The following is a 115,259-nucleotide window of genomic DNA, read 5'->3' as shown; positions in this document are numbered from 1 at the left end:
TCTGGCATAAATTCATCCCACAAAGAAGTGGCATATGTTAGGAGATCAAATTTCTCTAGCCTGATAAAAGTTGTGTTTTCTAAATTGAAAGAGCATAAGGTCCCACTTTCACGCGACAATACAAACTCCTCACCTCAATAATTGTATCAGCTTATAAGAAGCTTACTGTAATTCCAATATTGTCTTCTTAGGGCAGCAGCCTAAAACATGAAATACAAATCACTCATTTCTAAATTAAATGAAAAATGTATTCAAAGAGAAGCTATACTAGAGGAGGACAGAGGGATTAATATGTAAGTCCAGCACATTTAATATTTACAGCGCAATCACACAATTAATCTGACAATGTGTTCTGTGTCTAATACCTGAACTGACTGACTGGCGGGCCGGTGGGGGGTTGGGTGGGTTTTTTTTCAGTTCTTTAACCGATAATGTTCACCATGAAAAGTGAATGTAGTTCTTATTTAGTTCAAACTGGGGTTTGTAGACCATCTCCATACCATAAACTAGAAAAAAAAGAAAACCTGCCCTAAAGGTTGGTAAATGTATTTACTCAACTAGATACAACAAAGAAAACTGTAAAAAAAAAACTGTTTTCATTCTGCAAAGTCTCTTGTGGGACAAATAATTGATAAGAGTCACGTCAAGGTTAGTCTGAGCACACCCTGTCCAACATGTGTTTCCCAAATACTAAATACTAGAGTACCTCCAAATATACAGTACTTGAGCGAAAGCACTTAAATACTTTCCACCACTGTGTGAAGGAAAAGTGTTTTTGCCAGATTTTTGCTTGTTATAGTTATATCAGCCTACTGCAACATTTTTCAACAGTATTCCTCTAATAATTTCAGTGGTAAAGGAAGTATTTGAATCTTTTACTGAAGTAAAAGTGGAAATAAATAAGTAAATAAGTAGAAATATTACATTCAGCATTTGACTTAACTGAAAAAAGGAAATTTTAGCAGCAAAATTTATGTTAAGTATCAAAACTAATGTATCATTACAATAAATTAATATTATTATTATTACATTTATAAATACTGTAAGGCTGCAGAAATAATGCAATGTAAACAACCTCTTAAAGAGTTCTCACAGAATAGCCCCTTCCAGACCATTTTATTGTCATATATTACTTTACTGTATTACTATTATTTGTGCATTCATGTGAAAGTAGTATTTTAATGTTGCAGCTGGTTGAGGTGGAGATAATTCTAACTATTTTACATAATGTTGTCTCGTTAATATATGAACATACATCATGGTTTTAAGCTCATCATATCTGCTGTGTGAAAAATATTAGTTATCATGAAGTGAAACTTGTAGCTAAAGGTGTTCAACACTTGTAAATGAGTATAAAGTACAATACTCCCAGTGAAATGTAGTTAAATAGAAGAAGATGGAAATACTAGAATACCTCAATACTATACTTGACTTTCCTACAATACAAATATGTCTTTTTGAGAAGTATATGGATATGAGATGTTCACGAACACTTAAAAAAATTAGTATGACGAGCTCAGGCTTTAGATGTGGCTTAGTGCATTTTCACAGCTACTGAATGAAAAATATCGCTGGAAAAAAAAAGAAAACACACAAAAATAAACGCAAAACAGAAACGTTTGTGCTGAAAGAAACTCACATCGTGCAGCAGAGGCTGCGTGAGCTGCGTGAGCTGCGTGAGCTGCGTGTCTGTAAAGGGTTAACAGGAGGAGGCGCAGCAGTGGTCATCTCGTCTGGGTGGAGTGAAGTTCAGACATGCACTATAACAAATTAGCCAAGAGGAGCGCGTAATGGCTGAGTGAGAAATACTAAGAGATCTGAAAATACATCTCATCACAAACCCATCCAGGTCGTTACAGAGACGTTTACAGACACTGAGCTGAGATGGGTGAAGTGAGCGAAGAGTCGCTGCTGGATTATTTCTACTCCACCGGAGGCAACTCAGGCAGAGTCAAAAATGCAGACATGCTGAAGACATTTAAGCCTTTTATTGGCCATAGTGACTTGCAGTTACGTGGTAAGTAGCGAGCCGTTCTATCGTGGATTCAGCTTGATGAGAAATATTAACCCGAAAACGGGGGGAAAGTGTGAGAGTGGTCATGCGGCATCGGCTCCGGTACTGGTCGGTACTGTCCGTGGGATGGCACAAATATCAACTGACCTCGTGTTTGCCAGCCTGTACAAATAGCCTATGATTCATTTATTAAACGCAACAGTCCCCAGCCCCGCTTTAACAAACGACTTGTATGTCCTTGCATTGTTCTCTGTTGTAAAGCAGACATCTGGTTTGCATTAAAAGCCCCTCCATAGATCTACAGTTTCAGCAGGAATTGTGTCATTTCCTCCCTCAGGCCAGTTGTAACTGAGCAGAGAGGGACCTGAACCAACCCATCACCTAAATATATGTCACACGAAGGCCCTGTGGCTCCTCAGGCAGAACCTGTGATCCCTCAGCAAAATGAGGAATGATTCAAATTTCTCTTTTCCCAAACATCTTAGGCCAGGACCACTGTATTAGCTGTAAAGGGTGTTCCACTGTGTGGCTGACCTTTCTCTGCTGTTCTTCTCCACCCACAAACTGTACTTGTGCTTGTGCAATCCTGTCCTGAATCATAGCCAACACCAAAGTACTTCCCATATTTCTACTGACAAATGGTTTTGGGAGTAACTATGTATACATGTGCTTTTTTTATTTTTTGCAGTGGACTGTTTGTGCACCTTTGCTAGGTAGGCTACACCTTACTAAAATTGAAGCCATCAAATTACACAATTCTGTAATAAATCACGATTTAAAGCCAGAATATGCAAGTTATTAAAAGGAGTAACACAATCTTACTGTTAAAAATTAAAGGTTGTAGTTATGAGCAATTAAACATAATATTGCTTAGCTAATACATCAAGTGTTTTGCTGCTAATCTGACCATATAATGTAGCTATTGGTGGCCATGGATGGATTATGACACAACGGGCCCATGAAGACACACAGGTAAAAGGCCCCCCAACCCCCGATATAGGACCAAGATCCCCAGATGGAAACAAAGACAAAATGACTACAAAGTCATGTTGTAGGTCTTCGTCGTTTTGCAACACCGTGTGGTTGTTTTATGTCTCTTTGTGGTCTTTTTGCATCATTCGTAGTCATTTTGCATCCCTTTGTGGTCAGTTTGTGTTTCTTTGTATTATTTAATAAACAATAATCGTTAGCTGCAGCTCCGATGTTAGCAATCTTTGGATAGCTATTGCCATAATTGACATTACTGAGCCAGTTTGCTGACTCGTCTCTACTACTAAGTTTTAGCATTTTACATTTAAGTGACTTATTACAAAAGTTAATAAAAGAGTAAACACAATCAGCAGAAGACATGTTTGTTGTTTTCTGCTTGGCTGTTTTAACAGACTCAATATTGTTAGCTAAAGTTAGTTAATGTAAGCAAATTTAAAATAGATATTGTCATGTAGCTGAGTATATTAGCAGAACAATATTGAATTTGCTTATGAATTGCTTGTTGGTGTTTGTAACAGGCTGATTGTGTTATAACGTATTTCAAAGGTTATGTAGCTGTAAAGTGGAATGCACAGAAATGAATTGCAGGGCTGTTATTAGCCTGCATTTGCTTTAGTGAGGTGTGTCTACTGACTAATCACAGAATATTTGCTGTTTAACTGTTTAACTTTTCTTTTTTTTGGCCCAGAAAACAAATAATGAGCTTGTAATGATTCATCATTGATCCTCTCAGCTGCACCTTTACCTTTGGCACTGCCTGAAATACAAACATATTTTAACCTCCCAGACTGATTATACAAAGTGACCTTGGATTGCAGTTGCCAGCATGTACAGTCCAGATGCTATGTCAGCACTGCAGTTGTTGACAGAGGTTTATAGAGCAACCTTGATACTCATCAGCCATCTGACATGGCCGTCCAATTAGAAAAGTGCTTCCCACATATTTAAAGTCTGTCGTAGCATGTGGTTGCAGCTTTTCATGTCGTAATTGTGATGATAGCGTTTTAATCATAATTAAGTCCACATGCATGACTGGATGTGGACCTCTAATGGGCTCGCTTTTTTCATCAGATTGGAAAACTGGGGCATGGTTGGGAAGTGTAGCCGTGTTTGGGGGGGGTGAGGGGGTTGCGCTTCGTGCACGTGTGTGTTTGTGCGAGTTGCTTGTTTTGGCAGTCCTCTGGCTAATAATTAACTAGCACATCTACAGTGCTACTCACTGTGCTAAGCAAAGAATTCTTTTGTTGAGACAGATGTAAGTGGCAGCTTCCTTTGGATTTCCTGTTGTTGTGATTGTGAGCCGAGCGGCTACCTCACTACAAATGTTCTTTCCGTGCACATCAGGAAAAGGAAACACTTCCAATTGTCCTGAGCGGCATGCCCATGTACACCTAGGCATGAATGGAATACCTACGCCTGGGAAATTGTTGTGCTTGCGTAGCTGAACTGGCTGTTTGTTAATCAGGGAGTCTACACTGAGAAACAGCTCTTAATCACACAATCTGCACGCGTCTGAATATCTGCTCACTGGTGTAAACAAAGACAGAAGGCTTTATCTGATGAGCTCTATCGGCTCGTCAGCTGTAGCTTGTTTGGTTCCCATAGGAAAGATTTAACGTGACTCAGGTTTTTGTCTTTGGGGATGCACTAAGATCGGCTCGTGTCTCTGCTCACACTGGAGGGGATCCTGTTTTTTCTCTCCTTAGCTCATCTTGCAGTGGCTTTTTTGTTGAAGCAACTGTTTTCCTGCAATGTGAGCTACATCTAGCTTGGTCAGCCAAGTGTATGCTGGAGCACACTTTGTTCCTGTTCCTGCCTCATCTAACCTCACATGAAGAAATAAAAACCAGCAGCTCATCCAGCAGACTGTCACTCACAAACCACACATCTACAGTATTGTAAACAGGCACTAATACGGTGCATTCAAAAGTAGTCAGAGCCCTGCATCTTTTCACACTTTGTCATGTTGCAGCCTCATGCTAAAATTAAAAAATATATGATTTCTTTTCCTCATTAATCTACAAACAATATCCCACAATGACAGAAGGACAACATGTATGGTTTCCTTCAGACATGACATTTAGAATTAAGGTCAAACAGTTCAATCTTGGTTTCATCAGAGCAGAGAATCTTGTTTCTCACGATCTCTGTGTCCTTTAGCTGTTTTTCTTTTTGCAAACCTTCACTGAGGAGAGGCTTCGTCTGGGCACACAGGATCTCTGGAGCTCAGCCACAGTGACCATCACCTTCTTGGTCACCTCCCTTAACAAGGCCCTTCTCCCTTAATTGCTCAGTATGGCCAGGCGATCAGCTGTAGGAAGAGTCCTGGTTGTTCCAGACTTCTTCCTTCTAAGAACTATGGAGGCCACTGAATTTACCACAGGTGGACTCCAATCAAGGTGTAGAAACATCTCAAAGATGATCAAGAGAATCTGGAGGCACCTGAGCTAAATTTCAAGTGTCTGAATACTTATGTCAATGTGATATTTCAATTATGTTTTCACTTTGTCATTATGGTGTTTATATAGTTTAGATTGATGAGGGGATTCTTTTAGTTTTATTTTTTTGCATAATGTGCAACATAATAAAAACTGAAGGGGTCTGAAGACTTTTCGAATACATTGTACATTCTAGCCGTGTCTCTATCTGGAAATACTTCATGTGTTTCTCTCACTTCTTGTACTTTGTGCTCTTTTATCCCTGTTTATGTCTGTCACCCACTTAAACCAGCTGAGCTGAGTGTGTTCCATTTCTTTGTGCCCTAGATTGACAATGTGGGTACTGGACCCTCTCATGTCAAAGTCTTACAGTATGTGAGCTATTAAAAGCTATGTTTCGTTTTCAGTTTTTCATGTCAAATATTTTTCCCTGCAGCTAAATACAGAGAGGAGTTCAAGCTCATCATTGACCGGATCGCTGTGGTGAAGTCAGAGAATGTGAGTAAGCTATTAAAATATTTTTACCTTTTGTGGGAAAAGCTCTGCTCCCCTGTTTTCTCTATTTATATTTTCTGCACTGAGGCATAACAACACAACTGTTTCACTATGATCAGTGGTTGTTTCAGTTTAACTATCATGACATAATAAGAAGTCATCCGATGTCTTTTTCTGCAGAACTGGTTTCCCCCGAGGGAGTGCAGCTGCTGTTTTCATTTTCCTTGAAACTATCTTTATGAAAGATTTTCACATTCTGACACTACCACAGAATGTTACTGCCAAACTAATCTCTCCAGATTCAGTTGAGTTATTATGTGTGGACTGGTTTTTAGTTTTGAAATTGTTTCAATCTTTTCTTAAAGGAATAGTTTGACATTTTGAGAAATTATGCTTTTATTTGCTTTCTTGCATTAGATCAGAAGATCTCTGCCACTCTCATATCTGTCTATAAACTTCTAGTTTAGCTTAGCACAAAGACTTGCTAAATAAAATCTTCCTACCAGTACCTCTAAAACACAACACATCTGATTTGTTTAAATCATAAAACACCAATTTGTTCTTTTACATTTGTGTTTGTGTACAAATGTAAAACTCTGTGCTGTAACAAGGACAGCCCTGCAGGATCCTCACGTTATTACAATGACCTTCAGGATGATGATGGATTGCACTAAGAATTACAGCAATATACCAACGAAAGAAGACTGCTACCTAGCACACATTCATTTAAAAAATGCAGGATATAAATACTTGAAATATCAGCTTTGCAAATGGTTTATGAGAGAGGAAATGCATTCTTTACATTTGTCAGACTTCCAAGGATAAAAAAAAAAAAACTGAACGGGACATATAGATATGAGAGTCATCTTCTCATGTACATACCGACAAGACATGTCCACCTTGCTTCTAGTCTTTGTGATAAGCTAAGCTAAGCTAATTAGCTCCAGGCTGTAGCTTCACACTTTAAAGATAGATATTAGAGTCGCATCAATCTGCTTGTCAAACTATGAGTTATGTTGAGTTTTCTTTTTGATTTCTGCATAAAAACATTGATAATTGACTAAATCACATATACAAGATGTTAATAATAAAATATCTACAAATTTTACATTACATGAACCATTTAAAAGGTAATTAATACTTGAAAATGTAAATGGGGCTAGGTTTATTAGTTTGTAATCCACTGATGCTAGAAACTAGTTTATGTGCAACTAACCTGATGTGACATCTGAATAACTGGATTCAAAGGGCATTAGACATGTGAGGTACTGCTGTCGCTTTAAAATAAAGAGATATAATTCACATTCCAGGATAAATGCATAAAAAAAACAAAAAAACGACACAGTTACTCTGATGACTTCTAGTGTGCAGCACGCAAATAACGCAACAACATTCAGACTTTTTTCTGCTTCTCTAAGGCATACTGTGCTTTCTGACTGTCGCAGGGTGAGAAGTACCTCGTCCTAAAGAAGAAATACAGGCAGTTGCTGCAGGAGCGCGACACCAAACATCAACATTTGAGCCCAGCCAGGACAACGGCCACTGCACAGTGGGACGCAACGGACGCCTCGACGACGACGACGACGACGACGAAGACCTCTCCTCCCCACCACAAGGAACAACAGGATGAGCTGATGTCATGTGGGGAGCCCGAGGGTGCTGCAGAGGTGAATATGAAATCAACTTGTTTTTCTATTTTCTTTGTAAGAAAAAAGAAAATAAACTGTGGGGAGAGCTGGGATGATTCAGCAACAACACTGGATGCTGAAATGCAACACCATGTTTACTCTTCATGTGAGTGACGTGTTTATCTCTATACAAGACCGTCTTTGTTGGTGTACACTGGTGCCTTTTCTCTCCGAGCATGTGTCAGCATTTAATGATGGCCCTGTGGCGTAGACATTTACACAGAGCAACACTGTGGAACAAGAAAAAAAGAAAAAGCTCTTTTGCTTGGGCAAATCTAAGTTAGCCGCTCAGAGAAGAAAGGGAAGGTCAAAGGGCTTACGTCTTTACATAAAAGGCAGATATGTGTAAAACTAATGCATTAAAGCACTTGACTGTTGTGAAAATAAACACTATGCGCCGGTTTAATGCACAGTAATCCTCTAGAAGTACTTTTACATATTGTTCCTGCAATAAAACACGAGCATTTAACCATAAGATTTGAAAGATTAACATGTTTCATGCCACCGGTTTAACGTCCTCACACATGATTTGTTCAAACAGGCTCTAAAGTAAACATTATCTATCCACACCCAGATGGTGGAGGGAAAGAAAAGAGGCTGTTGACCTCAGCCAGCACTTGACACAGCTGAATGTTTGGCCTGTGAACATTCAGAGCAGAGAAAGTTTGAGTTTATAGCCCATGATGTCTGTGCTCCTGTAGGACCAGCAGACAGGAGCAGTCACTCCTCTGCAGCCTCCCATCATCCGTATCCAGGTACCCTCAGTGCAAAGCAGCGCGGAGGATGAGCTGGACAAAGATTCAGGGTCAAAGGTGACAATTTGCCTGACTGAGAGGCAAAGGTTAAATATGGGCTTGTACCTGCTGGTGTGGAGCAGCAACACTGTCGCTTTTTTGCTCACCTGCGTGAGGTTAATTCTGTTTACAGCCAATTACCAGCAAATGTACATATGAGAGATCGCATATAAGTCTTGAACTTGATTTTCTGAGTAAACAAGGCTGAAATATGACGCTGCTGCTTGTTGCTGCTCGTTGCTGTAATTAATTGACAGTTGACCACAGAAAAATAATCTGGTATCATTTTGGTAATCAATGAATCCATTTACTAAGATAAAATATCAACAATTAACTGGTTCCATCTTCTCGAATGTGAATACTCCTTTTATCCCTCTATGATAGTAAATTGAATGTCTTTAAGTTTTAACTTATTCAAGGCATCACTTTGTGCTAATTGAGAAAATAATCGTCAGATTTGTTCATAAGGAAAATAATTGGTAGTTTCAGGCAGAGTTAGGTTTAGATGGATAGGTGTAGAATATGAGATTAGACTCTGTCTGTAATTGTTGTGTCAGTAATATGAATTCAAACATGACCAAACCAACTGAAAAAGAAAAGTGAAAGAGAACAAGACTAAACAGTTCTAGGACTCCTGTGTCTTGTCTAAAAAAAAAAAATTATTCCAACAACTTGCAGTGTCGAGTAACATCCACTTCAAAATCCATTTTAAAGAACACATTTGGAGTGTGATGTAGATGAGGAGGTACTGGAGGACTGTGGGGGCACATGAGACAAACAGCCTACTGAAATATGCACTTATTAAACCACCAGGCTTTTATTCCAGGCAGGATCTAGAGTCTGTGGAACAGTAGTTAAGACCATCTAATGAACAAACTGATGCTTGTAAATTAACATCAAAATTCTGAATTCTGAAGTGGGCCATTCAGCAAAATGAGTCATTTTACTTTTGGTACTTTAAGTACATTACGATGGACTGTTTCTTGTATCGGAGCGTTTCTACACTGTGGTATTGCTTCTTTTACTTAAGTGAAAGATCTGAGAACTTCTAGCACCACTGATGGAGAAAACACTGACTTTGTGCTCAGTACCTGCCCTCCAGTGGTTCCTCTGTCACCCACCAGGTGGTGCTAAGTAAATTACCTGGATCTGTAACCAACAGTATGTTGAATTTGAGTGTGTGGGGGGGGGGGGGTACCGCCCCCATGGGGGACATGGGGTGGGGGGGTCAGAATCTGCATTTAAATTAAGTGCCCTGTTATTATGTTAAGCAGCAACATGTTGGAACTCATTAGAAAGATAATAATCATTTGTGCCCATTAAAGAGATTGAGATTCATCCCAGAGAAAGGTATGCAGCTTTCCTTGATGGCCGGCGCAACAGACAGATGAAATATGCTGGCGTGTGTTAATGTAGCACTGCAATGAGATTAACAGTGTTTGCTTAAGGTATTAGTCACACCAGTGAACTCTGTATTCAGGACACCTAGTGATGACAGTTGTTTCGTATCACAGGAGCTACCTGGATGCTTTGTAGTGTTACATTATTAATCAGAACACCTGAGGCTGTAAACTAGTTTGCCAAAGCTGGATAGGAAATGTCGTTAATAATATCGTTAATGCTCCCAAACGAAGGATCATTATCTGGGGCAGATACATCCTGGTTCCTTCAATTTAAATACACGTATATCAGGGGGAGGGAGTTGTCTTTCCTTGGTATCTGACTTTTGTGGTTTTGGGTGAAACAACTACACAGGAATTTTCCATGAAAGTCTTTACAGGCATTCATGTTCTCTTCAGGATGAACTATAATAACTCTGATGATTCTTTAAACTTTCATCTAACACCATCCTTTAGATCAAAAATTTCAGTTTGTCCAATATTTGAGCTTCTGACCAAATACCTGCCAAACTGACTTTCCCATGAGCCTCAGCAAATGCTAACAAAACTAAGACGGTGAACATGAACATTTCGCAATTAAATATCAGCATATTAGCATTATCAGTGTGACTAAAGCATTTAGCTCACAGCGCTGCTGTGCTTTAGTGTAGCCACAGAGCTCTTAGCATGGCTGTAGACTCTTAATCTTGTTTAGTTATCTAATTATTATTTAACCTCTGTGGTCATCTGACTTCCCCTTTCACTCTGAGAATGCTCTTGAAATTAGTGAACCCTGTTACTGTGTTAATAATCTGTTAGTCGATTTACCTAAGATTTAAAATAATCAATCAATGTAATTATTTTGATAATTAATTAATCCTTCAGGTCATTTATGAGGCAAAGAAAGCCAAAAAAGAATCACTAGTTCCAGCTTCGTCATCTTTTTTCCGTCGTGGGTTTGGGATTGTTGGTCAGACATGACCAAGATGTCACTTTGAGCTCTGGAAAATTGTGACAAGCTATTTTTCAGTATTTTCTGAAATGTCAAGGACTAGATAAATATTTGAGAAAATAATCAGATAAATAAATTGGGAAAATAATGGTTGCAGCCATAAAAAGCTAATTAAAATGACTATGAAACAACACAAAGTGCTGAGAGGGTATTTTGTGGAATTCCTGACCCCCTTGTTCAGTCTTTCCCTTCATGTCCGACATGCCCCATTTTTTTCTGCCAGTTATTATTGGTCTCCACCAAAAGTGTCAGAGTGGAAGCTGGATAAATACAATCCCTCCACTTTTCATGTTCAGCACGCTGACATGTGACAGTTTGTGCAAGAGACATGAAAGGGCTGAGTGTTTTAACATCATGTCTCTGGATGATCTGAGAACAATTTGCAATCAGGTTCTCCTCAAAAGAGGCAAGAAAGAAGAAACAAACTCTCCCCTCTAACATAAATCAGCCAAAGTGACACTTTTATACACTCCTACAAGGCTGTGCTCATTATGTGGAGTTTTCCTCTCGACCCCTTCAGACTAAAATGATGAGGAAAGCACATGGCCTGACTGTAGGCATGTTGTTTTTTGGTTAATTGTTAATTGGATTGTTATTCATTACCCCTTATGTGTGAAAGTGTCGCCTCTGCCTCGCTGTCTCATTACCTCTCTCTATCTGTCTGACACCCTTTGGTCACGTCTCGTCAGCTGGAAAACATCACAGCAGTGTGTGTACCCTGTGATGTTTGATCATGCTGAGTGAGCATTATGACCGATACGGTGCGGTTAACTTGTGTCACAGTCACAGTTCGGCTTCTTGTCACCACTGAGCAACAAGTCCGTCTCCTGTTTTGTGTCTTTCAGTCCGAGTCGGAGCAGGACGAGGAGTGTACGGGCAGCATGGGCTCCGCTGCTGTGGCCGTAAGTCCTTTTCCTGTCTTTTCCTGTGGTTCTCCTGTGGCTTTAGAGACAGCTTTAAGAAAAGCCAAAATCAGAAGTTCAAGTATTAACTGTTGGAAGTCTGTGCAGCGTCATCATGGGTGTCTCCCACAATGTGTCAGTTGGTTGTGACTCAGTGGTTTGTAGGAAATGGATTAGAGGTTTGTAGCTTCAGCACTATCAAAAGAGCACACAACAGGATGTGGATGGTAGGGTGTGTGTGTGTGTGTGTGTGTGTGTGTGTGCCTGTCTGACCCCCTCCCCCCCTCATTCTCTCTGTACTAGCTGGATCCTATAGAAAAGGAGTGGATCTACTCTGCTGCTGGCGCTCGAGTCCCTGACCTCTCTCAGCTGCTCAGACAGGACCCCTCGCTGGCGAACAAGAAGGTAGCTCTGCGTCTTAAAGGAGAATTCAGCTTTATTACAAATACTGTTTTCATATTTATGGCCATGTGCAGGTAATAATAACATCTGGGAACGTGGCGATATTGCTACCACAAAGTATGATGGGGCAAGAAGCTTTAACACCCAGGTTAGCCAAACTTATTTATGAAGCAATGCTTTATCACTGTTCAACATGCTCAAAATAAAAGTTATGATGAAGTTATGAAAATGTTGAAAATCCCTTCAAGGATACAGTATCTTCAATACCAGACTCTTTTAACTTCTGTATTACACTGTTTAATTGTCGCTCAAAAATATGTTTTTTATAAATCATTCATTACGTCCAGTCACACAACTTTAAAATACAAAGAACAATACAACACTGTGTTGATGTTCTTCAGTGTGTGAAAACTGTGTCGCCTATGTCTTCAATCTAATTTCCCTAATCGTCACTGGTCTTCAGATGTGATGGAAAAGTAAACAGACGTTTAAAGTACGTACTTAAGTTCCTTTGGCTCCACAGTCCCTGGAACTATTTGGTCAACGAGGGTTAAAACCTGATCTGATCGTGTCACTGCTCGGTCTCTTGTCTCGTCAGACTTTGTTGTAGAAATGTTGCGTGTGTTCCCAATGTGATCAAAACTCACGGCGCCAATAATCAAAACAACACAAATCAGACATGAGGTGTCTCAAAAACCGTCCCTGGAAGGACATTACCAACACCCGCTACCTCTCCACAGCCACAGAGATGTTGTAAAGGACTGTTCACACCCTGTTTGACCTGTCGCCCTCCAGCAGGCGCTACAGGTCGTTCAAAACTCCGTCCACTAGACTTAATGAACCGTTTCTTTCCTGAAACCATTTGCACTCTTAATCAACACAATCATGCAAAATGAAATACACTACTGGTGGAACATTCATCATCCCTGTGCAAGTTCCCCACGGACATCTACACGTGCCATAATCACTGAGACACTTTATATTTATCTATTTATATTAATGTGGGTGAAGCTTTTCACTTTTAATTGTTTTTAACTAATGTACCAACCATCTATTCTCTTCTGTTATCCTTAAACGCATCACAAATACTAAGTAAAAAAAAAATCTTTTTTAATAAAAACTATTTCATGTGATTGAAATCATTATTAATTTGTATTTTTTTTTTTTTTTTTATATCTTCTCTTGGGGGCTCAAACCAGGACTTCACCTCAGTGAGTATTTGATGTGGCACAGACTGTATGTAACTGTAATTATATGAATTATTATTAAGTCATTGTGTTGGACATCGTCTATGATTTTTGTCTGATTTAAAGCCTCTTATTTTCTCATTCTGATGCTGCTGACTGTGACCATGACCGTCCTGTTAGGGGGTAAGTTTCATCATTCATACCTCTATCTGCACCTTGTGTGTAATAAAACTTAGATTATCAGAATGGAAGTTTATTTACCACTTTGGTAACAACAAACCGTATTTCGGATCTGTGATTCTTTATTTATCAACTGATTTCCTCGCTCTCAGACCTGCGCTTTGCTTGTGTAACTTTCACAAGCTCATTCTGTCGAGATTTTCCCTGTAATAGTATTCTGAGAACCCTGTGTTAAAACATCCAGATCATGCATTTCAAAGGTCCACTATCAAAAGGATTATGAAAGATAGCTTTTTAGCTCCTGTGCCCCCCTGACAACCCAAATCCTTTTATTTGTCTCCCTGTGCGCTTAAGAGATTTGAGCTCATGTTTGTTGTCCCTCCCCTGTGTCACAGTTCTCACACTGTCCTGTGGCCATGGCAGACCACCTTCTAAGAGTGGCCCTAAGCCTCTGCCATCCCCACCCGGACAAGATAGCATGGCCGCCATTGAAGTGTAGGGAGATTGGGAAGGGGAGGGGGGGATTAAGGAGACTCTTAATGCCCCACAAAGACTTCACCCACTTAAAGATAATCTGAAAGTAATAGAGCAGGCTGGGATTAATTGTAGAACAATGCTGGTTGTGTCCCTGGGAAGGTGCTAAGTCTCCCTCAGGCCTCTTTGATGTTCCCCTTTAGCCTTCAGCCTTTCCCTGTTCAGCATGTTCAGCAGAGGTGGATGCCTTTCCACAGATAACACACAGAGATACCTTCAATCAGAAAAAAAAAGAAAAAGTTACAAGACTAACGAGAACCAAAGGCGTTTAAACCAGGAGTCGTTATATTTGATCTACATTTGTCATGTTCTGACTTTGAGCTAAGTGTACCAAACACCAGGCTCTAAGTCACATGTTTGGCCGGGACTGAAGGGATTACTCTTCATCCTGGGAGGACTTAAGTGTTTCCTGTTCTCACCAAATGTTTGTCGGGATCAGGTGGTTTTATAGATATGATCTTCAAACAGTGGTTTAAAAGGTTGAAGTCAGAACACCTATATTTCACCTAAGGCAAATGGTCCTCGCTCCAAAGTCTCACTCTGTTTTTCTCTTCCTGCTCTCCTCCTGGTGACGTGGGCCTCCATCCCTGCTGTGACGGACTTCCTCTGCCACACAGTTTGTAAGTACATCATTAGCCCATCACTCCTCTCTCTGTCTTTCCTCCACATCCATGGCAGTGGTCAGTGTCTCCTGGTGATCTGAGCCCTCTCTAGCCGCCACTTGCCTCACATGGAGGGGACACAGCCGTCCCCCCTGAGTGATCGGACAGGTGGGGGGTCACCCCGGTGGGTAGAAACAGAAACGAGAGGAGGCGCAGGAAGGGAAGACGCCGCATCCTGTTCAGCCTCGTCCATCACTCTTGTCCGCGGGGAGACCCGCCGAGCCGCCCGTCAAACAGCCCTCTGGCCAATCTGTCTTCAGATGTGACAGGGGACAGACAAAAGAGATGGAGATACTCCAGCCAGACAGCATCTATCACAATCTGTCCCCCAGACGCCTGACGTAGAGAGATGTAGCTTCCTCAGTCCCGTCAGTGGACTCAAGCAGATATTTTTTTTCTTGCCAGCTGTGGGACAGGCCTGTTGTACTACGATTAGCGTCATAGCACCTAAGCACAAACAGACTTATGTCCTGTTCAAGCAGTGCGAGAGTCCCAGTTTGTTTCTCCCTTTTATTATCATTATACTCAAGTCACAGAACTAAGCATTCATTTCTCTGTAAAATAAATGCCTGGTCATGTTATTACAGCTGTTCTGAGGGGATTTCCAAATCCTCAAACCTGTTGTTTTAAGCTGTGACTGTACTTCCTATCCATTAAATATCTCTTTGCTTATTTAGTATGAAAATATAAAATAATAGAGAGTAACACTGATATAGGCAAACATAACATATATGTGTTATATAAATTCAGCAAAGACATATGTCTTGTCATGCATCCATCTTTGTTCTGATTAGGAAATACCCTTACATATATGGAAATGCATAAAAAAAACCTAACACAATCAATCGTGCAGCAAACAGAACTTTTTTTCATGTTAGAAGAGTCTGTGAGGATTTAGGAGACACCTTGAGAAAAGTGTTATGTATTATGTTCCTTCTGGGCTTTTCAACTACCACCAGGTATTTATTTTTCTGACAAAGAAGCTTTGAAGCTCTGTGACTCAACAGCATCAGAAACTGTCTAAACTGTTTATATAAAATCTTCCAGATGGTAAATGTGTCAGCAAACACTCAGCAGGTATCGTCTCAACTCGCCGTGTCATCAAACAGCTTTGCTGGTGGAGCTGATCGTTTTTAGCGCTAACAACACATATAACAACACATATATATATACATATATATATATATATATACACACACATATATATATATATATATATATATGGAGAATGGCGAATGATATTCACAAATGAACTCAGCAGGCGACATTTCTGGTTTATGGACAGTGAACAAACTTCATTTATATTTACATTATCTGAGCAAAGAATTATTTTTGATCCATCCACAGCAAGTTAATGTTTTAACTTGTTGAGGTAGAGCTAGTTCTAATATTAATTAAAAACTTAATGAGGAATGTTTTTAATGTAAAAGCTTAATCTACAAAGTAACAACTTTCAAATAAATAAATAATTTAGTGTAAAAAGTCCAATATTTCCATCTGAACTGTGGTAGAATAGTAGCGTAGAAGAGTAGAGTAGAAAGAGAAAAGAAAATGGAAATAAGCAGAAGTAGCTCAAAATTGTGTATAGGTACAGCCAATGTACTTGGCTGGTTACATTTCATCACTGAATCTTACTTAAAATGAACTTCTTCCTTAATGGAACCTGCATTTTACAAAGAAATCATTGTATAAATGCATTTAAGTTCCATATTACTGCTGCTGGGTGAAAACCTCCGTCTCCACAACTAAGAAAAGTAGGTTTAATCTTGCTCTTTAAAGACCCCCCCCCCCCCAGCTGTGTAGTTAAGTGAAGTTATAAGCTTTTCATCTATCCAATGTTAATATGTAGTTGTGGGGTCAACCTCAGACGCATGCGGTAACTTAGCCAACATCTGCACCGACGCTCAGCTTTCACCTGTTGATAACACATAATTATGCAGCTTAAAGTGTGTAGGAAAAACAGGAGATCACAGTTCTGGTCAAACAGGTGGATGTGGTTTGCATTTGCATGTGACTCGAGTTTTCTGCTTCATGCACGTGTCTATTATTTTAACATCTACGCACACTTGGAGGATCTTAGCATGCGAACATGTGGGTGTATCTCTGGGAGGGAGGGGGGAGGGGGGTTGTTTCCCTCCTTGACGTGTGCTGACAGTAGTGCGGTGATGTCTGGGTGGGTCTCCCCTCTGCGGGTCACACTAACATCATCAATCTTCCCCCTGGTGACAGGCGGCCAGGCCCCCTGACTGTGGGCACAGTGCTGTGTTGTTTTGTAATTAGGCTCCGTTAGATGGCAGGAAACCTTCTCTCCATCCCTTTTTCTCACCATCCCTCCATCCGTCCACTCCCCTCCGTGCGCAGCTGGCCCTCCGCCCTCGCACAGCCAATAAGACGCTGCACTGCTCAGCTTAGACAACTTGTAATGATGCTACATCAATTACCACGGCTGATAACTGTAGTGGATACTTTATGAATAACTCTCTCTTTGTTCCACACAGACAGCTCTGCACTGGGCCGCCAAACATGGCAACCAGGACATGGCCTCTCTGGTGATGAATGCTGGTGCTGACGTCAACACCAAATCAGTGAGTTTTTTTTTTTCTTTCTTTGCTACACAAGGATTTTGAAGGGGCACTCCAGTGATGCACTTATTCAGTTTCTTGCCAAGAGTTAGGTGAGAAGATTGATGCCTCTCATGTCTCCCTCTCATTTTATTTTCACTCCAGCTGTTTAGTATTGCACATCAATAAATCAGGGGGAATTGTGCAAAACAAAATCGAAGCAGCGGAGGCCAAAAATATTGTGACTTTTATTGCCCGATTATCCTACTTTCAGCATCTTTCATGGAGAACCAGAGACTTGACATGAAGTCCAGACTGGTGTCTGTTCCACTACCTCCTGTAACTCACTGCTAATGGTCATTCAGTATGTCTTAACTGTCTTTCTGGGAAAAAAATGTGGGGTCCATTTCATACATACACAGCTAATTTAATTTTTCAAGTTCGAAGCCAGTGAGAGAGAGAAAAGGAGAAAAATGAGGGAGGAAGGGGGAGGCACTGTTCAGTGTCCTCCTGCTCTCTGTGGTCGTCTGTACTGTGTTTTAATGCACAACACAGTTGTTCTCATTTACATATGTTTCCTTTCTCTTATCAAACAACAACAACAACAACACACAAGAACTCAGTAGTCATTACTACATTATTACCTGAGTACTCAGTCCACACCCATCGTCAAACTCAGTCACGTAACTTAGCAGGTGTGCAATCCAACTGACAAAGATCTGTCAAAAAGTTTTCATATTCAAATACAGCCAAAGAGCATCTGTTACTGCCACTAAATGAGCTGCTGTATTTATTTGGTTAAAACAACACTGGACTATATTATAAATATTATAAAATGTGGCCGCTGATGAACAGATGCTCCACTTCTGAAATGTTTCCTGTTTACATTGAAACCATGACGGAGCCTGATCGCAGCCAGAGCACGGAGCCCGTCACATGCTCTGTACATTTGGTGTTGAGACAAATCAGCATCCACTACAGCACCTGCTATTAGAAATGTCTCATGTATAAATTCCTCTGTGAGAACAAAATTAGTTAATTAATACAGTTACTAATAGACTTTAGAAAGCTGCCTCTGGAGCCACGAGTCTTAACTTAGTGTGTGAAATCAGTGGAGCGCCCCTTTAAGCCTATGTTGCATTTAGCTTTTCTTGTGACACGAACATACACCGATTTATTCTTGGTATGCTTCTTCCTTGCAGCATGTGAGTATCCAGGCTTTTGCCAGTGTCGGTGACGGGTTTGTACAGTATCTGTCTTAATCTCAATGGTCTAACAACAGGACAACAACATGGCTGCCGGTTCCTTTCTGGTGTGGCCCTCAGTGATGTAATGTTCCCTAAATGATCTCTATGAAGATCCAGCTGTGCAAATGTATTACAGCAGCACGTGTTGTTGGGCCGCAGGAGTGCTCCGCTAATAAATCATGTCATGTCATGTTAATTGTTTCCCAAAACAGTGCGTCTATGTGCCAGCATGCACAACTCCAAAACTATGCAATTTTCAGTGAATTACCAAGCAATTATGTTTTTATCATTATCTGGTGTTTCCATAACCTTTGCTAATTTGTATACTTTTTTTTCTCCATGCTGTTTTCATTGGCTGCCTTTGGGTCTGGGAAACTCTAGGGGGTAGGTACTAAAGCCTTTCAGCACTTTGCCACAGTCACTCACCTCAACACAACACAAAGTTTTGTGTTGAGGGGAGTTTTAAACTGCTAAGTCTTTTATGTGTCAATGAAGTGTTGAAAGTGTGTTTGCATCACAAGTGTCCCTGAAAAGTACTTCAGAATACACGTTTTTCAATTTTCTGTATGCATGTTTCCCTCTGTCTTCCTCTTGTTTTTGTTCTGCAGGGGTACACACCTTTACACATTGCAGCGTTACACGGTCATCAACATATTCTCGACCTGCTCATAGGGACATATGGTAAAAACTGCTTTCATTTAAACTGTTGGTTACAGAGATAATTTACTCCATTCACTGTAGGAGTGAGTGAGAGACATGATTTTTACTTTACAGCAGGTTTCAATCTCATGCAGTTATTTTTGTTTACCTTTGGATGATGAGTTTTTTTCCTCACAGCTTTCGGTGTTAGGTGCCAGAGAGAAAGCTCAGAGATTTAATTTTACTCTTATCAGGTGCCAAAGAAAACTTGAGGGACTACAGCGGCCATCTTGCCTGCCAATACCTAAACATCAAAGAGACAGAGGGTGTAGAGGAAGAGTGCGAGCTGCGTGAGTGCCTCATTCTTCTGCTGATGAATTATAAATGATTTAATGAATGACCATCAGTTTTATTAATCCTACAGTATATAAGGAGAGCACTGTGGCTTTTGCATGACCAGTTAGATAAAGTCTTTGAATTGTGTTGTCTTTGTAATAACTGAAGAAAAGGCTAATTAAAACATAAAATAAGCGTTTTTTTCTTTGAAGTAATAGTTTAGCATTTTGGAAAATGTTATTCATTTTCTTGGTGAAAGATGAGAATAGATAAATGAGAAGATAAATACCACTCATGTCTGTATGTCAAATACAATGACAAGTACAAATTTACCGTCAACTTAGTTTATCTTAGTTTAGCTTAGCATCAAGACTAGATACAGCGAGAAAAAGCTGGCCTGTCCAAAGGTTCAGAATCCACCTACCAAGAAAAAAATAAATAAAAAAAGCATATTCCTGGAGATTCCAGGAAGTTACTGCTCTCAGCCAAGAAGTAGTCCAGCCCCCTGTAAAACTACAACTTGTCGTTTTCTGCAGACAAACAAATGCATAATTATTGAGCTTTATAGGTGCTAGTAGCTTTGGATAGAGCCAGGCTAGCAGTTTCCCCCTGCTTCCAGTCTTTATGCAAAGCTAAGCTAACCAGCTGCTGGCTGTAGCTTCATTTTTACTGCAGACATTCTCATCTCACCTCACCTCATCTCACCTGTGTCTCTTCTCATCAGAGCCTCCCAACATTTCAGTTTTGCTATCTATAATATAAAAACTGCTTTCTCAAAACTGCTCCGATCGCAGACAGAATCTTGCAGCTTCAAGGTAACTAGAGGTTAATGTGTGAATTATGTTTTTCCCTAAAATCAATCAACATGTTTTTCTTGTGCTCCCAGAGTTTCAAGTCACTCAGGCCCGGGAGCGGAACAGGAACAGGAAGCTGGTATCGTTGTTCCACTCCAAGAAGAAGTGGGGCTCAGCAGAGGAGCTGGCTCCAATAGAGGAGGAGAGGACGGCGTCACATCAGCTCGTCCTTCCTCCGTTCAGACCCAGAAAATTCTCCCGCTGAGGAAGAACAGACGCCAGGGACGATTTCTGACTTATACTATATTGACACTTAATGTAAACACCCCCGTATATACCATGGAAGTATTAATACTGTATGTGTATATTTATTATGTACGTACACACACACACACACACACACACACACACACACACCGACACTCATTCCATTCATACACACCTAATCGCACATGCTTGCTGACGCACCTGAAAGCTCCACGTACTGAATACAGATGCTTTAACTTGAATTGGAAGTGTTGCAGGTGATGCTACGCTTATACATGTATTATCAATAGTTATAATCACCATAGAAGTGTTTCTCAAAGCCTTTTTAATAACTGTTGCTAAATGTGACATATGCCTTACAACTTCAAATGAGCTCACAGCGATTCTTTAATCTCGCCTTTGCGTTAAAGTGAGCAGTGACCAAATCATCTACGTTCACGTTTACTCTGGAGGAGCTGGAGGATAAAGCTGGTGATATTCTATATTTGTGTTACTGTTAGTTTGTCTCAAAATGAGTCACAAATATGTTGGACACTGTAGTTTTTAGTAAACAGGAGTAAATTGTGGATTTGCTGGGGCCTGTTTTGAGCCACACTCGGTGTTGTGATGTCGTAGTGAGTATTTACAGCAACAGGACGGTGTATGTGGCATTAATTCAAATTAAACTAGAGTCCATGTTCATCGTAACGGAGAGACAAGTCTCCCAGTGCAACAGTGTGGCTCACTAATGTCGTTTAGATAAACGAGCACTAATAAAATATATCAGACATTGGATATAGAGTTGATACTTGGTAAAAGGGTCGATTCATTGTTGGTTTAGTTTTTTTTTTTCTCGTAGATATATAATATCACCAGACCTCTCCTTTAAAGGATCATACTGGGGGGTTTGTATGTTGTGGCCCGATACAAAAGAAAAAAGAAAAATTCCAAAATGCATCTTTAGTACTTAAATTAATTTCCTAGATTCTACACAGCCACTGATTTAGATTAATACGCCAATATAGTATTTAAATCCATCTACAGAGACATTCCAGTGATCCTATTTGCTGAAAATTTGGTATTAATTCTGTAATCGATTAATTATTTTGATCGAATCAAAATTATACTGTCATCTAATGGCAACTTTTAAAAAAGTCTTCCTTGTTGATGCATTCAAATGCTACCAGGAAACTGCAACATCTGAGACTGAGACTTGAGATACAGCTGCTTTACTTCACAGATTCCTTTCCTTTTTTTAACCAAATGTGTGTTTGTTTATTGTTTGTTGTGGGTTTCTGAGCGGGGATTTAACTTTATAAATAAGTAAGCCCATGAAGGCACCAGCAAGGAACCCAACTTACAACTGAATCATTATGACAAGCAACAGAGTAGTAATTGATGAAGTAATCGATAAATAAATGTGAAATCTTTGCTGTGATTTATTAGCTATTTCAAGCAAGGTTTCATGTACAATGAAGGTGCTCAGTCTTTATACGAGTTTATTTTCATTCTGTTTTTGGAAAGTTGAAAATCTTGATTCTAAAAAGTGACATTATACTTTGAAAATGGTTAGCACTGGTGTAAAGTGTTTGTGATTAGTTAATGGGCTTAAACATATAAAACCATTGGTGTGTCTTTAAATCCAGGCCACTGAGACATTCCACAAAAAAAGGATGCATTAAAAAAATTTTTTTAAAAAGGGTAGTTTTTGTTTTTAATCAGCATTTCAAACATTACTACAAGGCTGGATCATGTTATGCTTTATGCCAATTAGCAGTTAGCATGTCTGTCATATCACTTTTGGTTATTGACAGGTTGTGATGGTTTTTTTGTTCGTCTGATTCAAGACTCATCTGCTGATTTTCAATTCATTGCAGCTCTGTTACCGAGTTCCAGTTCCCTTGAAAACTGATTGTATTTTATTTTGTATACTAAACCCAGTGAATCCGAGTGTTATTTTAAACCTTTGCAAATCGACTTTTGCACTGTTCCAGTGTGAATCTATGTCTTCTGGTTTATTCTGCCAGTTTGTTTAAAAGGGCTTTTGTATTGTTCATTATTTTCATATGTTGTGGACGATGCCAATTATGTAATCTAAAGAACCAGCCTCCATTACATCTTTTGCACAATATTTATATAATGAAGATATTTTGGTATTAAACTGTATTTTATATCAAACTCTTCACCTGTAGTTTTTGCAGCTCGAGCTGTTGTGCGTCTGCTTCACTGAATTATCTACATCAAACTCCCATCTCTGGACCGAGTGTCTCGGCTGCTCACACCGCAGCTTCTCCTTACACCAAACAGAGAAGAAGAACAACTTGCGTTGATGCTTTTTTTCTCTCTTGCTATAGAATAACCAGAGTGTTTTTAAGCTGCCTTTGATCTTTCTTTAACTACCTGACTTTGTGGGCTACAGATGGAGTAAATATGGGCCCTGCTAACTCTCCATACGGCTTTAGACCTTAATTCCTGATTAGCTGAAAAGGGCAGCACTTGCTTTTGGGTCTTGGATATCACACAACACAGAGGGGAACACAGGCAAGTGTTTTTGTGCTTCATTTTTGAAGCGGGATGTTGGGGGGATAAGAGGGAGTTTCTGTAATAGATACTTATCTTACTGCCCTCAAGCCCCTCAAACAAAGTCCCCCTCTGAAGAGATTATAACCCAGGGAGGGCACATTAACTCTAATCCGATGCTTTGAGGCCTTGCACCCCCATACCACCCTCTGCCCCACTTATTTCAACCCTTCTGTTGTTGGGGGGCTACCTTGTATCTAGTGCATGTATGAGTAGGGCCTGTGGCTACACACGAGGGTTGTGTGTGTGCGTGTGTGTGTGTGCGTGTGTGTGTGTGTGTGTGTGTGTGTACTCATGTATGTGTGTGTGTGTGTGAGTCAGGGTGGGTGGAGCGACTGTTTCAATAGCACGCTGACTCTAATGAAAAGCATTGAGGGGTGCATACTGCTGTGTAACTGATTCCTCTCTCTGAAGAGATTAGGCGCTACATTGTTGGTTCGGTTGCTCATTTCCATGAGAGCACAGCCTCCCACCAGCGGCTGCTTGGCTTTGTTATTTTGAGTTGGAAAACACAGAGCCCAATGTCCCTGGCTTCCTTGTTACCATTGTTTCACAAATAGGCCAAAATGTAGATGTCACGTCACAGATGCCCAATAACCTCATTAGCTACTCTCTGTGAGGCTATAGAGAGAAAATAATAGACGCATGAACTTCAGTTTGTTCCGTTTCTGCAGCGCATTCAGATAACACTACTCTTAAACTTGAATTTTTTTAATTGAAATATATTAAGATAGTCAAAATGGCATCCATGCTTATATATATATATATAAATAAAATGCAGGATGAACTGTGCTATCAGTGGTAATGACATAAAAAGGCAAAACTTTGTTTTAAGTCCCCATATTTAGCACTCAAAAACAGTATAACAACTTTTCATAAATGCTTTATGACAGACTAGAACGTGGTTATGAGCAGAAATCCGTGCGTATTAATGTATTTGTATACCATAATATAGGAAAACAGTTACAATAAAGTCAAATATATCTTCATAGGAGAAGATACTGTATATTAATTAAAAAAAAGTGTCTGTGTAGCTGCATTCAATTGCACTATAGTGTGTTATAAACCATTTATGAAATGATTGTGTATCCTAAATAAAAGGGACTTAAAGTGAAGTGTTACTGGTAAGAAATTGAATTGCATTAAAAGATAAATGTAATGTAAATGTAAAGCAGCTTCTCTTTGCCACTGTTACACTCCAGAAATGGCAACATCCTGCTCAGGGAAAAACAACATCCCTGAAACTTGCTACTGAGATGGAGAAGAGATAAGTGAGCAGTGAGATAATGACGATGATAAAGTTTTAATAAATTAAATTGTGTTAGGAAGATGCATGTAATAATATTTTATTAAAGTTCTTTGTCTTTGCTACTCACTCAGAAATAACCCTACATCAGCATCTTGGGCAGGAAAAATGTGCACGAGAAACTTTCAACTGAGGTGGAAAAACAGGCTTGATCAAGATAATAACATTATTAAAAACCTGAACTTCATTAGAAAGATACTTGTCAAATTAATGTTATTCATGTGGCCCAATATCACAAATCATACAGCCTCAGGGGGCTTCACAATCTGTACAGTACATAACATCCTCTGTCCTTAGACCATCAGAGAGGGAAAACCTCTCCAAACAAAAGCACAGAAAAAAATGAGTCAAAACTTAGTTCTCGATAATAAAAGAAAATAAAGCCCCGCCCCTTTGCCACTGTCACTCTCAGAGATAATCCTGATGGCAGCTTCCTGAGGAGGAATAAACGGGTTTTGTCGCTCTGCACATGTTCAGCAGAAACCTGCAGCTGAGGTGAAGAACCAGAGTGCAGCAACCTAACAAGCTCATCTGCAACAACGATCACACCGGGGAGCAGCTCTGACCGGGCTCCAGCAAACTGGGCCAGGCCTTTAGCTGAGGGATCCTGGGGTCCCTAGCACCCACCCACTGGGACCCGACACAGGGCAACACCAGCAGCACCAGCAGGAGCAGCAGCAGCAGCTGTCACACCGGCCATCACGGCCCTCACCACCGCCGCCTGTCACTCACCCAGCGGAGGGCCGTCAATCAGGCTGCACCCAGGAGGGAGCTGGGAGGCGGGCCACTGCCCGGCCCTAAACAAAGACATACTTACATTTGCAAGCGGTTTCAGCGCCACTACTATTTTGAAAGAATGATAGAGTGGTCCAGATAAGAGTAATGACAAAGGACAAAGAGGGGAAGGGGGTCTGGGAAGAGGGGGTCTGATAGTAAAGAGGTGGGATCGCTTGATAACATTCACACTTTGCTTACATCTCTCCATTTGTGTTGGTGCCCCAGGAAAATCCCATTAGGGAGGAAAATTGGAGATCTGCTTGGAGACCATTATACATTGGTTGTCCATTGACACTATGTAGATTTTTTTTGTTGCCTCTATGTAAAATACTATAAATTAAAAAAAAAAAAATCAAAATGCACAACTTTCATCTTTTCATTCAGCCGTCTATAATTATCTCCCCTCCTCCAGCCTCTGTCGGCTTTCTCCTCTTTCAGTATCGAGTGCTGTAAAAATAAACTAACAAGCAATAGGTGTCGGAGATTCTGTGGATTCTCTTTAGGCTTTTGTCGTCTTGTTCACACCTACCTTTGAACTATTCTAATTGCATGTTTAGTCCCTTCGTCGGCTCGCAGGTAGGGGACGGCCTGCAATTGAGGTCACACCTAAACCTATTGTCCTGACCCGGTCATTAGCCGCCATTACACCGTCATTCTGCATTTTTATCCCAAACTGGAGTTATGATGTGTTGCATTCAGAGGATTTATAGGTAGAGGAATCTATAAAATGCAGTTTCAACACAGAGGAATGGCTCAGGTGTCATCAGGGATAAAGAGAATTTCATCCTCTTTGCTTTCTTGTGTTTTAGCCTCTGGGTGCTGAAGACAATCATCTTCCATTTGGTCACTTTTTTCTCTCCTGTAAACGACTGACATCCTAATAGCAAACAGCGCAAAAAACAACAAAAAACCCAGACCTGTCAGAGCAAGACCAACACCTGCATTGTGCTGTAGCTGCCGAAAGAGGAAGAGAATGAAAAGGAGTTCTACAAGAGGGACAAAAGCAGCTGCCCTGAGCTGTTTGTGTTGTGAGATGTAGACTACTGATGCCATAAGCCGCCTTCTCTTTGCACTCCAGTCGATCCATTGTTGCTCTTGTCCAAATTTGCTTTAGGCTCTGTGGACCCCACCCAAATAAATTCCTCCTTTCCCTCCACCTTCACCACTTTTTATCTGTGGATACCCCCAGCAAGTCTCTCTCTTTACATTTGGGCCAATGATTACACACTAGTCTACACGCAATTACACAACAAAATATCATAAACCACCTCAAACGATGGCACACGACTGTGAAGATACAGTAAGAGAAACAATACGGGTTAATCAATATATTATTTGGTTTATAAAATGACTAAAAAAATAATGTATAAAAATGTCAATCACAACTTCACACAGCCCAAAGTAAGTGACATATTCAAATGCCTTTTTTGTTTGACCAAAAGTCCAGAAGACCATTATTATTATTATACATGATGATCAGAAGCAGAATTGAGAAGCTGGAATTATTTGATTATCAAAAAAGTTGCTAATCACTTTCTGCCGATCGCCTAATCAACAAATCTTCTCATCTGTAGCCAGCAGCATTTCCTCCAGAAGCACTGCTAGAGACTCTGACACTGCATTTCAAATATACAACAGTCTTCACACCCATAAAAAAAACAAAACAAAAAAAATTAATAATTCAAAATAAAATTGAAAATAGACAAATACTTCAAGGAGATCAGTTTTCCATAATCCAACATATTGTTCAGGGGTTTTTTTGTGCCCTTTTACGTCAGTTAGTTCAGAAGGTGACGTGGCTTCATTGTTGGAAAGAACAGAAATCTATTAATTAACAGCGAGGGAGGAAGTATTCAGATAAGTAAAAGTATCAATACCACATGGTAGAAATGATCCGTTACAAGTAAAAGTCCTGTATTCATAGTACGTACTTAGTTACATTCCACCACAACTCATTCATTTTTTTCAACCTGGTAATTAATTATCTAAATTGTTATCCGCACAAGTCTCAAAGCTAAGATCAAGGATTTCTGCAGAAAGACCAAAATTAATTGGAGACGTTGCATTCCCAGATCTGTTTATTGATCTACTTTCTTGTCTGTGTCTCATCCACTGTTCTACAGCTTACCCTCAGATACATTAAAGTACTTGTGTGTGTCTTTCAAAATATAGTTCAACATCTCCACAAACTAATCCTCAAAATGACACAATGACTCAGAATAAAGTTCAATTCAACATCTCTGAAAAACAAAACCTGAGCATCATAACTGTCATGAAGGCAGGATTTATTACAGGACTATTGTATTAGACCGCATAGGTGTTCCTAATAGCATAAATCTGACTCAACAAGGGAATAAATACATTAAATTACAAAGATAAATTATTTTTTCCTATTCTATTTGAAAGCTCAATTCTTTCTCAACTGTTTAAAATATTTTGAAAAATGTAAACAAACTACTGAAACTGGTATAAAGTCAAATTTTCTTTTTTCCCTTAGAGTGTAGTTAAAACACATCTCAGACCAGAGTCAGCTGTTCCAATGGAAAGGGTTCATCAAGAGCTCATTAAGAAAAAAACGGCATTGAAGCTGATTGAAAGGACTTATTGAGTAAATAAAAAACATCTATCATGAGCTACAGAGGTTTACAGATCACAGCATTTTAAATAAAAAGTGGACATGTGGAATCAAAGAATCAAAATCAATCAATCCTGAAACTTTAGAAAGTATCATCAGTTTAAAATGAGAAGATTTTAAAAATTAAAAAAGAAAAAGGGGTTATGTATCAGTCCTGCATGTCTGGACACTTCTTTAATCCCCCCCCCCCCCCCCCCATCTCTCAACAAAAGCACCACTGCTATCACCACCAGCACTACACCTCTTAACACTGTTAATATAATAATCAAAATGATGCGAGATAAGAGAGGTGCGCTCCTCTGAGCTTAACTGTGGCTCTTTTGAAGGACATGGGGGGGGGGGGGGTAGTGGAATAAGAAGTGTAGTCTTCCCCTCTTATCTCTAGCAACCCCCCTCCACACACACACACGTATTAGCATCTGTTATCTCACAATTATCATATACATTAGTCAACACCTGTTTCGCTTAACCTCGTTTAATTAGGGCCATTGAAACGTTGCCCTTCACTCTAAACAATGACGTCCGACATGTTTAAGGGCAGTTTGTTATGGTTCGGTCAATGAATTAACAAATAAAAAGGTATGGCTCCGAGGCTGAATGACAACTCTTATATGGTTTATTCGTGTTATTAATTAGTTTGACTTAATGAAAGAGCTTAAGGAAAAAAATCTTTCTCGGCAACACTTTTAGGTGTGCGTAAAAAAGAAAAAAAAAAGTTTTTACTTTTGTTTATTGGCGTCATTTAATGCTCTTGAGGTGGTTAATTCAATTCACAAACGCGCAGATCTGGAGGTGATGAAGCATCAGAAGCGACACTAGAGACTGGCAGGATGTTGTTAACTGAATTCGGGTGGTTTTCTAATCTGTCCGCCGATGAGTGTCATGGTTAAAAAAATCAGATCAGACTGGTTTAAGCGTGGAAATAAAACAAAATAAACTTTTTTTTTTTCTTTTTTAAATCATAAAAATGGAAAAAATGAGAGACTAACTCTATAAACGATGCTTGGTCTTAAATTTTGCAAAGTTTCATCCTGCTGTTTATGAGCATTTTAAATAGAAAAAAAGTTTCGTTTCAAAATGAACGAGTAGAATAAATGATACGAACCTAAAGGCTATTTTTCATGAGACGTTTTGTTTGTTACATGGGACTGATGGTTTGGTCTGTGAGTCTTTATTCACTTCACCAAAAGAAAAGGCTGCATTTGAATTGCAACTTCAGTCCTCTGCAGAAATCACTGTGTTGCGATAAGTAGCACATATTTAGCCTCTTCACGAAAACGCTAAAAGGAACAGCGGAGGGCTTCTTTGATGGGATTTATTGCCAGTGAAAGCTGTAGGTCTTTTGAACATAGCTGTCAGTCAATACCAGTGGGACACCCCCCTTCCCTCCCTCTTCTCCCCTCCCTCCCTCCCCCCTCCTACCCCTGCACACACACACACACGCTGGCAGCTGGGTGCATATAAATAGATCCAGGAGGCTGGATTGCCACTCAAAGCCGAATAGCTGGGACAGCAGGAAAGATGCCCGCATCGCAAACTGGATTTGGCAACTTCTTCTTGGAGAGGAACATCAGCATGCCGACTGGATATCAGATCCCGGTGCTGGGATGCCCACCGGGTGTGCAACAGCAGCAGCAGGCTCAGCATCTGGCAGCGATGGCAGCTGGGGTTCCCATAACATACTCAGGACTACAGGGATACAACTTTATCCCATATCCGCACCACAGGCACATCGCACACATGGTGAGTTGATGATTCACAAAGTCCTTTACTCAATAAATGAAAATCATTGCAACTTACTTCTATCAAAAATGTAACGTCAACTCCGATCGCGAGCAGCTGAACAACTACAAGTTTTCAGAAAAACGAATAACCTCTTAAAGATTTGACTGAGTTGTACTGAAGCTGTGTTTTCTTGCAAAAGTTTCCAAACAAACTTTCTCTGAACTCGTGAAAATTTGTTCAGGAGTGGCTCCTCTTCCTTAGATTTCGGCATAAAAACACTAGAACACGTTGAACTGTGCGCTACGGGTCGAGCTCATCGACTCCCGCGCGTAATTGCGCACAAGCAAAATTCCTTGGCTTATTCTTACTTTTCTCTTCTTTATTTTCCAGAACAACGGTTTCGACCTGAAGGCCGCATCTCCCTACCATCACGCGCTCCTGGCTCGCGGGGGGGCTTTCTACCCGCCCTACCGTCCGGGAGCTGCCGAGGATCCCGGTAGGGTCACCAAGGTGGCCACTCGAGAGAGCACCGGGGCACTCAAGGCCTGGCTGAACGAGCACCTGAAGAACCCGTATCCGACCAAGGGCGAGAAGATCATGCTCGCCATCATCACTAAAATGAGCCTCACGCAGGTCTCCACTTGGTTCGCCAACGCAAGGCGACGCCTGAAGAAGGAGAACAGGGTCAGCTGGGCGTCGAAGGGGAAATCAGATGAGGAGGATGAGGAGCAGGAGGGAGACAGCGACGATGACGACAGCCCCCTGCAGAAATGTCATTTGGACGAGCGGGATGAGACGGAGCATGATACCGACCGCGCAGACACCCACGAGCGCGTCCAGAGCGCGTTGGAAAGCTCAGCACCTGAGGATGCGCGTCTGGAGATGCCGCAGCAGCCAAGCAGCCCGCAGAAAGACGGAGCGCTTGCACTTGTCAAGAAAGTTGAAAATAGTGACTCTGATCACACCCCATCCGCTTTGGAAAGTAAAGAAAACTGTCAAAAACCCAAAATCTGGTCTTTGGCAGAAACCGCCACCTCAGAGACCGTGAAGAAACCTCTGGACAGTATTTATCACCCGGCCGGAAAACTGTGGGCTGACTGGGCTTCAAGAAGCGGACTGTTTGTTCCCTCGTGTTACACCACTCGTGAAATTGTCTAAGCGGGTATTTAGACACAAACTACAGACATTTTCCACATCGTTTGCACTTTAATCTTTCAGACCTCAGGGATTTCCTGAAGTTTGCAATGAAAATGAAAATCTGTTTTTGAGACCAAAGACCAACATGTTGTGTTACTGTAAATAAATGTAGATGTATTTTTCCATCAACAACCTGTAAATTATGTTTCCTTTGTCTAATCATGAAGAAATATTTTTGCTTAAATAAAGTCCAGCTTCTTGCGAAATCCCGACTTGTTCAACTGGTTTGTATTTGACTTTAACGCCCTTATTAATTTAGGCAATATACTTTGCATACATGGGAAATTAAGCCATACTCAGCTTTATTTCCTTCTGACCATATAAATGTAACAATAGATTGTTTATAGGGGCCTTGCACAGAGGATACAACACATACTTCAATATTAAGTAAAATCCTTCTTTAAATTAAAGAGAGAAATCCATTTATCCATGTAAATTTGATGAGTACAGAGAGAGTATTGGCCTCACTTTGCATTTCAAACCCAAATCTAGTGAATCCTCCGAAACATGTTTTTGGCTGAGTAATCCTGGACATTACACTTTGAAAAATTTTAGATCTCAGATTCCAAATTCTCAAATTCCTGTGTGAGTGCCAGGTGATGTTTGGTGTTCATTTTAGACATTTTCACCACAGGTATGAAATTCCTGTCCTCTAAGATTATGCTGCAAGCAGCAGGCCGCAGACCTGTTAAGATGTTAGTAATGTTTAAAGGTTCCCAAAGGGATTCTTCTCTATCAAATCACCCAGGTTTCCATGTAAATTCAAAGGGCTGTACCTCCATTAATCCAGGGATAATGAAAAAGCTCCTGGGAGTAGAAGGCCTTGCAATGCAGTCATCTTCTGGCCTCACCTCTGCATGCAAATCCCTACAAACAGGAACACACACACACACACACACACACACACACACACACACACACACACACACACACACACACACAGATTAGTTTCTGCCTTTTCTCACAGTAAACACATGAATACAACAGAATATAATGTCTTGAAACTTTAAAAGGTTCAGAATGACTCATCTGAATCTCCCTTTGATGTGGACCCCCCCCCCCCCCCCCCCCCCCCCCCCCATGTTACTTAATGACAGTTTAGATTTTCACTTTCACACTGACTATTTCATCCAGCAGTGGGACACTATAGAGATATTAATCCATGAGGATAGTGAGCCTGCAGCACCCCCGTGAGGAAATCAAGAGTAACTACAGCATGATTTAGACGTGTGGGGGGGGGGGGGGGGGGGGGGGGGGGGGGGGGGGGGTTTACCCAACTGTGGGGATAATTAAAGGGGGAAGCACAGGTGCGTGCAGGTGTTGCAGGTACTTTCAGACTCCCAGAGTCCAATTGTGGCAATTTGCGTCAAAAATCGTTTCCCCTTGAAGTTAAAACTCAGTCAGATCTGAACACACTATCATGATACACGTATTTTTAGATTCAGTGCTTCTTAAACTTTCACACTTTCGGTGTCCAGCGCGAAATTAACGTCCATAAACCTGCCCAGAAATCAGGAAAGGGGGAAAAAAAAAAAACAGACGCGACTTGTATCTCCAGAACTCGCACGAGAATCTCCCCATTTTTAAGTTTCCCTCAGTATTTAAATAATTCAGTGACACTTGACAGTACAGTCGCGGGTACAATGCAAACAGGAATTGCTTGTAGATAATTCGGCTTATTTTCATTGGTGTAAAAGTGAGGGGGCCCAAGTATAGGCGCCGATTTATGTTTCTGGGTCGATGGTCTAACCAGTTGAATGTCCCACCATCATAATGGTGAATAAACATTCTGCAGAAACCATAACCTAGACCGCTTGTTACTTTACTGATTTGGAAAAGGTATTGGAGTGTTTGCGTTTCACCACCGGAAATCAACAGCAACGACTGTCAAACACACACACGGAGGGATTGGACACGACAGGTTCCACCAACGATAACAAAACATGAAATGCAAGATAAGTAATGTTAAGCGTCACACACAGAAAGGTACCGGCAATTAACCATCAACACATAGACCCACACAGCTGCTAAATATTAAAACTTTGATTAGTTTTTACTCACAGGAAAGTGTTACTCCTTTCATCCGTGCGTTTTATGAATTCATCTGTGATTACGTCCAGGTTCCTATTCCGTGATACATTCTTGTGTGTTCTTGATGGAAGCGGGACATTCATATCTTCAGCTGTGGTACAAGCCTCACAATATACCTTATGTTTTTGTGGTGTCAGACTTTCCAAGGGATTTTTATTTTCCAGCTAGCTTGAAAAGTCAATCCCTTCTTTTCCTGCGGTGGTCGTTGTCTTCGATACTGTTGTTAGTAGTTTCACTTGGTGTTTTTTTTTTTTTGGTTTTTTGATCACAAATTTGTCCACTTTGTTGAAGTGAAGTCTCTTTGTGAAAGCAAGTCTCCAGCCCGCACGCGCAGCGCGTGCCGGGTCAGGTGGAGTGTGTTAAACGCTTGATTGGATCATCGGGGCCTGGCAGCCAGAGCCCCTCAGCTGCTCCGCTCACAGCACAACAAATCACAGCAGCTTATAGTCTCTGCTCGGCCTTTTCCGTGGGTGCTCGTGCCCGCGGGGCACCGGTGGTATCTTTGGCTCAAGCTTTAGCCCTAGCTCACTGAGAAACATTTTACTTCCTGCTTACATCCACCAGAACTTTATGGGTACATCTACGACCTCATCTGAGATGTCAGACTGTGAATCCCTCTGCTTTAGACGGATACATTGACACACAGCATTTAAAAAATCTAATAAATTTTAATGCAAAAGATTTTAAATTACATGCTACAAAATTACAGCAGTTACACACTTTTGTATCATGCCCAAATATGAACAGAAGTCATGTGTACACAATGTACATTAAGTTGTTCACTACATTAAAATGCAATACGAACACGCTGAAAAAAGCCCACAACTTACAAAATGCTGTCAGCACCAAGCTAATACATTTAAGTCATATACTACGCCTCACTCTTCAATTACTGTTACACTACAACAACATTGTTTCAGCATGATTTACGCTTCTTGTTAACACTTATATACATCTTTGGGTTGGGTGAATTATGTACAAGTGAAATATGAGACACAACAGCTGACATTAATAATTACATACTATTCACAATGAGGAGTTTAGGCCATCCTGTGATGGACTGGCGACCTGCCCAGGGTGTAACCTTCCCTTGCCCAAAGTCAGCTGGGATTAGTCCCACTCACTACCTTATTAGGATAAGCGGTATGAATGGTGGAATTGATATTAGGCCATTTTCAGTCTGTAAATGTCTGTGTTTGTGATAGCTGTCGATGGAGTGGTTCTGTTTGTGATTCCTGTCGGGAGAGGGTTTCTGTTTTCCCCATCTCCTGCCCCACATAGTTTCCATTTTCGGTGCGGTTAGGAGCCATGGACCCCTCCGCGCTCAGTTCATCCAGGTTTTCCTCTGGTGTCCTCGTACTACTTTCCTCTTGTGAGAGCTGCCGCACAGGAAACATGGGCTCTTTATCAGTATCATCATCTGGGGTCACTGGTACTCTGGTTTCTCTCGGTATCTCCCATCTTTCTCCATGACATGATTCAACACAGCCCTGAAAGAGAAAAATAATAGTAAATATCAATAAATTAAAATCTACATTCAAGAAATACACTCAATACAACTCCAACATTTTGGGAGATATGCTTATTTGCTTTCTTGCAAAGAGTTTGATGGGAAGATCGAGATAAATCTCATGTCTATATGCAAAATATGAAGCTAGAGCCAGGCTTTGATTAGCTTTGCTTAGCATAAAGAGCAACAGTTAAGTATTTGTGCTGAATACATAAAGGAGATAAAACATGTTAATTAGTGAGCTTAAGAGGTGCTGCCATGCAGATTTTGTTACATTTGGACAGAGCCAGGTTAGCTGTGTCCCTCTGTTTCTAGTCTTTATGCTAAGCTAAGCTAACCACCCGAATGGTTGTAGCATCATATTTAGCATACAGATATAAAAGTGGTGTCAATCTTCTCATCTAACTTTGCAAGGAAGCGATTTATTATTCATGAGTCAACAAAGCAAGAAAGAAAATCACATTTACCTTCACCTTTCTTCTTGCATCTCCTGGTTTACCCAACACAAAAGGAGAGAAAAGACAGAGAACATGAGTGCCTGAAGTAGATCACTGAAACTGTAACTCATTAGACATCATTTAAAAGACAGCATTTACAGGGCAGCTTACCTGTGCATCCAAAAATTACACCGACTAAAATTAGTATCACACCAGCCACAATCGCACCCACAACTATATGCTGCCGTGAAGTTTCCACTGCTAGAAAATAACAAGAGAGAAAAAGATTAGCCACATATTCGATCCTTCCAGTAGTGTCGAGCAACATTCACAGTTCATAATCTCCAAAAATAAATGATAATAACATCATTTGAGAATATGGGTATTTATTTAGAATAATACAGAACTCTTAACAAATGCACAACAGCACATCATGCAAAACAGGAAATGTAGCATCTGTCATGTATTTGCATTTTAGCAGAGGAAGCACAAAATAAGAAGGTGTGGAGAAATTAGCGGATAGAAAGTAGAGGATTTTCAGTCCACACCTATGTTTTAATGCTAAAAAAAAAAAGACTCTTTCGCCATTAAATCATTATGCAGTTTTAACACAAGTGTAGTGTAAATTCCGTGTAGGTGAAAGCTGTGAATGCCACACTTAAAAACCACAGACCAACATAGATTTATGAGATGTAGTGTCTCATCATCTCGACAGTTTCGTTTTGAGGAAGACAAACACCTCTAACCACACAGCTGCAGATGAGCTAAAAGTGAGAAAAACATCCATAATTTATCTTCCCACACACAGCTTACCACAGATGTTGTCAGATATGTCTGTCCCCTTTTGTTGTCCATTCTTACATCTACAAAAACAAACACAAAAAAAAACAGTGTTAAAGGACAATTCCTGGTTTCTTATGCAAATAAATGACAGAAAAAAGCACTTAGGCTTTAAATTTAGTAAGAATGTGATACATAATTTTGGTTCGCACAGATTAGCAACACATTTAAGCCAAACCAACGTATGGTGGTGATCAAACCATTTAGTGACCCCTCATGGCCTGTACGGAGACTAACACCTGTTGTCTTTCTTAAAGTCAACCACAAAACAATTCGTCTCCCCTCAACCTTTGAACATCTGAGGCCACATCTTTTCTAAAGCTGCGTTTTACTAAATCAAAAATGTTACTGAAAATGAATAAGTTATAGGTTGTATGTGACATCTCCAGGGGAGCTGATGTTGTTTTATGCCTCTGCGCAGGCGACAGCAAAGAGCTGAAGGCATATTGTTTTCGGGTTGTCCATCCCATTCTCTTGGACTCAGTAACGCCTTGACGAAACTTCTTCAAATTTGGCGCAAATATTCACTTGGTCAAAGTGCATTTGTGTGATGACCAATCACAGCTACAGCTCAAACATCCTCTCTGAAGCATATAATAACAAAATGGCCTTTCAGCTGTTTCTGCAAGATTCTTTCCGAGATGGGAAGAGGACCTTCAACATGCTCATGATGAAGCTGTTTGAGAAGCATGTAATTGAGCCATTCTCTTTTTCTTTGTGATAAACTCAAAAATACAGCCTACTATTTAGGAAATTCCATAGAGAACACTGAAATATAGTTAACCCAGTATATCTCTTTGGTTATTTAGTGTAAATGCATCATACATGCATTGCTTTTGGAGTATTGGCCCATGTATCGCTGTATGTTAGAACAATTTTAAAGCCTAAAATGTGCACTATTTAACTGGATCCATGAAAATCCTCTGTAACACACTGGACTCAAGAGTTTCTTAGAGGTTTTTCCACTGAAAAGCTAAATTCAATAATAAAAAGAAATGATAACAGTTTTATGGATCTATGGGCCTCTTATGCCCAGTGAACTAAAGCCCCTTTTCCACTGGTCAAAAAACCTGCTAAGAACCGCTAATATCAAACTATTGTCGGCAATGGAAAAGGGCACAATGAGCATTCACACCCAGGTGAAATGACTATTGACCTGGTACAAACGGAATACAAACTTTCTTTCTTTCTTTCTTTCTGTTTAATTCAGGTCTGTTTTTCTTTGATTATGCAAAAATGTCTGTTTTGATGCAATAAACAAATATTTATATAGAAAATCAAACTGCTCCCCTGAAGGTTCCACAGTCCAACAGTGAACAGCCAGCTGTGGCAAAGATTATTCAAAATAAATAAGTAAATGAAATAGTGGAAGTGCACATAAGAAGTGGTTTGAAGTTGCAATGCTGGAACATAAAAGCACTTGTTATGCTTTGTGGCCACATGAGTGCAGCGGACAAGCAAGTCAGTGTGATGATGCCCGTCTCTTTCCTCTGGTGTCAAATCTTAAATCAAGGGGAAGCCAACAGAAGGCTGTACTTAGTGTTTTATCAGCCATTGTCATGACTGTAAAAAAAAAAAAAAAAATAGTCATGTTACAGCTGATGTGTAAATTTCTACCTGTGTTTGGTGTGTTGTTTTTATTTACCTGAAAATGAATAAATTATAGTTTATATGTGACATCTGGAGGTGAGCGAGTGTTATTTTGGCTTGTGCCAAGATACTGTGTGGTTATGTACAAATCAAAGTCTTCGCCAAGTGCATCTGGCCAATGATATCACAACAACAGTGAAGACACCCTCTCCAAAACATATAAAAGAACACAGTCCTTCAGGGTGTCAATCCCACTTAACGGTGCAGATCATCTCCAACCAACACACCGATACAACGTCCTGCTCTTTTAACAGAGAGACACCAACATGATCTTGCTCTTCCTATTATTTGGTCTGGCTCTGGGTGCGGAGAATCCTTCAGATGAACATGATGTGAAGCTACAGCAAGGAAATTGCACCATGTCCTGGTTCAGCTTTAACGGCCGCTGCTACAAGTACATGGCCACACCAATGACCTGGGCTGATGCAGAGCTCCACTGTGTGTCAGAGGAAGCCAACCTGGTGTCTATCCACAGTCTGGATGAAGATAATTTTGTCAAAGCCGTGATCAAGAACTTTAGTTCCACTAGGCAAGACTCCTGGATCGGACTCAGTGACACACAGAAGGAAGGAAGATGGATGTGGTCTGACGGGTCTGCTGTCAACTTTCTCTTATGGGCCCCCAGACAGCCAGATGATAAAAGTGGAATGGAAGACTGTGTACACAACAACTTTATGACTGATCTGAAATGGAATGATCGACCATGTTCTTTATTTTCATCTTTTGTTTGTGCATCTCGCATGTCTCCAGCAACCAAGATAGTTGTGTACAATTCAACCTGTTGACTTTGCACCTGTTTTTCTGTTGAAATGCATTGGACCACCAAAATAAAAGTTAAACTGAGGCCATAGTTTTGGTATGTTTTTTGGAGCTCTGTTATCTCATTTCATATGTAAATGTATTGGAGTTCTTATACTTACTCTGTCCATTTCTTACAGTCACTGCTCCATGAGTCCTCGTTGGAAAATGATCCTTCGGGACATTTCTGACACACTGTGTCATGCGTCTGATTTCCTGAAAGCCAAGATTGATAGCCAGAAAATATTATTCACATTGCAAAACCAAATCTGATCACTCCTGATATTAAGTGTAAAATAATCCCTGCATAAGAAAGATGTGCCGTACCTTTGGACAGAGCCCCGTGTCCTGGTTTACAGGTGGTGTGCGGCACACAGGTTATACAGGCATCACTGGAGCAGTGGAATCCCACCTTACACATGCAGGTGATTCGTTTCTTCTTGTTATCATTGGTAGCGGCCTGAAAGTTTTTATCTGAAAGGAGAAAGGACACGAGTTGTTTGAGTTGTGCTACATTAACCAAAAATCTCTCAATGTGTAATTTGTCACAAGGTCTTACTTGCGTCACAGTACGGCTGACGTTGACATGTTCTGTCAGTTGTGTATTTATCTTGATATTCATTCTCCCCACATTCTTTGCATTGAGGTTCCTGACAAGAGCTGCTGCTCAACATGTGGTTGCCTGAAAAACATAATGATAATACATTTTAAAATATACCTAACTCTGCATAATACTGTACATAGAATATGGGAGCATGTGATTGAAAGGAATAGTTTAACATTTTGGAGACAGCACATTCTTGCCGAGTTGTCTTTCTTGTCAAATGAAAGGACTGATTCCAGTCTCACATCTGTCTCATGAATTCAAAGCTACAGCCAGAGCAGAACAGCTGGCCTGGTTCTGCCCATAGGTAACAAACTCTGCCCTACAGCATCTCTTAAGTTCATTAATTAGCACATTATGTTTGGTTTGTTTAAGTTGCACACAAAAAACTATTTAATCTGCCAATTTTTCTTTTTTGGATGAATGGATTAATAGATTAGTTTGTGTCAAAAATAATGAAAACATGGCCATTACAAATTTCAAACAGATGTCCAACAAGCAGATATTCAGTTCTCGATGATATAAACAGTGAAAAGGAGCAAATCCTCTCATCTGAGAAGCTGTAGCCAGAGAATGTTTGAGATATTTTTCATGACATTATTTTTCTTTGCTTGAAAAATGATTGAAACGATTAACTAATTATCAATCTAGTTGAAAATTGTTTTATCTGATGCTTGATTAATCACTTAATCGACTCATTGTTTCTGCTCTTCTTGGCTGTAGCTTCATATTGAGTGGTATCAATCTTTTCATCTAACTATCGGCCACAGAGCAAATAAGTGTATTTCTTTCATACTGTTCCTTTAAAGTGCTGAGGACAAATGATGGACAAAAGTGAAAGAGTATCAAATGAAGGAAAAGCAGGAAGCAAACTGAAAGCAAAACTAAATGTTTGTTAGTACCAATGATGATGCTGTTTGAGAATCCCTTTTGTCTTCTATATACTGTATATTTTATGTTTAATTAGAAGTTATTGTTCACATTTTTGTCTTTAAGGGGCCCATTTTCTGCAGTTTTCATAGTAAGTAAATGAGATGCAACCCCTCAACAAATATGTGCCACAGTGCCCTGGAAGAGTGTCTGTGTCTATGCAATCCAACCTATCAGGGGTGATAATAGAAATAACATGATCATAAACATACTTTTTTTCATTATGCAACAAAGTCAGCAGAGGAATTGACCGGACGTACCTGGACTACAACTTTTGCAGCACTGGCCCTCCTGCACATATTGAGTTAGAGGGTCACAATGGGGCTGAGCAGCAGTCATCCCCTGCAAAACAAGAAAACATGACAGTACTGTAACTGTGTGGCTATGGTAACGCCTGGTGGCTTTTACAGTAATGATGGGGGTTTCTGTAATGGCAGTTGGCTCATTTCCTCAGACCAGGCTGTGTGCGAGGGGTGTGGCGGAAAGTCCCAAACATTTATCTAACTGGTGAATTCAGAGACAGCAGCCGCATCTCCTCCTTTCTCTGATAGTTTTACAGGTATTTGTTATATTGTAACCTTACGTATTCAGAAAAAGTCGAATATTTTTCTCCACAACCTTTGGCTCTGACACTGGCGCAAGGAACCGAAAGTGAAAGTAACTTGAAGAGACGTGTGCATCTGGTAAAACCCTGAAACTGCGCATTTTCGACCTTCTGATGCTGATAAAACTACACATCTGAGCAAAGGACGCACAGAATCAACTTTGACATGAACTAAATGATACAATAACACAAGAGCGGTATAACCTGAGCTACATACAGCGGTCACAGATCCAAATCTATCCTTTTCTACAGCGAAATGCATTGATCAGCTTGCTCACCATAGAAGCGCAAATCATCATCCCCAGCAACAGACGCATCTTAGTGATTTTTGTTGGAAGTCGCAGCAGGTTGTTGCTCGCTGGGTCTCAGACAGTCTGACTCGGTTTCTGTTGCAGTCCTCTGTCTTTAAGGGAGGAGCTGGGAGCGGGGTATTTCCCACGTGATTTTTTTTTTTTTTTTTGACCATTTCCTGTAAATTCGCAGCTCCACCTTGAACTTGTCATATGTATGTATATGTCAGATGTAACACTACATTATCCTACATAGGCTCTCAGTGCCAATAATATTCACTACAACAAAAATCACTGTGTGGAAATGCTCCATTATAAGTCAAAGTCTTGGATTGTTTCTACCTAAATGTTTGCAAAATATCACAAGTAAAAGTATTACTAATGGAGGAGAATGGCCCGTTTCAGTGATACAATTCAATATAATATATCATTGAATTATTATTACCGATGCTGCGATGTGTAAGCAGCTCTTTCCTGCTGTAGCCGGCTCAGGTGCAGCTCATTTTAATTACCTTTAATTTCAATGCCTTGTATTTAATAAATGTAATAAATGTGTATTTCCAATGTGCAAACTAGCTGCATGAATATGCTATAGGGGCTAATGCAGTAAAAAAAAAAAAAAAGTGCAATACCTTCATTTACAAAGCATAAGTAGGAAGTAGCACAAATACAAATATTAGTAATAATAAGTGTAATTGCCCTACATCAAAAATGTAGTGAAGTACAGTACTTGAGTAAATGTTTCCTCAAAGACCTCGTTGCGTTTTAAAAGGTTAATAAGTCGATGCTTTAATTAGGCTACTATTACATGTGTATTTTATGTTTTCACAGAAAAGAAAAAAAAAAAAAAGATAAAGTCTATAAGTGTGTTGTTAACAAACTGAAGCAGTTCTTAGGTATCTCATCACTGAATGACATGTATTGTTTTCATTGTGCTCGACCACACCTCACATTCTGTGGTAGATGCTGAAACTCCACCAGTTTATCGCGGGAATTCCCTTAAACTTCTCATGAAGCGGGTTTTCATCACATGGTCAAGCGGCTCGTGAAGATGCTTCTCTGTTGCCGTATTACCTGTAATATGCCTCCCTCTGTAAATGTACTGACCATTCAGTGAGTCATTTTGTGTCAAACTAAAGCCACTGTTCAGATTTCCTTGAGCGTTTATTCGTGCAGTTACGGCGGGATCAGGTATCAGCTGCAGCCGAAACAAACTGAATCTCATGACAGTTTCCTCGTTGGAAATTCCGTTCAATGTCCTTTTCTGTCCCGGCAACCTATCAAAATAAAGCCTCTTTGTGGAATAAACATTATACTTCTTTCTCCTATTAGACTCGTTATGTTTTTTTTTACCTGAATAAATTTAGTAGAATCTTCATTAATATGCTCATACTCAGCATGTTCTTGTCTACATTAAATATTGAATGAATGAATTGTTACCTCAAGTTTGCAGACTTCATGTAATCCCTGCTGCATAAACTGTTATTTCTGACACTTTTCTTCTTTTGCAATTGTATTTTCATGCCTATTTCTGTTTTGGTACTGACCCTCCCCTACCTTGTCCTGTGTTCTTGAAACTCTCTGAAAACTACATGGTTGACCAGGATTCAGGAGGGAGGGATGATGGAGGAGCGCATTAAGAGCTAGTGAGGAGTGTTGAAATTAAAATTTTTCATCACTTTCTACTACTCATTTTGGCATTTGTCTTGAATAATAAATCTACATGTGAAGTCCATTGTATTCCTACTTATACGCTAAAGAAAATATCACCTTATTTTATTTCCTTCGATGATTTTTAAGAATTCAATACCGGTTCAAATCCAATTTCAGTCATAAAAAAGTTCAGTACAGTTTTGCTGAAATTCTGTTGAATTTTTCTTCATTAATAAAATGACAGACTAAGCGGTTGTTGGTCCATCTTTTAAGGGTGAATTCCCTCAGTGTGACAGTGTAGTGTGGTGATATTTGCCATCACTGATGATCAGCTCCTCTTCCCTGTTCATTTCCAGGCAAATAATTCAGACACAGAATGAACAGTACAGCAGAACAAATGGCACATGAGGCCTATGTTTTATGTAAGGACCCATCATGTTTATCCATTGTCACTTTCTTTCTGTATCTTCTGTATCCATTCTTGCTACCTCTTATTAGTTTTAAGCTTAATTTATGAGTTTATCTGTCAGGATCAACAGCAAGAAGTGAGTCTAAGTCCCCCTAAAAGACACATTTTCATCTATCTACATGTTAAAAAGGTACCTGAATAGAACAAAATGACATGTCTTGATTGAAATTGATGTCAACATCACAACAAATATGCACAAAGTAGTAAAGTTCTCATAGAGTGTAACACATGTATAGTGTGTCACAGTCCATAAAAAACATGGAAGGACAGGAATAACTGGTGGACACAGACAAGATAAGTCAGACAACATGAGAGAAGACACCTCATATGGTGATGTTGTTATGTCATGTTTGACATATGTTTGTTATATGTGTGCTTATTAAACTGGCCAGCACAACAACAATATTCACTTCCAGAAAAATGGTGTTTAATCCAACACATTATAAAGGAATGATATAATTTTCACACACTGGCTAATTCAGTCAGATTCAATTTCTGCTGAGGTGGTTCTTTTTTTTAACTGTTTCTATGCGAACATTTTCTTATGACCTCTTGACCTTAATTCGACCTAACTCGACTTGAAAATATGAGCCTCTCGGTGGCTCACATGAAGTGTATAAAATACAGATATAGGTTATTACACAGAAAGACATAAATGCAGAAAAAATAGACAACCACAGTAAGACACACAAATAAAAGCTTTGAAAAATTAAGAGCATGACCTGAAAGCAAAGGTGATAGAAGTGACAGTTTTGTACCACAAACAGCAGATAAAATGATCTTACAGATGATCAACGAGTGAACATTATAACCTTCATAAAGGAGGATTTATTGCAGGGCTGTGGTATTATATTGGTTTTAGCTAGGTGTACCTAATAAACTGTCAGCTGAATGAATATACTGTACTAATGCACTAATACTCTCATTAAAACACTGTCATGACCATTCGGATTGACTTCAAGATGAAAGTGATGTGCAGCGTAGAGAGAGGTATCATCAAACATTAACTTCCCTTCTCCGTTGTGAAGAGCTGTGATAATGTCAGTTCCAGGTTCTCCATCTGCTTTAAAGGACATAAAGACTATGAACTGGAGGCCACATCACTGGAAGACAAACACAAGGTGAATCTATACTTAGTGTGGTTATACATTTAAACTAAAAAAAACAAACCAGTATGTTGCCTTTTATACTGAGAACATATCCAATTTCTTCTAAGAGGAGGAGAGGTTGTATTCCTTTGGTGCGTAGTTGTCATTGATGCTTTCACTGGGACTTTCCTCATGCTGGTGATTCCCTCTTTTTGAACAGAGAATGCAGCTTGTGAATCAAACAATTTATGGGAACATAAACAGTGACCCTGAAGAGGGAAATGCAGAAACTCATCAGCAGCCTCAGGCAACAAGGAGCCTTCAGGGAGGCGTCTTGTTACTACACAGAGGAAGCGTTCAGATTGGTGAATTAAGGTGATGGCCGGATCAACCTCCAACGGGGCCCGGGGCAAAAACGTTGTTGTTGGGCCTGTTAACCCCCACTATACATGGTAGTATTATTATTTTCCCAGGAACCCAGAAACCAACTAGTACTCTTATGCTGAAATGATAAGCTGGTTCATTGATTGACAATGAAGAAATTGGCAACAATTTTGATAAAAATCACTGGTACCTGCTTTTCATAGTTTTCTATAATAGTTGAAAAAAAACAACTTTTTCTGATATTTGACATTTACACACTAAACAATTAATGATTTGTTAAAGAATATGATTATCAGATGTATTGATAATGAAAATAATTGTTGGCCTTACAGATCTCAGATGAATTAATAATTAATTTACACACACAGAACAAAAAACACTTTAACAATGAGCTCAATATAAACACAGGTTTGACAGAGAGTCCCAGACCAGATGGATATGATACGACATGTCATATTCTACTGGTGTTGATGCAAATTTCTAATAACTTTTCCTTCAACCAAAATATGTTGAACCAACTGACATAGAGTGAAACTTGGGGATTTGGGGGCACAGATGACAACCAGCCTTGAGTACAGATGTGTCCTTTTTGCAGTAGCACTGGTATTTTAAGACAGCTATGAATTGTGGCTACATGTTCAAACATTTTGATTTTACTTCATAAATCTTTTGATAAATCAGGACCGTGGTTCACTTCCATACGACATATGAAATCTATTTTCCCCGCTGTTTTCAGTTTTAATGAGATGACAGTTAGTTATTTCACATAAACTCCAACCATGACAGAGAACGACCCCAGTTAACTCCTGCTAACATTAACTTAGCAGATCTCATTAGCTGTCACCTCATCATACATATGTATGTATGGCATATAGAACACGGCTCAAAAGGACAAGAAAGCTGAGAGAACACATTTTGTTTGTAGATTCTGCATCTTACATTCTGTGAAGTTATCCAGTCTAGCATCTTTGGGGTAAAATAATCAGCCTAAAAAGGTCAAATCAAGGTATTACAACCTCTGTATCTGTTACGTGGTTTGTCTGGCAGCTTGAAAATGTCTGCCTTTGTGGGGCTGCATGAGAATTATAATCCAGTTTATCAGGGGAAAACACTTGATGATAATGTGCTGAAATATTTTCGTTGCAATAGCACTTTGTTGCTTTTTGAGTTTGCAGGTGACTTCACCTGCATTTTCCTTAAATATGTGCATTCAAATTATGTCTTATTCTCATACCCCTGTACATGCTATACTGTGGACATATTTCATATGGGTAGACGATTACATTCTGAGTAGGGATCCATGAGAAGTCTCAGCAATGCTATTAGGGAAAAAAATTAAATGAGAGATGTAAATTGTATTATTGTATTGCATTGAGGTATGATGGGTACTGTGAAGGGGCTACAGGCTTCCTACAGTGCTCTCTCCTGGATAAAAGTGGGTGAGCATCAGATAAGGCACATTGTCCTGCAAGTGCAGACATGTAAACTGACAGAAAGTGTTTTGCAGAGAGCTGCGCTGCTGTGGGTGTGGTCGTAGAACCACTCACTGCTCTTTACCTATAAGTGCAACCTGAGCTGAAAGAGGGCGGTAATAGAAAGTGACACAAATCCCAGCAATGTTCCTTCTCCCCGGTCAGAGAAGCAGAACTCTGTCTAAGATTTGTGAGGCATAAAAAAAGACCAATAATCATTTGCATCTTTGCTACAACAGAGGAGCAGATTCATTGTTTCACGGTTTGCATGGATTTTTGTGTGATAGCTAAAAAATGATGATGCCAAATTTAGGATCAAAGAAGAAAGACAATCTATCCAGAATGGATAGATACACTGAGGACTTGCCAAAGGTAAGACTTCAGTTTATGTGCTTATACAAGAAAGCCGGCATCAAGCAGTAAGTTCCTTTTAACAGCAAGTGTCAGGTTCTTAATTCAGCGTGTTTATGAGAGCGTAAAATCAATGCATCTGCAGATGAGTCACTAAATAACAAAAGCTTTACTGTATTCTTTGTTCCAGAGAAATCAGCCCTCTCACTTTCATTAGCGTCAGGTCTGTCAGGCAAGACACAGACAAAGTTTTTGTGCACTTTATGGTAGTCTCTAAAGCATTTCTACTTCCTCAATTCAATTTGACTTCCCTGCTTTTTGTACTGTAGTTTCCCACAACAGTTGCTCTAACTTACTCAGAAATGTGACAGTGACTGATTTAGGAAGGAAGTGTGTTCCTGTAATAGAATTCTTAAACATATACAGATGTCGATCTTTGTTCGCACTGGTTCCTCTTTACTGTTCCACTGAGCTGAGACTGAAACATGCATCTGTTACTCACTTTGTGAAAACACGGTATGTTAGCTAAAAGGAAGAACATTAAAATACCTAAAAGAAATCCAAAGATTTTATAGCAGCACTCTATGAGTTATTTGTTTGTTTACCAAAAGCGAGGCTACAAATGGGCTGGATTTGTCACTTTATCACATATATTTTAGGAGATATGGCCCAAAATCTGTTCTGTTGTGAACTTGGGTCACAACAGGAATAACCTCTCAAATATGGAAAAACTACCCAAAGCTTCCCACATTAACACATTTGAGTTGATTGATTGGCTTGCTGTGATTTCAGCTGAGCAATGAGATGCAGCTGAGCATCATGAACAAGGTGAAGAACGGAGAGTTGTCTATCGAGGATGCTCTGAACCTTGCCAGGAAGGACCGGGACCAGCTGCTCAAACAGCAGAACCTGGCTGAAGAGGTACCAACATTTTAAACCAGGCTTCCTTGATATTTCATCGACTGTCGTTCCAAAATTCTCATGATAGCATTTCGTTTTCGTGTTGACCTCTGTCGTTGAGTGTGGGACAGTTTTTCATTCTATTCTGGGACGAATGGGGATTGCATTGATTATGATGATAGAGTTGATTTTATTACAAATGTATTAAGCAAATATCAAATATTATAACACATATTATCTCAAGGCACTTTACAGGGTAAGGTCAGGGGGGACCACAGCTGTAGGCAGAAGGAACAGCTGTGTACATTGTTGATTGTTGATTATTATAGTGAAAATAAAAATACCAATAAGCAATAGAGTTATCAATAATAATAATAATAATAATAATAATAATAATAATAATAAGAGAGAGCCAGCTCTATGCATCATGGGAGATCCCCCAGGAGTCCAGGTCTATAGCAGCATAACTAAGGGATGGTTCAGGGCTCACCTGAGCCAGCCCTAACTATAAGCTTTATCACAGTTTTAAGGACAGTTTTCAGCCGAATCTTAATGTAGAGAGGGTGTCTGGCTCCCAAACCCAAACTGGAAGCTGTTTCCACAGAGGAGTGTGATATCTGCAGACTCCTCTAGGAACCACATATAGGCCTGTATTTAGAGAGGGAAGACTTCTATTGGTATATAAAGTACTATGAACTCTTTGCTTATTTGCTTTCGAGCTGAGATCAATACCACTCTAATGCCTGTGTGTTACTAATTAACGTGCCTTTGTTGACTGTGTACACAAAAGAATACGGTGCAATAACTTCTTAGTCTTGTTGTCACAGTGGGGTTGCCAGCTAACCAGCAGAGAGGTCATGGATAAACTGTTGTTTGTTAAAGCAGTTACGATAAATATATTATACGGACAACAAGACAACTTGCTTGTGAAACCCACAGAATTAACACCTGACTCTACAGTTAAACTCAGTTCTATGAACGCTTAAGTGTTTTTCAGCTTATTTGGATTTCAACTTCATCCGAAATCTTTTTCTTCTTTTTTTACAGATGTTGTAAAAAGCAGCTGACAAAGTTTTAAAAATCCACTGTATGCCAACTGCCCAGTACCAAACACACAAAACTAGCGACTAGCTAGTGAAACATTTAGCAGCAAAAGACAAACACAGAGATAAAAGGTTAGTTAATAATACTGGACATTCTGCTAAAGGCCAGAAACACAACTTTAAATGAATTCGAATATTTCCCTAGATGTGTAAATAGGCAGTGGAACTTATATGGTTGAAGAAATACCAACAGGACTGCCGTAAACCACAAAGTATTTCCCCCTGCACTCATCTCAGACTCATGTGACTCTCTGCATCTTTGACATCAAATCACTTTAAAGACATTATTTACAACTTATATTGCTTTACTGAAAAACCAATTTGGAAACTGAAGCTGGAGGAAATCATGTCTTTTAAAATGACAAAACCCACGTGTGTCCTGCTCTTCTGTTGTGTTAACAAGCTGCTCAGCCTGCTGGGTCAGTTTTTAAATGGATCTGTCTCTGGCCACTTTGTTTTTATGAAGGAATGAAGGCAGCTTTTGTTCCGCGTCTTAACAGGAAACAGTCAAAGGACAAAAGATACTTTCCTTAAAATTCCCCTGTTGTTCATTAGAAGATGTTTTACCATCATGTCTGACATTTGTTTTTGTTTTTTTGGGTGCAGGAGCATCGAGCATCACAGCACAACTTCAGTGTTCATAAACACAGTCACTACAGGTGGCAGAAGCGGGTTCTTCAGGTGAGTCAAAACAAAACAAAACAAAACAAGTTTAAGTATATTTTCCATAAAACAAGTGTAAGAAGGCAACAGCCAGCAATGTGTCCTCATGCTAATATTAGCTAATTAGCACTAAACACAAAGTGCAGCTATGGCTGATGGGAATGTCATTAGTTTTACATGTATGTGGCACTAGATGACACATTAATTGATTATCAAAGTGATTATAGCTCATTCTGAATGGAAAATAAACGTTTGTGCCAAACTTCATCTCATAGTTGTTGAGATGAAAAAAATATCAAACTTGTTTTGGCAATGCAAGAAAACTGGAGAACTGTTCAAAGTTCTGTGGCAGCACATCCAGTACATGTTGACATGTTTCACTAAATAAGAGAAAACTTATAACTTAACTTGTTAGTGGCACACAATAGAAAGTCAAGAGATTGCCAAAGTCACTAGGATTCATCATCAGGGGAAAATGAATATCAGTATAAAATTTCACCGCAATCCATCCATCTTTTCAGCCTGCGCTGAAGTGGTGGACTGACTGAGCAACAGCTCTCAAGACACACCACTAAAAACTATATCAAAAGTGGTGATAATTTTAGCTGTGTTTTAAACTCAGTGACCAGTTTGTTAGGTACACCTAGCTACTAACTAAGCCTAACTAGCCTAACTTAAACAGCTCAGCAATAAATCCTCCCTTCATGAAGGTTATATTGTTCGGTTTTTGTTAACACTGTTTTATAGAGGTGTTGATTCAACTTTATGGTTAGTTTGGAGGCTCTAATTTGTGATGCTACTAAAATGAGATGTTACTGTTATAAAGCCTCCCCTCTCTGATATAAATGGGGTGGCTTAATTAAAACCTCTCTAAAGCAGTTAACAGTTTTGCTAGGTGTACCTAATAAATTGGCAACTGAATGCATAAACTGTACTTATACTGTAATTAAAACACTGTCATTATGACCATGCAGGTTGACTTCAAGACCAAAATGCTGTGCAGCATAGAGAAAGGCATCATCAACCGACAACTTCCGTTCTCCATCGTCAAGAGCTGTGATGATGGAGTCGGTTCCAGGTTCTCCATCTCCTTTAAAGGACATCATGACTATGAACTGGAGGCCACGTCACTGGAAGACAAACACAAGGTGAATTTATACTCAGTGTGGCTACATTTTATTATTATTATAAGAAACAAAGCAGCCTTTTATACTGAGAACATCTCTATTGGGCCTGTTGTTTACTTTAGGAGAAAGTTATATAATTATAATTAAGACGAGGAATCATGTAGTATATGTCCGTATTCCTTTGTAACCAGTTGCTATTAATGCTTTCATGCTGGTGATTCTTCTTTTTCTTTTGGATGAACAGATAATGCAGCTTGTGAACCAGATAATTTATGGGAACATATACAGTGATCCTGAAGAGGGAAATGCAGAAACTCATCAGCAGCCTCAGGCAACACAGAGCCTTCGGGAAGGCGTCTTGTTACTACACAGAGGAGGCCTGGCATCATTCAGATGGGTGAAGTACGGATGTTTCCTTATTGCAGTAGCACTAAAAAAACACAGCTACCAGCATCTCTAAAACTCACAAATTAACAAATTCTTGTTTTATCAAATATGTATAAAAGCCAAAAATGTTAAAGGAGTCACTACGACCGACCCAAACAGTTCCAGCACATGACTCCCCATAAAACCATTAACAAATGTGACATAACTTTTATCTGTTTGCCACATCCACCTGCTCGCCTGTTCCTCATTCCCCAGTCACTCCGCCAGTGTACATACCATTTCCTGTACCTGCACCCTGACCGATCATCAGTGTTCTCAACCATCGAGAGGTATTTAGAGGTTCTATAAACGAAGTGTTACGAAGCCCAGTGAAAGCGGCCACTATGAGCACGAGAGCCGACGAGAGACTTTTGTAGCTGCTCACTAATGAAAACAGACATGTGACATCATGTACCCATCAAGTTACTTACACATCCAGGAGAAGAAAAGCCAGTTCCAAGACAAGCTGGAGCACCTCTCGAACTGGGATTCAGCCACGGACTTATCCACTGGGACTGGGCCGCACAAATGACAATGACGGAGCCAGTAAAACTAAACGGAAAGTTTATGGTTTACTCATTCGCCACCAACAATAACAACGTGTTAATCAGTGAGCTTTAGAAGTGCTGGCAGATTTTGGAACCTTTTCTAACTAACTTATGGCATGAAAGGAAATGGGTGTATTTCCCAAATTGTGTATTACCATTTTTAAGTCTTTGGTGAATCTCTTTGGTATAGTGAATTGACAGTGGCATAAGAAAGTTACAGTTTGATTGATTTCCACTGGTGCTCATCGTGCTCTGTTTGTACAAAATTTACATGGATTTCAAGGGCACAAACTACAAATAACACAGTCAGTAGTTGTTGTTGTGGTTTAAATTACACATCACTCCTTCATTTCCTTTCAGATACGAGGTCCAGCTTCACCCGGGCCAGCTAACACTGTTCCCCTTCAGGTGTCGAGGCCCCGCTGACGATGAGGTGACACCCTCAGTGCCCGTGTCCATCGTCATTCACCTGTCAGACGGTGACACCAGCGCACAGAAAGCTCCCAGCCCGGACACTTTCACCCTGATCACCCACAAAAATGAATACCAGTGAGTGAGGATTATTAGGGAAATATCACGACAGCAAGGGGTTAATGAATTCTGTCTATCACATCAGCTTCTTTTCACATTAATTTACAGCCCTGTAATAGTGTGTAATTTCAGTTGATTGTAGCAGTCATGATGCAGCCTTGTCTAAGTGATAAACTCATAAATATAGGCATGAAGTGTTTATTGCCAGACTTATCTCTGCTAATAAGGGAAGTTAAATTTAATGTTTTTGATTCATTGCAGATTCAAGGTGCCTGTATCAGATCAAACCAGTGCCCAAGGGGCTGTCCAGAGGGAGCGAGACGCTTGGGTCCATGCCATTGATAAACTGTGTGCAGACTGGAAGAGGAAGTCCAAGGGCAAACACACATTCGTAGAAACAAAGATTCTACAAAATCTCAGCATAGCCGAAGACGCGGAGGACACCAATAGAGATCTTGAGTCAAGCGGTGGATTTAGTGGTGGCACTATCATTTATCCTCCAGGTGATTATGTAAATGCTGATCCCACTTCCAGCGGTGACAAAAGTGGAACTTATCCCTCTGCTGATTATACAAAGCCTGTTCCTGCACCTCGCAGCCCGTGGAAGGCTGCTGCTCAAGTTATCGGACATGATACTTTGCCTCCTGTCCCGGCGCCAACCTCTCCCTGTGCTGTTGCCTTATCATCACCCACCTCTCCCCCACCCTCACCTTCCCGTATTCCCCTCACATCCTCCTCCACAGTCCCAGAGTCTCTTAAACATGAATCAGGCTCGTCGGTTGTGAAAGGGCCTTCGCCCCCGAGCATCCCGGCCGCCCCACCTTTACCCTTCAAACCGAGGACAAACTTAAGAAAAATACATACCAAGGCTTTCCACTGGGACCTAGTTGGCTCAGAGAAGGTAACATTGCCACTGAAAACTTTATTCATCAGAAGACTCTAAATTAGCATATTTTCACAGTTAAGTATAAAATGTACTGAGGGTCTTATTCATATTTAAATGCAGCATTTTACTACTTTGGCAAACACAGAGAGGTCAGTTTGAGCTCAGTTTCTCTTCATCATTCCTCATATTGCATCATTGTTGGGAATTAGTCTTTGTTTTGTCTGTCACTTAGCCTATTGCTTCCCCAGTGCTGCCTCCTTTGTAATGTTAACATTGATTTCCTCGTTAAACAGGGTCGTCTCAGCACTGAATTAATTTGTTTCTCTGCAGATTGCAAAATCATTTTGGATACAGGAAAGCGGCGGGAGGATTGAAATCGACACATCACGCTTATACGAGCAATTTGCTGTTAGAGATCTGGGGACGTTCGGTGCGGCTGAGCAGAGCAACACCCAGCATATTATGCTCAACCAGAAGATTGCACACAACTTCAGTAAGTAGCTCAACAATGACTGTTGTGGTGAAGCTGCTTCTAAATATTGTCCAGTGCAACAGATAATTTGCAGAGTTTTAGGGAGGGAGAGGTTGTAATGAAACGCCATTCCTCCTCATTAAGTTAAACAAAGGTTCTTGTACCTTCAGTGAATTAGAAGTTGTGTGCGAAATAAGCTCATTCCTTTCACCACCACCAGAGGGAAGCACTGCATAGAAAGAGTAATCAGCATCTCTGCAGAAACAGTGTTAATGTCAGGCTCTGGTTTTCATGAATTAGATTTTAATAGCCCAATTAAAAGGAAGCTGACCTGAGAACTCTTTGGGTGAGGGTCTATAAATGCTGGCATTTTGCTCTTTTTAATGTAATGGTGGAGACTTTAATGGTGCCAAAGTGGCTGTAAAGCAGTTGGTCCTCCTGTGTGTCTGCAGGGGGCAGTGTGTCACCAACCCATAACTTCCCATGCAACCTGCAGAGCTATTGTGAATTGGAACATATTCTATTTCTTATCTAATAGCTTTTCACTTTTGATTAACTGAGTGTATGTGGCTTGTATATTTCAAGACCTGAGCCAGGGGAGAGCATTTCAGAAGCTTCCTCTCAGAGGTCCTCCAAGAGGCCCAGACACTGTGAAGTGATACAGATGTGTGCTGGTGGTGGGCTGCTAAACGCAATCAAGAGTGAATGTGCAGACTGGCAACATAATTAGAGTTCACACGTTCATAAAATATGGATAGGGGATCTAAGCGACAACGACAGCGATTTCACTCGCAGACAGAGTTTGTGCTCTTCTCTGACCTGGAAACTTTGGTTGTGTCAGGAGCAGGAGCTGAGTGATGACAGCCTGCAGGAAACCCAAGGCCACGAGTCTTTCTGCTGCAAGCTTTAGAAAAATTTAGACATTTGAAGAATAAAGGACATTCTCTGTTTTGTCCTATTAACCCCAAGATAAAAAGTGCTATTTCAACAGTGGTGGAAGAAGGCATTCAGATCGTTTACTTACAGGTGCTGTATGTACATTTTTGCTATCACTACATATCTCAACACTACTTTGTGATAGTGAGTCACTGTAGCATCAAGTCTGCCCTCAGTCCAGCATGAAAGGATGAGGAAGTAGCACTGACCAGAGGGAATATTCTAACCTCTTGTCTTGTAAACACAATGACGGCTGAAGCTCTTGTCAAGCGACCATCACCACCATCATCATCACCGCCGCCCACTCCCAGCAGAGAAAACCTATGTATACCACGAATACTAAGATTCCTGCATTGGAAATATTTAAGTACAACAATGTAAGCAAACTTTACTTAAAGTACCAAAGGTAGAAATGTTTTTGATCCAGAAAACTTCCACCTTTGATTGTACTATTATATACTCTGTTATTAGATCATATTTTAAAAGCTTATATGTTTTGTATGTAAAATCTAATCTAATCTAATCTAGTACCTGTACTTATTATAGCTCTCAGATAAATGCAGTGATGTAAAAAGTACAGTAGAAGTATAAAGTGATATAAAATATATCGTAAAGTAACTATGGATGTAAATGTATGTACTGCAGTAAAAGCATTCCCTTCTGAGGTGTAGAACAGAAATACTCAAGTATCGATCTCAATTTTGGACTTAAGTGTAGCACATGAATAAATGAACTTACATTACACCACTGCACTTTGGATCTAACTTTAAGGGGGCGATTTAATCAATAGGAGCATTTTTTTAGCAATAACAACAGAACAGAATCAGTCCAGGGGTGACTTCTGCCTGTTTACTCACTGAAAACACTGCAACTCCCCCAGGACTCGGTTTTCATTGAAGCCAGATATGAAAAAAAAAAAAAAAAAATCAGTTGCTAATAGGACTTCTCTTTCTCTCCCTCTCTGTCTATCTCTTGGCATCCCTCACAAAGACACACACGCCCTCCCTGCGCTTGTTTGCATGTTTATCGCCACAAAACCTCCCTAAATTTGTGTTGTTTATTCAGCTCATATCTCATTCTTTGCCACCCTTTTTATTCATCTGATTCCATTACACTGGGAGCCCATGTGCAATGCTGGAGCTCGCATTGTTTTTACAAAGATAGCAGCAGCTCAGTGGACAGTCAGACTCCACCTCCATGAGATAATATCACATATGTGTCAAGAATGTGATCAATAATTAATGAAGAAACTCAGAGTTGTTAATTAGCATGAGGCATAAAGCTGCCGCTCTGTATTTTATCCGGAGCGATGAGCACTGTTTGCAGTTACACACCGAGGCAGATGGAGGTGGACAGCTTGAGCAGGTGGTTGTGTTTCTGTTGTGCTGTGGTTTTCAGTGGTTTCTCTCTGGTAATCAACATGATCCTTGTGGGCAAGCAGGAACATCAGTCCATAGGACAATGCTGTAATGATCCGTGTACTTATTTAAAGTATTTTAAGTGCTCTACAGGAATCCAAAAGACCTTTGACAACAAGAATGTGGCTCATATTGACGTGGAGCAGATGAAAGACAGAGATACTAAGTTTGTGTGTGGTGATGGGATTCTGTAACTCTAATGGCTGTGACTCCTCTCTGCATGCCACCACAACGTTTAAAATCGGTTTTGATACAGTCTAATGGACTGAAAAATCTCCACACAGAACAGCCTTCTGCAATATGTTGAAGTCACCTGTCACCTCTGATGAAAAAAAAAAAAATACTCCATTACAAGGAAAAGTCCTGCATTCACAATCCTGGTTATGTAAAAGTATAGATGTTTTAGCAGCACAATATACTTAAATGCCAACTCTGACTGATATATTAGAAGTCCATGTATTTATAATTGTAACCAAAACAACTGAAGTCAGGTGCACATGCCACCGTAGGGGCGCTATTTCTGGAGACACTCCTATGGGTTGTATCAGAGGGTGGAAAAAAAAAAAGACCTATATGGTTGTTCAGGTTGGAGGACTTGTATATATTATCAGATGTTATAGGCTATTTTCTACTGAGCATCATGTAGTTTAAGCCGCACTTTACTACTGTGGTTGGTGGAGGTGGAGCTAGTTTGAACTACTTGATATACAGTTTTTACTTCAGTCCTAGTCGTCTGGCCCCTCCAAAGGGTGACAAAATAAATTTGATGGGTTCTGAGATGAATAATTCAGTAGGATAGAAGCAAAACACAATGTTCTGTTGCAAAAATTTGTTTTCATATTTTAGACTCTGAACTGCGAATTTGTTTTTTTTTTTGTTTTGTTTTTTTTATGAAGTTTTGGATAATCTTTACCTCCTTTGGCCTCATTTAAATTAAACCATCTGTCTCTTTAGTGGAACTGCTAACAAGCCATAGACATCTAAAAAGTGACAAGACTAACTAGACACTGCTTTTTTTGTACAGACTCACAAGCCAGGAGAAATAAGCCAATGTACTGTAGGTACAATCTTAATCTGAAAACTAACTATTTTTGTCACATAATTAGATTAAAAAGTAAAATCATTTCTCTCTGATATGTAGTGGAGTACATGAATTAAGTAGCATAAAATGTAAAGGTAGAAGTACCTTAAAGGTTTACTTAAATACAGAACTTATATTAAAATATTTCCACCTCTGGAAGAGATTTATTGTTGTTTTATATGATCATGGTGCATTTCTGTTCAGAATATGTGTCCGACTAATGTGGTTATTTACCTCGATCGGCCCAGTGAATTCTGCCTATTTAAAGAGTGGAAATGTCACACTCCTAATTAAAAGTACACCTGTGTCTTCGTGCACCCAGTGGGAAACGCTCTCCATCTCCATACTCTAATTTGCTAGGGCAATGCCCAGTTTGTCTGAGTGCCAGGAAACAATGGGCCTGATTTGCACTTGTATGTTTTTTTCAATAGGCCAGATAAGACAGCTGAACCCTCACTCTGAGGACACTAGTAGAGCTCCACATTGTTTTTGACGTTTGTCATGATTTCCTTGTTGGAAAATGTGACACGAAGTCGTCTGTTGGTTCAGGGGAGGGAAATACTGTCTCATGTCAAGGATTTAGAGACGTGTTGATTACAGCTTGGTACCTAGCTTAAAATGCTTCTTAATTCTGATTATGATTCATAATTATTCACTTTATCGTGAATAGATTTTCAATGAGTTTTAGGATTTTAATTCAGTCATAGAACATTCAGCTCCTGTTTTGGATTGGAAATGCTCAAGGAAACCTTTATGGACTGTTTATGGATTAGTTTGGCATTTTGGGTGATACGCTTGTCCACTTTCTTGCAGACACAGGAGAAGATTGATATCACTCTCAAGTATGTCTGTTCAATGTGAAGCTGGAGCTTATCTTATCTTGGTTTAAAGAGCAGAAACAGGGACAAACAGCCAACCTCGCTCTGTCCAAAATAACAGAAGACTGCCAACCGGCACGTCCAAAGCTCAAAAGTTAACATGTTATATCTGGTTTGTTTTACTCTGTTCAAAAACTGACCTGTAGACACAAGTTGCGGTCGAGAATGTGCTGGAACTATTTCTTGATCAAGTCAGTGATCAGTCAAGTTTTGCTATTGGTACATAGTATCTTGTATTGTAAACGCAACAACGGCTAAAGCTCTTGGAAAGACTGGTAAGTAAACAGCTGTTAATGCTAATGTTGACTCTGTAGTAACAGCAAAAACTAACAAATAGCTCCTTTAAAGGAGTTGTTGCTATTGATACATTGCCAACATTAGCATTAACAGCTGTCTACCAGTCTAGAAGAAACATTACGAGTTCATCATCGAACTTCATTCCTTTACTCACCAGGGGCTTTCTCCAAAAGCAACCTTCTTGTTTTCATCTATTTCTATCACTTCTTTTCTTCTACTGAAGTTAGCATGCTAACCAGCTAGCCCCAGACCAGTGGGGCTGTCTCATCACTTTCTGATACCGAGTCACTGTAGCCTCCAATCTGCTCTGAAGAAGTAGCGCTGCTGAGAGGGCATATTATAACCTCTTGTCTTGAAAATGCAACGTCTCGAGCTCTTGCCAAGACTGGTAAGTAAACAGCTGTTGATGCTAACATTGGCTATGTAGCAATAGCAAAACTTAAAAATAGCTCCTTTAAACAAACAAGATACAACTCACGAGAAAAACTAAAAATAAACATGTTATTGGCTTTAGGTCATGATATACATGACGTTTTAGCAGCACAATATACATAACAATGACATGACAAACACTATGTGAAGAATTAACTATATCAAAGAAATGTTGAATGCAAGTTAAAAGACAACCACACAACTTAACAAAAGAAAGATGGATGTGATACTTCCACAGAAAAAGAAAATAGTGTCAACCAATAAATGCCTGAGTGTCTGACAGGCTCAAATAACTATATTTTGTAAAATTCTTAATGTATTTTACATATATGTCTAAAACTCCTGAAGAAGGCTCCTAATGAATGCTCTTCTCAGCTCCTGAATTATGCACGCATTTTCTGTAAAACCAAAAAAAAAATCACATCAGCTTTGACTTGATAGAATGCAAATTTGTGCATTTCCCTTAGGCATTTGAGGGAAAGTAATTAAGCAAAGGACCCTTTGTCTTCACAATGCTTTTTGAGTCATTTCATCGCAGGATAAGAGGACTATCTGTCAAGAGGAAAGCTTTCATGTACCATTGAGTGTGTTGACTTTTTCTAATCTATTGTTCTTCTAGACATTTTCCTCAAAAGTTTTCCAGTGCAGCCGGGAGAGCTGAAGGACAAACTGTTCATCGTTAACGAGGAAGATGGAGGCCTGTCTGATGAGCACATCACCTCTCTGAGGAGGTATGACTTTGTGCCAAAAAACACTGATTTGTATTCATTCCTTATTGTGTCACAAGTAAAGCTGAGAGGTGAATGACTTTTTGAGTCAGTGGGCGGTTAATGTGTGTTTTTCACTGGCAGCGACGACAAACTTTGGAAACATAGCAGCACAGCAGATTGTGAACAGAGGATGTGTACATGGTACAGTCAGGACAATGTGAAGCAGGGGAAACCACTGCCAGTGTATGTGAAGAGGAAACACGGTTTGCACAGCAGTCTTCACAGTGTTCTAATACTAAAGAGCAGATGCCAGAACCTTTTACCACAGCAGCTTACTAATAAAAGTTTTATTTCGTGTTATTTGTGGAGATGGAAACTATTGACATGCCCTGAGGAATATAACACTGAAAGCGGTTAAAATGCTTCCTGATTCTTACCTGACGTTTACTCAGTGGCCCTGGATGCTGACCTCCTGGAAGGCAAGTGATCTAATGTACTGTGTGGAGGATTTTATTTATTCTATGAAAACGTAATATATATTTTAATGCGCTGTGGCGTAAGCCTGAGGAATACAGTCTTGAGAGAACCACTCCCAACAGATGCTGCAATATTAATGACTGGTGCTACTCCAATGGCACAAAGCCGGGCTCATGAAAAAGTGAATGCCTTTGGTTTGAGGTCAGAACACATGGAAATGACAGGAGGAGGAGGTCCAATTTGAAATGACGGGGTTCAAATTCAGTCCATGCGAGTAAATGGCTGTTCCCATCAGCGTCTCCCGGCTTTATAAAAGCTGATGAGGACCATCAGCACTACTTGGCTTTTAATCACTTGCCTTTCTCCAGGCCACTGGAAATCAATGTTGTGGCATCAGTCCAAGGGAGGGAGATAGAGAGTATGTGATAATAAAAAGGGGAAAGTAATCTAAGTAACAAATAAACAGACCTTTACATATATTTTAAATTTTTTTTGTTGGACTGATTTTTTTTACAGGCATAAATGGGGCTTTTCAAATATGCAGACCATAGAACAGAGCTGCATTGTTTACATGTGTTAATTATGGCCTATATATTCAGTTTGCACGAACCAGCAGTGCAATGCCAGCAGCTGCAGATGTTCTGTGCTGCTGCCTCATCTTTACACATACTGTAAAAGGATATAAAAAGCAGATGAATATACTTTTATATTCATAATTATAATGTAAAATCATTACAATAGGAGCTACATTTTTGACATCCCCTAAAATGGATTGTGAATTGCATTCACACTTGTTACTACCAAAATTCTGAATCTATCACTTGCCAAGGAGGTACTTTATCAAACACTAAAGACTTACAGCCAAATGAATATATTTAAGCAGAGGAAATCTAATGCATAACTATGATGTTCACAAATAATTCCTAAGTAAATCAACATTTGTAAACCTGAAAAAACAAATCTGCATGAGAAATTCATGTGAAAAAAATTGTGCATGTGTCAGAGGGATTTGTATTTGTAAAAAAAAAAATAGACTGTGTGAATAAAAACTGTGATGATATCAGTGATGAGGTAACACAAAGACACAGTGAAAGAAGAAGTGTTGTTGTCAACATCTCATAGTTTCCACACTGTGTTGGACTCATAACATGCACGAAAGTTATAAGTAAACATTTTGACCTTGTTTTTACACCTGAATCTAATTGGACAAACACAGTCCAATCACAAAGCAGAGTCCAGTTGGAGGGCAGGTGCTTGCAGTTTGTGTTCACACAGTCTCTTTCTACAAACTGGAATTATTCATGAACATCACCTTAGATTTTAAACATGCTCGTTTTCCCCTTAGAAATAAAATGTTCACTATGGGACCTAAATACAGGTTACCTATGTGTTTATTCTTAACCATGTGACAGGTGCCCTTGTGTCCTGTCTGATGTGGACCCACGAAAAGTGATTTTTACAACATATGATTCCAGAAGGGCGCTCTGAATCTGACAAGGCCAAACAATCCTTCACACGTCTGCCAGATCCAAATCATTATCTGGATCGGCACTGAATAGTACAAAGTCAAAGATAAATGTGTGATTTTTTTGACAAGAAATTCCTGGATACACCCCTTAAACCAGCACCAAAATGTAATGTCTTCCCTGGTCTGTGCTAAAAAAAAAGATTTTTTTTAAACTCAGAGATTTGATTTTATTGCCTAAAGCTTTACTATTGTGCTTCACTCTCAGCTGTCATCATCATTGTTTTTGGCTGCAGCAGTTTTCAGTGAAAAAGCTCTAAAAAACCAACAGTACACCACCTGCCCAGCATCAAACAGCAGACACACAAAAAGAGCGACTATTCTGTGAACATACTGGAACATTTTGCAGCTAAAACGTCTGATATTTCCCTCTGGCGTTAGTGGAAACCAAAATCAGAGCTTAAGTTAGAGGGAATATTGGTGGACACAAACACACCTCCAAATAAATGAGATTGTTGCCCCGCATGTGCTGGATGTGTAAATAAGCAACTGTGCTAACATGTTCACCATAACAACTTAAAAGGTGATATGTCAGTCATGTGAACAATTGCTTTTTTACTCAGTGAGTACCAAACAAATGAATCTTACTGTCATTATGATGTAAATGAGTCAGATTTAGCCAAAAGGCTGATTTTCATCTGCAGTCCCTGGACAGGTTGATCCTATACATTAATGACTAATGATGACTATATTTAGTTGGCTATGTTAAGGAAAGGCCCCACAGATTTTTTTCTGTAGGAGGTGGAAACAGAATTTGCTGTGGAAACTGTCGAGACATGTGGCTACACATGACACAGTCACAGTTTCTGATTTAACATATGTTTCATGCCTTAATTGGTAGACAAATTGATTTTCTTTTAAATATGAGGAAAATCACAAAAATAAGTTTAGCATTCATTTAACATGTCAAATATATAATAATCTGGAGCAAATCACATATTAATGAAAATGAGGTTCTTATTTTACTTTTTTCTAAAGTCTGCACAATGCAAATACTGGACCAAGAAAAAGCAACAGATTATTATTTTTCTATATAGTAGAATATGTATCTGTTGAAATGCTGAAGATATGAAATTCCTGTTTCATATCTGTTGTTCTACAGGTGTCTTCTTGGATTATCAAAAAGCCATCAAACCCCTCATGACTAATGACTAAATAAAAGGATGTTTGTGCTGTAACCTCATACTTTGACCAATCCGAAAACATTCAATGGATTTGTCCTTGGCTCAGCGAGTACTTTAAGTGTTGTAAAGGAAATTATAAACTTCCACTGTGGAGATTAATGGGTTAAAACAAACAACCAAACAAGCCTCACAAAAAGCAGACTAAACATAACAGATACAGCGTAAATGATAGGAGGCCTATTATTAGTTTAGTTAGCTTGAAGTGTGTTCCAGCTTTGAACAGAAAGAAGTAATTTTCTTCATAAATACAGACGCAATGGGAGGAACAAGACCGTTAAAGCCCCTGAAAACATAAAGGAATCCAGTATTTCTCTACATTAAATATTTGTGACTAAATAAACAACATCAGAGTTTAAATAAATGAAAATATAACACTCAAAACTCCGCTAGTGTGCTTCTTCTGGAGCGGGTGACTGTGGTTTGATCAGATTTGACTGACAGTGACCAAACAATCCAACAACTGTCACCTGCTACTGAGCCCTGACGTCAAACCAGTGTGAAGAGCAAATACATTCAGAAAATATTTCATGGCTGCCATATCAGACCTGTTCTTACTTTGGCAGAAAATGTTGTGTTCATGTAGAAGCCCATCACTTACAATATAATGGTTGAGAAAAATGCATTTCCAAGGCCTTTATCTGCATCTAACAAGAACAGTGATTTTGATATGTTTGTTTTCATGTTGTAGGTATGTCCCCACAGTGGATGATGTGGAAATGTACAAATCCCACCAGGGACCAGTGACAGAACTACATATTGTGGACCAGTACATGATGGAGGTACAGTTCCCCCCAAATTAGAGTAGAATTATAATTACAGAATCAATATTGTAACTTCCTTTCGATCTGACTCGCATCAGCACGACCGAAGCTGAACGTGATGCTCTTGCTCATGTGTCGCTGTCTTTGAGAAAGCTTGTTGAATATTCATTCATGTGGGTGTCATGACAAGCTCTTATACCATACATCTGTTTATCACCTCCCGGCATGCCTGGCAGTCATCTGACCCGTGTGTGGTTGGCTCAAGGCTGCAGGGGGCGTAGAAGACGAACAGCAGGATCAGCCCACAGGGCCTATCAGGATGTTCCATTATGTAAGAGTCAGGGTGACATCTATGGAAACCACATGTGCGTCTGGAAGGCACATGGCTTCAGTGGCAGTCAGCCCTGAATGCTGGTAAATGGACAATATTAACAGGTCTCTTTACTGCCAAGAGCAGCAGGTACTATTCAAATACCGCACTTAATAGAAAGTGAGATGTCATCAGTTGAAGTTGAGGATCAGAGATGATTGCTCACTCCTTTGAGGGTTTTTTTTTTGTTCTGCAATATTCAGCCATCCCACACACTCTCCCACTAAAACCCATTGAATTATTAAAGAAAATGAAAGGGCTGACACTTTCGTTATGAATCATCATAATTTCACTATTTTATTTTAGCTGATGAAAATAATCATTAGTTGCAGCACTAATTGCACGCGAACACACACATGGTATCAGCATGTTAATATTGTCTTTGCTTGTATGCTGACATTAGCATTTAGCAGTGGCAACATACAGTCTCACAGAGCTGTTAGCATGGCTGCAGGGTTTGGGTTACAGTTGGAAATGGTGTGATTATCTAACAGTTGTGAATAATCACTGTCCTCTCTGCATGTCTGTGGAAGACACAAGAGTGGGATATGAGAAACAAAACCATTTAAGAAAAATGTCACTATAATGAAACACTGACCTTTTCCTTAAATGAGCCATTCAAATCCCAATCATGCTTTGCAGGCTCTCACACTCTGATGCGTTGCAGTGGACTGTGCTGTGTCTCGCACGGAGCCTCTTCTTGCACTACCAAGTACAGACGTGGCCAAAATCGTTCCTCTCTTGCCTTTTCACTCAAAGAAGAAAAGCCACAACTGACATCTAGAATTACCGCCTCATGGTTGTACGCCTCCACCAACCAGCCAAGTTGCAGGAAATATGGTCACAATCTTGCCTTCCTGAGTTACAGCATTGAATTGAATAATACCCATAAGTGTTTTTGCAGAACATGATGTCACAGGGAAGTTGACCTTTGACCATCTGGATATGAAATGTTATCAGCCAAATTTATCCCTATAGACATTTGAGTTAAATTGTGTCATAATTAGTGGATGACTTTGAGTTATGGCCAAATATCTGTTTCGTGAGGTCACAGGCACAGCCTTCCAGAAGCAATGAAATTCCCTCTGGGGGTTCCTGATATATTGCGTTCGCAAGACGTGAGATCACTGAGATTTTGGAGGACAAAGGTCAAAGTTGAAGGTCAAAGTGTAGTTTGTGCCAAATCTAAACAAATTCCCTCACGGTGGCCTTGAGTTACCACATTCTAGAGGCCGAAACCGTGTTTTGACCTTTCACTGCCAGAATCTAATCCTACAAGTTCATGTATGAGTCCGAGTGGACGTTTGTGCCAAATTTGAAAACAAAAAAACAAATTGGCATCCACTATTTTCTATTCCATACTTAATAGAACGGACATGTTGCTTTTGATTGTCGATCTAAAATATTATTTTAAATAATACAACAAATGAAAATGGTATGTGCCATAACCTGACGTTTTGTAGCACACCCTTGTGAGGGAATCACTGCAACAAACTGTTCTATTTTGTGACTCAACTCATGGTTTGGCTCATTCTTGTTGAGAAAATAGCTCCAGCTCTCTCAGGTTTGATGCTTTCCTTCTCACTGTCAGTTTCAGCTCTTTCCATAGATTTTCTATAAGGAACTCATAGCAGTCCACTTCAGAGGATCAGTGTTTACTTCTCATGCGTGCTTTCAGGGTATGTTGTATGTTTTTGGGTCATTATCCTGTTGGAGGACCTGCGACTGAGACGCAGCTCTCTGACAACATGCAGTATGTTTTGCTCCAGAATGCCTTAATAACCTTCTGATTTCACAGCGTCCTGCACAGATTCAAGGCCCCCTGTGCCAGACGCAGCAAAGAAACCCCATAACATAACTGAGCCTCCTCCATGTTTCACAGTGGGGATGGTGTAGTTTTCTTTGAAAGCTTAATTTTTTTCTTCTGTGAACATCAAGCTGATGTGACCACAAAGCTCTAATTTAATTTAGTTTCATTTGGCCGTTTGGACATTCTCCCAGAAGCACTGAGGCTTGTCAACATGCAATTTATCAAACTCCAGTCAAGCTTTTCTTTATGTTTCTATTGTGGGGTCTTCCTGCATTTTCCTCAGTGGAGCCCACTTTCTGTTAGAGCAGGTCTGTTCTGTCTTGACCTTGGAGTTCAGCTTGTATCTGTTTTGAAGTTTTCCTTGGTTCTTTTTTCCACCATTCAAACTATTCTTCTGTTGAATCTGGGGTCAATATTTCCTCTTGGGGCCATGTCCAGGAGGGTGGGGTAGGGTCCCATGGACCTTAAACCTCCTAATAACATTAGCAACTGTGGACACAGGAACATTGAGCAGCTTGGAGATGGTCTCGTAGCCTTTACCTTATCCAATTATATTCCTCCTTATCTCCTCAGACATCTCATCATCTTCTTTTCTTCCTCTTGTCCACATTCAGTGGTGCACACGATGAATCCAAACAGTACAATGAGGACTTCTCTCCATTTAAACAGTTCTGAATGACGGATTATAAGATTGAGGCAACCTGTGATGTTAATTGAAGACAATGGTCTGGTTGAAATATCACCACAATCCACTGATTCATCAACACTGCTACAGGGTTTGTCCAGGCCATTATAGAAGATCTTTGTAGAATAAGCGAGTAATTCAGATCTCTTCACAGCCTCTTGTTTTATTCTGTGGTGAACTAGAGGCGTGCAAAGTATGCATGACAAAAGAGCTTTTAATTTCAACGCTTGTCAGGAAGAACAGAGCATTGTTTCATTGAGGTGTAAGGGCACCAACACGTTCAGCCACATCTGTGTATGAGGTCTTAAATCATGCCTGTCATCACTTCACTGAGAATTTAAATCTTGCAGAAATCCTACAAAAAGAGAATTCCCTCTTAAATCTCTAATTTGGTGAACATGAGAGTTTCTTATTTCTGGATCTGAGAAAAAAAGTCAAATACCTTAGAAAAATAAATACCGAAAAATACGTCATAATGTGATTACTCTAAACTCGGTGACTAATGTGTGAACACAGTTTTAGCTCAGGAGGAATTAAAGTATAACGGTGTTACCATGACATGGAATCTTTTAAACTCCCATTACAAATTTAAAATATGTCAGAAAATGTGACAAGATGAGGAGCATGGTGCTGGAGAGTGTGGAAGATGACACATGCTGGAACATTTTCTTTTTTCTTTTTTAATAGATAAATGATTGCATGGTCAGAATTTCTAACACTACTCCTTACACTTCTCCTTAACTATCCATCAGACCAAGTGGCCTTTGGCTTTTAAGAGATGGTATCTGTGCAAGAGTAGCTCGGGCTGACAACGTGGAGTGATTTATTAGAGGTTAGCACCGACACAAAGGTCGACTAGGCAGCTCAGCCAATCGTTTCAAGGTGTCAAGCCTTAAGTTTCTCTGTTAAATCAGCCTGTCGACAGGCCCACAGCGCTCCACTTTCACCTGAGGTAATCTTGCCAAAGTGCTCGAGTCTATGAGAACAAACTGCAGCCTTCCAGCAACGTTATCTCCCTGCAGCACTGTTTTTAGATAATTCTGAATAATCACATAGAAATAGCTTTGTGCGACGATGTGGTAATCGTGCTCTCGTCTGTATCCACACAGCTTGTTACACTCGCATCTTTTTTTCTTCCCCCCTCCCCGATGCAGATGTGCAACATCCCCTACCTGAGCACACAACTCGACCTGCTGCTGAGTCTGAGAGAGCTCCCGATCGGCATGAACGACCTGCAGCCCGTGAGTTTACTCGATCACCTGCAACGGCAACGTCAAAGGTTTAATCAGATGTTGAGCTGCTATAAAGTCTGGCCCATTCCCACAAGCTGAAAAAAAAAAAAAAAAGGCTAAAACCACAGGCACATGATGAAACACGAACATGCAAATTTATTCCATAATGCAAATACTAATGTTCAGATACATTTAGAAAAGAACATCTGGGGACAAAGTGACATTAATACATGAACAATTTTTTCGCCTCCAGTTTGAGTTTTACGTTTGAAGTGCCGACTGAAGTCGTTTCTATTCTATTTGCAGGATGGTTAAGTGTCTTGAAAGCAGAAAAGGTTTGAGAGGCACTTTAAGACACCTCTCTTCATTTGACGCAGAGAAGAAAAAGATGGATCTTAATCAAATCAAGTTCCATTTTCCTGTAGATGGTGAAAAACATACAGAAGTTTTTTATCTTCATCAGAAACCCAATGAAAACCCATTTTGGGTTTTTCACATTTTAACTTCATTCTGCAAAGTTCTGGCCTCTTGACAAAGACAGGCATTCTTAAATGAATACAGGTAAAATGAAATAAGTCAAAAAAACTGGTTACAACTGCTTACAACATATATATGTATATATATATATCATTATATATATCATTAGTCAGACTAATTGGTAACACTGTTATAGAGGATTGTTGTTTATGGGCATTGGGGACTGCAGGGTGTGAAGATATTGCAGTCAGACAAGAATACCTCTCAGCTCCTCTGTTGGTTTTTTGTTGTTGTTTTTTTTATTTGATTCTCTCAAGCTTCTGTTTCTTTCAGCATCAGTGCTTCAGTCCTAATCTCTTGTCTGCTGACTGTCTGTGAACGAGGAGAAACAATGGATAAGAATGATGGCACTGTAATCCATTGACAGCGACAGTAATTTTTCTTTGTCTAAAACACGGAGACAAACATATTGTGTGTCGGCGAGATGACTCGACAAGAAAGATTAGCAATTTCATTAAGTTTCAATTTACTCTCGGTTGTTTCTTCCTGATGTTGTTTCTCTTTCTACAGCCTCAGATTTATTAAAGAAAAAAAAAAAAGGTTATTTTTCGATCAAACTTTAGTATTTGTGTGCAAATGCTCACACAAAATGCATGCTGCGCTCTATAATCCACACTGTGGAGAGCCACTGTCTCACAGTACATGTTCTTTGAGAGGTTAGGGTCCTCTCTGTCGCAGAATACTTATAAATCCTTTGATTCTCTGACATGACAGGCTTCTTAAAGCTCGAACATTAAGGAGGATTTACTCGCCACCTGACAGGCAGGGCTTGAGGAGAGAAAAAGTAGAAGTCACCACCTGGGGAATGTTTTTCACCTGCAGTGGTGCTTGTTGGTGCTAAGATTCACTGCCAGGATGACAGATTTCACCGTGACCTGGCTCCTTTCTTTCAGCTCTTTGCTGCGCTCTGTCTGCGCCCATTTCAAAAATATAAATAAGAGAATCAAAGACACAGAACCGAAGCCAGTGATGCAGTAGACAGGAAGAGCACTGCACAGGGAGGTATCCCCTGAAGCTGTAATGTACTGAATAGCAAAAGCAAATGAAGTTTGATTCAGCACTTTTGTTAATCGCACCTCCATTTTCCATTAAAAGTCATAGTGAAACAGAAGTTAGATCATCGTTAGCCTCTGAAATGTCACATATTTCTTTGTGACACGCAATCTGTGGTCCGGCTGTAAGCGATTAAAAGATTTAAACTAACACACCCAGTTTGACTGTTGTCAGGCGATTGAATAGGTGTCATCATTACACATCTGTAGCTGTGTCCTGGCTGCATTTCGAAGGCTCCTTCAAAGTTGGCCTTCTTTTCTCGGGCAACAGGCTCCAACGGCTGGATCCTTCATGGCCCGACCTATCCCAATATTCATTGTGCTGGTAATTAAAATAATATGAGAGCGAACAACGCTGACAGAGAGCCTGACGGTTACACTTTTAAATGTATTAGGCTTCAGCTCAGCTGAAAAGCTAACGGTACAACTGTTAAAAAACCAAGTACCTTGAATCCTCAAGTTTTTGTGAAAAAAAGTTCTGTTGTCAAGGTTGCTAGGCGAAGGGAGCTGCGCTTTGGGACGCAACAGAAAAGGTGGGCACAGCTCATGCAAACCGAAAATCCTCCGTAATCTGGACCGTCTCATTTTGGTTCGGCCGTGATGGTCTACGACGAATACGAAGGTCCACACCTTCGTAGACTGCGTCTTCCAAAGGATGTGGCTGCTGAACTGGGACACAGCTTATATTTATACCATGTTTGCAACTGTTGTGTTTGTTTATGTTGTTAACATTTTGTTAGCTAAGTAACTAACAGCTAACGTTACTACCCTGCTGTCAGCCTGTTGCCCACGGTCATTTTCAGGTTACCACTGCTCACAGGTACATTTGTCGCTTACTAGTTGCTTGGCAACCAAAGTCCTGTGTCACAGCAAGGTCGCAATAATCTGACAGCCTTTTAATGTCAAAAGGGTTATATTTTCTATTATCTGTTTAATTGGGGCTTGAAGTGAGAGACACAAAGAGAGTGCCCACGCTCAGATTATGTAGTTTCGCATGTGCCAAATAATTTTTTTCAAATTTACACAAATACACATTTTTACTGAACATAAACATATGTTTTGTAGACATAAACATAGGCATACATATAAAAAAAAAAAAAACATCTTTGATTAGACATTCACAACTTTTAGTTTTTTGAAAATAATGTTTTGAAAAAACGACAACCAAAGCACATGCTTGATAACAGGCCTTCTGCGCCTACTAGGATCCACCTGCACTGGCTCGGGTGATAACAGCCTTGTGAACCTACTAGTAGGTTTAGTATGCCCTTACTAACTAACTAATATTTGAGACAGATGTGTAATGGTAACGCCTATTCAATAGCCTGATAACAGTCAAACCGGGTGACACAGATGTGTCATGGATCTGTGGTTTGGCTTCCATCTTCATTAGCCCTGTTTGGGACTGTGTCATGGATGGTTGCCATAGAAACACTCAGGGAAGAGGTTTTGTGCTCCTCTTTATCAAAGGTGGGGAAATTCATACTTCATTCATTTACATTTATTATACTGGACGTGTTTTCAAACAATATTTAAAAGGAAAGACTTCACAGAGGAGGACTAACTGGTTGGTTTGGCAAATGCACGTCTCACTAACCTCCCCACCTCAAGTAAAGAGCAGTGTAGAGCCGCCCATCAGGGACTGTCTGCACGCAATGGATGAGACAAATGCAGTTAGTCTCCACCCACACCTCCCTGAACCCGTACTGCTAGATCAAGAGTTGGAGAAAGAGTGAGATATTAAAAAATTAGAGCACAACCATGCTCTTTTGGAAATGTAATATTGCTCCTGCCAAATGAAATGTCAAACACACACCTCCTGCTATGATATTACTTCACTAGCTTAGACCATGCATTGCCATGACCAAAGAGCTAGCAGTCAAGTTTTGACATGTTCATCCACATCACATCACATTTGATTGGATGCATTTATGTGAGATTTTGATAGAAAACCCTGAAAAAAGGTTACATGGGCTGCACTGTTTCAATTATCTTTTATACAAACTACAATAGTTTGGCATGATGCTGCAGATGCTCTTGTGCAAAGCCAGTTGATATAATGTGGCTGGATATCTACTTTCTCTTCTGTGTAATTGAGACTGTTGCACTGGAAGTTATTCTTAAAACAGGAGCATATGGTGGGGGTGTTGTAGCTGGCTGGTACACACCTTATTTGGAATAGCTAACTCTTTGTCAAGGACTACGATTCCCATAGCATCAAATCTTTTCTCCAACACACCACTGGCAAAACGAAAAATCCCATTTTCGTTTCTTTTCAGTTTTTCCAGTATGATTTCTATCCATATTCAACAGGATCTGTTCAGAGCTGGTTGAGCAGGGAAATTGTGTGATATTCTAGAGGGATACTTGTACTTGACACAATTGCATACCAAATAATAATCTTGCCAAACAACAAGGCCCTGATTATTCATTTCATGAGGTCAAATGAGGTGTTGTGAGAGGGCTGTTTATCTTTATAATGTAAAATACTAAAGCCTGGAGTTATTTTCGTCCACGCTGTCAGCACAGAGAACCCCAAAACAAGCTTCAGCCTCATTCCACTTAAATTTCATGAAGTTGTTGCGCGGAGAAATGAATGCAGGAGCCAGTATGCGGTTGGATTACAAAACAAAATGACTTTGCTCTGTGCCCCTGTGTTTGTCTTGCAGCTGATTAACCAGAAGATCAGAATGTGCATGCAGCTGTACAACTGCAGGTCATTTGTTTCCGTGCTGGAGTACCTCCTTGCCATTGGCAATTACCTCAACGAGAATGCCGGAAAGGAAAAGGCCAAGGGATTCCGCCTCTCCTCCTTAACTAAAGTACGACTCCACCACTGTTGCCTGACCTTTGATTGAGTTACAGCACTAGGCTAATAAGACTACTCATTGATATACACAGCAGGGCTTCTGTGCATCTTCTTTCAATTTTCTGCCTGTTCCCGTCACTCAGGTTCACTCAGGTCTATGACACTTTGACACAATCATTCGGACAGATGTGTGATCGTGTCACTGCCCGTCTTCACACGAGAAAACTTTGGCCAAAGTGTGGCCATAACTTTTAGAATCATTTCGAAGTGATCCATCATTAACTGCACAGTCAGCCAGTGATTCTCATTGAGCCATAAAGTCTTGTTTTCTGGTTTATTTAAAGGTGTAGTTGGACAATTTGGGAAATATGGTTTGGTGAGTTAGATTAGAAGATCAATACCACTCTCATGTTTGTCCAGTAAATATACAGCTACAGCCAGTGCTAACTTTTAAGAACTTTCCTTGATGTAATACCGTAACTTGTTATTGTTATACATCAGTTTTTGAACAACCATAATATCTAAAAGTAAAAATCTTATCAGATGGGGGTCCATGATCTAATTTGTCAGTTTAAGGGTCCTTGATGTGAAAAAAATTGAGAAGCACTGAACTAGTGAGCTTTAAAAGTAGCGCTAAGCAGATTTTGTTTACCAGCACCTCCAAACCTCACAAATTAAAAAGTTAAATCTCATTTGATTAATCTGTAAAAAAAAAATAAAAATCAAGGTATAAAGGAGATTATTTCTTGGCCAGGATCAGTCATTTCCTGAAGTCTATGCTGGTTATTGAGTAACCTCACAGTGACAGGAAGTCACTGCGTCTGGCCAAGAAACATTATCACCAAAAAACCACATCATCTTGTTTTCACTCCCTCGAATTTTGTATGTAAGATTAGGTTTGGGGAAGGATTGTGGTTTTTTAAAGTAAGTATTTCATTATGGTTAGAGGACCTTTGTCGTTATGGTTACAATATTAAACACACCGTTAAGGTTATGGAGCAGTTGTGGTCCAAAGAAACGAAAATGAGAGCTATCGGTTTCAAATGGGAAATAAACAGAGGTCTCCCAACCTCAAGGTCCTATATTGTGTTGACTCATCCATCGACCTGACACAGACTCCTTTTTAAAACATCACCTGACTTCCTCCTTTGCGCCAGTCATAATCAATGCGGCCACGACAGGTTGCCTGACAATCAAACGTAATATGGCTGGTAACCATCGGGAAGTAGAGCCGGTCTTCCACTAATCGGAAGGTCGGTGTTTAGATTCCCGGCTCCCCCTGTCCACATTTCGTGGGCAGGATACTGAACCCCAATTTGCCCCGATGTGTCATTGCTGTGTGAATTGTGCATGCATGGTATTAAAGCGCTGTAGGAATGTGAATGGGTGAATAGGTGAATGTGGCTTATATTGTAAAGCACTTTGAGTGGTTGTTAAGATTAGAAAAGCACTACATACAGTACGTGCGGTGTATTTAATAAGCTGCTTGCACAGACGACCTGTGTGCTTGTTTTTTAGAGGACAGTCTCGTCCATCGGACAGAGTGGTATCGATTGACTCATCTAAATCTCAGCAATAAAGCAAATAAGTATGTTTCCCCAAATTATTCCTTTTTTTTCACTGTAGTCACGGGCTTGTGAGAGTATTTTCTTTCCTTCCTCTGAATGTAGTTTGAACCACTCTTTTGTGTGCAAGACTATCTACTGAAAAGCTTTAAGGGCCAGTGCTCTTGGCACAGAGGAAAAACGTCCTGTGCCCCATTTAATGAAGCTGAGGCCTCGTGACTCTCAGAGGTATTTCCAGGTCTAATTGAGAGGAGAGAACTTTTGCTGCTTGAGACAAACTCGTCAAATTAAAGGCTCACTGCTTCCAAGAAAAATGCATCGAGGTTAGCGCAGATATATTTGTTAGGGGTTCTTGTGTTTTTTTTTACTTGAGCATCAATACTTGGTGCATGTCTTGTATATGTAGCCCTCAGAGGCTTTGCCTGAGCCTTAAATTGGTAAACAACATAACCCAGAAAAAGACTATGAGTGCCTATCACAGGATTAGAGAGGTCCCTGTTGCATTTCAATTATGTGGCACCATCAAGTGCAACAAGGCCAGAATTTTAGAGTCGTCATTACCATTTTATACAAATATAATATAATATGAAAGCAGTCACAGTTACTGCTGCTACACTTACTGCTGTCCACTGCCACTATGAGTAATAATAAAAATAGATAAATAAGAAAAACCTTCATGGAATTACAAGCTCCTTTACTATTAGTACAGAGTAAGTGTAACCACTGAATTGTCACCCTATTCTTTCCCCGACCTTCAGTGAAGAAGCTGCATTTTTTGCAACAGCACAAACAGGCATAGATGTAGAGTGCACATATGCCTTCTTTCCTTTGTGTTGTAAGTCCTTGTGCTGTGTGGCAGGGGAGTACAGGTTTGTATAGGCTGCACCCTTTTTTTCACTGTGTTTTCTCCATCACCAGCTCGCCCAGCTCCGTGGGAGAGACAGGAAGTTCACCTTGCTCCATGCCCTTGTGGAGCAGATCATGTTGCATGAACCGTGCTTGGCCACTTTCACCGAAGAGCTGGCAGAATTTGAAACTGTCCCTGGAGGTACTTGCTAATCAAAATTTGATCAAATCCGAAAAAAAAATCGGTGTGTTTCTTTTCAATCGAGATTTGTTGAGTGAAACGTGTATTTTCTGTGTGTGTATCTGTTCTTTTTCTCTCTGTTTTGGATAGCTTCCATCAAGGGCCTGACCGCAGAAGTAGATGGTGAGTAGATCACATTTTACTACTGAGTCCAAAGACTGTTGCTCTTAAATTTGCTGAGACCGGTGTAATACTGACCCTCCTTTTTTTGTGCTAACTCAAGTTATTTGTGAGGAAGTGTGATAGCAACATTTACTAGATCTTTCTGTAATTGTAGTTTCAGTATACTTTTTTGATTGTCCAGGGACTATTCAGGCTCAATCCAATATATTGTCTATGTGTTGACTTACAAACAATTGCCACAAGCACAAATCCACAAACTTCACGGGATCACATAGGAGACAGCATCTGATTTAAAGCAGCTATTCTCTTCAGCGCTCAAATATGATGGATGGTAACCAATGTGTGTGTGTGTGTGTGTGTGTGTGTGTGTGTGTGTGCGTGTTGCTTCAGTCCTGAAGAATGAACTGCAGAAAGTCATTCAGTACAGAAAAACTTCCAAGAAGAGAAATGCTGGAGCTCATCACCCAAACTTCTCCAAAGACCTGAAGGTGAAGTAGCAAACACTTTAAAGGTCTCTTGTAAACAAACATGGCATGTTTCACACTCAACAAGCTGCTTACAACCCTATTCTTGCAGCTGCTAAAGGTGAGGCTAATTTAAACTACTTTATACACTGCTGGGTAGTTTAATCTATAATAATACACCATAATTTAATGGTTGATGATGTTTTGTACCAATAATCGAAATCTGCAAAGTAACTAGTTACTACAGCTGTCTGAGTAAGAATGCTGTAAATACATAAAGAAAAGTTAAAATAACATAAGTTAGAATAACTGTAGCTATTACCCAGTAAATTCAAACGAGAGATAGAGTAATAATTTTGTTCTCTACATTCAGTTGTTACATCCATTACATGAATTTGTGTTTTAATCCTCATCAAAACATTGCTCTATAGTGCTATACTGCTAGTGGTCAAAAGCTCTAATTTAATGATATAAATGTGGTGTACTATTGGGTCAGTTAGTTAGTTTTTCATTATATAGTTCGACCTTTTTGGATATACTCTTATTCTGTGAAGATTGATAGCACCCCCACATTAGCTGTTTCCTGCTGCCTCTGTGTTTCTCCTAAACTACGATAAGCTGAGGTAATCGACCCCTGTCCCTAGCTTAGTGGTAGCGATCTTCTCATCCAACTCTTGGCGGAAAAAAGCGAAGAGGCATCTTTCCCAAAATGACAAAATACTGCTTCACATGATTGTGCTTTACAAAACATGACAAAGACGTATACTGTATAAATCATGCAAATCAAAATCTACTTGTTTTGATCGTTGGCAGCCCATTATGACTTTGTCACCATTTAAAAATCTTAAAAATCTAAAATTGAACACATTTCCAGACAAGTGATCTTCTATTTTTCTGACCTGACACCTTCTCTGCCTTCCTTCATGGTAAATAAAATATAAAGCACACAGCTATGTCCAGTCCAAAAATACATTGTGTACGGTAGGTCCCCTGTATTCTAAACCTTTGACTACCACAATCAGTTTGAGCTGTGATTGATTGATTGGATGAATGAATATATGAATGAATCTCACCAGGAGTTCCCTTTGCTCTTCTCTTACACCCCAGACAGCGATTGAGAAGTACAACACGGATCTCGCAGCACTGACAAAGACTTGTGAGGAGATGAAGAAACTCTACTCTGTCATACTGGTAATTCTTGAGTTATTATTTCAATATCTCTTTTGCACAGCCCCAGAGATGGATGGTCCTCTGTTCCGGTAGTGTCTAGATGGCCCTCCTCAATTATTTGTGATCTGATCTTCCCACCCTTCACTGGGAGAGTACATATATTTCAAAGGAAGAAGTCCCCAAGGTTACATCTTTTGCACCAGGTGTCCTTGAGGTATTACGTGGGGATTTAATGCGTCCGTTAGAGGATGTATACCCATGTCCTACACATCATTTCACAGCAAGCACCGCTGATTTGCAGCTTTGAAATATGTTATGCTCAGTCCCTTGGATAATTTCCTCAGGATTAGTGAACAATCTCCACTGTTTCCTGTAGACAGAGAGTGTGAGAGACGAGTTCATCTTTACTCTTAATGTGCGATGTCACTTCCATGAATGGTCTACGAATGATTTAAGGCGAGAGACTGTAAGAACATCTGTGGTGGCTTTCTGATATGGTTTTAATAAAAGCAATGTATTAGAGCACAAGGACACATACGGCAAGTTTTTTTTTTTTCTTTTTTGGAGAAGTTACTCATTTTTTTTCCCATTTAGTGATATCTCATTGAAAGTAAATCGGTATCATGTTACAATGCATTAATTCATACTTGAATACTTATTTGATTTAAGTGCTCTCTAATGTTGGCTGGATTCTCTGAGACTAAACTTACTAACAGCCTTTACTGAGTTTTGTTGAGAACTAAGCATTAGTCTCAACATCAGATCTCTAAGACTGAAAACTCCTTTTGTTCCACATATCATCAGATTTAGTGGAGGCACTGGTCCCTGTTCTTTTATCACACTGTCTATGAAGGAGAACATTTTCTTTGCTCACTATCCTGGTTAGATTAGGTTTATAGAGCTGAGGCCTATTTTCTGACATCTTAACAGCTGCTATGTTTTTTTTATAGAGTCCCCACCAAAGACAATCAATACGAAAAGTGGTGCCTATTTTCTCACCTTTCCCATATCTCTATGGACAATCCATCATCATAGAGAGTCCACTTATCCTTCTTGCTGTGTTTGTGCACTGAGATATGATGGCATGAGATCTGAGCTTTAGGGCTGGTAAGGAATTGTGTTATAGCATGCCCACAATTAGATTTGTGTGCTCTGCAAAATTTTCCCCACAACTCGCACACAAGTAAGCAAAGGGATGAGGTTACTGAACACAGTCAATGTGCTATAAAGCACAAGTACAAAATAATAGGGATCGCCTTCTGGTACTCAGTTGCAGCCCAGTTGTCACAACCATCAATGTCATTGGTGTAGATTAAATAAGAGACACAAATAAGGGGTAATGTAGGGGATGTTAAGTCTATTGTCGAGGCTTTCACAAGCTAAAGGAATAGTTTGACATTATGGGAAATGCACTTATTTAAAGCTGTAACCAGAAGATGGTTAGCTTAGTTTAGAATGAGGAATGGAACTCCAATAAGACGTGTATTGGTTCTCACTGAACTCCCTTTAGAGTCCTCACATTTGTCTTTTAAAATAGCTTGCAGATGTGTACTTGGACAGCTGTGGACACCACGGAAAATGGTGTCCATGTATTCCGCGCATGTGCATTACGAATCTTATCAAAATGGCGACATCCATGCAAGAAGAACTACAACACATTCAATTGTCTTTGTATTCTTTTACAGATGAATTGTAGAGGTGAGGTTAGCGGCAGACACAGTCCCTTCAAACTCAGTGTCCAGAGCTTTGCACCCTCTGATGATGAAAACTCTAGCGGACCCTCGCTGACATGTGGATGATCAAAGTGAATTTGCCCACAAATATTACCTGTCGTGTTGACTAGTATTATTTCAAGCTGTTACGAGTCAGGAATGTTGTAGTAGATGCAGGTTAGCATTCAATTTGGGCAGGAAATCTGGGTCCCTTGAGGGCGAGGCCTTGGAGTGGTATATCCTCATGGTGGATCTGTGTTCAGTCAGCCTAATGTATGAACGCATCTGTAAATAAAAAGGACTTGTTATTTAAATTTTCGAGGAAACGTGTCTAACATGCTGATGAGTGAACTTCCGTCCCTGGCTGTAGCATCTTATTTACTGCAGGAATAATATCCAATCTATCTCTTGGTAAGAAAGCAAACAATCATATATTTTCCAAAATGTCAAACTATACCATTTAAGTAAAATATCTCCAAGAGTTAAATTCCATATTATTCATTATTCTTAGCAGAAACCACTCCTCCAAGTATTATTAAAAGCAGACTTGGCTGTGGCCTTTTAAAGTTTAACAATTTGACCTTTAACTGTAGTGTCCCCTGCCCCTTCAGGCTAGGAGTTATATTTTTAATCACCAGGCAGTGGTGCCAAAGTTGGACCTATAGAATCATGATATATTTGATATATAGTTCAGCTGATTTCCTTTTTTTTTTTTTTTTTTTTTAATTCTAATTAATAATAAACTTACTTTTTGAATTGTAGCATCCCTACTGGGCCATTCTGGGTCTACATTAAATATCAGAGTGCCATCAAGCATCAGTCCTCAAAGTCTAGTCAAAATCTGACCACTGGCACATGAAGATGGAAATTCCCTTGCCCCCCTTTGATATCACTTTGTGGGGACCCTGTTCTAATATTGTGTGTGTGTGTGTGTGTGTGTGTCTGAAACCTTGTGAATATACAATAAACCCCCTTAAGCAACACTGGAGAAAGTGATTGAGACTGACTGGGCTGTTGTGTTTTGCGGGAGAGCAGCAGGTTGGGGAAAAGGCGTCATATTTAGTCACATCTTGTCACAGGGGAGAATTCATAATGATGTCCTTGACTAGCCAGCATGCAAATTTATGAAACATAGATGAGGCTCATGGAATTTTTGAGGGGTCGATTTTGGAGAGGTCTTTTTTGTAGTTGTTACTCTTGAGGCGTGATTTTAAAAACCACTCAAAGCATTAAATGAAAGGAGACATTTTATCTTACTACATTATAGTGTGTTATAAACCATTTATTAAATGTTCAATCTGTATAGTGCTTATAAATACTAATGGGGGGGGGATTAAAGTGTAGCTTTAACTTTTATTTTTGCATATATGTTTGACTGTAGTTGTGAAAATATAATTGATTTAATTTAAATGTATTTTTAACACATTCTGCTAGTGACATTGGTGGATTCAGTATAGCAATTATGCATGTCTGATGCTTGGAGATAAAGGAGCGCCGAATAATCACAAACCTTTTTTTTTTTTTCTTTTTACTTTGTAGCTTAGCTCTAATTATCCTTCTTATCCTCACTCGTTAAAATGGAAACACATTGAGATGTACAACAGGCACATCCTTTATGTCTCCTACAGCCTTACTTGAAGTGTGATGGTAGATTTGATATTTTGGGAATATAATGCAATATGTGATATCTGATGTGAGAGCGTAATATACTGTAGAGAGGACAAAGTGTTAATAATCAACATCTGCCTCTTGCTGTCAAAACAGACGTTTTACACCTGTGTAAACCTTTCAGAAATGTCAGGAGTCACAGAAATAGAAACATACTCACTGTCAGCCATGGGCGTAGGTTTGGTTTGAACACTGGGGAAAGGGGCACATTAAGCGAGGGGTCTGGGCGTCCTCCCCCAGGAAATTTGGAGCATCTGACACTTCTGCATTCTGCTGAATTTTTATGCACCAATTTGTGCCTTTTCCTGCATCACTTTATGGTGGAAATGCCTCATAAAATGGAATATAATGCAATAAAGCTTTCAAATTCAAATGTCCAAACAAATCACATGTTGCCATCTCTTGTTTGCATAAACCATGGGAACTGAACATCTACAGCAAACAGTTATACGGCTAGATTTGGCAGCAAGAGGCTCTGCTGTTTGAGGGAGCTCTCACAAAGTCAGAGTAATGGAGAAGATTAACAATGGGAAGTGTCAGGTTATAATAGTAGCAATGTACACCTGCATGTATATTATTGTTTCTGACTAGTCTGCTGATAGCCAATGATTGTGAAGCATGAATGAATCAGCTAATGCAAGATCAGCGTCAGTGCTCTGCCTGATTAAACTCTGTGCTTCATCAGATCAGTCCCAAAGACTAAAACTACCACGTGCGCAAATTCCAGACTTGACTGCAAAAAGTCCAAAACCGTTGCCGATACCAAGCTACTGCGGCAAACTGGCTGATTTGCCAGAATCTCTTTCTAATGGGCTTTGATCCTTTGAAACCTTGACCGCTGGTGTTGATCCTGGCCTCAAGAAAAACTCAATCTGTCCAAAACTAACTGCTATGACGATGAATACTTAATCTTAAAGGAACAGTTTGACATCTTGCGAAACATATTCATTTAGTGAGTTGCTGAGAGTTAGACGAGAGGGTCCGTGCAGTTAATATGAAGCTACAATCAGCAGTTGGTTAGCTTAGCTTAGCTTAGCTTAGCACAAACACCAGAAACGGGGAAACAGCCAGCCTGGCCTGTTCAAAGGTTAATAAAAACTGCTAACGTGCAACTCTAAACCTCCCTAATGAGCATGTAATGTCTTGTTTGTTTAATCTGTATAGTTTTAGCAAACAGACCTGAGAGTTGTACGGTTTTTTCTCTTTAAACTCTTGGCAAGAAAGTGAATAAGTACATTTCCCAAAATGTCAAACTATTCCTTTAAGGCTGTAAAATATCATCACCTTGGCGATTGCACCATACTGTAAACTTTATAGTACATGCTTACTTATCAGCAATCATATCCACATATTTAGAAAATGTAGTATGTGATGGCATTTTTAAATTTGTAAAACATAATAAGGAGTAAAGAAACTGAGGAGCGAGCGGCAGCAGCAGCTTGAGCTTGAGCTTCAGGCTGCACAGTTGACGGCATACAACAAGCCAATTAGTTCACTTAGCCATCGCGACCCTTTCTGATAAAGTCTGACTTGAGAATTGCTAACATTTTTATGCTGGCGACCCTTAACCACGAGGTGTAAGTGTTAATTCAGCAGTACACGTATACCTCATGGTATGAGTGGACTCGATGAATGGATTGCATGCTGAGGCAGTACATGAGGTAATTATATCTAAAGACCATTGTTAAGAAGAATATGCACGGCCCAGGCGCTCGTTCACTGATGAAAGTGACTTCAGTTGTTAATTGTAAAAATAATTTTTATAAGTTCAAAGGTGTTGGGAGGTGTAATTGATATCAGACTAAAGTTTTTAACTTCCAATCATTCTTTTTTCCTCTCGTCCAGGTTAAATTTGGAGAACCAGCGAATCAAGACTCTCAGGATCTCTTTGGGTTGATCTGTCAATTCGTCCTCGACTTCAAGAGGGCACATGCTGAAACTATATGAGTTACACAGTATGAAGTAAATATTAGTGACCACTGGGACTACAGTGAAGCTTACTGAGCAAACAAAGTTATAGTCACTACTCCAAAATAAGAATATTACTTGATATTAGAAATAATTAATGATGAGTTGGGTTGGATTGGATTTAGAGTATATTTTCTATATTTTTCCCCTGTTTTGTTGCACAGATATTTCATCTTACAATGTGCCCTGGATGTGATTAATTGTATAGACATAAGAAGTGCACAGTGATGCTCATGCACCTGAACAACAGATGCTGAAATCAATTTTGTGAATATAAAACTGATCAATGCTGAGTTATTTCATGTCAGAGATGGGCTTGATTTGAGTTGACTTCATATTTACTTTGAGACAAATCAGTTATGACAGATGTGAAACTCCTATACATAGGAGTTATGACAGGAGTTAACATAGACAACACTTGAGATATTCTGAATATGTAATCTTGCTGTGGTCAGGGACATTTGCTCTCCCAGCGCTGCAGAAGGAGCTCCAAGGCCACCTCTGATTCAGGACCACATCTGCACTGTGGAAAAGTTGCACATTTTCTCATGCAAAAGCCAGAAGAAACCACCAATTTTAATTAAAACTTTGGTGATTTTTTTTTGAGCAGGAAGCACTCAAAACTATTTCATTAAATTAAATAAATGATTTCCCTCACAGAGCTTTATCTTATTTTTATTTTTTTTTTATTCCAATTTGTCAGAGTTGTAGCTGGATGGATCATTAAGGCTTATTTATTTATATATTTCTAGACATTACGTCTTTGTTGCCGCTTTTGAAATTAAAAACAGATAAGTAGCTTAACCTTGAGCATGTACACAAAATCAACGCTAAAAGTCACTTCAAATCTTACAGATCTCCATTTTCTCTTAGTTTGGAATTAATTTCATTTTTGAAGAGAATCACAGACACATAAATGCAATCATTGCCCCTTTGTTATAGGTGACAATCAGTATTGCAGCCATTCTGTTTCTCAAGCATTTTGTTGCAGGAGGGTTAAACCTCTGTTTGTATGGACTCGACACTGCCTTTTACTTTCGATTCTCCAAGTCATCAACTAGTTTGTATAAAAACAAGGTATCATATCTGATTTTTTCCCTGCACATGTACAAGTTTGTTTAAATGACAGGATATTTTTATTCCATTTGATATGCATTGTAAAAGCTAAATTACTTTTCCCTTTTTAAAGCTTCCATATTATGTAATATGAGATTCATGTATTTTCTATGCCTCCACACGGGCGACCGCCATGAATGACGTTTGGAAATCTATCGATACACCTTAAATGTCATTACTATAACTTTCATCATTTCATTTGTTTTTATTACCTCTCTTGCATGACGGACATCCCATTCTTGTGAACGGCATATCTCAGTAACGCATTGAATCAGTAATTCTAGTCTTATTATAAAGCATAGTCTAAGTTCTATATTAATACTGTGAAAGTATCAAAGCCTCAGTCCACAGAGAAATGCACACAGCCTGTATTCAGAAACTTAGCCTTAAAACGAGCTACCAAGACTTCTGTAACTTTGTGATGTCATAACAAAGCAGTCACCACTCTCAGCCATTCCCCACGCCCCGCCCACCGGCACACACCATTCCAACCTTGCAGGATTTGGTTTCTCTCAGTGTTTACCTGAAATCAGCTTTATTTTTATTTGATCACTGAGAAAACAGTCGGCCAATCAGAAGAGAGGTTCAAAGTCTCTCTTCTGATTGGTTGACTGACCTACTGTTGCTAGAGCTCCAGAGAGAAGCCTGAGAGAGGAGATGTAAAACTACATTGAGATGACTATTGATTCTTAAAACCACAAATATATTTTCTTATGGATATCAACACTCACAATAAAACACTGGTGGAAAAGTGGAATATATGGGACCTTTAATACACAATCAGGATGTGTAAACAACATCAGTGGATTGAATTCCTCATCTTTGAGCAAGCCACTTGTGACTATTGTGTTCCAGTGGAGAAAGTTCATTAGCCAGCAGCTGGAAATGGAGGCTGCTGGTGTGAAGGTGTTTGCGTTCATTATTACAATTCCGACTGTGAGAGAAAAATTTGGCCGCGGAAAAACATTCACACATAACCGCCTCTAATGGTTTGTGAATGTGTGTAACTGATCTAAAATATGTCTCACATCTGCTTGGAACCATCTGTTCATCTCATCTCCAGCTTTTGTTCATGCCTTCATGCTTTCATTGCACGCCGACCTCTCCAACCAGCCTTTTGCTTCTTCTTCTCTTTTATTTTCTAAATCGTCATTTTCAATCAGCTTACGATACAGTTGTGTCAGCAGCCAGAGGCCTCTCTCACAGCAGGCAGTCATAGAAGCACAGATGTTACTAAGACCAACAATTGTGGCTCTGTTCTATCTGTCCCACTAAGCCACAACAGTGAGCCAGCATGTACAATACCTGGACCCTGCATCCGAAGCAGCTAAATTATTTTTATCAATGCAGCTTAATTGCATTAATGTTGTACTTCTCCTACTGTGAGTCCACTGAATTGTAAACCAACTTTATATAGTTTCTTAAGAACAAACAGACACATACTGAATGCAAAACTGTTTGTGCTGCCATGTTTGAATTCATTTCTTTTTTGGGGTATGTTTGTCCTGAGTATTCTGCTTATTAATTGGCATCTGACGGAATAAAACATATTCACACTGAACAAAAGTAAACTTGTTCATGGTCACATTTCAACAGCTTTAGCCAACCTGACTATTACTTTAAAGCTGCTCTAATCAATATTTTTTATATTGATAATGAATCAAATGATTATATGTAATGTGAAATGTGTCACTTATAGTAATGAACCCAGAGAGAACTATCACCTCAGCTCTATGGAGTGTTTTAGTGTGTTCGGCTTCCTCGGGCAAAACTTTACTGTTTTGTTGCACTACACTGGGAACACACTACCTGCGGCTCGCTCCATGGAGTTTGGCTTGAATAATGGGCATCAGCAGGCTACTCGAATGTTGGATTTCTATTCATTATAAATTCATTTCTGATTTATTTTTGACAGAAAATGCCAATAAAATATCACTGAAACATTCAGATTTAACTGAGACATTGAAACTGAATTTTTTTATGTAATGTTGCTCATATGATGTCAGTAATACTAACCAACAGGTATTTTCCCTGTCTATTTTTGCTTGGAACCACACGCATCACACATGAAAAGTAGGTGAGACGCCGAACCTCTAGATCGAGACGCCCGTCTCACGCAGGCAGTATCAACTATAACGTTAACATGGGCACTGCATTAAAAACCAAGATGTTCCACAGCCGCCACCTTCCTGTTCTTACTGCTCTAATTAATCTAGTTTCCACTTCCAGGTTGCTATTTTCAAAAATAAAAAGCTCTGATAAATCCAACAGTACCAAATAAAGTTAGCAACTGGCTGGTGAACATAGTGGAGAGTTTAGCAGCTAAGAGTTAATATCTCAATGTTATATTTACAGCATGTCCCCCAAAATCACCAAAAAAAAAATCATTTATTTGATTAAGGAATCAGCAGTAAAAGTGTGTTTTGCTCAATGGATGATGAAAGACTCTTTGATGTGCACAAACCTGAGCAAACGTCTGCTTCAGTTCACCGAGGTTGTGTACAAGGACTGCGACAGAGACTGTAAATTTCACCATATTTTGGTGGAAATACATATAATGAGCGCACAGATAGCCAGCAGAGGAGATTATGATGGAGAGCGGTTTGGGGGATGTTTTTATAAATTTCTCTCTGCTTTAAAAAGTTTTGTTCTGCTGTAACTGCTGTGAATCCTGGCTGATCACAGCCTGCAATCTTCACAAGGAAGCAATCTGCCAACATTTTGCTGCTACCATTTAGGTCTTCAAGGCTTAAGACTCAAATGTAAATTGAATAGAGTCTGGGTGATATTGATTGGGACATTTCTAAATTGTTGAGCCAATCTCTGAAAATCTGCACTGCTGAAATGTTAAAATTTCCCTGTCAAGGATGCCAGGTGCCTCAGTCAGTGATTGACAGTTTGTGTCTCTGATTTCATTTTTACCTATTGCTTATTTTATGACTTTGAAAAGCGGTTCATGCATTACTTCAGATTTAAGTTTAATTAGTTGTAAAAGTCTATACAATGACAGCATTAAAATGAGCCCGCGCCTTTTTGAAGATTACCAAAGCCGCTCATTATGTGCGACAGAGCTGTCCGACATGGTCAGTGTGTTATATGAAGAGTGCATTTTCTCCTTTTGACTACTAATTAAATTCTTTAGAGACTTGTTCTTTTTATCAAGACCCAGTGGTGGGTCTTCATGTTTTGTACTTTACAGATGATAAAATGATCCAACTCTCCAAGTCAGAATGCATTTTAAGAGGGACTAATTACTGGAGGCATCGGGTAAAATATTAATGTGATTTATTTCCTATCAGATAAGAAGAGAAAATATTTTTCAGAGACATCATTTCACCTGGAGGGTAGGTTTAGTAGCAACATAGATCGCTGTACACACACACACACACACACACACACACACACACACACACACACACACACACACACACAGACACACGATCTGATGAAAGGATTTCTCCTTTGACTGGATTTCTAATCATTGAATTTCTGAACTTCAGCTCAGCCTGACACTGTGACACATGATTGTGCTTGAGATGATGTCATGTGTGTTCCTTGGTTTTCAGCACAGGGACCCCGAGCAGCATTGCCGGTACTACCACCGAGGATAATGGGGTCACGTTTGAGGTATTTTTATAACAGCAGGTGCATTTTACGCAAAGAAGATGCTGACAAAAAGACAACGAATGCTGCAACATTTTCTAAAATTTGAAATTTTGCACAGCATTTAAACTCTAAAATGAGATTTCAATAAAAATCACAAGTTACAGTGAATGTGAATGAAAAAGGCATACGCCTCTTTACCTTAAGGTCCTGGTTATGCTGCTGCCGTTGCCCTTGAACGTTTTAGTGGGTGTCCGGCAAAATAAGCAAGCATTTATATTCTCACAAACAATTTAGGAATCATCTCTGTCAGACAGTGAATGACAGTAATCACAGGGTTTACTCCTGCCAAAATAATTTTGTATTGCACGGATAGATCTGTGATTCAGACAGTGACAGACATTTCCAACATGGATCCTTTAAAAAAAAAAAAAAAAGAAGCAGACTAGACTTTGTCTGTTTGAAAATGTTAAAGAACTTTTTCCATGTAAGACACAGAACAGATTTAATTTGTACAGTGGTAGAAGAAGTATAAATTTTAGTAAAAGTAGCAAAACCAAAAGATAACAAAATACTCTGTTTACTTGTGGGAATAGTTCAGCATTTTGGGGAGTCGGTCAAGAATTGTGCTGCATTCATGTGTTGTCAGAATAATCCAAAAAATAACTTCCCAGCTCCTGCTCCTTTAAATTGGATGCAGAAATATTGCGGACGAAAGAAAATGTTTGGTTGACGATAAGAAACCGTTGATTAATGGTGCAAATTCATTTACTGCATAACAATTTTTTGCTAACATTTAATTTGTAATATGGTATTAGGTTGTACATGTTAGTTGCTGTCCATGAAGGTTGACCTACATTAGTTAGTAGACAAAATTATTTATTAGCAGTAACCTTAACAATATTCTAGTCGTTTCGGTGAATGCACTGGTGTATAAATAGCTCCATAAAAGAGAAATGGTTTGCAGACAGTTTTGAGACAACACTAAATATATGTATTTTGAATAAACTGTGAACTTATTGTTCCAAATAATCTAACAGACTTGCCAGCTGAAACTTAGAGAGCATTACAAGACTGCTCGAAGAGCTTTTTTCTTTCTTCTAATAAAATATTTAATGTAAATTATTTTTTTTAATAAAACTCTTGATTTAATGACATGATGAACAATCCTGATAACAAAATGCCAGGAAGGAGAGCAAAACACAACACAGAGAAAATAGGAAGAAGCTCAGAGAACCGCTGAGTGAGTAGCACTATCATGTTCGCGGCTAGTTAGCTTGTTTAAGGTCTGTGCTACGAGGCTAGCCTCTACCTCTGTGTACTACACGTGTTACGGGGTTTCCTACAAGTGTAGTACACAGAGACAGAGGCTAGGAGTTGGAACCAGGGATGATTCATTAACAAACTGATGTTATTTGTTGAGAAGGGGCAGCAGAGTCTTTGTGGCCAGAGGTCAGCAGAGGCTGGGGGAGGTTGAGGCTGGGACAGGAGCAGGGGAGCTGAGCAGGGCAAGGCAGGGGAATTGGGAGAGGGAAGCCAGGCAGAGAGAGTCCAGAGAGCTGAGCTGATCCAGTGCGGTTTCCAGGCAGAGCAGGAGGAAAGAAGTCTGACTGAGGAATGCTGCAGGCAGTCAGAAACAAAAGAGCGCAAAAGCTAAAAAAACAAAAAGGGTAGGCCGACACTAACTAAATATGATATGGCAGTGCGGTGGAGTTGAAGCCCAGTATTTAAAGTAGAGAAGATTGGAGATGATTAGTAGCTTGCCATGTGACACCTGTGCACCTGATCCCACTTCTGTAATCAGAGCACAACACAGACGGAGAGAGGGAGAGAAGCTCCTAGCAAGGAGAGGGGGCAGAGGGTGTGACAGTCTGGCCGCCAGATAAAGCAGTTCATTGCTACTGCTACAAATATGTCGCTGCTTTCCCCCAATTCCAGTCTTTATGCTAAGATACTGCCTGCTGGATCTACAGTAGCTTTATATGTTTACTTTACATGAGCGCTGTATTGATCTTCTCATGTAACTCTCAGCAAGAAAGTGAATACGCATATTTCCCAGAATGTATAACTATTCCTTTAAATAATGTACTGGTAAGTATTGGCAACAAAAAATTAGTGACCCACATCCGGCCCCATAACAATACGGAGGCTAAATAATACGTTCTCAGAACACATTTAGTTTTTGTGATAATGATTGAACATTCAGGACTGAACTGAGTAACTAAGTAGGGAACTCTCTTTCTTTTAAATTCTTCCTTTCGCTAACCAGCTTATCCATTTTGATACTCAATTTCCATCCCGAAATTTTAGCACACAATCAGACTAAGATAGGAAACAAGTATAAGAAGTGGTCCGGCCGGCAACAACAACTTCCTATCATTGGCTTACCACAGTGATAGGCAATACAAGAAAAAGAGTTTTTCAACTTTTTTAGTGTTTTTAAAGATCATATCATTTTAAAAATTTAAAAACATTATATATATATATATATATATATATATATATATATATATATACATATATTGAAATGAAAAGTGACAATTAACTATAGCTGTCAGATGATATTTCATTCTGAAATCTGGTGCAATAGAAGCAGAAAGTAGCATGAAATGGAAATACTGTTTGCACTGAAGTACATTGTTGACATAATATATACTTGAGCAAATGTTCTCGTCCACCACTGACTTTGTATTGAAGCTTGACCATACACAGCACATTCACCCTCTCTTTGTTGACACTTTTTATCTGTGACAACAAGAAAAGGTTTTCAAGTGACACATTGAAAATTGAGGAAAACCACACAATTGCTTTCTTCACAAGATGACACACAGGGTTTGTATTTCCAGGATCTTTTTTTCTTTTATCTCTTTAAATTAATCTGTAAGTGTTAAATTTCCACGGAGGTGTGTTTTTGGCACATGGCATGCCATCACCGCTCAGCTCTGAAAACTCTTATTGCCATGGAAACATATTGACATGCACGACATTAGGCACCAAACTGTTTGTTAGAGCTGGGTGATGACACAAATCTCACAAAATGGCTGCTATTCAGGTTGGTGTGATGATATCCTCAGATTGTCTTCTGTTTACAGATGGATTGATCCCCAACAACAACAACAACATGGTGTCTGACAAGCGAAGTCAGAATTTTACTGCTGTGTTCGAGAATTGGCAGATAGGCAGATATATAGATAGATAGATAGATAGATAGATAGATAGATAGATAGATAGATAGATAGATAGATATCTTTCTTTTGTATTTTAAAATCCTGTTGAACTGTGCAAAATGTAATCAGCTCAGGTTTTTTTTTCCTGACACACACATATTGGCAGTCACTCTGACTACAAAAAAATGGCACTGACATAACTAATATCCAGTTTTTTTTTTTTCCATGCACACAACACCACCTGAAATCTGTTGTTGACAAGCTGTACTCAATAGCCTGCTCTCAGTATGTCCTTTTTTTTTTAAACATTCATATGTGAAGCACTTCGGAGCACATTGTGTATTGGCACAGGTCAGTTTGTGTGTGGTTGAGGTCCATTTGGTCACTGGCTGTTTCACATTGTTTTTTAGCACTTAACACGATGTAATCTAATGATTTGTTGTTGTTCGGCCACAAAGATCAAAAAGCTGCAGTCATGAGCACAGATTTAATGAGAAAAGAAAATGAAACCCGAACAACAAATGTGCTGGATTCAGGATTCAGGCTTATTTTAATTTAACGGCACAGACCACACTTTACAAAGTCTATCTATGTATCCATCTATCCATCTGCCCATTCAGCACTTATAAGCACCATGCATATTTTTGCATTGTATATTCGCTGTAACACTTTCGAGTGTATACCACTTCATTGTACAGTTTTCCTTAAAGGTCCCATTTTGTAGAGGGTGATATTTCCATGTAGATTCTATATTAATACTGTGAAAGTATCAAAGCGCTCAGTCCACAGAGAAATGCACACAGCCTGTATTCAGAAATTGTGCCTTAAAACATTCTGTCAGGACTTCCTGTAACTTTGTGATGTCACAACAAAGCAGCCACCTCCGTCAGCCATTCCCCAGGCCCCGCCCGCCTGGACCCACCATCCAACCTTGCAGAATTTGGTTTCTCTGAAATCTGCTATATTTTTATGCTATCACTCAGAAAACAGTCAGCCAATCAGAAGAAAGGATCAGAGCCTCTCTTCTGATCATCGGCTCACCGACCTGTTGTTGCTAGAGCTCCACAGACAAGCCTGCGAGAGGAGATGTAAAACTACACTGAGATGGTTTTTTGGTTCTTAAAACCACAAATATATCTCCTTATCGATATCAACACTTCAAATAAAACACTGGAGAAGTGTAAAATATGGGACCTTTAAAATTGCTTGACATTTAACTTGTTTTTCTCACTATTCTTTTAGCAAAGCTGTAAAAGCATGTCAGATAAGCTTTCTCTAAACCTTCTGCATGATTACATGACAAATAAACCTTTGAATCCTTTAATTAATAGTTTTCTCACACACTAATATAAGATTGTTAAGTGTTCAGTCATGTATATGTCAACTATTATAACTCATCCTACGATTTATGAATTATTTATCTATTTATACATATTTCACTCTCCATGACAGCTGAGCAAAGTCCTTTTGCTGATGCAGATATGAGATTTGACTGATGGTCTGAGAAGAAATATTATGCACAAGCTAGTCTTCTTTTTTTTTTCAAACCATTTGTGAGATCATGAACGAATCTTCAAGCTTCATGAGTTTTGATCACATTAAGAAAGAGTCTAGAAACCACCTGCGAATAACTTCTACATAAACAACTGATTAATGCTTTATAATGCGTCTAACATCTGTGTGTATTGTGTATGTGTGTTATTGGGAGGCTTTGTAGCTAATGACATAGTTCTTTCAAAGGTTTGTTATTTCCTAATATTTTTGTAACAGTTTATTCAAAACAGTTTGTGGCATCAGTTGTGAGAAAAATAGTTGTAGTTCATTTCATTTTATTCTTTTTCATTTTAATTACATTGATTCAATGAGTTATGCAATTACGGGTCTGTTTGAACTTAAGTAAATCCATCAATGGTTGATTGATGGATTGACTGTAGACAAACCTATCCATCCATCCATCCATCCATTAAACTGGGTTAAAAGCTGGTGGAGCCAGACAATGTATGAGTCTGTAAGTCAGAGAAAGGACATAAAAATTGATCTGCAGTTTTATGGGAGCCTGTAGTGACACAAGGCCAGAGGTGATGTGCTCACATCTCTAATCTCTTGTCAATATTCTTGTAGGACACTTTGGGCGACGTGTTGAAAGGATAGACCAGTGAATCTTACAGTGGTTGATGAATTCATGAACCCATCATCCAATTATGACAATAACAGAGTGAAACTGCCACATTGGGGAATTTAAAGCTGAGATTAATGAACCTGATGTGAAGGTCGCTTCAACTAGGTGAGAAAAGTCTACACCATCTGGTTTTAATGAGACAAGCTGCAGACACATGAAGTTTTACTTCAGGTAAAGTGAAGACAGAAACGCAGAGACGTCACCAAGACAAGCATTTATAGAGTAGAGGTCCCCATCACTGACTTCTGTGGAACACCACTGCGCCGTGGAACTGCAAGTCAAACCTGGAGGATTTTTCAGCCCACCTGTGCACTGAGATTATGATGAGTCACTGCATCACTGCGAAACCTACAGCCACAGTGGACACAGGGAGCTCTTACAAAAAAAAAAAAGAGTCAAACTCTTGCTTGAGGGCAGATTCAGTTCTGTACTTAAAGATTACAGAATCACTCAAAACCGGAAATGAATAGAAATGTGTTTGGGGATAATTATTTCGTGGATTTGCTCCTGAATCTCAGAGATGGAAAGTCAGAGCTATCAGATTATATCCGGTGTGTCCTCTGGTAGTCATATAATTACGACCAATTAATGAATGTACACTTTGGTTGGAGGCTATTTTATAGAGAATTAGAGGAATATAATCTTTAAGCAAATTACAAGGGGACAGTTAATTATAACTTTTGCCACGTGCGTGCGTAAAGTGGATGGCTGGGCGCGCACACATGCAGCACATCACTGCGGAGAACATCTGCTGTCAGACGCGTTTTTCGGAGTGGGAGTGAGGGCTATGGACGATTCATCGACTGATTCGCCTCTCAGATTGGACCAGTCTCCCCTAAAACATTTCACATGGTGTACTTTTGTCTCATCCTCGAGCTTTAAAATAAAGTCTGCCTGAAAATGAGACGCATAGACAACAGTCAGTGATCTCTCTCACTCCGTGGACTTCAAAATAAGGTTTATACTTAATAAGGATTCGTTAGTTTTTTTTTGTTAATGTCTAACTCGGATATGGCACATCTAAGGATCCAATAAGAGAATCCAACAGCGTCAGACACGTCTGCGGCGGGAGAGACCAGTGGAGGGGACTCGGAAACTTGTGTGGTGCAGGAGACGGTCTCTCTTTTTCGAATCGGCGCTGGCACAGCTGTCAGAGCGAGAGAGAGAGAGAGAGAGCGCCATGGTGAACTCCCTCATACTGATGCTCGGCTGGACTGTGATCTTTGAGATGGCGAGTGGTCAGAATGACACGGAACCGATCGTCCTGGAGGGTAAATGCCTCGTGGTGTGCGACTCGAACCCGACCACGGACTGGAAGGCTTCGTCCTCTCCGCTAGGCATCTCAGTGCGCGCCGCCAACTCCAAGGTGGCTTTCTCTGCAGTCCGGAGCAACAACCATGAGCCCTCGGAGATGAGCAACAAAACAAGAATAATCTACTTCGATCAGGTTAAGATCATTTTATTGAACAGTACAAATGTTAAAAAGTGGTTAAGTTTGCCTTTTATAACACTTTTTCTGTATTTCCCTGTCTGTCAAAACCTTATACTTTGTCTTGGTCAATTTCAGTCCTTTGATTTCTAATAAATCTTCCACCTTTAGCTCAGTTCTGAGATGTAATGCAAAACATTAAAGTGTCATGGCAGTTTTAAGAGTTTAGTTTGAGTCTGGCAGCAGTTGGCATGAGGATACTATAGCCTACAAGTGCACATAATCACATGCAGGCAGGCTGGAAAGTGACTGGATTATGTCTGAGGGCAGGCTTCCCGCAGAGCCTGCACGCACCTATCAGTTGTGCCTCAAAGCTATACCCCCACCATGCGCGCGCGCACGTACACGCGCACACTCAATCACCATAACATAATACACCCGAACAAATCAAGCAACAGCACAAACAACAAGGATTTGATTAGTCACCCAGCGGTGGGCCGCGCGTAAAGGTGTTTGTAACAATATCACTCAACTGATCCTCTGCCCTCTCATTTAAATTACATAACGTGATGTTTTTGGTGTCATAACGCACTGCAAGTAATCTGATTGGTGTGGATCATGTGCATGCTGTTGCTATGAAAGCAACATTTGTCAAAGGTTCTGGCTGAGCCTGCAGGGGTGTCTTGAACAGGTGGGACTGGTGTGTTGGAGACTCTGCAGGTACTGACAGCAGCTTCTCCTGCCTCCATCAATCATGACCAAAAGGAGTTCATTTTCTGTATCAGTGTAAATACTGTAGGCCTCATGAGACAGCGTTAAGTACTACGCTGTATATTCTGACTTACATACAGAGTGCATCATTTAAGTAACAGTAAGAATATGTGCTTTTTTAAAAGTCTATGATATGCATTAGGTTACTCCGCATGTGCCACTTAAAGAAGCAGGATGAATAAAGCTTCTGATTTTTTCAAGCTTGATTCTTTTCAGGGTAAAGTCTGGGAAAATCCCTCTTTTGTCTATAAAATCTAACAACAAGATTCATTTCTCATCAAATTTCTTTGATCAAACATCATATTGTTTTCTCGTGAAGTAGAATAGTTAAATGTTGTGTTTTAATCCATTCAGACAAAAGGTTGAATTAAATGTCTTTTGAATTGTGTCGCATTCAGTTTGTGTCTGAACAAGGGGGAAGCCTGGTAGTCACTACAGTCAATCCTGTGCGACTTTAAATTAAAACCTTTGTTGAGGTGCTGACTATATAAACACCTTTGTCACAGTGTCTTTTTTGTCTTCCTCTCATAGGTCCTTGTGAATATAGGAAACTACTTCACATTTGAATCAGTATTTTTGTCCCCGAGAAAAGGAATCTACAGTTTTAACTTCCATGTCATTAAAGTGTACCAGAGTCAAACCATACAGGTATCATTTCTGTTTACTTCACACAGCTACAGTACAATTGATTGAGTTGGAAAAATGTTTCATTGTTGGGACTGGGGGGGGGGGGGGGGACACGGACTATCTCTCTAAGCAAATCATTGTTTTATCTGGACCCTCCCTTTAAGTTTAGTATTATTAGTATTGACACCATTAATAACTAAAAGAGACAAAGCATAGACAATGTAAAATTGAACCATGATTTGTAAATGTAATAATAATTATAATAAGGTTTTTTGTTTTTTATTTTTGTATTTGATCATTTTGTTAAAGTTATTTGCAAATTAAAAAAAAGTTAGTGACATATTCTCACTTTGCACATACTTTTCAAAACCTCTTAAAAAGAATGTAAAAAATTGCTAATCGCAAAATTTTTTAATTGGTTTATTCATTTTTATGTATAATTTTTTTCATCTCATTTTCTTGTATTTTGGGGTATTGGCTATTTTGTTCTATTTCATACTTTTATTTGCTGTATTTCATTTAAATGTAGTGCTGAAGTGCTTTAATTTTGTTACAATTTAATTTAGTTTTTTTGCACAATTAACAAGGCACTCACACAAAAACATTATAGTGCATTATAGAAAAAATGATTGTGCTATTGAGATTTATAAAAACCCCAAAGAGCTCATAAAGACAGCTCACCAAAAGAAAAACCAATCACATCTAAAACTGAACTGAAATTTATCAGCAGCACAACACAGAAAAAAAACTATATTTCGAAAAATCAATATATGTGCCAGCAATAACAAAAACACAAATTACACCAAATAATTTCTAAACTTTAATTCAAAGTTTGTATTAGCATATTGTAAAAGTATTTTAAACGACTATCCTTATTATTATTATCATTTTCATTATTATTAATATGTTTATTTTTGTATTTGCTGTTGTTGTTAAGTAAACTATGCATAAGCAGATCTTCTATTACTATTCCTTTTCCATTACGGTTGCTTATTGTTAATTTTTTGGATTGTCCAGGTGAACCTGATGTTGAATGGGAAACCAGTGATCTCTGCCTTTGCGGGTGACAAAGATGTGACTCGCGAGGCGGCCACCAATGGAGTTCTGCTTTATCTAGAAAAGGAGGACAAAGTCTATCTAAAGCTGGAGAAGGGAAACCTAGTCGGTGGATGGCAGTACTCAACGTTTTCTGGCTTTCTCGTGTTCCCTCTGTAAGAAAAGAAGATTGTAAGCTTACTGACTTCTTCATAATGTGTTGTCACTGTATAATCAAAACATTACTGCTGCATCGGTCGGATCTTGACAAATGGTTGAATTATGATAAATGGAAATGGATAACATCAGAGAGAGGAAATAAGACTTTGGGAAATCGTTTGCATTCTCTGAAGTGCTGAGTCCCTGTCCAGATGAAAGAGACTTGAAATGTTCCTTTTCCCGCTCTATGTTCCTGTCACTCAAGCAGCCTCAGAGAGGAACACTAAAACATCCCAAAAGTACTCTTCAAACTTTGACCTGTTGGAATATGTTTAGCATACTGATTTTTTTCATGACAACTGTTGCATTCTAGTACATCTGCCTCTTGGGTGTAAATTCTATATGCCTGTGTTATTTGTGTGACTTGTCATCACCAAAGTTTTAACATTGCTTAGTATTGGGGGGTATTTCTTTTTCTTTGGAGCTACTTGTCCCAAGTCAAACAAGAGGGATGATGGGTCACTGATAACCTAGATCCATGTTTATGGAAGATGACTTGATTTAACTAATTAATTTGAATTTGAGGGGGATTCATGACAAGAATCAATGACAAGAGTGATTAATGACAAGAGGCACTGATGGATTACTGAATGGGCCCATGAGGCACAGGCCCAGGGCCCCAACAGATCAGGGGGCCCCCTAGGCTTCACCTCCAAAATGTTGCTGAAAGAGATGCAAAATTACCACAAAGAGAAAGAGAATGACCACAAATAAAAACAACTACAAATAGATGCAAGACAACTACCATGAGACATCAAATAACTACAGCTGCAAAACAACTACAAATAGACACCAAACAATTAAAAATAGATGCAGGACAGCTGCAAAGAGACACATAATGACCACAAAAAGAGACACCAAACAATCACAAAGAGACATCAAATAACTACGAAACTGCAAAAGAACTAAAATTATACATAAAATAACTATAAAATAATGCCAAACAACCACAAAGAGACACTAAATGACTATAAACAAATGCAAAACAACTAAAAAGAGACATAAACTGACTAACAGAAGAATAATGCCAAATAACCACAAAGATATAAGATGACACACAAAATAACCTCAAGGAGCTGCTAAATAACTACAGAGAGACACCAAGACGCCAAACAACCACAGAGAGACACAAAATTTGACCTGGTTGCCATTTTGAGTTTCTTTCAATATGGGGGACTTGCTCCTATTTAGGGACTTGTGGGGCCTTTAACATGTCCATGCCCAGGGGCCCATAGTGTCTCACCGTGTCTGATCATTTAGGCTCACTACTGATACTAGTGTTATGCTTTTGATGAATTCTAGTGGTCAGTTTATCTTACCTGTCCACCTTGTCTCTTTGATGTTACATTTATATTCCACCATTTTGTTTTGCCACATGCATATTAAGGGAAATGTAATTCTTTCTTTGCTCGTAGTGATGAACCCACAGCTATGCAGTTTCACTTTTTTTTATGGCCTGCTACTGTCACCGTCACTGCTCTCATCAGCACCAAACAGCACAATGTTACTGACGAGCTGGTGAACATAGTGGAGCAAGAGTTGGTGGAGACCAAAAACAGCGCTATAAAAGAAGAGTGAATAATACATTTAACATCCATCAGGTGGCCAGAAGCAAAAATCCAAATGAATGCTGATGCTGCTCCGTACCTGCTGGGTGTGTAAATAGGCAACTGTTTGCTAACAAGTTCACCACGTCATCTTAAAAGGTGAAAATATATGTTAGTGTTGTGTTTACAGCGCGTTTCTGCTGCCTCCAAGTGACCAGAAAAAAAATCAGTGATTCCAGGTATGAGGTTAGGGAAAGATCATCATCATTTTTGGTTACATGTTAATAAAGTAAATAATTTTTCAAGTCACTGTTGCCTTTTTCAATATTCAACAAATACCATAATCTTTCCCTGACATTGTGCCTATAAATACAACTATAAAAATGTTAATAATGCTTGACCTGCTACAGTACAAGTGGATATTTTATTGCAAGAGTGGATATTATGGGGAAAACAAATAAAATATGTTGTTATTGAACAATTTACAGTTTGTTCAGGCGCCATTACATTTCTCTTAAAACGTTATCTTCTGCTGAAAATGTGTGGTATATAAATGTAATTTCAACCTGTGTATTTATAATAAATCTTGCACAAGTCAACTCATGGTTTATGGATCTTAATAAAGTTTAATGGCCATCAGAGAATGTTAACTGGTTAAGAGGCTGATAATAAACCTATTCCTGTCACAGTTGGTGAGCATATATAGCTTTCACTGGGCAGCCTGGGATAAATGATGAATGAATAAATTGTTTAATTGTTGCTCTTGAGCTCTTACAGTATGTGATGGCTGTCCCCTTCATGTCTACAGCAGAGTTACTGCTGGCCTTACTGCAGTATGTGCTGCTGGTGCAGTGTGCAGCTACACTTTTTTAAAATCAACCCAGAAGCTTGCAGAGGCTTGTTTCTTTTGGAGCTTATTTTAAATGATCATTTCAACCTGATCATTTCAATACGCACCCCTATCACGTTCCTCTCTGATGTGTTTTGGGTGTTCACTTTAACTGGTCATATTTATGTTGCTAAGTGTTGTTTGCTGTCTGCTTAGATTTTTCATTTATTTATTTATTTTTTGGTCAGTGATTGATAAGTTGCCCTTGGCATCACTGTCAATTTTCATGACCATGAAAGCCTCTGAGAGAAGTGATTTTTCAGCTTTTGGATGTGAATAAAGACGTAAAGGTAGAAATGAAATCACTGTGCAGCTCAATCAGCCTCCTGAATGTTTACAGCTATGGATGTGTCACACTTCATACCAACAGCTGCACAAGGAAACAAGGTTGAAAACTGAACACTGATGTTAATATTGCAGCTCTGATAAAACAAGACTGACGGTCTTTATTAAATCAGTAATTTAATGCAATTTTTTATGACACTATGTGCATTTCTTTTGCTAAACTGAAATAGTCATAATAGTGAAATAGTGTTTGTTTTTTGGGTCTACATTACCTTACATTTGTCTCTGCTCACATTAGTAGTTAATGATAGGTCTATTATTATTTAATTTAGTATTTAAATGATGCAAATGGTAATCTATGGGTTTAAAATGTTTTAATGTGAACATTAAATGTCCCAATTAATTAATGTATTGGAGAATTCTGACTTAAATAAAATATAAAAATTTTAATTTTTGAAAAGGGTATTTCAGTTGTCATTGGCTAGTCAGCAAAATTCCCTTTTCAGTTGGCCAATCAGAGGTCCTGTTTTTTCTTTTAGATGGACTTATTTCGTTTTTAGGATAGCACACAAGCTAACTGAATTTCTTTCATTTACAAAACACAAAAGAATATGACAAGAACACCCGTTAGTAAATAAAGCAACAGAAATTATTGTAAATTATTTTCAATATGAATTAACGTATTCATCATTCATTAATGACCATTTAAAAAAACTTTTTCCATAAGTGGTTGGTTAAGTCAATAAATTGTTATTCTAATACACTAATAAACAGTGAAATAACTTTCCTTTATATCACACTCCAGCCCCCAAGTGCTGGTATGTCATATATAAACATGATGTTTAAAATAATTTCATTTTTTTGAAGCTGGCTATATGGTATGTGCAGTATATACTTTATAACATGTATTTATTGTAGCACACAACATATAGGGAATTCTGCATTGTGAATAAATATGTGTCAAACCCATATTTTCGGCAGTATCAAGTCAGTTTAGTTTTCAGTTTTAAAGTTAAAACAGAGTCAGTATCGTCAGTCATATTTGCTGCTATTTCGAAAAGAGTTTCTTCTGGTCATATGAAGTTTCAGAATTGTAATGTGTTGGTCTGCTTATGTTGTATGCTTCTTTTTTGAATGCTGCTATTCACATTGGCACATGCTATTTATAGTTTGACCAAGGTCGATTGTTTTGCCCTGTTTTCTCTCTGTATTGTTCAGTCCCAGTTTACTGCAAATAGGACACTGACTAACCTTTTCTCAGCTTCCTGTAGAAATATGTCACATAAAAAAACAAGTGCCAGGAGGTGATGGAATGTATTTTCTTTTACTGAAATGATTATAAACAAAAAACAGAGTTTTAAATCATCTTATGAACATGCTTCAAAAGTTCCAAATTATTACTTCTATTATTTTTAGAGTTACATCTTGACTTAAACTTATAATATGATTTAATTTAATTGGAATATTTTCAATTTTGGATGTTAAAGTAATGATGAATAATAATAAATAGAAAAAAAACTGTAAAACCATAAAAACCCGGATTTTTCAGTCAAATCTACCTGGCACCTGGTACCTTTCACTTGATTATTGTGATTATTGATTATTGAAACATGTCAAATGGCTCCCAAAGTATCAAGAATTACACTTTATTCAAGTCTTAAAACAAGTTTGTTTATATTTGCATATCTGTCTAAGATTTTCATTAGCATTTATTGTCTCATATGTTCAAAAAAATTTTAAAAATTTACACATTTTTTGCAGGAACTACTTTTCAGCCTTTGTATACATCTATATCTAAATATCATATAATCTTTTTTTTTTTGATTTTGGTTCTTTGATTTCTGTCTCTTTGCAAATCAACCACTGCTCAGTAGAGGTGGGGCTAAAGTGGGTACTCAAGCTCATCCACTGTGGAAACTGTTGTGGAAACTCTAACTATGTACTTTCATTATATTCTCACCAGAGAGACCTGATTTTATCATCAGGCCTTTAATATGAGCCTAAAGTTGTTGGTTTTTTTCCTTGGGCAGTTTTTCCTTATTTATTTTTGGGAGAGATGCTCAGAGTAGTATTTCAAATGCACAGAATGGTGTAAATATAAAATGAACACTATATGTTTACAATTGTATGTTGTGATTGCCACATGATGCGGATGTTGACTTATTTGACTTACTTGAAAGTACGATGAGTATGGCGATAACTTTCAAAGGAAATCATCAAAAGCAGACTTTGAGCATTGATGACGCACAAAAAAAAAATAAACACAAAATCAGAACCCATGAGGGAAGTTCTAAGGAAGCAAGCTGAACTGATGGTGTATAACACAGCTGGTTGCATTCATTCAATTGTATCACTACAATTTGGAAATCATATTATCATATATATCAATCACTACTTACAAAATAAAATAAATCTATAATTATACAATAACATGGCTCTAGCTCAGTGTTTTGGCATGTATCTGCCTCAAAATACTTGCCCACCACTCATGGATATGTGCAGGATATACTGTGATGCTACAATTCCTTGAATACCAAACATTTGGAATAAAAAAAAAAATGTGACTGTGTCATTATTAATTACCAATAATCAATGAACACAGGTTTCAAAATGCCTTTTTTTTTCTACCATGTTGCATTTCTTTGGAATTAAAGCAGCAGTAAATGGGTTGAAACTGGTTTTGTGAAGTCATATTATGTCTTGAAAAAGCAATAATACCCTTTGTTAATGAATCTGATCCTAAAATCATTTGCGGGGGGGGGGGGGGGGGGCTATCTGCCACTGCAGCTTGATTTGTTTCGGGGTGTGTTTAGGCTGTCAGACAGACTGTTTACGAGATAAGAACCATCCTGCAAGAAAGTCATTTTAAGTAAACTGCATATCTCTCAAATTTATATGAACTTCATTAGACGGCAAACAGAAGGTTATCGGGGGAACTTTTACACTCTGTGATTTTTGGGTCATGTAGCTGTGGGACAAAACTCTACTGCAGAAAAGGAGGATTTAAGCTACATGAGTTCCCATTGTCCTCAAAGCTATATGATGGCAGGTGCGCTGGGTGGAATTTCAAACTTAATTCTGACCTTTCTGCTGGCATTTCAGAGGACAACAGCGAATTGTGATTGAATATATTGTCTCTAAACAGTGTAACACTTCACGCAGATTGTTGCCAGCACTTGGTTTGAGATATGCAGAGCACCGTTCACTTTGATTGCATCCAGTGGGACACATAACCCCCTGAACTGAATTATAACTCAGTAATCCAAGTAAAACAAAACACCAGCCTTCTCTAAACAGAACAAAACATTCATCCCAGACGTGGTGAAAGGTATTCACAAGACCCATACTTAAAAAAAAAAACACATTATTTTGCATGTGCTGTGTTACATTATGGATTTGCACTGCTTTTTCAACAATCTTGCCAAGTGGATACTGCATACTGTATTAGTACCATGCAACTCTGCTCTCATAGCTACACAACACCAAAAAAATCATGTAAATCTAAAACATTCAGTCAGCTGCAGGGAAATATATGTATTTAAACAGCAACTAAGTAAAAGGTGCAGACATTTCAAAGCTCTTTTTGTACTTTACATTTCATTACATGTTTTTCTTTACACGAAAATAACAATCATGAGCTGAAATTGTTCAATCTAAGCACCTAGGTGCAAATAGGATGTTTGGGTAGCTTACTTACTACCTACAGGAGCTGAGCATCACCTCCACAAGCAAGCAGCTTGCCATTAGCTAACGGCATTATTTTGAGGGCTTACAGGTTATATAGAGGACTGGAACATCCACCCTGTGGAAGTAAAGATACTTTTATTTCAGAGTTTGTAACAACACGGACACTGTTGTGCACTTTATTTAGTTTGGGAAAGTTTACACTCCAGCAACTCCAGCCACACTTGTGTTAGTCTGCTTGTATGCTTCTGTAAGGTGGTCAAATAGCTTTGGAAACCCCTCAATCCCACACCTTTCAATGTCAGAACTGGGGGGAGAGACTGTGTCTGACAATCTCTGTAACTGTCCGAAACTGAAAATCCAATATTCACATGCTTCACTCCAGCTATGTGGAAGTGAGAAAGAAGTTTCTCTCTCCAACTCTCTTTTAGTGTCTATACACAACTATTTCTGGTACAACCATTCACGTGTACGTCCCCATATTTAACAATTAACATTAAAAACTGGGAGTTGGAGAATGACAGCGTTAGTTTACACTAGCTGGGGTTTTCAAGATGGCAGCTTGAAGGACGGTCTTGTTCAGGAGAGCTGGTGTGCCAATTTACTGATTCATACATTTTACCCAACACTCTACAAACTTTCATAACTTCATAGCCTACAATGAGCCTTAACAACTACTTTTTGAGGCAGGCTGACAACATGCCATGCAGGAAACACCCACTCTCCAAAGTCTCGGACGAGCCGAGCCAACAAACCTCTGGAGTTAACACCGGAGCTAGTGTCGGATCTAACGTTAGCTCACTTGAACCAGCAGTTTGTGAGGCAATTCATGAAATTACAGCTAACATCTCTAAAGTTATTGAGGACAAGCTGGGCGCACTATCACAGCTTGTGCACCCTGAACAACTCAACAGTGGGAGAAGGAAAAACATTTGCATTATCGTACTCCCTGAGGGCTTTGAAGGCAATGATCCAACGCTGCTTTTTGAGACCTGGCTCCCAAAAACTGCCGCCTGAATTTGGAGGGAGCACACCGCTCGCTGGCCCCAGAGTCCACCTTCACCCAGAGACCACGATCTGTGCTGGTGAGATTCTATAACTACCAGCATAAACAGCATGTGATGAATGCTCAAAAGCTCAAAATGCATTGTTTCAAAAATAACTGCCAGTTCAGACTAGTAAATCTGCCACTGTTATGACTGTAACCTGTAAACTGTGCTGTACTGGAAAGCTTGACAGGCGTATGAAATGTAAGGGCCGCGGTGTTAAGCAATTAGTCAATTAGCATATTCTTGATGCCACAGAAATTCTAACACCTTTATTAAAAATGACCCCAACTGACCGTCATCCTTTTTTTCCCCCACTTTCATAAGACACACATTTCTTTTTGGCTTCACACTGCGTGAGACAGTAGCCTTGACATGTGTTTATTGTTCCTATGTGAACATCGTGGCAGTTGTTCTCGCTTCAGGTTACATCTTCAAACACAGCGACTGAATCCAAAAATGACAATGACAGTGGTGTTTTTTTTAAAAAGTGTTAATTCCTCATAATCCTCTCCTTTGTATGACTGGAGGCAGCAGTCAGGTGTTGAATAAGTAAACAACTCTGCAGATAAGACGTGCTACGTGCTTCAGGTAGCAACAGATGAAGATGACATTCGAGTTGGGTCTAAATTTTTCCATTCACTCCGTTTTTTGTTGCTACACAGGGGGGGGCGGACACTTAAGCAATATATTTTACAGTAGAGGACAACAGCAACAATGCCTGTACAGTTGAATATAAAAGCTCTGCCATAAACAACTACTTCTGTGAAGCTTATAATGCTTTTTGTTGACACTGTGCAAGAGAGAAGTTGATCCAGCTTTATTGTGTACACAATAACAGCTCTGCTCTCAGAATTACTCACCTATCTGTCTGGCTAACTGCTTGTCTTAAAGAAAAACATTTTGAACACACCCAGACAAGAAATGGCCTGTTTTCAAATAAATAACTGACAGCCAGTCCTTCAAGCATTCATTGATAGAGAAGGTCCCAGGCTACTTATAAGATCTGAAGCCCTTGATTCCCTCCTCAGTGGAGTAAAGAAGTTCTGCTACGCAGCCGTTGTTATGGCATCAACCTGTACGACACCTGACTCGAGAGTGGATGCTTCGTTACTCAAGAGACATAAAACACAACGTGACACAAAAGGACGAAACAGCAGAGGATAATCACAGTTTTCACCTCAGTAACTCTTGACCTTCAATGCTGCACCAAAGTGCTCCCAAGATGTTTTCCTTTAATAGCAGTGTAGCTGTAGTGATAATGATGCATTTAAAGAACATTTATTATAACAACATTTTAATTTAAATAGTTTGTCCTCCTGAGTAAGAGTATTGAAGATGGGTCAGATTTAAAAGCTATCATAAATATTTTTACACTAGAAAATTGCAGTTTTTGAGTAAATTGCAGTGGGACACCTGGCCTGTGCATTGTCTACTGACACTTGTACTGTTGAACCTAAAGAAAATGATTACCCGACTCTGCATGTCCCCACAGCTTTATGGAACATTTCAACATCTTTCAGCTTATTGTTTCGGTTTGACAATCTGCAGCTGTATTGATTCACTCTTGCTGCTCTCATCAGCACCGTTTCCAGCATCAGCAGGGAGTTGTTTTCAATGCCAGACGGCAGACAGACAGTTATCAATTTGCTGGCGAACATGGTGGAACATTTAGAAGCTAAAGAGCCAGATATTTTCCCTCAGAGTTGAGGGCAAAACTAGAGCAAAAACGAGAGTTAACATTGGACTTAATTTGAAAGGTGGTTGGAAACACAACTCGCCAAATCTCCTATTTGTGAAAATAGGCAACTGTTTGCAAACAAGCCCTGTGACAGTGTCAAAAACATTGACACCGTGTAGTAGGGGTGGGCGATTTGAATTTATATGGTGGACGACCTTACTTTAATTTTCAACGTTCAATCGCTGCTAACCAGACCATTGTTAATTGTTTAACAGCTAGCCCGCTAACTGCAGCTGGCGCCGGCAGTCCTTGTTGTGCTCTGCGGCCTTCGAGTTTGATGTAGTGGCACATGTACCAGTTCTCCGCTGGAGCAGAACAAGAACTACCGTCACCAAATGCAGTCCAAGTTGATGGAGTTACAGTACGTCCATGGGACGAGGACGAAGTGGGACAAGCCGGGGCTAGCTGGTTAGCAGCGACTGAACTTTCTAATTAAAACACCTACATAATATATGTATAATAATAATATAATAATTCTGTTATAAATAAGTAACAGCACTGTCCAAATGAGTACTCCATATGAATTAAGCAAGAAGTGTGATTGGTTGAGATACAATTCGTAAACAGAAGACAGCATTGAGGGCGGGCAGACAAACATCCAAAAGAACCGCCAAAGTGACAGAATCACAAATCACAACCTCCAGTAGGACTTTCAGGAATGCAGGGGTTCGTGAGTTGGGCCTTGAGTTTAAGTGACGGTGGCTTTATGTCCCGGCAACTATATGCACAACTAATCACATGAGTTCAAGTGAATCTGTGGGGATACTCATGATTTCCACAATAAACACACTATAAACTGGAACTTCAGTGGTAGTAAAAAAGTGAATTTTCTGTTAAGCACACAATGTCCATGTCCAACGAATATATATTCTTATTCAATCTTTGATCAGGTTGAAAGCACATTTCACTTGCATCTCCACAGCTGCTGAGTAGGTAGAGTAATCTTAAAGTCTTCTCACAACAGGCTTTTTAACTGAATTATTTGTTCAAACTACAAACAACATCATATTTCAAGCTGTCACCCATTTTATTTGGCATCTTCTTTGGTCCCTGCTATCTTCAAATCTGGTATTTTCTGTCAAAACCTGAATTTAATGTTCAATGTTTCATTTTCCAGACAACTCTAATCAGCTCTGCTAAACTTGGTCTTTAATACTGCTGCATTATATATCAGCCAGATCAAAGTGTTGGTCATTAAATAATAACATGTTTTTCTTCACAGGAATCCAGAAAAGATTTTCATGAAAGCATGTATCTTCACTTCAACTAAGTTCCAAACAATTTCATCAGCATCAAACAGGACTGCAATGAAATTTGTACTTTCACGCCGTGCACATAGGCAGAATATGTGAGTACTGTATGCAAATAAGCTTGGAACAGAATTGCTGATTTGTTGGGCTTAAGGAATGCAAAACCACGTTTGCATGCAGTGCAGTTCTTCGGAGCACCTCTGTGCCTGCAACATGCCTCATTCTGATTTCTGAATAGTAAATGAAAAGCTCATTTGGTGAGGCTCAGAGGCTGGGTTTAGGGTCAGGGGGGCTGCTCTGGGTAACTCAAAGTCACTCTATATGATGAGATTTCAGTTGGTTCATTACTCACATTGCTACCTTTGTAATTCAGGCAGCTGTCAGTATCCAGAGGGACTGGAGTGCTGCAGAGAGGAAGCTAGATATTTTTGGCAAAGCATTTCTCAGGAAGAGAAAAGCAAGAATAGAAGAGGTAAATCAAAATATGTCCATCAATCCCCAGTGGCGTTTATAGAATGGTATTATTTGTGTCTGCAGAAGTGTGGATGTAAATAGTACAATTTACCTGGTCAGTGATCACAGCATATGCAGAACATACAGTATATTGGATTGCCCTCCAGTGTTTTATTGTGTTTCAGAGAGGCGTACAAATATATAATTTACACATGAGACATGCTGCATGTGTCTCAGATCCACTACATCAAAAATGGAAAGAAAAAACAAACAAAAAAACAAATAGAAAAGCATTAAACGTTAAAACTCATACACCTACATCTATTGATTGGAAATTTTATACTTTAAATTAATCTAAATTCAAGGCTGTATACTACGCTGGCACACAGTAAGGCATATGAAAATAGTGTGGGAGTGGAGCAGTCACAGAGGCTTTTCCCCAAAGAATAAATCCATATTCTATGTTGAATTATTACATTTCACACCTGAGAAATAAACCTATAGGTTATTTTGACATTCCATTTCTAAAACCTCTTTTGTGATGTGATTTAATAGATAGAGCAGGTAATTTCATATTAAAAACATGAGGAGAATTTGCAGGAAAAACTAGCCCAATCATCTTCCTCTCCACTCTTCCTCAATGTCTTGATGATATTAACCACAAATGACATGCCCACCTCTCAGGATATTGTACTTTTCCCCTGAATGCATTTGTGAGTGAGACGAGCTGCATAATGTAAGGAAAAAGAGCAGCACGTTAATGGCAATTCGGAACGGGTTGATGAAGATGAATTGCCATTGTCTTGTCATCTGCTGTGAAACTCAGAAGCAAGGAAGAGCGAGATGGGTTGAGGTGGGGCGGGGTGGTTGTGGTGGTGGAGGGGGTACTTACTGGCATGGCAGCTCAAGAATGACTCAAATCAAAAGTGCATTAGTGGTTTTGATGGACAATAAGCATGTAAGCTGTGAAGAGAAATGAACATATAAAGCATCTCCCAGTCAGAGAAGACTGACGAATATGCGCACAGTCTGAAGATGGAAATATGAGCAAATAGCAATACCATCGACCAATCAGCCAGTGACCTTTCAGACTTTCCTGAAACTAGGATGCAGCCGAGTAGAAGCAGAGTTTGATGTGTATTCTCAAATAGCTTGTAATAACTTTATAAACACATACAGCCAGATGGAAGTCTAACAACTGATTCCTGCTTTTCTTCTTGTACATATGGTAAACAGACTGCAGTAAGGCTATATAACGTTTCACTAGTCTTATCGACCACTCAAAAGGCTTTACCATAGAAGCTTCATACACCCATTCACAAACAGCGCTTTTTTACAGTGGCCCTGAGAGCTCTACTCACTTCAACCCCAAATTGCCTCCGATGTGTCATCCGGTGTGTTAATGTGCATGCATGGTAGAAAAGTGCTATATGTGTAGGAAAAATTACAATGGCCCTGAGAGCTCAATGCACTGCAACTTAAGAAAACATGCAAGTCAACAAAACACAAGCAAATTCAGAAAACGTCTTAATCAATTTGACAACACATGTGCTGCAAATATTCACAACACAACTTAAGCGTTTCCAGGGGGGACACTAAAAAGTGATGAACCCAGCTGGGACTTCTTGTTCAGTATCTTGTGACTTTTGAAGTTAAAAGCACTGAACAAGACTGGACACGCTTTCGTTCAGTATCTTGCCCAAGGACACTTGCGGACTGAGGGAGCCGGGGGATCAAACCACTGACGTTCTGATTAGCGGACATCCCGCTCATCATAGCTGACAAGCAATAATTAGACATATTTAAAGTTAAAAAGCTTTTATTCAACGTGAATGGCAGTGCAGAAATCAGTGATGAAGGGAGGTGCAAAGAAACAGTGTGGAAGATGTCAGACTGCTGGGTGGAATGGCCAAGAGGAGACAGGATTTCACCTCTGGTAACACACCTGCAATTATCACTTGTGTTTAACAGTAACCATTATATTTCCTGACCTTAACCAAGTGTCTTTGTTACATCTCCCTAACCTACTTTCAGATATTGTAGATAATGAGTATTTAAAAAAGCTTGGAATTGTATGTAAAAAAAAAAAAAAAATGTCGTCATCCAAATAAATAAAAAATGGACACTTTCCCATTTATTTGAATTGGAAAGTGTGTCCAAACTTTTGATTGGTACTGTATTTCATGTGCTCAGGGTAGAAAGCTTATTTTCTTTATTTCTTTATTACATTGTAAACTCCGGCATTGCGTGTCAGTGATTTGAAGAACTTTGTTGTTAAACGTAATCTGTGGTTTTGCAGAATTGTTCAGTACTGATGTTCTTGTCTGGCAATATGTATGATGATATTGTAGTTTCGATGGTTTGATTTAATTACACTTTCTTTTTATGTCTTAATGTGGTAATAATTTACTTAATACCACTCCACAACATTTGAAATCAATCAATCAACTTTTTAGTCTTACATGGGCATGAAAACACACCATCCAGACTTCTAACTGTGACTCATTTATTTAGCTGATGTTGCTATGGAACTTGACAGACATCAAAGTCATCTGTACCAAATTCACCGATTCCTTTACAGGCTGAATAATCATCTCTGCCTTGAAGAGATCACTCACAAAACAGAGAGCTCTTTAAGTCTACCTCATTTACATGTAGCTGCAGCCAAATGGGTTTCACTTATTTTAGTGATGTTACACAGCACCTGTGTGAGAGTCAGATAGGTCAGCGTGATTTGTGATGTTTTTAATTATATGATTTTAGAATATTAAAACAATATCTGAAACCTTTGCTTCAATGTGCAAAAGTCTAAATTAAGGGATGGTATTCTTTGGACCTGCATAACACTACTCCTCTCATGTGCTTTGCAATTACTAATGCTTGTGTGCGAGGGCTCAAAGTGCCTCTTAATCACTCTGAAAACTAGAGAAAAATGTTTCAAAAGCAGTCATATGTGGATTGCTGTAACATTTCTCAAATCCAACAATTAATTATTTTTCCCCATGAAGAATTCAATCAAGAAAAGGAACTGAAGTTTTGTTCATGTGATTTGATCTTTACCAAGAGAACAGAGCTTTTGTTTGTCAAACCATCTGATTCGCCTCATCATGTGCATTCATATCTACTTTGAATAGAGAAATCACGTTGTTTTGTAGCTTTAGTTGTTAATGTTGACTTATTTGTCAGTCTAAATCTCAATGCCTCATTAACGAGAATCGTGTTCAGTTTGAAAGACGCTCAGTGTCCCGTCGAAACAGCTCTGCTTCGTAAAGCTTTATTTGAAGTCCAGTGTTGATGCGCACACAGATCACAGAGTGTCTCTTGAGTGTTTTCTGAACTCTACACACACTGAGCCAATTTTAAACCTAAATCTAGGTGCAATATTAAAGTTGAACTGAAATGTGAATTATCATTTTTATGGAAAGAAAAATAAACTACTGCTGGGATTTTACATATTTTTTCATTTCTCAAACCAGGACTAAATAATTTTAGGATGCATTTGTAGAAATAGCATTTAAGCAGACAGACATCTGAGAGCCAGCGTCACTGTGCAAGATGTTAACTTCTGTTAATAATGTCATAGTCCTACAAACGTTTCCCCTTTTTCAACAATCTCACCTAGTGTTGGTCATGTCCTCTTTAAGCTGTTTGGGAGAACTGTCATTGTGCTAAGTTTGTATTCAATTGTAAAGTGGAGGCTAGCAAGCTATGCTAATTAACTTCCATTCTGTTCCTAAACCTATCCAAGTGGATGCTAGTTAGCCCTGCTTGCTTGCTTGCTCATAAATAACAGACTTACCTGGCTTAACATGGAAATGTGATGTGAAATTTATGAGAAATGCAATTCTAAATGTCAACGTTGTGCACAAGCTAAATGTTCGCCGTTCATTGAACAGAGAACTGATCATCAGCTACATCTGCAACAAATTTAACAACGACACATGGAGCTGAAGCATCCGACCAGGCTTTCGAAATATCTGCGAGTGAATGGTGATCACAAGAAATCATTAAGAAAGGGTAAGACTATGAGTGAACAGCCAAAAAGTTCCTCCACCTAAATCTAAATCACACCATATACACATAAAACAAATACTCATTGGTTTTTCTTGGCTTTTAATATGAATCTCTGTCTGGGATTATATAGTCGTATACAGTAATGTAGCAATGATTGGGGGCTGGGGATGGGTGGGCAGGAGGAGGTTCTATTGAAAAGCTCAGAGCAGCTCTAGACGTAGAAATGAATGTGAACTAGTTTAGTTTTTAATCTGTGTGAACTGAACTTTGAGCCAGCTCTTATGGACAAAACTGAAAAAGAGGGCTTCAAATTTAAATGGGATACTGTATAAGCCACTTAATAAATTCATTGTTAAAAGAACATGATTATAATGATGAGACCGTTGTACAATGGTCTCCAGTGAAGTTGAATAAATCAGAGTCCATGCCTTTTGATCACCTTTATGCCGGGGGTCATTAATCTTTATGGTAAGTAAAGAATCACTTCACCACAGGCGACCACTTACAGCACACATTTTCCCATTGGTGCTCATTCTCAATTAGTCAGAAACATCTGCCTCCAAAGGACTTTTTTTCCTGTGGTGCTCACCGCTCATATTTTCTAATGGGAGCTAAAAAATCAGTCCCTAGCACAGTAACATTCAGCCTAATTATACTGCACCTCCTGTTGAGTTAAAACGTATCAGAATCTGCATTTACGTTTCACCATATCTCACTATACTGTGGATTTTTCTTGCTAAGTGTTCAACAAAAGATAAATGTAAATGAGAATGTGAATAATTACAAGAACAGACTTCCTTTTTATTTAGCTGTTTCTGTAAACCCTTATTGAGATGGGCATGTCACAACTATTTAATCCCTGAACCGGGAGTATTAATTCATCATGCCGAAGGCTTTCCCTCATGAATACCTCCTTTCATTCATGACAGCGTCTCAATCTGAAACACCCTTGGGATGACTATCTTAAGTTGTCGCCTGGGCAACTCTTAAAATAGGTTGATGTCCATTTGGAATTTGGTAAAGGAGTTTGCACTGTCTTTCTCTCACCTGCTTAGGGTTAGAGCAACCTTGCTGCTGGCGCACCATGCACTGAATTACAAGCGCTAGTAAACAGATTCTGTGTTTAATCGAGAATTAAATTTAATGGTCCACAGCACCTTATCTCTCACAGTGCAGGGAAACAGCACAAGAAAACATAGCACCCACTATCTTTCTATCTGCACACCAAGAGCAGCAGGTTAGCTTAGCAAGAAGGGAGCACTATCATCTTGGAAATCTGGGTTCAGACTCCATTATTAACAATCATCCTTCCCTGCTGAAGTGTCCTTCAGCAGCACGCTGCATCCTTAACTCCTTCCCTGTAGAGTGGGCAACCAAAAAGAGAACCTCTCTGCTGGGACCAATAACATATTGTCAGATCATTATTATTATAAACTGCAATCCAATTGGGATTTGACTTGTACAATACAAAACATAATGTCAGAAACACTTGGATAGCTTCAGTCTAAAGGCTAGTGGCTCTGCTTTCACTGACAAAGCTGCAGCATTTCATTATTATCAATAGATAATAAAAGAAGCCTTTAGGGTTGTTTCCATATGTATGGGACTGGGATTGTGTGTAGCTAATATTCAATAATTGTGCTCTTGGAAAGATATCTTAAATTTTGCAATAAAAGAGAAACATTGGCTTATATCAATAAAAGAATAAAGCATGATATACCAAGATAACAAAAAGGTTGGAAACTGACAGAAGAAACTCCTCAAGGTCTGGCTCACTGGTGAGAGCAGAGCACTGTGCATGCAGGTCGGGTATGACACTGAACGCTGTTATTTACTGTGCTGCTGAGAGTTCATTTCCCTGTGTCGCTCCACAGAGATATTTATGAGACTAGATAAAAGCGTGTGTCGGTTTCACTCTGTGCCACAATGATTCTTCATGTATTTCCATTGTCACTGCATAACTGAAACACTGATCGAGATCAATTCAAACAGCTGGAATGCCTCAGTTCTTTTATCCAGCTGAATGAGATTGTGATGGCGTATGTCCTAAATTTCTTTTTACCCCAACATGGACATTCAAAGCCTTTTCACAGCAATAAAGTTTCTCTGATTGAGATTCCATGGTGACATGAGAAACCTAAAGATGTGAAATATCTCAACATCTGCTGGATGTTACAGCTGTGAAATTTTGTACAGACATCCATCTGGCATATAACCTGCAAAACAGGTGATGAAGTCAAATGAACTCAGCTGAACTTTGTGTTTATCACTAAATGTTAGCATGCTAACATAATACGCTGAACATGGTAAACATTATACATGCTACGTCAGTAATAGTTTGGGTTATTTGATGGGGTTGCATGAGGTACTTCTAGATTCGGATTAGCGCCCTTGCAGTTTGGAGAAGTAACCACGAGCACAGTCACAGAAGCAGAGTGATGTGCTGCTGTGGGCGGGGCCAGCTGCAAAAACATATTTTAGCCAGTTTTAAAAAATGCCTCTCAACCATTGATTGTATTCCTCTGCACAAGTGCACCTACAGCGCACTGTATTACGCCGCATATCAGCTGTTTGAGTTGGACAGAGGTAAGCATAGGTGCACTTGCTCTCAAACTTTATCACATCAAGGACCCCTAAACTGACATAACTTAGACCACAGACCCCCCATCAGATTTTTGCTTTTAGATGTTTTATTACAGAAAGTGTTTCAAACCCATGACAAAAATACTCATTCATTCTGTCAGTATGTTACTTATAGATGCAAGTGAAAATAAATTACTCCCTTTTTTGCTGCGAACCCCCAGGAACCCCCTCAAGGACCTCACTTTGAGAACCACTGCTCTAAACCACCCCACCTCAAATAACCCAAACTACCACTTAAAGTACAGCCTCACCGAGCTGCAGGCCTTAATTCTTGTTAATAGTTGACAAATAGTTTGAGGCTTTTATGCAGCAAAGCTTTAGTGACATGGTGAACTCTTGAGATTATACTTGAGATATATTTCTATTATGTTCTTACTAAATCATTAAAAGCTAAACATTCTGATCAGCCTAATCCTGATTAAAATACTACAGAAGAACAAGATATGAAATACAATGCAGTTCAGCAAAGTTTTGCCAGTTCATGATCTGTAGTACAGAACATCAGCCAGACACGCAGATTGGGGCAAATTTAAGATGCAAGCATGGTCAGGACATCGTGGTTTGCGTGCTTGACCCTGAGGAGGTAATGTGACTGATGATGCCCCTCAGACGCTGGTTATTTTGGTCTCATCAGCTTTTTCCATAGTCATGAATCAGATGATGTGATGAGAATAAGAGCACAGGGACCCTGCCGTGTGGGGGTTACAAAAAGCTGCAAGAGTGGGGAAACTTTCCGGCAACTTGGCAGGAATCACAAACAATGTCCAGCAACAATTAAGTCTCCTGAGGAGGGAGCAGGAAGATGTGCTTATTCAGAGGGTCTCAGCTAGGACTCTGCTGCCAGACCCGGAGAGATCCGAAGCAGACTGCTCAGTCTCTGTGCAGCACACAGAATTAGTAAATATCCATCTGTCTATCCTACTCTGTAGCTGGTGTCTAAGCTGCCGGGATACAGTGTGTTGTCTTTGAGTAATAATCATGTGTTTTCACTTCGCAGCGTTGGTGGAGACAGCCTCGAGGTGTAACTTGGTCAAATTTAGTGATATTGGTGTGGCGGTTCGGCTGTACAGTGGGGAAGTGCCACTAAATGAAGGATGAAGGTTTGTCTAGAAGTCTGTGTGTGTGTGTGTGTGTGTGTGTGTGTGAGATACAGTGGTGACAGTGAGCCTGTGCGTGGGTGGACGGATGGGTGGGCTTTCACAGAGTTGAAGAGGAAGACTTATTGCTGCGATTTGAAGACACTGTCTCCACCATCCAGGACTGCTTCACTTGCAGACTCCAGTGTTACATTCCTAAATATCATCGTATTTATTTGTCTGTGTGTGTTCGTTCGTTGTGTGAGTTTACAGCCTAGTTACTAAAAACACCTTTTTGTTATTGTCATTCAACAATTACGGTGCAGCAGGAAACATCCAGCTGAGTGCTTCAAACTACAAAATAACTACAAAGCAAAGAGGGTATCAATGAAACATGAATGAGTGTGATTCATATGCTAATGCCTGACAAGAATAATAATTAAGACCTTGGTGTGATTGTGTCATTTCATTGTCTTACAAGTATTTTTATTTGCTTATAGCCCTCTAAGTGGGGTTGGTAATCTCCGATGGCCTTGATAGAGAACAATCTGTCTCTTCATAGGCATATTCAAGTCTCCCAAGATCTGTCACTGTCTATTGTTATTATTAGTTTTGGCATAAAAAACTAATTTAGAAATCAGAGTCGGATAATTAAAAATCCAACTAAATCTATTCCCTCAGGAGAGAGTGCATCGGATGGCTGAGGCTGCTGCCAGCTCAGCCACAGAGATGCGAGTCTGCACACAGGATGCATTTCATTTTCTCTGATACTCACCTTGTGAAGCTATCCATATCCGTCTATCTGTTCGGTTGATTACAGTTAACTACATTTAGCAGTAGCTTGGTGGTAGATCAACTACATTCATATGTGCATTGTGATTCAAGTAGTTAAATTACTTTTGTTGGCCATTTTTTTGTGCGGTTAACCACTGAAACTACGAACAATTTTGGGCCATAAAAGGAAAGGAACGTTTTTTATTCTCATTTTACCATTGCTTTTCTACTAAAATGAACCCCCTGTCACTGACTGCTGTGAAGGCATGCCCAGGCAATGCATTCGTCAGGCAGCCACCACCACATACCTGACTTTTGTGTAGTTCATGTGCAGAAGCCAAGGGTGGTGGTATTGCTCAGTGTTCACACAGCGACACCGTCATCATCACCACCATATGTCCCGATCGGGAAACACCACGGACGTATTTAAGTAGTAATTGTATACTAAACCAAAGCTGACATTATTTGCACTTTCTCATGAATATTGGATGACCTGTGAACAAGGCAATATGCTGCAATAAGCTGGTGTGTGACTTTTTTTGTATTATATTTTGTTAAAATTGTTAATTTGATCATTTTTTACAAAGTAGTTTGAACTATGTTTTCGAAGTAGCTTTAGTTAACCAAACTAGGTTTCTCCCATAGCATAGGTTTGCTGTAGTTCCACTTCTTCCAGTGCAGTTATTGGTAACTTGCAAAGCAATGTTTACGAAGCAGCTTCCCCAATACTCCGTACAAATACACTTATAAAGTAATTAGTTACATTACTCATCCCAGCTCTATCAAAGCTGATGAAGACGGACCTTTGTACAAAACACACATGGAAATAGAAAACGAGACATTATATGGTTTCACATGCAGCTAGCCAGCTAGCTTAATATTAGCCCCAGTCAATCCACAAAGCAACACTCCTCAAGTCTCATCCTCATTAAGATGTCAAGCCCTGAAAACTGTGAAGAAAACCCAGATGACACCTGAACAAAGGCCTTACAGAGGAAATGTTTGGAAGCTAGCTAAGAAGACACAACATGCAATTAAGACACATTTAGGGGGCACATTTCTCCTCTTTTTTAAGGCTAACTGCCTATCACACCCAATCTTGCCTTCTAGAAATGAAGAATATAATGCTATTTTGTTTTAGCAACTATGTCTAGTAGGGAAACATAACTGCTGCCTGGGTTGTGTTCTGTGTTATCAGGTACACTCATGTACC

At 39.4% G+C, this 115,259-nt stretch overlaps 6 protein-coding genes and 1 long non-coding RNA gene across 7 annotated transcripts; 5 read left to right on the top strand and 2 right to left on the bottom strand.

Annotated features, from left to right (window-relative positions):
* Window positions 1-1,729: 1,729 nt before the first annotated feature.
* LOC130174938 (ankyrin repeat domain-containing protein SOWAHB) lies at window positions 1,730-22,672 on the top strand. Its single transcript, XM_056385192.1, has 13 exons — window positions 1,730-2,017; window positions 5,879-5,940; window positions 7,383-7,604; window positions 8,327-8,437; window positions 11,656-11,712; window positions 12,016-12,117; window positions 13,314-13,325; window positions 14,633-14,635; window positions 17,176-17,262; window positions 18,160-18,165; window positions 19,094-19,166; window positions 19,379-19,474; window positions 20,347-22,672. Exons 1-13 carry the CDS (start codon window positions 1,885-1,887, stop codon window positions 20,517-20,519), a joined length of 1,137 nt encoding a protein of 378 aa, XP_056241167.1. The 5' UTR covers window positions 1,730-1,884; the 3' UTR covers window positions 20,520-22,672.
* A 6,593-nt stretch (window positions 22,673-29,265) lies between these two features.
* Window positions 29,266-31,490, top strand: irx7 (iroquois homeobox 7). The gene is made up of 2 exons (XM_056385189.1): window positions 29,266-29,541; window positions 29,914-31,490. The coding sequence occupies exons 1-2, from the start codon at window positions 29,320-29,322 to the stop codon at window positions 30,679-30,681; spliced, it is 990 nt and encodes a 329-aa protein (XP_056241164.1). The 5' UTR covers window positions 29,266-29,319; the 3' UTR covers window positions 30,682-31,490.
* A 1,969-nt stretch (window positions 31,491-33,459) lies between these two features.
* On the bottom strand, window positions 33,460-40,616 carry cd40 (CD40 molecule, TNF receptor superfamily member 5). Its single transcript, XM_056385190.1, has 9 exons — window positions 40,463-40,616; window positions 39,841-39,922; window positions 38,606-38,728; window positions 38,374-38,520; window positions 38,169-38,262; window positions 35,572-35,621; window positions 34,930-35,019; window positions 34,789-34,811; window positions 33,460-34,301 (listed from the first exon to the last, which is right to left on the bottom strand). The coding sequence occupies exons 1-9, from the start codon at window positions 40,499-40,501 to the stop codon at window positions 33,987-33,989; spliced, it is 963 nt and encodes a 320-aa protein (XP_056241165.1). The 5' UTR covers window positions 40,502-40,616; the 3' UTR covers window positions 33,460-33,986.
* LOC130174937 (lactose-binding lectin l-2-like) lies at window positions 37,429-38,092 on the top strand. Its single transcript, XM_056385191.1, has one exon. The coding sequence runs from the start codon at window positions 37,515-37,517 to the stop codon at window positions 38,031-38,033; it is 519 nt and encodes a 172-aa protein (XP_056241166.1). The 5' UTR covers window positions 37,429-37,514; the 3' UTR covers window positions 38,034-38,092.
* Window positions 40,617-45,654: 5,038 nt separating the features above from the next.
* On the top strand, window positions 45,655-81,802 carry LOC130175101 (uncharacterized). Its single transcript, XM_056385396.1, has 17 exons — window positions 45,655-45,912; window positions 46,684-46,812; window positions 48,501-48,575; window positions 49,532-49,705; window positions 49,929-50,086; window positions 51,019-51,207; window positions 51,451-52,090; window positions 52,406-52,568; window positions 58,209-58,320; window positions 62,174-62,264; window positions 66,266-66,352; window positions 70,602-70,754; window positions 73,225-73,354; window positions 73,484-73,516; window positions 73,907-74,004; window positions 75,088-75,171; window positions 80,376-81,802. Exons 1-17 carry the CDS (start codon window positions 45,835-45,837, stop codon window positions 80,475-80,477), a joined length of 2,496 nt encoding a protein of 831 aa, XP_056241371.1. The 5' UTR covers window positions 45,655-45,834; the 3' UTR covers window positions 80,478-81,802.
* On the bottom strand, window positions 66,477-67,193 carry LOC130175105 (uncharacterized). Its single transcript, XR_008828696.1, has 2 exons — window positions 67,082-67,193; window positions 66,477-66,762 (listed from the first exon to the last, which is right to left on the bottom strand). It is a non-coding gene; the product is annotated as an uncharacterized LOC130175105 (long non-coding RNA).
* Window positions 81,803-91,090: 9,288 nt separating the features above from the next.
* cbln4 (cerebellin 4 precursor) lies at window positions 91,091-99,929 on the top strand. The gene is made up of 3 exons (XM_056385398.1): window positions 91,091-92,010; window positions 93,295-93,411; window positions 94,408-99,929. The coding sequence occupies exons 1-3, from the start codon at window positions 91,744-91,746 to the stop codon at window positions 94,603-94,605; spliced, it is 582 nt and encodes a 193-aa protein (XP_056241373.1). The 5' UTR covers window positions 91,091-91,743; the 3' UTR covers window positions 94,606-99,929.
* Window positions 99,930-115,259: the final 15,330 nt, after the last annotated feature.

Source organism: Seriola aureovittata, chromosome 9, assembly GCF_021018895.1.
Source record: "Seriola aureovittata isolate HTS-2021-v1 ecotype China chromosome 9, ASM2101889v1, whole genome shotgun sequence".
In the NCBI taxonomy this organism is placed as follows: Eukaryota; Metazoa; Chordata; class Actinopteri; order Carangiformes; family Carangidae; genus Seriola; species Seriola aureovittata.
Note: the sequence above shows the minus strand (reverse complement) of the source record. Positions and strands in the feature narration are given on the sequence as shown.

Bases quoted from the DNA above. Each gene is read 5' to 3' on its own strand.
- LOC130174938 (XM_056385192.1), top strand. From the start codon at position 1,885: ATGGGTGAAGTGAGCGAAGAGTCGCTGCTGGATTATTTCTACTCCACC. The intron at 5,941-7,382 runs GTGAGTAAGCTA...TGACTGTCGCAG, and splicing joins CTGTGGTGAAGTCAGAGAAT to GGTGAGAAGTACCTCGTCCT. The intron at 11,713-12,015 runs GTAAGTCCTTTT...TCTCTGTACTAG, and splicing joins TGGGCTCCGCTGCTGTGGCC to CTGGATCCTATAGAAAAGGA.
- irx7 (XM_056385189.1), top strand. From the start codon at position 29,320: ATGCCCGCATCGCAAACTGGATTTGGCAACTTCTTCTTGGAGAGGAAC. The intron at 29,542-29,913 runs GTGAGTTGATGA...TTTATTTTCCAG, and splicing joins ACAGGCACATCGCACACATG to AACAACGGTTTCGACCTGAA.
- LOC130174937 (XM_056385191.1), top strand. From the start codon at position 37,515: ATGATCTTGCTCTTCCTATTATTTGGTCTGGCTCTGGGTGCGGAGAAT.
- cd40 (XM_056385190.1), bottom strand. From the start codon at position 40,501: ATGCGTCTGTTGCTGGGGATGATGATTTGCGCTTCTATG. The intron at 38,729-39,840 runs GTACGTCCGGTC...TATGTTTTTCAG, and splicing joins CTGCAAAAGTTGTAGTCCAG to GCAACCACATGTTGAGCAGC. The intron at 35,020-35,571 runs GTAAGCTGTGTG...GTTATTTTCTAG, and splicing joins CATATCTGACAACATCTGTG to CAGTGGAAACTTCACGGCAG.
- LOC130175101 (XM_056385396.1), top strand. From the start codon at position 45,835: ATGATGATGCCAAATTTAGGATCAAAGAAGAAAGACAATCTATCCAGA. The intron at 58,321-62,173 runs GTATGACTTTGT...TTCATGTTGTAG, and splicing joins CACATCACCTCTCTGAGGAG to GTATGTCCCCACAGTGGATG. The intron at 75,172-80,375 runs GTAATTCTTGAG...CCTCTCGTCCAG, and splicing joins AACTCTACTCTGTCATACTG to GTTAAATTTGGAGAACCAGC.
- cbln4 (XM_056385398.1), top strand. From the start codon at position 91,744: ATGGTGAACTCCCTCATACTGATGCTCGGCTGGACTGTGATCTTTGAG. The intron at 92,011-93,294 runs GTTAAGATCATT...TTCCTCTCATAG, and splicing joins GAATAATCTACTTCGATCAG to GTCCTTGTGAATATAGGAAA. The intron at 93,412-94,407 runs GTATCATTTCTG...TGGATTGTCCAG, and splicing joins ACCAGAGTCAAACCATACAG to GTGAACCTGATGTTGAATGG.